This window comes from Geotrypetes seraphini, chromosome 7, assembly GCF_902459505.1.
Source record: "Geotrypetes seraphini chromosome 7, aGeoSer1.1, whole genome shotgun sequence".
Lineage (NCBI taxonomy): Eukaryota > Metazoa > Chordata > Amphibia > Gymnophiona > Dermophiidae > Geotrypetes > Geotrypetes seraphini.
The window spans coordinates 14615140-14759318 of NC_047090.1; the positions used below are offsets into that span (position 1 = coordinate 14615140).

The following is a 144179-nucleotide window of genomic DNA, read 5'->3' on the forward strand; positions in this document are numbered from 1 at the left end:
ACTGCGACACAGGTGTTATTTGATATTTGTCGAAACTGGATAGGATTCTTGGGCTTTGATAAGATTAATTGCCACTCTGTATTAAAATGACTTGGATTTTCATGTGGATGTTAACATCCTCTGTCAAGCCCTCTTTGGCGATGTCTTTGTTTATTATCACAATAATTCTTATCCACGTTCAAGTCTTGTTATTCTTGGTACTCTGCTGGGCTCTGCAGTTGGCTTGCTCATTCTTGTGCATACATGATTCTTTTGACAGATGTGAGAAGGAAAACGAACACCGCCTGGAATGAATATTCTGCAGAAAAACGCAGAAAGCTACATGGCTTTGAAGATTTTCTGCCAAACGTTTTAAGCCTTATGTAGGTCAGATTTATTAAGGGACTTTTTCCAGTTGGAGGAAGAACGCTTAGGAAATCTGAAGGGGTTTAATATGCTCAAGGCGAACTGACTGTTCCCATCTTGCTCAGTTATACCCCAAACCGATCGTTACGTACTGAAAATCTAGCTTTACTGAAGACGAACGTGAACCCAAGGCTTGTTGAGGCTGGTAAAATGACTTTCTGCTGCCAAACACGAAACTGTCGTGAAAAGGGCACGTTCAGGAAACTGCTCAAGACGCAACGATTTGCAGATGGCTTATTCTAGTTAACAATTGCCCTTCCTGGCAAAGCTGATGAATTGTTTACGACCTTTATTAACATGGTTTTAGTTTGTAGATATGATTTCTTTTTTTTTTTTTTTATCCATGAAATTTTATTAAAATTTTATCAAAATACAAAAAGAAAAATTCAATTCATAGCAACATTATAGGGGGTACAAATATCCAGGGAGAGAAATACTACGTCACATTGAAATGTAGTTAATAACAATTCTGCAGCTGTACCAAAAAAAACAAAAAAGTTTGTATTTAGCTTAGGAATTAATTTTTTTTTTTTTTTTTTTGCCAAGTCCAGGACAGTGTAGAAGGTTTGGTTGAGAGGAATGGATGTTTAAGAAGGGATTAGACAATTTCCTGAAGGAAAAGGGGATAGAAGGGTATAGATAGAGGATTACTATACAGGTCCTGGACCTGATGGGCCGCTGCGTGAGCGGACTGCTGGGCATGATGGACCTCTGGTCTGACCCAGCGGAGGCACTGCTTATGTTCTTATGTTATGTTATATTCAAAACGAACAAGTATGATATGATTTGTCAGGATTATTTGTATGTCTATGTTATGACGACTGTTTTTAAATTATGTATGGAATTCTGTAAACCGTTTAGTTTTAAACGACATAGAAATTTTTTAAAATAAATCTTGACGGACAGATTATTATATTATTATATGCTATTATTATATACAGATTCATTTTAAAACCCTTCACGTGCTCTCTCGTTCATTTACTACTGACAGTTTTCTCACTCAGAGTTCAGGGTTTGTAAAATGGCATTTCTCGATTGGGAAACTAAGTCTAAAATGGAGAGATTACAGTACGCAAAATTGAGAAAGTCTCTCCACAAACCTACAGAAACACTACTTATATCTCACCATACTCAGTTCTATAACTTGGTGGAGTGGCATACGCCGTCATGGTGTGAGCGCATGAACCCCTCCTCCTCCTCTTACTTCTTTCCCCGCCTCCTCTCACTCCTCCCCCCTCCTCCTCTCACTCCTTCCCCCCCCCCCCCCGCTGTGCGTGCTCCCTTTCCACGTACCTCTAGTTGTTCATTGCCGCAAGCAACAACTTCAATGTGTTCAGCTGACTGAGTCGGCTCCTGCCGACATCACTTCCGAGTGCCGAGCACAGGAAGTGATGTCAGAGGGAAAAACGGCACGGTCACGAGGAGCACGTTGAAGGTGTTGCTCACGACGGTGAACTAGAGGTACGGGGAAAGGGAAGCGGGGGAGCGTGCATGGCAAGAGGGTCGGGAAAGGAGCGTTGGGGGGGGGGCACCGCCCCAGCACCTTTTACCCTCGCTACACCACTGACTGGGTGCTTCCATTCACCTGCCACTTGCATGTGTAAACGTGCAAGCGTGTAAGTGGCAGTAGAGTAGCTAAGCGCTGTACGTTGCGTACGAGGGGGGGGGTGCTGAAAAGTTCTCAGCTTAACCAATCAACTTCCTAAATTCTGAGCATTATTTTGCCATTGTAGCTGAAGAGAGGGTTATCGTATTTTGTTAATTTTGGCATTTTTTTCAGATCATTGACTAAACCATATCTTCTTGGTTGGGCTGAGAACTTTTCAACACCCCCTGGGGTAGTGTGAAGACTTTCAATCTCTGGTAACCAGAGCCGATACTGTGATGTCACAATGCCTCATTCCACCAATAAGAGCCAACCTCATCAGTGATGTCACAATGGCTTGAGTGTCCTATACTTGGCTCATTTTTATTATATACCAAGGGGTGGTGAAAAGTTCTCAGCCCAACCAACCGACTTCCTAAATTCTGAGCGTTATTTCACCACTGTGGCTGAAAAGAGGGTTATCATTTGCAGAAACGAAATTCTATGTTGGGACATTGTTTTCAGATCATTGATGGAACCATTCAAGTCACAAGTACCCAGAGAGTAGATCTATTTCTTGCTGGTCATACCTAGATATAAGCAATGGGTTCAAACCCACACTGGGACTTGTGACCCTGGACAAGTCACTTAATCCCCTCATTACCCCAGGTACACCAGATAGAGTCTGAGCCCGCCAGGACAGATAGGGAAATATGATAAGTACCTGAATGTAAGCCACTTAGGATATAACTGGTATATAAATAATTCAATAACATACAAGCTACAGGAACAGTACACACGTGTTACAGAAAATTAAAAGTTTCCAAGTTTCCAAGTTTATTAGTTTTTAATATCCCGATCATAAAATAAATATCTGACCGGTTAACAATAAAAATTTTAATATATATTAGAAAGAAATAGTGGGGGTGTGTATGAATAATTAGGGTAAACATATATGACACTTACAAACAGACTAGAAAGTGAGGATAAGTTGGGAGGAGAAGAAAAGTTACATAATTATTAGAGGAAAATGAGATAGAGGAATGGGATAAAACATGAAGGATGAGGGTGCATGGAAAAAGTGATGCATGCTGAAGAAGGTTGGTTTTTAGAGTTACTAATAAATAGAAAATTTATAAATTAAGATTTATCGAAGGCATCTTGAAATAGATATGTTTTAAGATAGATCTTGAATTTAGGTAGATGAAGTTCGTCACGGAGGTATTGAGGGAGAGAATTCCATAAAGTGGGAGCTATTATAGCATAATTAGTTTTTCTGGTATAATAGGAGTCTTTTAAGGATGGAATGAAAAGAAGTTTTTGGTCAGTGGATCTTAAAGAACGGGGCGAGCTTTGGGGTATCAGTAATTTGTCAAGAAATAAAGGTAAATGAGAGAGTTTGATTTTAAAAGAGAGCAGAATAGTTTTATAAATTATGCGGTGAGTAATAGGTAGCCAATGAGCCTCTTTAAGAAGAGGGGTGACATGTTCGAATTTGCCTTTTTTATAGATAAGTTTTATTGCTGTATTTTGTATGATTTGTAAACGTCGAAGTTCTTTTTGGGGTAGTCCGTTAAAAAGAGAATTACAGTAATCTAAGTGTGAGATCACAAGGGAGTGAATAAGAATATTAATTGAGTCGGTATCAAGAATGGAATTAAGTAAACGGATGATACGTAATTTAAAGAAGCAGGTTTTTACAACTGAACTTATGTGGTCGTGAAAAGAAAGCTCTCTATCAAAATGATTTTTTTTTTATGACATGCTATGAGGGGTTGAGAACACCTCTGCTTTAGTCAAACTAACGGCTCCTTTTACTAAGCATTGAGCTGGCGTTAGCTCTAGCCGCGTAGCGTGGTTTTACCGCACGCTAAAATTCTGCATGCGCTCGAAACGCTATCGCAGCTTAGTAAAAGGAGCCCTTACAGAACAGAAGCCATTATAGAACAGAGGAGGGGGCCCTTTATACACAGAGCGCCACGGGAATTTCAATCCTATCCCTAAAGAGTTGCAACATGTAACTTTGGAATCGGAAATACACAGAGCCCCCTAGACCTTATTTGATAAATAACCCCCGCCACCCCCCCCCCCCCCTTTTATAAAGCCACAGTAGCAGCTGTCGGACGGCAAACGCTCCAATGCTCATTAAATCCCTATGGGCGTTAGAGCGATCACCGCAGCAGCGGCTATCCTGAAAATATTTGTAAAATACGCTATTTTAAATCACCAAAGCTCTGGTTAATATTGTTTTCTGTGTATACTTCCCATGGTCTTAATTCAATGACAGGCCACAGGTGGCCCACCCCTGGAACAGAATCTCACACTTATAGAATTACCTCTTTAGCGTATCTTAAGCTAACACACGTTTGGAAATAGGCCTCTCTTCAATCATGGGGAACCTGTGACATGCTGGTTGGATATTGGGACCGGGCGCGGCCCAGCTGAGCTCAGCAAGTGGCCTAGCCCAGTCTACACCAACCTCGGGCCGAGCGGCTTGCGAGGTGGTTTGGTAGCTTGGTAAGGCTCAAAAATAAAAGAGCTCAAAACTTGGGTGCAATTTATCTGGTTAATGTTTATTGTTTCACCATCATAAACACATTTCAAATAAATTCTCAGGTTTGTATCACCTTGCGCTTAAGTCCAACATTGACAAACCAAACGAAACAATTGTAGTTCAAGCCCCAAAATATGCCAGAAGACAAAAGCCTTATTCCAACAAAATGAAAGCTTTTCTTCTGCCTGGCAACACTCCCTTGGGGTTCGGCTTAATGCCCCCCAAGGGTGGGATCCTCGCCTATAAATTTCCCTCAATGGATCAGCTTGGAAAGATCCCTTCCCAAGATCCCAACAAAATGGCTGCCTGTGGCTTATACTGTAACGTTCAAACAAAAACTTCACGTTTCACAATAATCTCGTGCAAACTTTCCTTTCATTCAACCCCCTTTAGCAATGGCCTTCAGCTTATTTCCATGCCTTCTGGGCTAGGCAAATCAGTTCCTTCTGTTTCCATGTCATAGCAACTTTCACTATCAGCCATTTCAAAATCTGGCACAAAAAGAGCATTATCACAACCATTATCCTCTTCCTCACAAACTTCTACCTGAGTTTGCTGCCGTCCGCCTCTTCCAGGCTGTAGTCTGCTGCCTTCCTTCTGCTGTTGCTGGAGCTGCTTCTGTGGGAAAGTTACTCCCTTTTCTTTCACTGCAGTGGGCTGATTAGCTCTTACTGCAGGTGTGTTAAGAACATAAGAATTGCCGCTGCTGGGTCAGATCAGTGGTCCATTGTGGCCAGCGGTCCGCTCACGTGGCGGCCCCCAGGTCAAAGACCAGTGGTCTAAATGAGTAGCCTGCCCTCTGAGACCTTCTAACCTGGCCTGAACCAGTATCAGCCTGATTGGGTGTGGCTTGTAGTCCATCCCTGCTTTTCCCCTTCCCTGGCCCTGGGGCTGCTGGGACGTGTAGTCTTTCTAGCTGTTTCCTTACAGCTGGCTTGGGGAAAACTAAACTAGTTCTGGATGTTTTAGGCATGGCTTGAGGAAGACTTGGCTTTTGAGTGCTCCTAGGTGCTGCTTTGGGAGTTAAACTAGCAGGCTAAGGAATACTTTTGATGTTTTTAACTTTACCTCCCTCTTTGGGCAAGGCTATTGTGACAATATGAAGCAACAGAGCAGATTAGACATCATAGTCCAGGCTCCCAACCAATGGGATTTCCAGCGTGATTAATCTAGCCTTGTGCATCAAACCTAGCTGTCTGAAACATGACAGACCGATGCGTTGCTTTGTTGTCTGGCAGCCAAAGCAATGCTTTTTCCTTCCCCTTTTCTCTTCGTCACTAAGGGTCAGATGCACTGAACATTTTCCCAGTAGACCCAGAATAGGAAACACCCTTCTTGTGTACATCTGTGGGGTCCCGCAGGGCTCGGTGCTTGGGCTGTTGCTATTTAATATATTCATAAATGATCTAGAAACAGGGACGAAGTGTGAGATAATAAAATTTTCGGACGACACTATTTAGTGGAGCTGGGACTAAAGAGGACTGCGAAGAATTGCAAAGGGACTTGAACAAATTGGGGGAATGGGCGACGAGATGGCAGATGAAGTTCAACGTTGAGAAATGTAAAGTATTACATGTGGGAAGAAAAACCCGAGGTGCAACTATATGATGGGAGGGATATTATTGAAGGAGAGTACCCAAGAAAGGGACTTGGGAGTAATGGTGGACATGACAATGAAGCCGATGGCACAGTGCGCAGCGGCCGCTAAGAAGGCAAATAAAATGCTAGGCATAATCAAGAAGGGTATTACAACCAGAACGAAAGAAGTTATCCTGCCGTTGTATCGGGCGATGGTGCGTCCGCATCTGGAGTACTGCGTCCAATATTGGTCGCCGTACCTTAAGAAAGATATGGCGTTACTCGAGAGGGTTCAGAGGAGAGCGACACGTCTGATAAAAGGGATGGAAAACCTTTCATACGCTGAGAGATTAGAAAAACTGGGACTCTTTTCCCTGGACTTAAAGGGGATATGATAGAGACTTACAAGATCATGAAGGGCATAGAGAGAGTAAAGAGGGACAGATTCTTCAAACTTTCGAAAAATAAAAGAACAAGAGGGCATTCGGAAAAGTAGAAAGGAGACAGATTCAAAACGAATGCTAGGAAGTTCTTCTTTACCCAACGTGTGGTGGGCACCTGGAATGCACTTCCAGAGGACGTAATAGGGTAGAGTACAGTACAGGGGTTTAAGAAAGGATTGGACAATTTCCTGCTGGAAAAGGGGATAGAGGGGTATAAATAGAGGATTACTGCACAGGTCCTGGACCTGTTGGGCCACCGCATGTGCGGACTGCTGGGCACGATGGACCTCTGGTCTGACCCAGCGGAGGTACTGCTTATGTTCTTATATTCTTTGGGGCATAAGAGCGTAAGACATGCCATATCAGGTCAGTCCAAAGAGACCAATTCAAGTCACAAATTCTCAGCAGAATCCCAAAGAGTAGATCTAGTTCTTATTGGTCATAACTAGAGATAATCAGTGGGTTTCCCAAGCCAACATGGCTTCTAATGGTTAATGGCCATTAAAAAAAGATAAAAATATAGGACGTGCTGAGTGAGACCAAAGTCCGTTCTACCCAGCATCCTTTCTCCAACAGAACCAATCTGTATCATGACCAAGTATCTTACTTGTTCTACAGCAGGGATTGTCCATTGTTGGTCCTTGAGGGCTGCATTAGAACCCAGACACAGTTCTCAAGATAACATAGAACATAGAAAATGACGGCAGAAAAGGGCCACGGCCCATCTAGTCTGCCCACACTAATGGCCCACCCCCTAACTACCTCCATGAAGAGATCCCACATACCAATCCCATCTTTTCTTAACATCTGGCACGCTGCTGGCCTCAATTACCTGTTGTGGAAGATTATTCCAGCGATCAACCACCCTTTCGGTGAAGAAATATTTTCTGGCGTCGCCATGAAATTTCCCACCCCTGATTTTCAACGGATGCCCTCTTGTTGCCGTGGGTCCTTTAAGGAAAAAGATAAGTGTTTTTTAAATCTTTTATTCGCTATTGAAATCTTAAAATCAGTGACTGAAGAGTGAATTTACAGATATTTTGAACATCTGGCTTTTTTGCCTGACGTTTGGTCTGATATTCGAGTGAAACTCTGAGTACTGTTTTTGACTAAGTATTAAATACTGTTTAGGTATGTTATGGGACTTTAAATGCCACTTCATTTTTTGTGTATAGAAACATGACAGCAGATAAAAGCCAAATGGCCCATTCGCAGCATCCACTATCTTCTCCTCTCCCTATTGGCTAAGGCTCTTAATACTTGCATTGTGAGGTCATAGAGCTTTATGATTACAGAAACCTAGAAACATCGCAGATAAAAGCCAAATGGCCCATCCAGTCTGCCCATCCGCAGCATCCACTATTTTCTCCTCTCCCTATTGGCTAAGGCTCTTAATACTTGCATTGTGAGGTCATAGAGCTTTATGATTACAGAAACCTAGAAACATCACAGATAAAAGCCAAATGGCCCATCCAGTCTGCCCATCCGCAGCATCCACTATCTCCTCCTCTCCCTAGTGACTAAGGCTCTTAACATTTGCATCCCCTCTCCCTATTGGCTAATGCTCTTTACACCTGCAATGGTCATTCATGGTCGGCGATTCGCGGTCCCAATCATTTACGGTATTTTCCGACCGCGAATGACCGGGCAGGAGAGGGCAGCCGGAGAGGCAGGAGAGAGAGCCGGAGTGCCGGCGAGTGAAGGAAATCACTCGTGGTATGCTCCGACCGCCTCTTCCTGCACTAAAGTCGGGCCTCACCAATCAGGAGCTGTGTGTCAAAGCAGCTCCTGATTGGTGAGGCCCGACTTTAATGCAGGAAGAGGCGGTCGGAGCATACCGCGAGTGATTTCCTTCACTCACCGGCGTTCCGGCTGCCCTCTCCTGACTCCCCCGCTGAAAACCGTATTCACGGTTTTTCAAGATTCGCGGGGGTTCCTGGAACGTAACCCCCGCGAATGCTGTAATACAAGGAACATAAAATTCACCAGCAGTTCAGCAAAAAAAAAAAAAAAAAAAAAAGTAACGTTCACAAAACAGTGTATTTCATGTAAGTAAAAATCTTTATTCACACATATTCCACAATAAAACCTCAGGTCATGCATATCAGATTATTACTTTTCAAAACTCAGGTTCCAAAAAGGTTACAGGGCCACAGGTTAACGACCAGAATTCATGCGTGACAACTGCTACGCCTCTGTGTTACCTGCTGGGGGTGTCCCAACGTTTCACCTTTCAGTTAACACAGAGAAAAGTTCTTCACCATGAACTGAGCGGCAGGTATCGCAAGGGAAGCTACTAGCTAGCTCTCCCTATCCAGGTGGCACTAGCCGAGCCACGTCAGCTGCCGCACGGCGCAGCCCTTGTCCCTGTTTTGCATTACGGAAATTACCACTCATTAAGTGCTAAGGTGCTGGGTTAACAGTAAATAGGCCCCACGATATAGAATCACGTATTCTTCTCTGTATTGTCTGTGTATTGAATGTGCCAAGCAGGGTGAAGGAAACATCTGGATTTGGCTGGTGGCATTGTTTTTTTTTTTTCTTTCACACATCCACGTTTTCATTTGCCCTCAATCTGGCAGTATAAGGTCATGGAAAACGCCAAACCAACAATCTGGAAAACAAGAATGAGATTAGTTGGCACTACAGAACGAGACCCCGGAGAACATTTTTGTTTGGAATGACTTGGAAATGCATGAGGGATAAATTAACTTCACGAGGGGTGGAACCTCTTTTCAGACCTGCTTTTTTTTTTTTTAAGCCTAATGCTTGTAAATCTGAGGTTCAGTGGAAATGGTGCAAATGTGATGGGGGACTTACAAACCTGCAGCCTTTGTAATGAGGGACATTGGCCCTAAATCTATCCACACACAAGCAGTGGCCGCCAAGCAATCAGCAATAATGTTCTGGCGGCCCTGCAGTGCTTTCTGGTTTGACAGCACAAAAAAAAACATTCGCTTTTCTTGCTAATTCTCTTACATTTCTTAGTGAGAATTAGAGGTCTGCACGGGAACGGGGATCGCGGGAATCCCGCGGGTCCCGCAGGGGTCCCGCGGGAATCCCCCCATAATCCACGGCGACCCCCTTCTGGCCCACGGGACTCCCACGGGGACCCCACTCTAGCCAACGGGACTCCCACGGGGATGGAAGGCTTTGGAAGAAGGGTTCGTCCATATAATATAATGGACACATTAGCCTTAATAAAAGAGGGGGTTTATAAGTTAATTACCTGAACAGAAAACAAAAAAAGGGTTCCACCAAAGAGATTCCACAAGGAAAACAGCAGAGCAAACACAAAAGAAACTGTGGAATTGATGATCCTGTCAGAAGTAATTGTTGCTTTTTATGGGGATGGGCGGGAATGGAGGTAATTCCTTGCAGGGATGGGTGGGGACGGAGAGGATCCTGACGGGGTCGGGTGGGGACGGAGAGGATCCTGGCGGGGACGGGTGGGATTTCTGTCCCCGCGCAACTCTCTAGTGAGAATACTGCCAGGTTACTGGCGTTTTGCATTGTGCCATTAGGCATCGCTTAGAAATTTTATAGGCGATATTATCAAATTTTAAATAAGCCTGAAACCTGACTCCGGTGGCTGCCTGCCCCTCTGTATAAGAGTTACAGGAAAATACTTTTAAAACCAATAGGAGGAAGTGTTTTTTCACTCAGAGAATAGTTAAGCTCCGGAACGCGTTGCCAGAGGTTGTGGTGAGAGCGGAGAGCGTAGCTGGTTTTAAGAAAGGTTTGGACAAGTTCCTGGAGGAAAAATCCATAGTCTGTTATTGTGGGGGAAGCCACTGCTTGCCCTAAATCCGTAGCATGGACTGTTGCTACTTTTTGAGATTCTAGAATCTTTTCACACTCTGGGATTCCGGAATCTTGTTATTCTTTGAGATTTTGTATGGAATGTTGCTACTCTCTGGGTTTTGGCCAGGTACTGGTGACTTGGATTGGGCACTGTGAGAACGTGCTACTGGGCTTGATGGACCTTTGGTCTGACCCAGTAAGGCTATTCTTATGTTCTCATGTTATGTTCTCAGGAGAATTAATTGGTTCTATGATAAAGATATGGAAAGCCCGCTGTATGCCATAAGATGTCTTGGGGTTCTCAGCAACCAAAGCAGGCAACTTTCTGGAAGCTCCATGGGCAAATGGACAAGTAGAGAATGAGACAGGGACAAATTTTTCCCTATCCCCACAGGAACTCAATTTCCCCATCCAGTCCCTGCGAGATTTATCCCTGTCCCCCACGAACAGATCGGAGAAGGCTATCATGCCGCTGTACTGGGTCATGGTGTGCCCTCACCTGGAGTACTGCGTCCAGCATTGGTCGCCGTACACGAAGAAGGACATGGTACTACTCAAAAGGGTCCAGAGAAGAGCAACTAAGATGGTTAAGGGGCTGGAGGAGTTGCCGTACAGTGAGAGATTGGAGAAACTGGGCCTCTTCTCCCTTGAAAAGAGGAGATTGAGAGGGGACATGATCGAAACATTCAAGGTACTGAAGGGGATAGACTTAGTAGATAAGGACAGGTTGTTCACCCTCTCCAAGGTAGGGAGAACAAGAGGGCACTCTCTAAAGTTAAAAGGGGATAGATTCCGTACGAACGTAAGGAAGTTCTTCTTCACCCAGAGAGTGGTAGAAAACTGGAACGCTCTTCCGGAGGCTGTTATAGGAGAAAACACCCTCCAGAGATTCAAGACAAAGTTGGACACGTTCCTGCTCAACTGGAAAGTACACAGGTGAGGCTGGACTCATTTAGAGCACTGGTCTTTGACCTAGGTGTCACCACGTGAGCGGACTGCTGGGCACGATGGACCACTGGTCTGACCCAGCGGCGGCAATTTTTGTGCTCTTATAACTTTATTTTTCTATACCGCCAACACCCATAAAGTTCTAAGCGGTTCACAGAATAAAGAGGCCTGGACATTCCAGAGATGATACAAAGCACACAGAAAAGCAGTACAGTATTTCAATAGTGAAAAATACAATAAGAAACTAGAACAAAGTCATCAATCAAATAGCACATTTTTTGAACAAATAGGTCTTAACCAATTTTTTAAAGGTGCAATAAGATGCAGATTGTTGAATCAGGTCGTTTAACCATACTTGAACTTTACCTGCTTGATAAGCCAAAGATCAATCAAAATATTTTTTTAAACGCCAATTTTTGGGAAAGGTGAATAAACCAGTACGCCGAGTAGGCCTAGTCGAACAGTACCATTCAAAATGAGAGCGGAGATAAAGCGGAGCTAGTCCACATAACATCTTATAGCAAATACAAGCAAATCTGAAAAGTACTCTTGCTTCCATTGGCAACCAGTGCAGCTGACGGTAGTCAGGGCTGACATGTTCCTGTTTTTTTTAATCCGAAAATTAAATGGACCGCACAAGCCTTGGATACTTAGGATTTTAAAGATATCTGGAAAAAGGAAAAAAAAACTTGGAGAGAGCAAAAGCGTCTAAACCAGAAGGCAGAAATCTGGAGAGAAGAAAACAATCTGAAGCCAAAGTGTAGAAATTTGGACAGAAGAAAAAAGTCTGTCTTCACAGGGTAGAAATCTGGAGAAAAGGAAAATGTATGTAGCAAAGGAGAGAAGTATGAAGAGACGGAATAGATTTGTCTAAAAGCTTGAATTCTAGAGAGAGGGAACTAATCTGTCAATAAAGCTAGAATTATGAAAAAAAAAAAAAAAGTTGGCACAAAGGATATATATATGTGGAGTTGAAAACAAGTCTCAGAAAGGTAGGACATCATGAGAGAAGAAACTATTCCCAAAGGCTTAAAGTCTAGAGAGAGGTAAAAAGCCTATCTTTAAAGTTTAGAAGACTGAACATTAGAGAAATAGTCTATCATAAGGGCAAAATGTCTGGAGAAAACGAAAATGTCTGTCCTAAAAGAGTAGTAATCTAGTCTAGAAAGAGGAGAAAGCTTTACCTTAAGGCTAGTAGATCAGAGAAATAGAAATGGTGATTTCCCCCAAAGGAAAGAAAACATGAGAGAAAAATTATGTCTAAAAGGGATAGAAATATGGAAAAAGGAAAAAAGTCAATGCAATGAGGCTAAAATGCTAAATAGAAGAAAAACGGCGGACCCAAATGATAGAATTTTTCATTTGTCCAGATTTCTAAACTGTGGGTTCCGATTCTTTCCTTCTCTCCATATTTCTGTCTTCAAAGTGTAGAAATATAGAGAAACAACTAAAATCAACCTAAAGGTGAGAATCCTGGAGAATGCTAAAGCTAAATTAGCGAATTGAGCAAGAGAAGAATTGGAGGAAACGCACAGAGGGATTGATGCGTTCCATCCAGAAGAAAGGCCGCCATTGCTACACAATGAGGAAAAGATTGTCTAGAACTAATTGTTAATTTGTATTGAATGATATATGTCGATTAATTTCCTAGGGCCAGAGAAAATGACTGAGATAAACTAGCGCAAAAAAGAAAAAACATCGGGGCAGGGACAGGAAAAGAACTCGCTGGGATGGGATGGGAAAATGAGCTCCCGCAGGGATGGCGAAAACTTGGTCCCCGTGTCATTCTCTAGGGAAATGTCTCCTCTGTCCCAGCATTTCCTTCTATTCAGCCTGAGCACTGGGTGTCATTGGATCAATCTCTAGGTGCTAGTTCGGGGGTCCAGGTGGCTTTTCAAAACCTGGCGCTCTGTCCGGGTTTTGAAAATCTTCCCCCGAAATTATGTCGAGCAAGAGGGCATCTGCACCTGCGCGGTGGGGGCGGGGCTAGGGTGGGACTAGGAGCAGGACTGGGGCATAATGGGGCAGGGAAAGGCGGGCCTGGTGGGCAGGTCTAGGGGGGGTCCAGATTTTACGAATGTAAAATCCGGCAACCCTATGGCTCACTGACTGCTGTGGGGGGGTTTTCACTGGTGAGGGGGTGGGGACAACAGGCTCTAGATGTCTTCAACTGGCTGAGCTCAGGGATCCCTGTCAGCTACACCAATGATGGGAAACTGCAAGGCGGGCTTGAGGTGAAAGGGGAGGGGCCCAGGCCCACCTGTGGATACAACCCTGGACGGCAGACCTTGGTCTTGTTAATACTCAAAAACATAATAGGTAAGCATTGGAAACTGTTAAAAAAAGGAACCTGCCTTGCCTCAATTAATCTGTCTCTTTCTTATTTTTGGCTAGCATGCAAGCAACGGAAGAAGCTTTTTTCTCATCACCCCAAGGTCTTTTTCTGACTAGCTGCAAACCTTGACATCACTCTTAGCTGCTTTCATGAACAGCCAGTCATAAGAACCTAAGAATAGCCTTACTGGGTCAGACCAGTAGCCCATTCTCACCGTGGCCAATCCAGGTCCCTAGTACCTGGCCCAAACCCAAAGAGTAGCAACATTCCAGAGCTGAGATTGTGATGTCATAATGCCTCCGTCCACAGTGCCTCAGAGCCAACCTCATCAGTGATGTTACAATGGACTTTGGACTTTTCCTCCAGGAATTTGTCCAAACCTTTCTTAAAACCAGCTATGCTCTCCGCTAGGACAGTGCGTTTTCTGGCAAAACTTCCCACTGAACCTCTGACCAGGTTCTATACCGTACCTCGATGACTGCAAGTCCAAATGCTATTCCAATAATTATGGCCATGTGTTGTTTGACGAAGTCAATGATCACAGCCGCACAGGTCTGAAAGATAAGAATGTTTTCATACAATGACACTGACGATCAGACTGAAGTAGATTCATTTATAAATGAAGGTGCTGGAGGGTGCGGCTTGGAAAATATTAAACGTTCTGTTTTCACGGACCTGTGACGCACCTTTTATCCGCCACCTGCCTTATCCATGTGGAATAAAATAAGATAAAAAGTTAGAGAGAGAGAACAGTATAATACTATGTTATTAGTAATGAAAGGACAGATACATACTTCAGTAGGATGAGAGTAATTTTAAAATCTCTGTGCACGCACACACACCTTGTTTCATCCTCTGGAGATCCTGAGACACTCTCCCCAAAGTCCCTTCTCTGGTCTGTGCATTAATTGGTATAGAACAGGGGTGTCAAAGTCCCTCCTTGAGGGCCGCAATCCAGTCGGGTTTTCAGGATTTCCCCAATGAATATGCATGAGATCTATTTGCATGCACTGCTTTCATTGTATGCTAACAGATTTCATGCATATTCATTGAGGAAATCCTGAAAACCCGACTGGATTGCGGCCCTCGAGGAGGGACTTTTACACCCCTGGTATAGAATAACCATAGCAACAGCTGCTCCAATATTCAAAATGATTTGACCAGCTAGGACAGCGGTTCTCAACCTTCCTAATGCCGCGACCCCAGTTAACGGGGGAGTGCAGCCTAAATACTATGAGAGAATAAATTCAACAAGCGTAAAAACCAATAAGTAAGGCTTAACACTAATTCACAGATTGCTATGACTTATTCATTGCACCTGTGCACACTTCATCAAGGTACTGTATTTCTGTAACAAGAAGTTATTTTTCTTGTAAAAATTTGATGAAACTATGAATAAAGAATTTTTTTTTTTTAAATCCACTTACCTACATATTCAAAATCCCGAGCAATGTTTTGATTAAATGGTACAGTTCCCCCCTCCGACTCCGTGGTTTCAGTACCTGCGGATTCGGTTATTCGCGATTTTTTATTTTTTTATTTTTTTTAAAACAAAACTCTACATCAGACCTTCCCCAGACCTTATCTGGTGGTCTAGCGGCGATGCGGGGCCGGATATATCGTCCTACGCTCCTGCCCCGTGCAGAGCTGTCATCAAAATGGCTGCCGTGAATTCCCGTTGTAGTCTACAATGGGAACTCGCGGCAGCCATTTTGATGACGGCTCTGCATGGGGCAGGAGCGTAGGACAATCGATCCTGCTCCGAGTCGCCGCTAGACCACCAGGTAATGTCTGGGGAAGGTCCGGGACACAGGAGGGAGAGCGGGGGTGGGTCAGGGCCGGCCCTAAAAATTATCCGCGATTTTTCAATATTCGCGGGCTGGCTCTGCCCCTAACCCCCGCGAATATTGAGGTTCTGCTGTATATTTTTCTAAAATGGCTCATTCCTGTGTACGTGTTAGCAATCTCGGGTATATTTACTAGGCCTTACACGTATTTTACAAGAGGCTCTGGTTTCAGTGAGCCCTTTTTTTTCTTTAAACACCTTGAAAATTTCGAATGCTTTTCCCCTCCTTCACTAACGTGGGTTTTAGCGCCAGCAGCGGCAGTAACTACTCCGCCGCTCATAGAATTCCTATAAGCGTCAGAGCGATTACCGCCGCTGCCAGAGCTAAAACCTGCGCTACGCATTAATAAAAGAGGGGGCTGATTTGGATGTCCCTTTTCTTATCTAGAGGGCCTGTATGTTATAGATAACAAAAACACAAAAGAATACGTCATGACTTTGAATGTGTGATATTGCGTTTCGTTCTTACCTTTTTATATACAGATCGGCCAGATACAGTTGTGCATAAATTTGGAGCCTCACAGGAACAAGTTACGGCAGGTAAGTCTCCCCAGTCAGAAATTCCAGTAACCAATCCACAACACTTTTGCTGTGAAACGAGAAAAAAAAAAATGGGGAACAGTTATATTTAGTACATTTTCGCAAGGTTCGACACCCGCACCTTCGATTATTCGCGGGTTTTCATCTCGCCAACTCACCCCTCCCCCGGACCTCTCCACTTACTTCTTAATGTCTGGTGGTCTAGTGGCGAAGCGGGACAGGAGCGATTTTCCTACGCTCCTTCCCCGTGCACAGCCGCAAACAGAAATGGCTGCTGTGCGTTCCCATGGTCTCGTGAGACTACAGTAGGAACTCGCGGCAGCCATTTTTGATTGTGGCTCAGCCTGCGGCAGGAGCGTAGGAAGATCGCTTCACCGCTAGACCACCAGACTTTAAAAAGTAAGTGCAGAGGTCCAGAAGGTGGGGATGAGTCAGAGTCGACCCTAAAATTATTTGCGATTTTTCCTTATTCGCAGGGCCGGCTTTGCACCTAACTCCCACGAATATGGAGGGAGGGGTGTACTCTCTCTTATCTCTTCTTTGGTTAACTTAAGAATATAAAAATTGCCTTACTGGGACAGACCAAAGGACCATCAAGCCCAGGATCCTGTTTCAAAGGAGATGCTGTAAGCTTGAAGTCCTGAGTGAATTGGAACACGTAGATATGAATAGCTTACTCTTTCCAAAAATACAACGACCAGGGGGCATACAATAAAGTTGCTAAGTAGTAAATTTAAAGCAAATCAGCAAAAACATTTTTTCATTTAGCAAGTGATTAAACTCTGGAATTCATTGCCAGAGAGTGTAGTAACAGCAGTTAGCTTAGCAGGGTTTTAAAAAAGGTTTGGAATGTTCTTACAAGAAAAATCCATATAAGAACATAAGAATACTCTTACTGGGTCAGACCAACGGTCCATCAAGCCCAGTAGCCAATCCAGGTCACTAGTACCTGGCCGAAACCCAAAGAGTAGCAACATTCCATGCTTCCGAACCAGGGCAAGCAGAGGTTTCCCCCATGTCTTAATAACAGTCTATGGACTTTTCCTCCAGGAATTTTTCCAAACCTTTCTTAAAACCTGCTACGCTATCCGCATTTGCCACAACCTCTGGCAACGAGTTCCAAAGCTTAACTATTCTGCGTAGAAAAATATTTCCTCCTATTGGTTTTAAAAGTATTTCCCTGTAACTTTATCGAGTGTCCCCTAGTCTTTGTAATTTTTGATGGACTGAAAAATCGATCCACTTGTACCCATTCTACTCCACTCAGGATTTTGTAGACTTCAGTCATATCTCCCCTCAACCGTCTGTTTTCCAAGCTGAAGAGAGATGGTGCGGTATATAAACCCAAGGTTTAGTTTAGTTTAGTTTAGGAATTCCATCCCCTTTATCATCTTGGTTGCTCTTCTTTGAACCATTATTAAGATGGATTTGGGAAAATTCACTGCATATTCCACTCCCCTATTAGGCCTACCAGAAACCGTAACCTCTTTACCGACCCAAATATCATAGGCTGTAGATATCGCACCTTCTTTGATAGAACATTCAAATTCCAAGCAGGTAGACTGCAAACTTGGACAGGCTGCTTCACTGATGCCGCCAGAGAATCATATAGTATCTTTAGGAAAGAACTAAAAACCACCTTGTTTAAGAAATTTATAACCTAACCAGACTTCTCCCCTAAAATCGGAGCCTCCTCCCATCCCAAGGAGTCCGTCTACCCTCTTCTGCCAAAATTTCTATCTTTAATTGCTACCAGTTTTTCCCACTGGTGCCCGTCCTTCGTTCAAATGTACCAAGTTAACAACTTACTTCTCATCAACATCTTATGTTATCTTTTTCACCTTCGCAGTTTTGCACCTTTGTAACTCAAAGCGCAATCTCCTTTCTCTTCTCCTACTTATGCTCTGAATATCGTCGACTGTATAATGCTACTCATTGTGAAACCGTGTAATACACAGACCCTGTAACTCTCCTGTTACTATCACTAGATGTGCAATGCTATACTCTGTAATTCGCTGTCTGTACAGTTTCTCTTCATTGTAAACTGCCTAGAAGTCGCAAGGTTGTTGGCGGTATATATAAGAATAAAGTTATTATTATTATTATTATTATTATAAACAGTATAAAATCTGTTTTACTCTTTGGGATCTTATCAGGGACTTGTGACCTGGGTTGGAAACAGGAAATTGGGTTCAATGGACCTTCAGTCTATCCCCTTAAATTTTGGAGATCTATATGGTGTCAAATTACTATGATCCTGGAAGTCCCATTATCATTGACGTATGATGTTGCGTTGTTTGGAACATTATTAATGCCCAAAAGTCCAATCAATGCAAATCAGAATAGGCTGCTTCTCGTCACGACAGGAGTTGCTCTGCAGCGGATCATGAAAAACTGGAAAAATTGGGACAGGTTAAATTACAATTTTTGGTGGGAAACCCTGTGTCAAAGTTATAAATTGGAACGTATGAATTCAACACAATTGGGACACTATGACAAATTTAAGGAGGTTTGGGATCCATTAACAAAATTTTGTAAGAATTGATCCTCTCCGTCCCCACCCATCCCCGCCAGGATCCTCTCCGTCCCTACCCATCCCCGCCAGGATCCTCTCCGTCCCCACCCGTCCCTGTCAGGATCCTCTCCATCTCCACCCGTCCCCGCTAGGATCCTCTCCGTCCCCACCCGTCCCCGCCAGGATCCTCTCCGTCCCTACCCATCCCCGCCAGGATCCTCTCCGTCCCCACCCGTCCCTGTCAGGATCCTCTCCATCTCCACCCGTCCCCGCCAGGATCCTCTCTGTCCCCACCCGTCCCCGTCAGGATCCTCTCCGTCCCCACCCATCCCCGCCAGGATCCTCTCCATCCCCGCCAGGATCCTCTCTGTCCCCACCCGTCCCCGCCAGGATCTTTCTCCATCCCCACCTGTCCCCGCCAGGATCCTCTCCATCCCCACCCGTCCCTGTCAGGATCCTCTCCATCTCCACCCGTCCCCGCCAGGATCTTCTCCATCCCCACTCGTCCCCGCCTGGATCCTCTCTGTCCCTACCCGTCCCCGTCAGGATCCTCTCCGTCCCTACCCGTCCCCGTCAGGATCCTCTCCGTCCCCACCCGTCCCCGCCAGGATCCTCTCTGTCCCCGCCCATCCCCGCCAGGATCCTCTCTGTCCCCACCCGTCCCCGCCAGGATCTTCTCCATCCCCACCTGTCCCCGTCAGGATCCTCTCCATCTCCACCCGTCCCCGCCAGGATGCTCTCTGTCCCCACCCATCCCCACCAGGATCCTCTCCGTCCCCACCCGTCTCTGCCAGGATCCTCTCCATCCCCACCCATCCCTGCAAGGAATTACCTCCATCCCCGCCCGTCCCCATAAAAAGCAGCAATTACTTCTGACAGGATCATCAATTCCACAGTTTCTTTTGTGTTACCGCTGCTGTTTTCCTTGTGGAATCTCTTTGGTGGAACTCATTTTTTGGTTTTCTGTTCAGGTAATTAACTTATAAACTCCCTCTTTTACTAAGGCTGACGTGTCCATTATATTATATGGACGAACCCTGCTTCCAAAGCCTTCCATCCCTGTGGGAGTCCCATTGGCTAGAAGGGGGTCCCCGTGGGAGTCCCGTGGGCCAGAGGGGGATCCCCGTGGTTTAGGGGGGATTCCCGCAGGACCCCCCCGGGACTTGCGGGATTCCCACAATCCCCGTTCCCATGCAGACCTCTATATTGCACCTTAGTAAAAGAGGGCCATTATGTGTGAGCAGGCGTTACCTCTTGCTGAAATTTTTCCAGTGCTTTCTGGAAGTTGAGGTCTTGATTTTTCAAAGGCAGATGTTTACTCATTGTATCGTTGATTTCCTTTTCAATCTAAAATAGAAAGGAATATTAAAATACAGTGGGGTCATAAAACACACTTAAACCAGAGATGGCGAACAGTAAGCGATGTAACCGTTTACCTGAGCGAGAAGGCAATTTAAAGAGGGGATTTGGACATAGAAATCTGGGGTTTTCAGTGAAAAGAACATAGGGAGCCCTGTGTAGAATATGACACCATTTTCCATGAGAGGGGAGGGAAGGGGAGTCTTGATATAAAGACTAAAAAACACTCCAAGCACTATTCAGCACATTTCGGCCTGCGTTCGGGTTACCAGACCTCTGGATTTCTCTGGACATGTCTTCCTTTTCGAGGACATGTCCGGGGGTCTGGACGGCTTTTTAAACCCACGCTTTGTCCAGGTTTTGAAAAGCCTCCTCTAAATCGCCGTCGGGCAGGAAGAAATCCGTCCATGCACGGATGCCGTGCGCAGATTTCCTCCTGCCTGAATATAAACAAGTAACGTGTTAATGTGTCTTAAAGATGGAATAGCAAGAATTAAAATTGGGAAAAGTGTAAATTATTCATTAGGGGGGGTTGGATTTCTATTAATAATATATATGAATGATAAGATATTATATTCATGTGGTATATTTTTTGTTGTATATGAAAGTGGGAGGGGGTGGGGGATATATCTTTTTGTTGTATGATATGGTAGATTTTCAAGTGATATTGTATTCTAATTGTTTGATATTTACTGTACACGTTGTGAATTATAAAACGAATAAAGAATGTTTCATATTGTATATGTCAATCTCTTTTATTTATTTTATGATGGGAACAATTAGATTGATTAATTTGGTACATCGTTAGAACATATCACCTTTTCTTATCTCCTTTTCTTGAACTTATGTCTTCTCTCCTGTCTATTTTATTTCTGATGCATTTATTCATTTGTGATTCTTGTTTAATTATGGACGCACTTCACATTTGTTAATGATATTGTTATACTGTGTTCCTTGTTGGAGCACCCATATTGTTGGCTTTGTATTTCATCTTTTATAAACTCGGTGTGTGTGGAACTCGGTGTGTCACATTTACAAAATGGAGAAAATATTGGCATTACAACAAGGAAATATAAAAAATTTTAAGAAAATATGGGATCCATTGACAAAATATTCTAAAGATCAGATATCTTAACACATTGATAATAATAATATAGGGTTAGGGAGGGAAATATAGAAATTAATATGAGGAAAAATGAAAAAACAAATAACAAGGGAAAGGGATTCAATATATATGATATGATATTGTACATACAACTATAATTATTATAAACTAAATATTATGCTATTCATTTATTGTAAGAATGAAAATTTTATAAATAAAAATTAAAAAAAAAAAAAAAAATCAATAAAACTATTTGAACTAAAAAAAATATTAAAAAAAAGATGGAATAGCAAGCAAATTCTGAGAGACTGACCAAAGACTTCTTTGTGGAGAATATGGAATCAGAAGTCTATTAATGCATTTGGGTTGGTTAGTTTCAAGGGTTTTAAAGGTTAATAGCCGAAGTTTATATGTAATTCTATGCTCAATGGGAAACCAGTGGGCTGCGATCAACATAGACAGAGGGACATTCTCTCCATATAGGAAAAATATTCACGGCATATCACTGCTATCCATACATACCTCACATATATTTCAAGTCACCCATGTGTGAGAATGGCTGCCTGCTGTCCCTGGATAACACCTGTTACAGTAAGTAACTGTGCTTTTTAAAAATCTTCTGGTGCTTCACTGCTGAGAGCGGCGCAGAGGGATTGCTGGCTGCGTGGTCCCCGCCGCTTCCGTGGTGAGCGGCGGACGCTGCCTCCTATTCTGTTCTCTGGCGGCATAGCAGCGCACCGGGTTGCCTGCCTGGTCCCGAAGGAGGCAGCCGCGTCCGCCGTTCTCGGCGGGGGCGGGGACCGGGCAGCCAGCGGCCCTTCTGCGCCGCTCTTAGCGGTGAGACGCCAGAAGTTTTTTTAAAATGGTACGTGCAGGGAGAGGGGGGAGGAGGAAGAGGGCTGGCAAGAAAGGGAGGGTGGCAACATTAAAATAAGTTAATGGGAGGGGAGGCACGCTTTGCGAATTCGCTCTATTAGATGCACCCTTATTTCCACCCACTTTTGGGGGGGAAAAAGTGCGTCTAATGGAGCAAAAAATACAGTACTTGCCTCACAAAAAGATTAGAGAAACTGGGCTTCTTCTCCCTTGAAAAGAGGAGACTGAGAGGGGACATGATCGAAACAATTCAAGATAATGAAGGGAACAGACTTCTTCACCCAGAGTGGTGGAAAACTGGAACACTCTTCTGGAGGCTGTTATAGGGGAAAACACCCTTCAGGGACTCAAGACAAAGTTAGACAAGTTCCTGCTGAACCAGAACATATGCAGGTAAGGCTAGATTCAGTTAGGGCAAACGGAACGCTCTTCCAGAGGCTGTTATAGGGGGAAACACCCTCCAGGGACTCAAGACAAAGTTAGACAAGTTCCTGCTGAACCAGAACATACGCAGGTAAGGCTAGACTCAGTTAGGGCAAACGGAACGCTCTTCCAGAGGCTGTTATAGGGGGAAACACCCTCCAGGGATTCAAGACAAAGTTAGACAAGTTCCTGCTAAACCAGAACATACGCAGGTAAGGCTAGATTCAGTTAGGGCACTGGTCTTTGACCTAAGGGCCGCCGCGGGAGTGGACTGCTGGGCACAATGGACCACTGGTCTGACCCAGCAGCGGCAACTCTTATGTTCTTATGTTCATTAGTCCTACCCCAAACTCCTGTGCTCCACCCACAAACCCCACATTTGCTGAACCACTGAGACACCTCTTAGCCTGATGGTTCCCAAAGACCCTAGTGGTTTCCAAGGCATTAGACCTACCTTTGGTTTGTACACAGCTCCCAAAATGCCTGCAGTAATCTGAAGAGCGAATATCAGGAATAATCCAATAAAAAACTAGAATTAAAAGCACAAAGGGAAACAACATCAGACTTTCTGACCACCAAAGAGAAACTACAGAGATCTTTTTCTCCAAACAGACCCTTTCATGATTGTACGAGGGTGGTTTGAAAAGTTCGCTAGGTTTCCATGAGATGCCGTCCAAGTCATCGATGCCGTGAATGAGCATTTTGCAGAGCTTGACCAAAACCTATTTTCTCCGACGGGATGACAAAACCGGAAACTCGCTGGACTAAGTGTACAGCCCTCGAAGGAGACTACGTTGTTTATCTTACTTTTTTACCAAACTTTTCAAACCATCCTCCTGTACTGTGCTGGGAACAGATTTAAACCTAGAGAAAGAATGAAGAACTAGCATCAAATATAAAAGGACAGATTGGGCCAGATATTCAAAAAAGTCAAACTTCTACATGAATCCACAGATTCTATATATCATGTCCAAGTTAAAGCGTCCAAATTAGGGCACTGATCCAACTTAATTGAATAATGAGCCATTAACGATCAATGTTTGGATGCTAAGAACCAATTCTCGATGTCAATTAGGATTTGTGCATTCATCTGGCTGCGTGTTCTTCTATAAGGCTGAGTGGCTACATCCCTTAGTATTCAACCCAAAGGAGGCCCAGCAATGGGGGTAGGGGGGCATGAGTGGGTCTGGGATGTTCGTATTATACCTCTTGAATTCTGCTAATACCTATGTAGTTCTAACTGGATAACAGTAAAAGAGACTAGATCATTACTAGGTAGCAATTTGGAGCAGAGGTTTTCAACCGAGTCCTCAAGACACACCTAGCCAATTGGGTTTTCAAGACATCCACAGTGAATATGCATGAGAAAGATCGGCATAGAGTTTCCATGTTTATGAGGGACTTTTCATCCCGCTTATCGGTTAAAATGTCTAAGCGGCTTACAATACTATATGTGGGGAGGGAGGTGATGAGTCAAACAGGACCGTGAGGGAAGATGGATAGAACAAGGGTTGCCAGATTTTACATTCGTAAAATCCGGACCTCTAGACCTGCCCCCCAGGCCTGCCCATCCCCACCCCGTTATGCCCCAGTCCTGCCCCTAATCTGCCCTAGGCCCCCCACCCCCACCCACCCCTGCTGCTTGCTCGACACAATTTCGGGAGAAGCTTTTCAAGCGAATGGCGCAGACAGTGCACGCAAGTCTATCTCATGCATATTCATTGTGGGTATCTTGAAGACCAGACTGGTTCAGTGGCCCAGATTCTAGAAAGGATATCTAAAGTTAGTCGCCTAGGTCAGTGCATCTGGCCAATCTAAATGCCTAACTTTAATTATTTAAAAAGCTTAATCAGTGCTGATAAACAATTAGCACCTCATAATTGGCTTAAATTAAAAGTAATTGGATGGTAACCACCTAACTCAACAGGCATGGCTAAGGATGGATGTGTTTTGCTTGTAAGGGAACTTGTATACACTTCCCCCTCCATATTTGCGAATTCCGTATCTACGGATTCGCTTATTTGCGGTTTTAAACCACAAAATTCATTTTCATTTTTCAGGCTATTTTAAGCCCTGTAAGCCCTCCCCCCCCCCCCTTAAGCCTTACCTGGTGGTCTAGCGGGTTTTCAGGCAGGAGCGATCTTCCCACGCTCCTGCCCCGTGCAGATCGCTCACAGGAAATGGCTCTAGAGACTAAGGGAGCTCAATGCAGCCATTTCCTGTGAGCGATGTGCACGGGGCAGGAGCGTGGGAAGATTGCTCCTGCCTGAAAACCCGCTAGACCACCAGGTAAGGCTTAAGGTGGGGGGGGGGGGGGCTTTCAGGGCTTAAAATAGCCGGGGGAAGCAGGGGTTAGGGGCAGAACCGGTCCTAATATTATTCGTGGTTTTTTAAATATTCACAGGCCAGCTCTGCCCCTAACCCCCGCGAATATGGAGGGGGAACTGTACTGGCATTTCAAAGCTTATATTCAAAGTGCTGGGCATGGGAGAAATAAGTGACTTGCGCATGGTCACAAGGAGCAGCATTTGATCTCGCAACCTGTGGGTGCAGAGGCAACAACTCTCCCAGTGAGCCACACCTTCAGTCTGTCCCAATATGGCAACTCTTATGTTAGCTGAGTATAGGACAATCAAGCCATTGTGACATCACAGATGAGGTTGACTTAGGCATTGGTGGAATGAGGCATTATGACATCACAATTGCAGCTCTGGAATATTGCTACTCTTTGGGGTTGTAAACAGGTACTTGTGACCTGCGTTGGTCACTGTTGGAAACAAGCCATTGTGACATCACTGCTGAGGTTGGCTCTTAGGCATTGGTGGAATGAGGCATTATGACATCACAATCTCAGCTCTGGAATGTTGCTACTCTTTGGGGTTGTAAACAGGTAGTTGTGATCTGGGTTGGCCACTGTCGGAAACAGGATACGGGGCTTGATGAAAGGGAATGGGGACTGTTTGTGGCTTTGGCCACTGGAGGATTAAGTGACTTGCGCATGGTCACAAGGAGCAGCAGTGGGATTTGATCTCACAACCTCTGGGTGCAGAGGTAGCAGCTCTACCCGTGAGCTGCACCTTCGGTCTGTTCCAGTCTGGCAATTCTTATGTGAACTGAGTATAGGAAAATCAAGCCATTGTGACATCACTGTTGAGGTTGGCTCTTAGGCATTGGTGGAATGAGGCATTATGACATCACAATCGCAGCTCTGGAATGTTGCTACTCTTTGGGTTTCTAACAGGTACTTGTGACCTGCGTTGGTCACTGTTGGAAACAAGCCATTGTGACATCACTGCTCAGGTTGGCTCTTAGGCATTGGTGGAATGAGGCATTATGACATCACAATCTCAGCTCTGGAATGTTGCTACTCTTTGGGGTTCTAACAGGTAGTTGTGATCTGCGTTGACCACTGTTGGAAACAGGATACTGGGCTTGATGAAAGGGAATGGGGACTCATATTCTGCTTTTTTTAGTGGCTTTGACATTCAAAGCGGTGGGCACGGGAGGATTAAGTGACTTGCCCAGGGTCACAAGGAGCAGCATTGGGATTTGAACTCACAAGCTCTGGGTGCAGAGGCAGCAGCTCTACCAATGAGCCTGTAGGCACCCAAAGCTGACTTAGGTGCCAGTATTTAGGTCAAGAAAATCCTGGCATAATAGGGTGTGCCTAAGGTTCGGATGACTACTGGCACATAAGTACACTTTAACTGCTGCTAGACACAATTCTATAAAGAGCCACTAACTTAAGATTGTCATGCGCTATGTGGTCGAGAATGATGGCGTTTTACTATTAGGGACCCAGCCTTGAAACAGCGTTTGAAGACAGTCCCTAACAGAGACCACAACATTAATGCTAAGTCTTAAGAACTAATTTTGTTGTTTTCTCTGGCTGTTATATTTTCTGCGCTTTCTTCATACTGGCTGTATGTGCCCTTTGCAATTGCTAATAAAGATAATTAAAAAAAAAAAACCACAGAACTAATTTATATATTTATTAAGTATTTAAAGCATTTAAAAACTATTATAAGTATGAACATAATTTTTAAAATTGATCCAGTGAAGAAATTGCACATCAAGCTTAACGTAATGAAATAGTTTGAACGCGGAGTGGTGCATCTGAGGATCAAGTTAGCGTTCAGGTGGCTGGTTTCTAAAGAGAAACAAGTTCCGCTGGAGGTTTCATATGAATGAATGCTTACCCTGTTTCCCCGATGGTAAGACACTGTCTTATTTTTTTTGGAAGGCCAAAATATGCTCTAGGGCATATTTTCGGGGGGGATGCCTTATTTACATTTTTTTCTAAAAAGGGGGGGCTGTCTTATTTGACGGCTGAAGAATCGGTCGGCCGAAAAATCGTACCGTGTATGGCCAGCTTTATCCATCATACCATATATTGTACCATTTAATGTCCCCAATGTTCTCCATCAGGGAAACACAGTAAAGAGATTATTCTGTAGTGCAGCATCAGAGGGGACTTGACAATGTGAAACCATTGTTTATATACCGTATGCATTTTAAACAGGCTTTATATACAGTAAGTGGTATTGCTCACAGCAAAAGAAACCTGTCTGCGTGTCTCACTTTTGGATGTTCTGGCCGTGAACAAACTCCTGCAGTCTCCGTTAGGGAGGGATGAGGGAAGCTGCCTGTGTTTCCTTGCGCGGAGTCACGTGCGCGCGCTGCAGTCCTGTCACTTCCTCCTCTTCACTTCATGACGAGGCGCGGCACGCAGCCATGGAGGCAAATACGGTAGACGGAGGGACCACACGGAGTCACCCACCGTACCACCCAATTCGGGTAAGCGCAGGTATCGGTGGGTGGCTTATTTGCGGGGGGGTGCCTTATTTAACATTTTTTTCTAAAAAGGGGGGGGCTGTCTTATTTGATGGCCCTGCCTTATCATCGGGGAAACGGGGTATCTAGTTTGCTGAAGAAGAGTGCAGTAGTATTGATTTTAAAAATTTCAGGCATCTTTCCAAATGACCTACCAGAAGAAGCATGCATCTGCTCTCTCTCATCGCCCCACAGCATCCCAGGAAGCCGAGGACCATAATAATGGAGCCTACGGCAATCAAAAGGTCGATTGCTGAATACATCCCGGAAGTCTGGTCAAGTTGTAATTCCTGACAACAGATAAATTGAGCAGTGAGATCCCACATGCCAAGTCATTGATGAATAACATACTGCATTTAAGGTATGATATTTTGAATAGAGCATGCGACGGGGACAAATTTTCCCGTCCTGCCCCGGCACGAGTTCTTTTCCTGTCCCTGCCCCATTCCTGAAAGCTCCGTCCTCGTCTGCACAAGCCTCAAACACTTTAAAATCATCAGTGCTTGAGATTTGTTCAGTTAACCCTTTCAGGACCAAGGGACATATTTGTCCCATAACTTTAAAATCATATAAATTTTGATTGGGATAGTCTACAGTTCTAAATTTGATATGTACGGATTCCATAGGATACTGCCTTTATGTAAACAAACTGGTTCCGACATTCATTCATTAGCGTCGTTGCCAGATTGACGAGAAGATTCACTTGCCACACTGTCCATAAGCCAGAAGTTTGATTTTTTTTAAAAAAAATAATGATATTTCACAAAAAAAATCAATTTTTTGGCATCTGCAAGCCCTTTTTACCATAAAAATGTCGTCAAAACCACAAAAATTGGCCTACGATCCTTATGGTCCTGAAAGGGTTAAGGCAGAGATTGCAGGAATGGGGCAGGGACAAAACTCGCGGGGACAGCGAAAAATTTGTTCCCCTGTCATTCTCTAATTTTGACGTTCCGGATCCTATGTGACAGACGAAGATAAAGAAAGAGACGTATGATGATAAAGATAAAGACACAGAGTATTATGTTGACTATATGTAAAAGGAAACCAACCATAGGAATCACATTTGATATCAACTGGACCCTCCTTTGGAAATCAAGCTTCCGATCCAATTAGATCCATACAACAGTTTCAGTAAGTTCTGATCTGACATGACTTTCGTTGGCAGACAGATTTAGGGCTCCTTTTACTAAGCACGCTACAATGCCACGCATGCTAGACTCTAACGCCAGCACTGAGCTGGCGTTAGTTCTAGCTGCGTAGCGTGGGTTTAGCGTGTGCTAAAAACGCTAGCGCACCTTAGTAAAAGGAGCCCTTAGACATGATTTTTTTCAGGAGTAGCGATGGTATGGTACTTATTCCTAACTTCTCAAACACCTCTTGTTATACGAATTATTCTTTTTTTTTTATTTTTGCAACTGTGCTACTCATTCATTTTTCGGTCGACGCTCAGCAAGAAACCAGTAGTCTGTTAAGCCCAGAGTAGGCTGATTTTACAAGTCAAACAGAATACATAAGGACAGAAACACAGCACATTGCAGAACAGAACATAGTAACATAGTAGATGACGGCAGATAAAGACCCGAACGGTCCATCCAGTCTGCCCAACCTGATTCAATTTAAATTTTTTAATTTTTTCTTCTTAGCTATTTCTGGGCAAGAATCCAAAGCTTTACCCGGTACTGTGCTTGGGTTCCAACTGCCGAAATCTCTGTTAAGACTTACTCCAGCCCATCTACACCCTCCCAGCCATTGAAGCCCTCCCCTGCCCATCCTCCACCAAACGGCCATATACAGACACAGACCGTGCAAGTCTGCCCAGTACTGGCCTTAGTTCAATATTTAATATTATTTTCTGATTCTAAATCCTCTGTGTTCATCCCACGCTTCTTTGAACTCAGTCACAGTTTTCCTCTCCACCACCTCTCTCGGTAGCGCATTCCAGGCATCCACTACCCTCTCCGTAAAGTAGAATTTCCTAACATTGCCCCTGAATCTACCACCCCTCAACCTCAAATTATGTCCTCTGGTTTTACCATTTTCCTTTCTCTGGAAAAGATTTTGTTCTACGTTAATACCCTTCAAGTATTTGAACGTCTAAATCAGATCTCCCCTGTCTCTCCTTTCCTCTAGGGTAGACATATTCAGGGCTTCCAGTCTCTCCTCGTATGTCTTCTGGCACAAGCCTCCTATCATTTTCGTTTACCTTCTGTGCCTCCTTGCTTACACGCAGCCATATTGACACTCCAAGAATAATGCAACCGCACAACTAAAAAGAAAGGAATGCAAAAGGGAATTAGTGAACATTCATATGGACGCATATTTCTGTGTATGGCTTGTTTAGCTAAATTTTAGCGCTCCTTTTACTAAGCTGCGGTAGCGTTTTTAGCACGCGCTAACCCCTGTGTTAGCGTCTAGCGTATGCAGTATTGTAGCGCACGCTAAGTGCACACGCGCTAAAACCGCAGATTAATAAAAGGAGCCCTAAGTTTCCAAGTTTATTTATCATTTGATATACTGTCCATCAAGAGTTAGCTAGATAGTTTACAATAAAATTTATAAAAGTACATTGAGTAAAACATGAAAGAAAAGGTAAGTTTCCAAGTTTATTTAAAAAAATTTGTTAGGGACCTCTCTAGAGAGTCAAGACGGCGTCTCGCTGGCAGTTATGCTGAGAAGGGCTCTGAATCGGAAGTAGTTCCTTCGAGCTCAATTGTTCTGAAAAGTTTGGAAAATGGGTAAGAGAAAGGGGAAAGTAAGGACTTACCCCTTCGAGTCCTCTCCGCTTCCCCTTTCCGCCATTGAGAAGTTTGTGGGCCGATCAGCGCATCTCTCCGGAGCGGATGCTGGCGAAGGGGCGGCCTTACCCGAGCTCAACATCACTCTGAGCTCGAAGGATAGACTTACGTCCTCTGACCCAGGCATGGTGATGCGACCGGAGCAATCGATGAATCCGCAGGCTGCAATCAGCACGGAGGTTTTTTCAACGGAGGAGGGGAGCAACCGGAGCATAAGAGGAGAAACCAATGAGCTGGGAGCCGTTATGGGAGCTGATTCTGAGCTCCTCTTGGAGCTCGAAGGTGCTTTTGGAGGAACAGAAGAGAAGCACGGAGAGAGCTCCAGGACTGAGAAATTAGACCACTGGCTAAACCTCCCCATGTTACTTTAGACTCTATCTGGGATGCTGTAGTGCGCTTGGAGAAGATTTTCATGGGAAACAAGGTTTTGGTGGATAATTCTTTGCAAGACTGTAAAACATGTCTTGTCACCCAGGAGACAAAGAATTTTGAGCTCGAGAAGAGAGTAGAGGAAATCAACAAGACCTTAAAGAGATAAAATCTAATACCCTGACTTATGGTCAAGGTATGGTTGGATTGAGAAACAAAGTGAAAAAAATGGAGAATTATACCCGTAGGTTAAATCTGCGATTTGTCAACTTTCCTCAATCCAAGACCATAGCCCCCCATTGAACTGGAAGTTCTGGGGGTTCCAAGTTCTGGGGGGAAGTTCTGTGCCCCCCCCCCCCCCCGTTTTCTCGAGTCTATTTTTCGCCAGGGAAGAAACGGCAGATTCCTGTCCGGGAAGATCTATCTATGGATAGTTTGAATGTAACGCAAATGTTGGAAACATCTTTGGAAGAAGAACAACACTCTTAGTCACATTTGTTTTTGAGTCTGATAAGGACTGGGTGATGGGAATGTTTTTTCGTAACTCTGATAAATTGTTTTTGGGAGCTAAAGTATGGCTATTTCCTGATGTCTGTGTAGATACACAGGAGAAAAGGAAGCAATTCTTGACTTTACGTCCTCCGGTGATAGCGCTGGGTGCTCATTTCTTTTTACGGTTTCCTTGCAAATGCTTAATTTTGCATGAGTCAAATAGGTATCTTTTCTTTGATCCCAAACAATTGAAGGCTTTTCTTGAAAATCAGCATAAAATAGAAGTCCAAATGTCGGGTCCAAGGGAAGAAACTGAACATTAGGTTTGGAAGATTGCAATCTAATAAGCTGACGAGATATCATCATATCTTTTCATATAATTTTTTTCCTGTTGAGTTGTGCCTCTTTTTCCTTATGCTCTCTCCCATTTTTAGTTGAGGACTTATAGAGAAATCTGCTATGAAAAGTTACCTTTTGTTAGGTTCCATTAGGAAAATTCTTTGTTGAATTTCTGTTCTTACAGCTTTTTGATTTCTGTTTCTTAATGCATTTATATGCTGTATGTTCAATTAAAATTGAATAAATAAAGAATTAAAAAGAAAAACTTTGTTATACGGTCTATTCAGACTTCAAGGCGGTGTATATAATATAATAAATTTTTAAAAGGGAATACATTAAGGTCTGTAAACAGTACCGTAACTAAAGCGTGCAGGTGTTTGGTGCGCCGACAATCCCACGGTGACATTTGCACATAGGACAAATGTGCACCGCCGCTTCTGCCATTCCCATTTGCACCGTGAGGGGGGCTTGGGGGGAACCCCCCCTCGACTACACTAAGAAGTGCTCGCGCACCTCCACCCCCACCCCAGTACACTGGAAACCGTTCTCCTTCCCTTATTTGGTCTTCGGGAGTTTTCAGTGTAGTGGAGGGGAGTTCCCCACCACACCCCCAACGGGAGCGCAAGCATTTCTAAGTGTAGTGGAGGGGTTCCCCCACACACACCCTCAGAGCGCAAACGAGAACGGCAGAAGCAGCGGCGCGTATTTGTCCTGAGCGCAAATGTCGCCGTGGGATTGTCGGCGTGCCAAAGTTCTGTGTGCTTTTGACAGGTCATCCTGTAAACAATTAAAAGGTGAACTGAACATTTGAATGAACTGGAACAAAAGGGAGGAGGTTAGAAATACATTATTTATAGCAGAAGATAACGGGGAACAAAGATAAATTAAAAAAACAATAACATATATGAACAAAAATTAATTGGGTGTTTGAAACCTGATAGTCAGAGGGAAAGAACACTCGAGATGAAAATGAAACAAAAGTGAAAAGGGGAATAGGAAAGCACGAGGGGGGGATCGCTTCTTATGAAGCGTTTGTTATTCTCTGCTAACGGATGTTTCAATGTTTTCTTAAAATTTGATACGATCGCCCATTCCTGGGTTTCTAGGCGAGTTACAAAGAAATAAAAGTTAAACAATACAGTGGTACCTCGGAATCTGAACACCCCAGAACTCAAACGTTTTGGAATCCAAACCTTTTTTTGTAGTACATTTTGCCCCAGAATCCAAACTCTGCTTTGGAATCCGAACGCCCTGCACATTGTATGTGTGTGTTTCTGCCCCAGAATCTGAATGCTGCTTTGGAATATTGAATATTTTACCTTAAAATCCAGTGTATTTAATGTTAAAATTTGAGTTTGTGGGACCCAGGAACGGATTAATCCAGTTTCTATTATTTTCAATGGGAAAAATTGTCTTGGAACTCGAACGGGGTTCTAGAACGGATTAAGTTTGGATTCCAAGGCATCACTGTATTTAAAATACAAACGCTTAACTTGGGGTTTATTTGACGTACTAGACATACTAGGAAAGGCAGGGGAAGAACTACATATGCTTAAAGAAAAGAGAACAAGCACGGTTAGGTTAAGGAAAACTAAGAATGACTTTATGTCTCTCAGTCCATGTTCAAAAAAGAAGAGAGAGCACAAATGCTGTATCAGGAATTTCACACGGAAAGTACAATGCAACACAAGGAATTCAGCCTACAACTATTCCCACTTAAGAGTTTGATGATAGGACTTCATTAATTTCAAATTGAAATTGTCAGGTGGCAGACTTTAGGGTGTCAATTTCCAGGCACTAGAATTATGCATCAGTCCCAGAAAGTTTATAGAGTTGTGAATCACAGATGCCGAATCTCTAAATCACTGTTACCTCTAAGCTGGGTGGACGTAGTCCATCTACAGTCCTGCCAGTGGGGGGTGCTGTTTCACTATCATATTTTCAATAATGAGGGTCAGGCAAGTTCTGCAGGACTCCAGAAAACCTGCCTGTCCTTAGTGAAAACGCACTATTGAAACCCCCCGCTCTGTGTAGGAGAGATTTTCAAGTTTAGACGTGCTCAGTTGGAGAATTCTGGCTCAAAACAGATCTCACTGCAACTTTATAAGTACTAAAACTGGTATGAACTTGTTATTCAACTAGAGTAAAGCGATGTCAACTGGAGATCAAGCACATGACTAATAAAGGACAGCCTTAATCCTGTTATGAGAAAAATCCTTTTTTGTGGTTTATAATAGAGGGAAGAAAGCTTTTTTTAAAAAATTTAATTTTTTCCAGTTAATAAACATAAGTAGCCGAATGGTTGGTGCGTAGAATTAGCAAAACTTACAATAATACAGAATACAGCGGTCAGAATGATTTATGGCCTGAAGAAATTTGATCATGTTACATCCTTTTATCGCGAATTGCATTGGCTGCCAATGGAGGCCTGGGTATTGTTTCAACTAGGCTTTTTATGGTACAGCTCCTTCTTACTTAGTCAGTAGATTTTCTTTAGCATCATACAGACTTAGTAGAAGAACTCATCCTTTGTTTAATTTTCAGGGTTGCAGGAGTAAGAAATTTCTAAATCATACTTTGGCATCTCAGGCAGCTCTTCATGACAACGAATTCCGAATATTGTTGCTTACCACCCATTCCTATGGCCATTTTAGAAAACAATTGAAGACCTATCTTTTTTCTAAATATTTGACTGTTTAACGAATCATCTTATTTCATGTAACATATTTACTTTTATAACTTTTTGTAAACCGCTTTGAACTTCTGGTTACGCGGTCAATAAGCACAATGTTATGTTATGTAGTGGACTGTGATCCTAGAGAATTGGATTCCATTCCCGCCGCAGCTCCTTGTGACCCTGGACAAGTCACTCAAACCTCCAGGTACAAAAAACTTAGATTGCGAGACCACCTAGTGGCAGAAAAAGTACCTGCATATCCCCTCCTTTTATTAAGTTGTGGTAGAGACAGTGACATAAAAGGGGAAGGCGGACCACCCCAGGCGGTCCACCCCATGCTTGCACCCTCCCTGTACCTATTTAAATCTTTGCCAGCCCTTCTGCATGATAAATCTAAGTTACCATTATATTAACAAAACAAGAATGCTTTACAATGATAAGGATAACGTGTTTTTTGTTAAAACGATAAATAAAAAGTAAATGGTATATTTGGAAAATTGAGGATGATTGATGAAGAATGGGGCCATTATAAAATTATTCATTCTAATGGTAATCTGAGGATTCCCCCTCCCCCTCCCCAAAGTAAATCAGTTATCAGTTAGGTGTCTTAAAGCATCTATATAAGCGCAATTCACATCAAAGGTAGGCGCCGGAAGTGTAGGCCTGGGAAACCCTGGACTACATTTCCGGCGCCTACCTTTGCTGGTGGTGTGATTCTCTAACTGGCGCCATTGTGTGACTGACATGCGATCGCCAACCACTTTTAAGATGGCCGCCGACAATGGCTAGAGAATCTGGGCCTAATTTTATAATATTGATATCTCTTGATTCTCATCTGGATTTGGGTCCTATGGTATAGCGATAAACATCTGGACCCTACTGCCTCATTCCTTGAGCAACCCCACCAGCAAAGGTATGATCGAGGGGAGAGGGGGAAGGGTTTGGCAACAGTGGCAGTAGCAGGGGGATTGGCAATGGCGGTCGGTAGGAGGGGGGCAACGGCAGTAGCAGCAGCATAGTGGGGGTGGGGGGGGCCTAAGTTTGTCCCTCCAGTCCACTAATGGGCCCCGTCCCCCCAAAATAACCTTCTGGCTACACCCCTGCTGCAGGAGGCTCTTGTCTGCCTTTTTTTGTTGTTGTTCAAACATTTTATTGATTTTATCAATAAGTACAAAAGTACACAAATGTTAACAAGACAGGATATGGACAAGCCATGCATCAGCTGAATTATTGGTAGCAAACTGCTTCACACGGAAACTCCGTCACCAGTTCATTCTGGCTTTTCCATGGACATCTCTCGTGACATCTTCAAGGGGCCTTGTGGGAATCATATGAGGCCAACACTAAGGTGAATTAGTGGATAGAAGCAGAAATCAGCAGTACAGTATATTCGTTCCAGCAGGAGGTCTTTGCCCATCTTTCTCAATGAGGCAGAAGTGTTAGTAGTGAACTACTTCTGAATGAGAGTCTATTGCCAATTCCATTCTGGCAGTATCATAGACACCTACCCTCATGTCATCAAGGGGCCTTAGGGAAATATAAGAGCCTTGCACAGGCATGTGCCTGAAGGAGCATGCTAAACATATTATACATACTAGTCTTTAAGCCCGTTATATTAACGGGTGCTAGAATAGTGTTCACCCTCTGTGTTGCCCCTTCCATTCACTGCCCTCTCTTCTCTTTCCATCTCTCTCTCCCATATGGCCTCTCTCCATCTCCTCCTTCCTTTTGCCTTGGTCTGGCATACCTTCCTCCTTCCCTCCAAGCCATTCTCTCCCCCTCTGCTCCCTTTCCTCATTTAACTACTTAATTGGTCAGCAGCAGCATTCACAATTCATTGCTGTTGCTGGCTTCAGGTCTTTCTCTCTGGCGGGTCCTGTCTTCATGAAAACAGGAAGTAGGCAGGACCGGCCAGAAAGGAAGGCCTGAAGCCAGCAACAGCAGCGAATTGTAAACGCTGCTGCTGCCTGAAGCACCTGAGGCAGACGCTTCTCTCCCCTCCCAGCCCAACCCCCGCGGACTCTGCGACCCTCCCAGCAAGATGACTTTAATATCAAACCTCCCTCCAGCGTTGGCAGTCGCTGCACGCTAAACAGGCTGTTTCTGCCGTTGAGTCTCTTTGTTGCGTCATTGATGTCGTCATCAGTGACGCGGCAAAGGGACTCAACTGCAGGAGAAAGCCCGAAGCAGCCTGTTTAACGTGCAGCGAGTGCCAACGCTGGAGGGATGTTTGTACCGGTGCAGAAGCGATATGTCTCTCCCCCTCCAGTACCTGTGCAGCACTTTGCTGCGGCGCATCCTCCCAAGAGGGGGGGGGGGGGGGTTGCACAGTGGGAGCGGGTGAGAGCGCCGATCTCCAGTTGGGTTTGTTTGTTTTTTTGTTTTAAGTTGAAAGCCGGCGCTGCAGCTCCTCTCTCGATCCTGGTGCAGTTCGAGAGAGGAGCCATTACCATTCACGGTGAGGAAGGCCGCCGCAGCTGTGTAATTTTTTTTTTATTATTTGAAAGTCGCCGCGAGCAAGTGGTGACGTAAAACCCGCGCATGCGCAATCGTGTTTTTGCGACGGATCAGGGAACACGATTTTTTTAGTGCGCATGCGCGTCCTACCATTTTATTATATTAGATATACATGAACATGCATATAAAAGAAAATCAAAGAGTCCTAATAGCGTCATGAAATATTACACAAAATGGGTGGTCATGGGACTTAATACACTGCCTTTCTGTGGGTACAATCAAAGTGCTTTATATATGTTATATACTTTTTTCTGTCCCTAGTGGGCTCACAATCTTAAGTTTGGGGAGGGTCGAGTGACTTGCCCAGGTAGGGTTCCCATATTTTTCTCCAGGCAACCCTGGACACATGACCCTGCCCCATTCTGCCTCTAGCTCCGCCTCTACAAAGCCTCCTCTCTTCTTCCGGACAAGCTCCAGCCGCGTCTGGAGGGCCTGGAGTATGCGCGGTGTGTGTGATGTCAGCCGCGCAGAGGCGGCCGGAGCTCGTCGGGGCTTTCCAAAACCTGGACAAATGCCGGGTTTTGGAACGTCAAACAAAAGGACATGGCTGGGTTTTCCCGGCCGTCTGGTGACCCTAGCCCAGAGTCACAGGCAGCTGCAGTGGGGATCAAACCCAGCTCCCCAGGTTCTCAACTCACTGCCTTACTATTAGGCTACTCATCTTCCTCCTCCTCTGAAAATTCCTAAAGTCCACATCAACAGGAGAGATCCAAAATTCAGTCTCAGGAAATTTTATTTTTGATTCTCATTAAGAGTTGGCTCCATGGAGAAATAAAATGCTACAGCTGGTGAGGCAATATCAAATATTTTGTGCCTACCAGAGTTTACTGCACCTTCAAGTAGAGAATGACACGGGAACATATTTGTCCCCATCCCCGTGTGTTTTGTCGCTGTCACTGTCCCATTCCTGTAAGCTCTGCTGTAACTTATGATTTTCAAGTGTTTGAGGCTTATGCAGATGAGGATGGAGCTTAGGTATTGGTGGAATGAGGCATTATGACATCACAATCTGAGCTCTAGAATGTTGCTACTTAGGTAAAATGTTTGGGCTTCTGCAGATGAGGACAGAGTTTAGGCACTGGTGGAATGAGGCATTATGACATCACAATCTGAGCTCTAGAATGTTGCTACTTAGGATTTTAAAGTGTTTGAGGCTTGTGCACATGAGGACGGAGCTTAGGTATTGGTGGAATGAGGCATTATGACATCACAATCTGAGCTCTAGAATGTTGCTACTTAGGTAAAGTGTTTGGGCTTGTGCAGATGAGGACAGAGTTTAGGCACTGGTGGAATGAGGCATTATGACATCACAATCTGAGCTCTAGAATGTTGCCACTTATGATTTCAAAGTGTATGAGGCTTGTGCAGGTGAGGACAGAGCTTAGGCATTGGTGGAATGAGGCATTATGACATCACAATCTGTTGCCACTTATGATTTCAAAGTGTTTGAGGCTTGTGCAGATGAGGACGGAGCTTGCAGGAAGGGGGCAGGGACAGGGAAAGAATTTACAGGACAGGATAGGAATATGAGTTCCTGTGGGGATGGAGAAAAATTTGTCCCCGTGTCATTCTCTACCTTCAAGCTTCCAGGTGCTTTAAGACTTTTTAAAATGTACTCCAGCCCCTTCTCAAGCCTTCCTCACAAAGGGAGTTTCATGTAGGTACCTTATCACCAATGGAAGGGGGTAAATTAGCAAAGCTATCTTATTTAAGTTTACCTAAGGTTTTGATGGTCCCTGAGGACCTGGCTCTCTAATATTTTTCTTAGTCGTGATTGTTGCTGTTTTCCAGGTTTCGCCGTATCTGGGTAGGTAGAACTGACGTTTCAGCCCTGAAGAAACCCACATGATGGCTGAAACATCGGCTCTACCTACCCAGATGCAGTGAGACCCGGAAAACAGCAAGTCGCGGAAGCCTAAGAGAACATTTTTCACAGGCCTCTTGCAATTGACTTTAAAGGATTTGTGGTATGTAGTCTTTTCACAAGAGACTATAGAGAAATATACTCATACAAATTCTAATATATATTTGTTAGATAACCGAAAAACATGTGAACATAAGAATAGCCACACTAGGACAAACCAAAGATCCATCGAGCCCCATATCCTGTTTCCAATTGTGGCCAACCCAGGTCACAAGTACCTGGCAAGATCCCAAGGAGTAAAAGATTTTATGCTGCTTATTTTAGGAATAAACAGTGGGTTTCCCCATCTTAATAACGGCTTATGGACTTTTGTTTTAGGAAATTATCTAAACCTTTTTAAAACCCTGCTAAGCTAACTGCTTTCACCACATTCTTTGGCATCAAATTCCAGAGTTTAATTATAGAAACATAGAAAAAAGCGGCAGAAAAGGGCTATAGCCCACCAAGTCTGCCCATTCCAAGTATCCCCTCCCCTGAATTTACTCCCTTAAAGATCCCACGTGAGTATCCCATTTTTTCTTAAAATCCGTCACGCTGCTGGCCGTTATCACCTGGAGTGGGAGTCTGTTCCAATGATCCACTACTCTTTCGGTGAAGAAGTACTTCCTGGAGTCGCCATGAAACTTCCCTCCCCTGATCTTCAGCGGATGCCCTCTGGTGGTCGAGGGTCCCATGAGACAGAAGATATCATCTTCTGACTCGATGCATCCCGTGATGTACTTATACGTTTCAATCATATCTCCCCGTTCTCTTCTTTCCTCAAGTGAGTACAGCCGCAATTTCTTTAGTCTTTCTTCATACGTGAGTGAAGAAATATTTTCTATTTGTTTTAAGTCTATTACTTATTAGCTTCAACACATGCTCCCTAGTCCTAGTATTTTTGGAAAGAGTAAACAAGCAACTCATATCTACCCACTCCACTCAGTATTTTATAGACCTCTTTCGTATCGCCCCTGAGCCGTCTCATCTCCAGTCTGAAGAGCTCTAGCAGCTTTAACCTTTCCTCATCATTTTTGTCACCCAAAATAATTCCAATTGTATCCTTTACTGACTATAGTGGAATCTGGGTGTGTAGCAGGTCTGTCTCAAATGGTAAATTCCTCTACCTATTACAGATCCATATTCTTGATGTATCCCCTCTTTTACAAAGCCGCGCTAGCGTTTTTAGCGCCAGCCGCCGTGGTAACAGCTCTGCACGCTCATGAGCATCTGAGCTGTTACCGCGGCGGCCGGCACTAAAAACACTAGTCCGGCTTTGTAAAGGAGGGGGCTAATTTTTGTTACCGATTTTTTTTTTTAAGGTTAGGAGTGTTTTGCAGGCAACCATGGTCAGATCATTTTGAATCTTTTCTCATGCTGAGTGCCACATGGCCCGTAGATATAAAACAGGAATAGACTTAGTAGATAAAGACAGCTTGTTTACCCTCTCCAAGTCAGAGAGAACGAGAGGGCACTCTCTAAAGTTGAAAGGGGGTAGATTCCGTACAAACGTGAGGAAGTTCTTCTTCACCCAGAGAGTGGTGGAAAACTGGAACGCTCTTCCGGAGGCTGTTATAGGGGGAAACACCCTCCAGGGACTCAAGACAAAGTTAGACAAGTTCCTGCTGAACCAGAACGTACGCAGGTAAGGCTAGACTCAGTTAGGGCAAACGTAAGGAAGTTCTTCTTCACCCAGAGAGTGGTGGAAAACTGGAATGCTCTTCTGGAGGCTGTTATAGGGGAAAACACCCTCCAGGAACTCAAGACAAAGTTAGACAAGTTCCTGCTGAACCAGAATGTACGCAGGTATGGCTAGTCTCAAATAGGGCGCTGGTCTTTGACCTAAGGGCCGCCGCGGGAGCGGACTGCTGGGTACGATGGACCACTGGTCTGACCCAGCAGCGGTAATTCGTATGTTCTTAAAGGGCCCCCTAGATTTATAGAAGTACATTTTTATAGAGGTAAAAATCCATTTCATCTCCAGCCCCTCCTGTTTTCCCATATGTTCTAGTTGACAAGGAATTAGAAGCTACATACAAACTGGGGTGGGGGGAGGGAGAAAGAAACCTTAAAAAAAACCAAAAAAAAACTAACATCAAAGAAACTCCAAACTTGGCAGGCAAATTTCCAGTACAAAGGCAGTTAAGTCACTCACTCATCTCCGTAGATTCCTCAAATTCAGTTTCTGACACAAAAGCAGAAATGATACAACGAACTCCAAGTGATTAAAAATAACCCTAACTATGAACAAAAAGCTTCTATTTTGGATATACTGGGCTTTAACATCAGAGTCAGGCTTTGGCTACCAATCCTCGTCCATGATGCCACCCACCGGCCCATTCGGTACTTACCCAAAACAGAAAGTTGAAGAAAAACATTGAGTACTTCAGGCACTTGCTCACTCCCGCCATTTCCGAAGCAGCAGATTCAGCCTAAGAAGAAAACTGTCCAGAAATAATTTGGCAGTTAGGAAGCCGTTCGGTCAGAAGCTTGTAACAGTGTATTGTGTTCTCACGGGAAAGTGCAAGTCACGGAGGGGGGAGAAGGAAATAAAAAGTGAACTCTCTACGAACAATTCACGCAGGTAAATATTAACCAGGGTGATTCAAACACCTCCGAGCGCTATCACCTATTGTTTGCCGTCCAGTCTTTGCATTTTATCTCTGCGTTTGCAGCATGAAAAATGCAAAAGCCATGAGGTCACAGTGCTGGAGAGGGGGGATGAGGAGTTTCACACCTCCAGGTGAGCGGGAGATCAGTGTAGTACAAATGGAGCAAAGAGTGATCAAGAATTGTATGTTGGGCAAGTGTGTGTGTGTGTGTGTGGTTTATATATTTTTGGTTTTTGGTGAGGCCAAAATTCCTTAAAGCCACTCTGCGCATGGCTAACACCAAACGTTGCATTAGGCGCTGTAAAGCATCCACACAGGCACCACATCCCCACGGTACATTCAGTAACCCCGTTGAATCCCTGATACATTTTCTCTCTCACTCACACACACACATATTGTCCACCTCAGACACTCCTTACAGCTCCTACTCCAGACAGTACTAGAGGTCTGCATGGGAATGGGGATCGCGGGAATCCCCCCTAACCCACGGGACTCCCACGGGGAACCCCTCTGGCCCACAGGACTCCCACGGGGACCCCCCTCTGGCCAACGGGACTCCCACGGGGATGGAAGGCTTTGGAAGCAGGGTTCATCCATATAATATAATGGACACATCAGTCTTAGTAAAAGAGGGGGTTTATAAGTTCATTACCTGAACAGAAAACAAAAAAAGGGTTCCACCAAAGAGATTCCACAAGGAAAACAGCAGCGCAAACACAAAAGAAACTGTGGAATTGATGATCCTGTCAGAAGTAATTGCTGCTTTTTATGGGGACGGGCGGGGATGGAGGTAATTCCTTGCGGGGATGGGTGGGGACGGAGAGGATCCTGACGGGGATGGGTGGGGACGGAGAGGATCCTGGTGGGGACGGGTGGGGACAGAGAGGATCCTGGCGGGGACAGGTGGGGATGGAGAAAGATCCTGGCGGGGACGGGTGGGGACAGAGAGGATCCTGGCGGGGATGGGTGGGGACGGAGAGGATCCTGACTGGGATGGGTGGGGATGGAGAGGATCCTGACTGGGATGGTTGGGGATGGAGAGGATCCTGACTGGGATGGTTGGGGATGGAGAGGATCCTGGCGGGGCAGGGTGGGGACGGAGAGGATCCTGACGGGGATGGGTGGGGACGGAGAGGATCCTGGTGGGGACGGGTGGGGACAGAGAGGATCCTGGCGGGGACAGGTGGGAATGGAGAAAGATCTTGGCGGGGACGGGTGGGGACAGAGAGGATCCTGGCGGGGACAGGTGGAGATGGAGAAAGATCCTGGCGGGGACGGGTGGGGACAGAGAGGATCCTGGCGGGGATGGGTGGGGACGGAGAGGATCCTGACTGGGATGGGTGGGGATGGAGAGGATCCTGGCGGGGCAGGGTGGAGACGGAGAGGATCCTGGCGGGGATGGATGGGATTTCTGTCCCCGTGCAACTCTCTAGACAGTACCTTACAACCAATCCCACACACAGTGGCGTAGTGAAGGAGGGGGCGGACTGCCGCGGGCGCTATTTTGGTGGGGGCACCAGCACCTCTCTGCCCCCCTATACCATGCTTACACCCTCCCTTTCCCAACCCCCCCCCCCCGCCCCCCGGTCTGGCTCTCCTCTGAAATCGCTTCCTGGTCATGGGGCCAGGAAGTAACATCAGAGGGAATGCCAACACTGGCGCCAGCAGCAGGACGGAGAAGCTGCTTGCGCTGGTGAAGATTTAAAGAGGTATGGGGGAAGGGAGGGCGCGAGTGTGGCGTGGTGGGTCAGGGAAGGAGCTGGGGGGGGAAGGCACCTCCTCCCCTCACTTCGCCACTGCCCCCACACTTCTATAATCCCAGATATCACTTCCCTGTCTTATATATCATAACCCCCTACATCACGTACACTGCTGTCCCAGATACCCACCCAACCAACCAATCTCATCCCAGACATCTATTCATACAGCTCTGCCCCCCAATGGAGACATCCTTCAATCCCACAGATTGCCCTGCAGCCCGCTCCCCAATTGGAAATAAGAGGAGAACTTCCCCATTTCCCTGCCTAAAACTGCTACTGCTATTAATTATTTGTATAGCGTTACCAGATGCATGCAGCACGAAGGAGACAGTCCCTGCTCGGAGGAGCTTACAATCTAAACAGACAAGACATACAAACTCTCTCTGCTATCAACCATTGTGTGACATAAGACAAAATCTTGCAAATAGACCTTCACAAGCATAATATACCATGTAAGCACCAATGCTAAAACAAAGCCATGTCTCTTTCACATATGCAGAACACAGACCCTCGCCCAGTACAGAATAAGTAACTACAAACTAAAATGGAAATAAAAATTAAACTGAACCCCCAAGAAGCCCGACTCTGCATACAGTGCAACACTAGAGAAAGAGAAACAGTGATGCATGTCCCCTGCACTTTGCAAAATATAAAGATAGCAGATGTAAATTCCAAAATCTGACATATTCCAATCACCACATTACAAATACAAATAAAACAAAAATGGAAAACATGATACCATTTTATTGGGCTAAATACATTTTTTCAATTAGCTTTCAAAGGCCAAAATCCTCCTCCTCAGCTCAGGACAATTTACTGCTGTTATGGTATCCTGTTCTGACATGAGAAAGTCTCTGAAAAGTTAGTCGAAAAGATATTAACATTAGTCCAATTAAAAAAAACACCTTATTTCCATTATCTGTTTTTATGTATTAACATATATTAACACAGTTACCTTACTACTTTTAATCTTAAACAGAAAATAAAATTATTTTTTGAAGGCGGAAACCCCCATCTAGCACCTTGTTGGGAGGGGGGTAGGGTTCCCAGACGTCCGGATTTCCCCAGACATGTCCTCTTGTAGAGGGCGTCCGGACTATGTCCAGGTTTTGAAAAGCTGGTGAGATCGGGGCTGGGGCTGGGGTTGGAGTGCATCTACGCTTGTACGGATGCAATCCAGCTCCGGCCTGAAGAGATAAGCTTTGAGTGGGGCTGAGTTTGGAAGGCAGAATGGTGCAGGGCTGGGAGCAGGGCTGGCCCGGGGGCGGAACAGGGCAAAGTCACGCGTCCTTTTTTACCAGATGGAAAATCTGGTAACCCTGGAGGGGGGGGAGGGTCCACCAATTCAGGCTACTTTGAGCCACCTCTGCCTCTAGAGCAGTGGCTTGCAATCTTGCTTAGCTCACAGACCTCTTTGAGAACGATGAAAGTAATGGGCTGCTTCCCCAGACACACATGCACATGAACATCTCACGCAGGGCTTTTAGCAACAAGCAGCTGAAACAGAGCCTGCATTCGTCCTGCCCGGAAGCGTAGCCGTCAGGGGGAGCAGACTAGAGGTCTGCACGAGAACGGGGATCGCGGGAATCCCGTGGGTTCCGCGGGGGTCCTGCGGGAATTCCCCCCCTAACCCACAGGACTCCCACGGGGACACCCCTCTGGCCCACGGGACTCCCACGGGGACCCCCCTCTAGCCAACGGGACTCCCAGAGGATGGAAGGCTTTGGATTGGAAGCAGGGTTCGTCCATATAATATAATGGACACATCAGCCTTAGTAAAAGAGGGGGTTTATAAGTTAATTACCTGAACAGAAAACAAAAAAAGGGTTCCACCAAAGAGATTCCACAAGGAAAACAGCAAAAGAAACTGTGGAATTGATGATCCTGTCAGAAGGAATTGCTGCTTTTTATGGGGACGGGTGGGGATGGAGGTAATTCCTTGCGGGGATGGGTGGGGACGGAGAGGATCCTGGCGGAGACGGGCGGGGATGGGTGGGATTTTTGTCCCCACGCAACTCTCTAGAGCAGACCTTTTCCAAAATAGGCATCAGTGTAAAGCTGAAGGATCGATGCACAGAGGCTCCGTCCAAGGAGGAGCTGGCACCAAACCTAGCTATGCCTCTGCTCCTGCCCCTCCTCTAACACGGTCTTCCTGTAACCCAGGGGCGGGGATGCTGCAGGGCTTGTTGATCCAAAGGTTTTTCTGTTGTTGCCACTGCCACACTCACACAGAAGATTTTTTTTCTTTCCGCTGCACCCAAACACATGCTATTAAGCTGAAGCAAGACAAGGACTGAACGCTTTTAAAAGCTAGTGAATGCAAGCATTACGGTAAACAATGGGATCAAGCCGTGTGGCTACCATATGAATCCGTTTGAAAATCTAGAAATAAAGGCTGATTAACAAACAAAGAAAAACTAGAAAATAAGGTGATACCTGTTGATCGGTCTAACAATGCATTTTAACTACCTTGGGGGGCTAAAATTCTCCTTGACCTGAGGGTTTTAGCACCTAAAAGCTAATTTTTAAAAAAACGCATTGATAGTTTAGTATGAAAAAAATAAAGTATCACTTTATTTTCCAATTTTTAAGGGCCCGCTTCTGGGAAAGTGCACCTGAAAAATCGACATCGATTAGTGCAGCGCTTAGCGCAAATCTATAAACGTTAAAGAGTACATTATAGAATCGCGCTTAACCCCCGGCAAAGCCTGCTTAGGCGTCACTGGGCATCTTAAGTTTAGGCCTCTTTGTGAATTAGGCGCCTAACCTGAAAACACGCCCATGATCCGCCCCCTAACCACGCCCACTTTTAGAAAAGTGCTTTGGACTAGGCATAGGGTTACCAGACGTCTGGATTTCCACGGGCAAGTCCTCCTGTTGAAGACAGGTCCAGAGGTGCGGGCACTTTGTCCGGGTTTTCTACGTGTCATTGCACGACGAGAGAAGGCAGTGGGGGGGGGGGGTGACATTGGAGGCGGGGCTTGGGGACATGACAGGGTGCAACCAGGGCAGGGATGGGTGGGACTGGGCGGGCCTGGAGGGGGGGGGGGCCATGGATACGGATTTTGCAATAGTAAAATCTGGTAACCCTAACTAGGCACCTCCTTTTTACGGTGGCACATCAAAAGTACGTCGGGCATTGGCACGCCAACATCTGCACACAGGCCGAATGTGCGCCGCCAGTTCTGCCGCTTTTACGCATTACCATTGGCGTTCTGAGGGGGGATGTGGGGGGAACCCCCCTACTACACTTATAAATGCTCCCGCTCCCGCTAGGGGGAGTGTGTGGAAGGGAGTCCCCCCCCCCCACTACACCGAAAGCGAGAGAACGGAAGTTTTCAGTGTACTGCAGGAGATCCCCCTCCTAAACCCCCCCCCCCAATGGGAGCGCAATCAGTTCTAAGTGTACCCCCACCCCCTCTCAGAATGCTAACAGTAAGGCGTGAAAGTGACAGAACCGGCGGCGTGCTTTTGGCGGTGTACCACTTTTTACTGAATTCTGTTTTTCGACTAAGTCCAATTAAAGCCAATTATGAGGTAAGTGCCAATTGATCAGCGCCGTTTAAGCCTATTAATTAATTAACTGCCTACATCCGCTACGTCGATGTAATTGCCTAACTTTACTTGGAATAAACGGAATTTGCCAGTAAATTTTTTGCCTTAAAGTTCACTGTGATATGATGTCAACAACAAAAAAAGATTGCACACCGTACCATTTTGCCAAGCCACGACGTACCAGATTGACCATGCTTTGTAAAACTGTTTGCCATGCTGTTTTGCCGAACCGTCCTCGCCACGCCATGGCTCACCGTTTCATGGTTTTTGCCATGCTTTCTTAGCTATGTTTTGCCGTCTCGTCTAAGTTTACCATGCTCTCTGTCACCGTACTATATCTGAAAATGCAGCACCGTGGTTAGAGGTACAGCCTCGGCACCCTGAGGTTGTGGGTTCAAATCCCATGCTGCTCCTTGTGACCTCGGGCAAGTCACCTGCTCCCCCCACTGCCTCAGGTACATTAGACTTTGAGCCCACGGTGATAGAAAGGAATTATGCTTGAGTACCTGAGCTCCCCTGGGAGAACCGTATAGAAAATTGAATGAATAAATCAATCAATCATAATAGTAGTTTTATATTTTCTTTTCATTCTTATCGATAAGAAATCTTCTCTAGGCAGTGACAGTGATGAGTATCTTATCTGACCCAATCTACTAGCATTCACTCTGAAATCTCTTGAAGTAGGATATTCAAGTTTGGTTTAAAAATTTCTCAAAATGGGAGGAAAAGGACCTCAGAGACCCAAAGACAAGACAGTATTGACTCTACCTGTCCATATGTCAGTCTAGGATGATTTAGCAAAATGAACTGAACGTAAAGATTCCAATTCAGCAACACCCACCCCCATAAAATTAGACTGATTCAGCATTTGGGGGGGCAATGCCCCCCTGCCCCATCCCCCAAAATAGAAAGGCTGAAGGGCAAGGCCGGGAAACAGGCAGTGGTGGCTGGCGGGGAGCCTGGGCCCTGGGAGAAGCTGCCTCTAGACCTGCTGTGTCGTCTCCTTCAGTAGCTTGGGCAACAGCGGTTGGCTGGGAGCCCAGGTACCAGGGAGGGAGATGGAGCTGGGGCGTCCCTACAGCGGTGTTTAGCAAGGAGCCCAGGCCAGAGCTTTCAGTTGCTTGTCACAGCTACTGGGGGTGGGGGGAGGTGTGATCACCCCCATTCCTCCCATGCCAACACTCCTGCATCCCTCTCCTGGGCCTGAAAGGACTCTGGCATCAAGCATTGGGGGAATTCTTGGCCTAGGGTGGAAGCAGTTGCTCTCAGCTTAGAAGGGGATGATCCAGTCTGGAACCTCTCCCTGAAGCACTCCCACCGGAAGGGGACGATTCATTGCGGTCGTATCATCGCAACCACGCTGAAATGACCTGCAATGAATCGTCCTATTCCCTCCAATAGCTTGGGTCAAAATCTCTTTGTTTGGTTTGGTTTTATTTTTATAGTTTTATAAGCATGCACTTATCTTTCTTAAGGCCCAAGTGCACGTTTATCAAACTATAATTACAAGAGTAAACAAAACAAAAACACCAAAGTTAAAAGAATTATTGAATTTAAGAATTTAAGCGTTTGAAGGAGGTTGTTTAAGACTTCTGAATGAGATTTTGACCCAAGCATATGGCCAGGTAGAGTCGATACTATTTCCTGTCTTTGAAGTCTCTTTCCTGCTATTTTGAGAAATATTTAGAATATCCAACTTCAAGAGATACTGTTTTAGGTGAAATTCATCCGTTATTGGCTCGTACAAATTCCACCTTAACAGAATCTGAAATAAATACTAATTTTTTTTAAATCACAGAAACCATTTGGAAACTAAAATGAAGGAAGTCAAAGAAAAGTCTCACTTTTGTGCCCAGGTTACGAACCCCCCCCCCCTGCTTCCCCCCCCCCCCCGCTTCCCCCCCCCCCCCGAACCACATCCATGGACCTCCCTGATGGGGTTTGTGGATTCCAGGTTAAGAACTCCTGTAGCTCCTTAAGTCTCCTGGTGTAAACCCCACACCATTTTGGTTGGACCACCTCTATCTTCAGCCTCTGAGATACAACCACCATAACGGGGTTATCCAACTCCTTTCTTGTCTGCTGGTTATGTCTGTCTGCAGCCCAGCATCCTCTGGTTTTAGCCAACGCCCTATCACTGTTTTGCAACTAAAAGAACATCAGATACAAACATCCTGAAGTCTCTCTCCCCCTCCACCTCCGCTACCTAGTGCACAAAACTCCTTTGGATTTTTGTCCTCCTGCTACACCATGTTACTGTATATCTTTCCATTCATGTATCTGACCAGATGATTTTTCGTTTGGTTTATTCCCTCAAGGATGCACCATTCTGTTGCATCACCCGCAAAAAGACAAAGATCAGAATCCAATCCAGGACCAATCCCTGAGGAACTCTGCTCCTCGCCTTTCTCTTCTCTTACAGAATTTCATTGACCATTACCCATCAAAATTACTGGGGAGGGGGGAGGCCCCTAAACCCAATGGACATTACCTCTTCCTGGGCACAGTCGAGGAGTTTGTTCAGTATTGGGAGGTTCTCAACCAACCACAACATCCGCAGAGCTGCCTCTTCTAACCACTGCTCTCTGTCAGTCAGTCAACTGGTTTCTAACCCAATTCTCCATTTTGGGACTTGTCCCAGACTTCTCAGTTTATTCTTCTGCGGTGGCAGCAGGACAGTATCAAGGATTTTGCTGAATTCCATGTAAACCACGTCCAGTGCATGCCTTTCATCTAATTTTTTAGACCCACAATTTGAAAAAAAATAAAATAAACAATCTATCTGGCCCAATCTGTCTCTGATAAAAAATATGCTGCCTTTGAATTCCACACCCCACTGGATTGTATACAACTCATTTTCCCTTCTTTCAATGACTTTTCCATTCATTTTTCCATCGTAAAAATAATAAGAAAAGCTTACCGATAATAGGGATGTGGTACTGCAAAGACAGAGGCAGAGCAGTGCAGGAGAGAGATCCTTGTAAACACACGGATGAATCAGATAAGAACATAGGAGGAGGGAGAGGCAGCAGGCAGGGAAACTCCCTGCTTGACTGATACAGTGAAAAGGAGGGAGAGAGTGCAGAGACTGGACAGGAAAGGTTAATATACGAGGTGGAGCCCCTGGAGTCAGGCAGGAAGGAGAGAAAAAATATGAAAAGAGAACAGGGCCCACGCAAGATTATTAGGACAAGGGTTCTCGACAAAGTCCTCAGGATACCCACAATGAATATGCATGGGATAAATTTTCATGCAGTACCTCCAATGCAGTGTTTCTCGACTCGGTCCTGGAGTCCCTCCTTGCCAGTCGGGTTTTCAGGAAATCCACAATGACTATGTATGAAAGAAATTTGCATATAACGGAAGCAGTGTAAGCCAATTTCTTTCATGCAGAATCGCTGCGGATATCCTGAAAACCCGACTGGCAAGGGGGGACTGCCGGACCGAGTTGAGAAACGCTGCTCTAATGTATGCAGATATGTTTCGTGCATATTCATTATGGACACCTTGAGAACCTAACTAGCTCGATATGAACCGAGGAATGCGTTGAGGCCCTCTGCTCAATGTGTTGAGAGAAATGTTGTTTTGGGGGCTGTTAAGGTCTGGAGGTACACTGCCATGCGTTTCTTACAGTACCACCTGTCTTTAGGTGACAGTTTGCCATTTTCTTTCAAGGCGATGGCTTTAAGAACATAAGAATTGCTACTGCTGGGTCAGACCAGTGGTCCATTGTGTCCAGCAGTCCACTCACGTGGTGGCCCTCTGGTCAAAGACCAGCGCCCTAACTGAGACTAGCACTACCTGCGTACGTTCTGATTCAGCATAAACTTGTCTAACTTTGTCTTGAATCCCTGGAGGATGTTTTCCCTTATAACAGACTCCGGAAGAGCGTTCCAGTTTTCCATCACCCTGTGGATGAAGAACAACTTCTTTACGTTTGTATGGAATCTTACCCCATTCAACTTTAGAGAGTGCCCTCTCGTTCTCTCTGACTTGGAGAGGGTGAACAACCTGTCTTTATCTACTTTGTCTTGAATCCCTGGAGGGTGTTTTCCCCTATGACAGACTCCGGAAGAGCGTTCCAGATCTCTACCACTCTCTGGGTAAAGAAGAACTTCCTTATGTTTGTTCGGAATCTATCCCCTTTCAACTTTAGAGAGTGCCCTCTCGTTCTCCCTACCTTGGAGAGGGTGAACAGTCTGTCTTTATCTACTATGTCTATTCCCTTCATTATCTTGAATGTTTCGATCATGTCCCCTCTCAGTCTCCTCTTTTCAAGGGAGAAGAGGCCCAGTTTCTCTAATCTCTCACTGTACGACAACTCCTCCAGCCCCTTAACCATTTTAGTCGCTCTTCTCTGGACTCTTTCAAGTAGTACCGGGTCCTTCTTCATGTACGGTGACCAGTGCTGGACGCAGTATTCCAGGTGATGGCGTACCATGGCCCGCAGTTCTGGGGAGAGCCACGGGGAATGTTTGTTCCTAGAGCCTTGGACCTTCTTTAGAGGGGACGTTTTTTTCCTAATGCGTGCATTCTAGATATCAACCTGTTCTGACACCTCCATCATCTTTTCATCTACGTGGGGGTAGGCCTGAGGAGTCTGAGCAAATCAGGGCCTTCCAGATATCCACTTATGTAAAGGGTTCACATAATCATCATCTAAACCTTACCCTAACACTAGATACCAAGTGAATCTTTTAAGTGTCGTGTGGGGGGGTCCCCTGTCCCCCCTGTCCCCCATCAAAAAAAGAGGGTTACTTTGTAACCCTTAAAACAACAAAATAGTATCCACTGTGGATTGTGATCGGGACAGTATGGAGCCCAATTGTCGGGGTGCATTTGATGGTGCGTGCATATGTCGTGCGAGCAATTGTCGGGGCGCAATCATCGTGCGAGCATTTGACGGGTCACCACTTATAGATAGGAGAATTCTATAATGAAACTGCAATTATAGAAGTCATGCTCAGTGCACATCATCCTGGTGCCTAAATTTCAGCACCATTTATCAAATTTAACTTTTAGCATGCGCCTTTATGGGTGGAGCTTGGATATGTCACGGGCATGTTGGCAGGTAACACGAGCGCGTTGGTTTTACGTAGAGATCTTTTGTTTTAATCCACAAGTTCATTTTTAGGACCAGTAGGGACCCCTGAAGAAGACAATTGTGTCGAAACACGGACCGTGTAGGGTCCATATGTTTCTAGAGGTTCCTAAACTAAACTAAACCTTAAGTTTATATACCGCATCATCTCCACAGAAGTAGAGCTCAGCACGGTTTACAAGAACTTAAAAAATGAGAAAGGAAAGGAAAAGGTTTACATAAGTTTATAAAAAGAGTGGAAAAGTAAGGGAAAAAAGAAATTACATGTTAGAGAAGAGCCAGGTTTTTAGTTGCGGCCTTAGACATATTTGTGTGGATTATTTACTTGCCTTAATAAAGCCATCAACTTGGACATCGATTCTCCACAAGTCTTTTGGTTTCTTTAAGTGTTTTTTACCCTGGTTGTTTTAATTGTAAATCGCTTAGAAATTTTTATAAGCGTTCTATCAAATTTTAAATAAAACATGGAAAAACTTGGAAACAAGGAGAAGGATTCAATCTCCAGGCCTGTGCAGCCTTTTGCCTCTCTGCTGAATTTGGGGCTACAATACCATTGAACGTAAAATTGTCATGGTGCATTGTGACAGGGTGTATATTCCGTCACTGGCCTCAGAGGGAAGTCTCAACAGTAGAAGGAGCTCATTTCCATATAGATACTGCAAAGACACCTCGGAGCTCTCTATGCGCCCTGAGTGGAAAAGAGAGCTGAAAACAAGCGTTCCAGAACAACGAGCTGGGAAAAGCATGAGCACCTTCTGGAGGGGAGGAATGCTGGAAAAAGCCTAACCCTCGGTAAGCCTAACCTTGACCAGCCATGCTCAGTAGAGCTTGGAGTAACCAGAGAGTGCTCAAGTTTTGACAACCGGCTGTGACTAGTAGAGTATCTGAGTGACCAGGAGAGTCCTCACAGAGAGTGTCTGAATGACTGGAAGAGTCCTGAGGGAGTGACTGGTGACAGGAGAGTCCATGGAGGACCATTGTACCGGAGGTATCCTAGGCTGTTGGTGACTGGAGAGTGACCAGGCAGTGGGACTGGAGGAACTGGCCAGAAAACCCAGAGGGAAGCAGCCAAAAGAGTTTGAGGTCCTGGGCTGATGGTGACTGGTGAGTGACCAGTGGAGGGACTGGCAGGGCCAGTGGCAACCAGAAACAGCCAGAAGATCCAAAAGTCATTTGAGGGTTAAAGAGGACCCGTTGGCAACCAAAGGGAGCAGTGCAACCAAAGGGAGACTACAGCAATATCTGGTGGCCAAAGTGTCCAAGGAAGTGAGTTCAGAGGAGCCTGATCGTGTTTTGAAGAGCATAGAGTTTGAAGCATGAAGAAGAACCTGGTGGCGGAAGAAAAAGAAGACCAGAGGAGCCTGGCAGTGGTGAAGTGATGGGAGATGACCGCTTGGCCCCTTTAAATGCATGTTGTGTTGTAGGTACAAATTGCAAACTGGACTGAGACAACTAACGACTGCTGAACCGGTTCAACTAGTGGTCTAGAAGGTGTCAGTGCCAGTCTTGAATCCTCCACCCCAACATGACTTTTGCCACATAAATTTCTATCAGTTAAATCTTAACTAGGCAAGTTCAAAGTCCTCCGCCTTCTATGACTTATGGCATTCTGTAAATGGAATCATACGACAAAAGGCACCTTGTTAACGCTGCCAAGTTTTGGTTTACAACCTTCTCCACCCTCCTTATCTTTCCACTGTAGAGCCGTTTCTCTATTTCACGCTCCAGTGTCAGCCTCAAACCGGTGACTCTCCTTTCCAGGCGGGTTCCCTTTGTTTAATTGCTCCTGGCCTTCATTTTATGATCTTGTTTTACTTTTTGTTTACTAGGATTACACTTCTTGTACCAACCTTCTACGTTTGTAAAAATACCCAGGGAGACTTTTGATGCTTGACTTTCAATACTGCTAAGGTTACTGTCAACCATTAAATCTCCTTCGGTCTATACATGTCTTTCCACATGTCTATTGTCACCCCCCCCCCTCTGGTGGCGAATGATGGTACTACAGTTGGTGCATTAAAAGTTAATTTTGCCATGAGTTTTAGGGCATCCCAGTTAAAATTTCACCAACCAGCATGTTGCGCAAGAAGAATATAGCCACTTTAGGAGACATGATAGAAACCTTCAAAATCCTGAAGGGCATAGAAAAGGTAGACAGGGACAGATTCTTCACACTGTGGGGAACCACAAGTACTAGGGGTCACTCGGAGAAATTAAAAGGGGGCAAGTTTACAACAAACGCTAGGAAGTTCTTTTTTACCCAGAGGGTGGTGGACACATGGAACGCGCTTCCGGAGGCCGTGATAGGCCAGAGCACGTTACAGGGCTTCAAAGAAGGTTTGGATAGGTTCCTAGAGGATAAGGGGATTAAGGGGTAAAGATAGGAGTCGAGGTAGGTTATAGAAATAGTCAGGGACCACTGCACAGGTGATAGGCCTGAGGGGCCGCTGTGGGAGTGGACCGCTGGGCGGGATGGACCTCTAGTCTGACCCAGCAGAGGCAAATTCTTATGTTCTTATGTTCTTTAGCCCGCCTAACACCACTTCTGACATTGGCCATGCCTATTTGGACGTTCCGCGGCCTACAGCGGCTATCTGGTCATGATTCCAGAGCCTTTTATTTAGGCATCGGTAGGCGCTTCAACTTTGCCATTTTTTTGCTATTTCTAACAGGGTTTTTCAATTAACTTAGGTGCCGGCAGGGTGCCGGTTTTAGAATCCCCTCCCCCCCCCCCCCCCCCGAATGCCCCGCTCAATGCATCAGAGACTGAACCAACTCTGTAGGAACAAAGATCTCACACCTTCTCACGTTCAGACAACTTTGGGCCCTAACACAGGCCTCTTGGGCCTATTCATTAATCCGGCCCTGCAGAGAGGAAGACGGGTGTCAGCCCTCTCAGTAAGATGGCACCCGGGGCGGATCACTCCACCCTACCCCGCCCCCTTACTATGCCACTGACCTCACACAGTCTCCCTAAAACTTGTAGAGAAAAGGTTTCAAGGAGAGCTCTCAAGGAATTAACCAAATTTCAGCTATGAGAGCAGGACATATCTTAGCTCCCTCCCGTCCGAATCATCAGCAACTGCAGCATCTGGAATGTTTGTCCTGGTTACCAGGACAACCAGCAGGCACAGCGCAAGTGCATGGCTGCAAAAAAACACTTTTTTTTCACCCCTTTGCCCTATTTGCAATCATTCTGGGCCCCTGGGAGGAGCAATGGTGCACATGACCTCACATGGAACTCAAACTCATTGGTTTATGCAGATTGCAGTGGTTAAAGCATCCAGAAGGGTTCATAGACAACCCCGCAAAAGACAAAGGCGCGCGCCGACAACTGAGTGCAAGATGGAGGCGCGCGCCGAAGAAAATTACCGTTTTTAGGGGCTCCGACGGGGGGTTTTGTTGGGGAGCCCCCCCCCAGTTTACTTAATAGAGATCGCGCCGGCGTTGTGGGGGGTTTGGGGGGTTGTAACCCTCCACATTTTACTGTAAACTTAACTTTTTCCCTAAAAACAGGGAAAAGTAAAGTTTTCAATAAAATGTGGGGGGTTACAACCCCCCAAATCCCCCACAACATCCCCACGACGCGGCGCGATCTCTATTAAGTAAAGTGGGAGGGTTCCCCTCCCACGCTCCCCGTCGGAGCCCTAAAAACAGTAATTTTCTGCGGCGCGCGCCTCCGCGCTGCGCTCAATTGTCTGCACGCGCCTTTGTCCCAGCGCGCTTTTGACCTGACACCATCCAGAAGTTGTGGGTTCAAACCCACACTGTTCCTTGTGACCCTAGGCAAGTCACTTAATTCCCCCCCCCCCCCAATGCCCCAGGTACATTAGATAGACAGGGAAAAATGCTTGAGTACCTGAATAAATTCATGTAAACCATTCTGAGCTCCCCTGGGAGAACAGTATAGAAATTGAATAGATAGTCTTAAAAGTTTCTGGTAACCAGAACTGATACTGTGATGTCACAATGCCTCATTCTACCAATAAGAGCCAACCTCATCAGTGATGTCACAATGGCTTGACTGTCCTTTACTTGGCTCACTTCTAATACATTTTGATTCTAGAGTGGTCAGTGGTTAAAGGTACAGCCTCAGCGCCCTAAGGTTGTGGGTTCGAATCCCACACTGCTCCTTGTGACCCTGGGCAAGCCACTTAATCCCCCCATTGCCCCAGGTACATTAGATAGATTGGGAGCCCACCAGGACAGACAGGGAAAAGTGTTTGAGTACCTGAATAAAATTCATGGAAACCGTTCTGAGCTCCCCGGGGAGAACAGTAGAGAAAATTGAATGAATGAATGAATGAGTGCATCTAGGCCATTGGGGGCATTCTACTGACCCAGTAGTCCCTTAGAGGCTTGTGGGTATTAAATGGCCCCAGCTGCATGAACTACAAAAATGATTTCTAAACTGTAAAAATATGTACTTTAAAAAATATTGTACAGTAAACATTACCGGTATTTTTGGGGTTCTTAAATTTCATCTCAGAAACATCAAAGGCAGCAAAGCAGCCTGCTACTTTTGACTCTGAACTGCACACTCTTACAGCATGGACACTGGTCACAATTAGTCCACAATACACAGTCAGTTTGCCATCGTACACAAGCTGGCCTTGAACCTGTGATTTTCTGATGACAAGGCAGCCACTTTCCAAGAAGAGCTATTGTCCCTCATGAGGACCTGTTGTATCTAGCTGTGTCTTGTATTTCTGGTACTCTTGTTTTTTGACCGAGTCAGCAAGAACCAGCTCAGGGCAGGCTCGAGCATTTCTGCCCCACCTTTGGGCTTAAGAACATAAGCAGTGCCTCCGCCGGGTCAGACCATAGGTCCATCCTGCCCGGCAGTCCGCTCCCGCGGCGGCCCAAACAGGTCACGACCTGTCTGAATCACCAGAAGGGGCTCCCTTGCCACCTTGGTTTCTCATTGAAGTCCTATCTTCCCATCGAAGTCCTAACCCTCCGGTCTTGCACATGCACGACCTGGTTGGGTTTCTATACTTATTACCTGGTTAGCTTTCTATACTTGTGTTACATCCCAGCTCCTCCCTCAGTATCCCACGATCCCTTTATCCCTCAGGAATCCGTCCAATCCCTGTTTGAATCCTTGTACCGTACTCTGCCTGATCACTTCCTCCGGTAGCGTATTCCAAGTGTCCACAACCCTTTGGATGAAAAAAAACTTCCTTGCATTTGTTTTGAACCTATCTCCCTTCAGTTTCTCCGAATGCCCCCTCGTACTTGTTGTCCCCTTCAGTCTGAAGAATCTGTCCCTATCCACCCTCTCTATCCTCCCACCCTCTCTATCCTCCCTCCCTATCTTCCCTCCCTATCCACCCTCAGGCTTGTTTCCTGTCGCGTCAGTGCTGCTATTGTCTAGCTGTGCCCTAAAAATTGTATACAACCAAAATGATATGAAATTAAAGAAAAAAAGTGTTAAGAAAAGTGTAACGCCACTTCTTAAGAATGCCCATTGGCTTCCGATATCTCATAGAATAACTTATAAATTATGCTTACTTACTTTCAAATCCTTACTCTATAAAACTCCTGCATTTATTTTCAAATTATTAATTCCTTACTCCTCGAATAGAATATTATGGTCAAACGAACAACATCTATTGACAATTCCTTCTCTCAAGATCATCAATACTAGACGACAATTTATTTTTTCCGTTACGGCCCCTCAAGTCTGGAACTCTCTTCCTATCTATTTGAGAGAAACATAGAAACATAGAAAAGAACACAACCTCGATAAACTTAAGACTAATTTAAAAACATTTATTTTTAAAGATGCTTTTGATTGATAGTTTTCTGTCTCGGATTTAGTTATTGAGTCGATTCTGATTATGGTTTTTTACATCCCCTACCTTGTGTTTTTCCCTGACTATTCTATTTTTAATATTTTGTAGTTCAATTCCCTTTTTCTTGTCTGTAAAGTTTGTTAATAGTCCTGTTTGATTTTAAATTTATGTTAAGTATTGTATTACTCCTTAATACTGTAATTTTAATGTTTATTATTTATGTTCATCGCTTTGAAGTATGATTAAGCGATTAATCAAAAACACTAATAAACTTGAAACTTGGAATAACTTGGAATAAGTTTCATGGCCCCGCATCATTCTCTTCTTGGTTGGGCTGAAAACTTTTCGGCAGCCTCATGGTGGGTATCCTGAAAACTTGATTGACTTAGTGTCCCCTGAGGACTGCGTTGAGAATCACTGCGCAGTCACTGTCGTCACAGAGCCACAATTCAATGTATTTTCCTCTCCACACTTATAGTTACAACCAGTGGCGTAGCAAGGGTGAGCGCCCCACCCCCACTGCTGCGCGCGCACCCCCTCCCTTTCCCCATACCTTTTTAACTTCTCCGGCGTGAGCAGTGTGCCCACGTCGCTGTCGGCTCGCCCTTTGACTTTACTTCTTAAGTGCGGGTCTCTTAACTCGATCCTGGAGTCCCCCCTTGCCAGTTAGGTTTTAAGGATGCCCCCCAATGAATACGCATGAAAGAAATTTGCCTATAATGGAGGCAGTGTATACAAATCAAGTTTATGCATATTCACTGTGGATATCCTGAAAACCTGACTGGCATGGGGGGACTCCAGGACCGAGCTGAGAAACGCCGTCTTAGAAGCTCACTTCTAGTCTGATGGGCCCTGTTTATATTGTAACGCATTTCTAGCTTGTGAGCAGTGTCGGTATGCAAAATAAATCCACAGTTTTAAAGAAATGGGTCTCAAATCCACAGGAAACGTAGACTCCAACAGCCAGACACAAAGGGTCTCTTCTATTAAACTGCGCTAGCAGTTTCTAGCGTGGGGAGCCGCGCTGAATGGCCTACACTGCTCTCGACGCTCATAGGAACTCTATGAGCATCGGGAGCAGCGTGGGCCTTCCAGAGGGGGGAAAGTCCCTCTTTGCGGTCCATCGTTATTCTCACAGACCTCTTGAGGCACCTTTTGCAAAACGAGACCTTTTGGCCACAGTCTCTTGTCGAGAATCTAGACGAGAAGTTCAAGTTCAATTTATTTAATATAGCGCAAATATAAAACCAAAGGTAAATCTAAGCGGTTTACATTAACATTTTAAATTTTAGATAAACAAAGTAAAAATTAAATAAGGTGGGAAACAAAAAAAAAAGAAAAGAAAATGTAAAATGCAATTGAGAACTTGAGGAAAGAGCGGATCAGCGGATTAGAATAAAAATAAAAAGGTTAGGGAGAGGGACAAACAATATGGTGGGGGGGGGGGAGAACATTTCTGATGTGAAACACCACCCGCTTGGATTACAAACATCACTTGATGTGAACGCCACGAGGAGGCAGCATATTTGAGCTTAAGTGGCGACTTGAATGACTTCTACCGTGTTTCCCCGAAAACAAGACACTGTCTTATATTAATTTGGGATCTAAAAAACCCATTAGGTCTTATTATGGGGGAAACAATGCCCAGTCACAAACCCACAGCATCTTTCTATCCCCGTCACCGTGCAACCAAACCCCCGCCGACCCTTCCAGCTCTCCCTCCCTACACTGGACCACCAGACCGACATACCATTACCTTCTTCCAAACGGCAGCGTGACGGCAGCAATCTAAACGAGCCACTTCGGGCCTTCTACCGCCGGGGCGTTGCTGCTGACATCATCAGCGACGCGGCAGAGAAATGCCCCGGTGGGAGAAGGCACGAAGCGGCGCATTTAGATTGCTGCCACGACGCTACCGTTTGGAAGAAGTTAATGGTATGTCGGTCTCGCGGTCAGCATGGGGAGGGAGAGATGGCAGGGTCGGCGGGGGGAGGGGGGAGCGCTGCTGCCTGTGAATCCAGTGCTTATTTTTGGGGAAACAAGGTATTATTGTGAGGTCTTTATTTTTTCAACTTTTGCAGGACTGCCCAAGTCCGGTCCTCGAGATCTACTGGCAGGCCAGGTTTTCAGGATATCCACAATGAATATGCATGAGAGAAATTTGCATACCAAGAAGGAAGTTCAAGCAAATCTCTCTCATGCATATTCATTGTGGATATCCTGAAAACCTGGCCTGCCAGCAGATCTTGAGGACTGGACTTGGGCAGCCCTGGCTGTACTTGTATAATAATGATATAACAAGTTTTTCCCTTAACATTAAAGGTTTTTTCCTTCCCTGGTTTGTTTCCGCATTGGGGCCTGTGAGAATGATGATGACCTACTAAGAGGGTCTTTGTGTCTCACTGTTGGAGTTTAAGTTTCCTGTGGATTTGAGGCCCATTTCTTTAACACTGAGGATTTTTTTTGCTCACAAACTAGAAACGTGTTACAATATAAACAGGGCCCATAAAGACCAGAAGCAAGCTTTTAAGAGAGAACTCTGCAAAAGCACAATAATGCACTCTTATTTACAGGAAATGCATGTCTCCTTCTAAGCTACGTGAATCTTTTCTTTTTTTTTTTTGTTTTAAAGTGATGTGATGACATGTTGTTGGACGACAGATATCTACGGCTCACAGATTTGCAATCTGCGAGAATCCAAGCAGTGCCAAAACTACTTGAACCTATGTCAAGGATCCAGATTCAAACTCACCAACTCGCTCTGGGCTCACTCAGCTCACTTCAAGTTGCTAGAAATAAAATCAGCTGGAAATGCAACTGAAGATTTTTTATTTTGTATACACAGAATTAAAGAAAAGAATGTCGATTGCAACCAGCCATTTTCCAGGGTATCTAAGGGGGGGGGGGGGCATCGCATCCCTGTTTGAGGGCAATTTAAACATTATGGGCCCTGTTTACTAGGCAGACTGTTAATGCAGGAGTTAACACATGCCAAGAGATAATGTGGGTACTGAACTACCAGTTAATACAGCGTTTTAACAGTTAACATATGCCCCAGGTACATTCGACAGTGTGAGCCCACCGGGACAGATAGGGAAAAATCTTTTACTTTTATATTGGTGAGAATTTGGACTGGACTTCCAGATTCTCTAAGACTGGTAGATCAATTATTTCAATTTCAAAAAAGTTTAAAAACCTGATTGTTTTCACAATAGTTAATTTGATTCTAGCTTTCGTATAGTAATTTTAAGCAATTCAGCATACTTTTTTCTAACTTTTTCCATCCATCTAATCTAACCAATTTCTGTTTTTATCCCACAGTTTGTACTTGTTATGTTTCATTTTTTTAACAAACTGTAAACCGAATCGAGCTCCTTCGGGAGTAGATTCGGTATATAAAATAAAGATTAGATTAGATTAAACCACTTAGGTTATAAGTGGTATACAGTGTTCCCCCAGTCGTTCACGGTCGGCGGTTCACGGTCCCGGTAATTCGCGGTATTTTCCAACCGCGAAACCGCCGACAAGGAGAGGGCAGCGGGAGAGGCAGGACAGAGCAGCCGGAGCGCCGTGAGTGCAGGAAATCACTCGCGGTACGCTCCGACCGCCTCTTCCTGCACTAAGTCGGGCCTTATCCAATCAGGAGCTGCTTTGACACACAGCTCCCGATTGGATAAGGTCCGACTTAGTGCAGGAAGAGGCGGTCGGAGCGTACCGCGAGTGATTTCCTGCACTTGCGGCGCTCCTGCTGCATTCTCCCACTGCCCTCTTCAGGCTTCCCCCGTGAAAAACCGTATTCGCAGTTTTTCGAGATTCACGGGGGTTCCTGGAACGGAACCCCCGCAAATATCGAGCGAGTACTGTACAGTATAAATGCTAAAATAAGTAATTGCTGCATTAAAAATGTATGCATTTCACAAGCAATAAAGGAGGGTGTGAGTTCACAATTCAGGTACATCTGTTACTGCAAAGGATTCAGATGACTGGCCTATGAGGTTTCAGATTTAGGACTTATGAATTACCTTTTTATTTTCGGACCTGTGTACAACGCCTTATATTGGCTAGTACAATGGCTGAAAATGGAACTTCAAATGAACCAATGGCAAGTCAATAGTTCCTTTTTCAGTCTATAGTCATTGTAAAGTTATGCACCTTGGCAGCAGAAATCCATGCAGTACTTACACTCTGAATGGTGAGACCATAACAAGAGCTGCTGCAGAACGGGACCTAGGAGTAGTCATTAGTGAAGATATGAAGACTGCCAATCAAGTAGAGAAAGCTTCATCTAAGGCTAGGCAAATGCTGGGATGCATCCGAAGAAGTTTTGTCAGCCGGAAGCCCAAAGTTGTAATGCCGTTGTATAGGTCCATGGTGAGACCTCATCTGGAATATTTTGTTCAGTTTTGGAGGCCACATTATCAAAAGGATGTGCTGAGAGTGGAGTTGGTTCAGCGAATGGCCACCAGGATGGTCTCAGGACTCAATGATCTCCCATATGAGGAACGTCTAGGTAAGTTGCAGCTATACTCTCTCGAGGAACGCAGAGAGAGGGGAGATATGATAGAGATGTTCAACTATGTAACTGGCCGTATTGAGGTAGAAGAAGATATCTTTTTCCTTACAGGACCTACGGCAACAAAAAGGCATCCGTTGAAATTCAGGGGTGGGAGATATCATAGCAACACTAGGAAGTATTTCTTCACCGAAAGGGTGGTTGATCATTAGAATGATCTTCCACTCCAGGTAATTGAGGCAAGCAACGTGCTCGATTTTAAGAAAAAATGGGACAAGCATGTGGGTTCACTTCGAGGAAGTGCTTAGGGGAGAGGGTACTTAGAGTGGGCAGACTTGTTGGGCCAATGGCCCTTTTCTGCTGTAATATTCTATGTTTCTATGTTACAAAACATTCACATTATGGAAAATATGCACACATAGCCCCAAATTCTGTATAACACACCTAAGGTTGTACGTGCATCTTGGCGTACAAAGCACAACTTAATTAATAAATTGGCTTAATCAACACTGATAATTGGTCAATAACACTTCAGAATTGATGCTAATTGGCACTAATTGAAAGTTACATGCACAACTCGGAAAGCGCAATTTTATAAAAAGTATACGCCAGTTGCAGTGCGTGAATCTGAAAAGGGGACATAAGAACATAAGAAGAGCCTTACTGGGTCAGACCAATGGTCCATCAAGCCCAGTAGCCCGTTCTCACAGTGGCCAATCCAGGTCACTAGTACCTGGCCAAAACCCAAGGAGTAGCAACATTACATCATCTCAAAGGATAGCAAGATTCCGGAACCCCAATGAGAGCAACATTCCAGAGCTGAGATTGTGATGTCATAATGCCTCAGTCCACAGAACCTCAGAGACAACCTCATCGGTGACGTTACAATGGCTTAATTGTCCTATACATGACTCACGTAAGAACATAAGAATAGCCATACTGGGTCAAACCAATGGTCCATCAAGTCCAGTAGCCCGTTCTCACAGTGACCAATCCGGGTCACTAGTACCTAGCCAAAACCCAAGGAGTAGCAACATTCCATGCTACCGATCCAAGGCAAATGCTTCCTTCGAAGCGAGTCCCTTCCTAATCTATTTCCATTTCCCTTTATCTCCTTTTATTTCCTTCCACAAAAAAATCTACAATACAAGCGTGTTTTCCACTCCATTTTCACCTTCCTAGGCGTAAAAACTTGGAGTGACCTTACTGAAATGACCAGGATGGAACCTAACCACATCAAATTCCGGAAGAAACGGAAAACTCATCTATTTGACATCTAATTATTGGTATCCTCTTCTCCTCCTGTATCTTCCTGCCCTCCATTGTCCTCCCTACCCTCTTCTAACCCCTTCCTCTGTAATGTCGCCAAGAGCTTGTATAGGTATATGTGACGCACAAATGGAACAAATGTTCCTTTTTTTAAAAAATTTTATTTTATTTTATAAATTATATAAATTGTATTTCTACCCTTTACCTATTTGTTCCAGTTTGTATCAATAGAACATAATGATTAGTCTGTATAATTTTGTCTCATTTGTATTTATCATCCCTGGCTTTTATTGTATATTAGAATTATGTAATATGCATTGAAATATTTGATATTGCGTAAAATCAAAATTTATTAAACTTGAAACAAAATTAATTTTCTCTCTCGATGTATTTACTAACTTTCCTTCCCCTATTTACCCTCTCGTCTCATGTACATTAATGCATAAATATGTCCCTTTTTCTTTTTAACCATAGATACAATATTATTTTATCTAATTTAAGACTTTTTATTTTTTTAAAATTTTATCTTACTGTTAACCGTTTAGCCATTTACTTGATAAATGGGATATCAAAAATAAAGAAATTTGCATACCTTTTAGAATCGGACTAAGCGTAGTGAGGGTGAGCGGCTCCCGGGGCGCCACTGCCACACGCACGCAACCCCTTCACCGTGCCTTTTTAACTGTGGCACGAGCAACCGCCAGCTTATGGGCCGTGGCTGCTTCAGTGCTCTCTCTCTGACGTCACTTTCTAGGTGCGGATCCCGGAAGTGACATCAGAGAGAGCACCGAAGCCGACACGGGCAGCAAGTTGGTGGCTATTTGCGCCGAACTTAAAAAAGTACGGGGGAAGATTAGGGGCACGCCCACTGCAGAGGGAGGAGTGGGAAGGGGGGTGGAGAGGAAGGGGCGGTGCTCCAAGCAAGATGGCGCCCCCCCCCAATAAGCTATGAATAGTTAGGTTTTTTTTAAATGAGGGATTAATCGAAAAAGACATTTTGGGGTCTAGCATACAACCGTATGCATGTTCTGGCTATTTGGCGGAATGTTGTTTTTTTAATTAAAAATATTAACAGTACATTCCCATAACATGGAAAAGATAAAATACCAGACTGCAGATGTGTACAAGATGCAGGCAAAATTTATTGTGACAAATATATATATATAAAAACCTTTTTACCAAACAAGGGACTCAACATGGTCCGTGTTTCGCACAAACCTTCGTCAGGGGTCCATGGTAAAAAAAGGTTTGAGAAATATGCCACAAAAAATGTAGAATAAACTATCATAAACCAAAATGTCCAATGCGCCGAGAATCGCCAACTGCTGTAAAGCTTTTTTTTTTACTTTTGAGACGCTTTACAGCAGTTGGCGATTCTCGGCGCATTGGACATTTTGGTTTATGATAGTTTATTCTACATTTTTTGTGGCATATTTCTCAAACCTTTTTTTACCATGGACCCCTGACGAAGGTTTGTCCGAAACACGGACCGTGTTGGGTCCCCTGATTGGTAAAAAGGTTTATATATATATATTTGTCACGATAAATTTTGCCTGCATCTTGTACACATCTGTAGTTTGCTTTGCTTGTTTCCATTTGGTGTTTTTTCTGCAGATAAGGTTGGACCCCTCCTTCCCTTTTTGTGTTGCTTTGTGAAAGATAAAATACCACAATATAATGAAGCGTGTAAGAAACACATAATTCTATGCTATAGCATGTATTACAGGAAGAAAAAGGATCAAATGATTAAAAGGAACGAAAACCAGGTGAAAAGAACTTTCCCATCTATTCAGGTGCTGATTATATTATGGGGACTTTATATAAAACTGTGGTTACCACTAACTGAATGTCAACTGGGACCCACATAACATTTTCCTTTAAAAAGACCCCCTGATTCCCTTCCCAGCATCTGAAAAATTTCTCTCCTTCCCTCCCCCTTCCTCAGCCCACCACCATTCAGAACTCCCCTCCCGAACATTCCCCCAAACACCCCTGCACTTTAGGTAGGTCCCTGGGCCTACCTGATATCCCTGGTGGTCCAGTGGGATTAGTCAGCGCAAGAGTGACACCTTCTCACTCCTGCCCCTTGTGGCTGCCCCTGGAAAATGGTTGCCATGATCTCTCGCAGTAGCCTCATAGGCATTTTCCTATGGCAGCCACAAGGGGGCAGGAGCAAGTGGGCTTTACTCCTGCCCCCATTGTCCCCACTCTGACCAGCAGACTACAGGGGGATTGGGGAATGGGGTATGTTCAGAGGAGTTCTGAATGGTGACAGATTGGGGGGATTTTTCAGAGGCAAGTAGGGGTTCAAACAAGATAAAGACTCCCTTTTATCAAACCACGGTAGAGCTCTTTACTGCAGACTGGAAAGGTAAGAACATAAGAATTGCCAGACTGGGACATACCAAAGGTTAATCAAGCCCAGTATCCTGTTTCCAACAGTGGCCAACCCAGAAATCCAAATAGAAGCAACATTCCGGAGCTGAGATTGTGATGTCATAATGCCTCATTCCACCAATGCCTAAGAGCCAACCTCATCAGTGATGTCACAATGGCTTCATTGTTCTAAACTCACATAAGAACATAAGAATTGACGTACTGGGACAGACTGAAGGTCCCAGTATCCTGTTTCCAACAGTGGCCAACCCAGGTCCCAAGTACCTGGCAGAAACCCAAAGAGTAGCAACATTCCAGAGCTGAGATTGTGAGGTCATAATACCTCATTCCACCAATGCCTAAGAGCCAACCTCATCAGTGATGTCACAATGGCTTCATTGTTCTATACTCACATAAGAACATAAGAATTGATGTACTGGGACAGACAGAAGGTCCCAGTATCCTATTTCCAACAGTGGCCAACAGGTCCCAAGTACCTAGCTAGATCCCAAGTAGTAAAACAGATTTTATGCTGCTTATCCTAGGAATAAGCAGTGGATTTTCCCAAACCATCTCAATAAATGTACCATGTTCTTATGGTACATTATTGAGATGGTTTGGGAAAATCCACTCTAGCACCCGTTAATGTAACGGGCTTAAACACTAGTAAGAACATAAGAAATGCCTTCACCGAATCAGACCCTTGGTCCATCCAGTCCGGTGATCCGCACACGCGGAGGCCCAACTAGGTGCTTCATAATGAGACCTTGTTTACCTGTATCCCTCAATGTGATTTGCAAGGAGGTATGCATCCAACTTGCCCTTGAATCCTATAATGGAGGTCTCCGTCACAACCTCTTCCGGGAGAGCGTTCCAAGCGTCCACCACTCGCTGTGCGAAACAGAACTTCCTGACATTTGTCCTGGGCCTGTCGCCTCTCAACTTCAGTACATGACCTCTCGTCCGAGTCACATTTGACAACGTGAAAAACGATGCATCTTGCTGGATTTTATCTAGTCCTTTTAGTATTTTAAACGTCTCTATCATATCTCCACGCATTCTTCTTTTCTCCAGAGTGAACAAGCTCAGTTGATTGGACGTCGGCAGTGGTGTAGCATGATTTGATAAAAGGGGCCAAAAGAATTATGCCAGCCCTGATGAATATTCAACCAGACCCCCCTTAACATAGGTCAACAAGCTTTAAGACCTACTGAATATGTTTTAATAGAAGATCAGTGGATATCAGATATGACTGACATGAAGATGTTTATTGATCACATAGCACAGTTGACCTGCAGTCAACCTTAAACAAGTCGAGACATACATGTGTTAAATCTTTAGGTATTTCAGAAATGGTTTCTAAGTGGAACTATAAAATTTTTATGCTTATGAAAAAATGCCAGGACCAGATTTTTTTCACATAAACAGCAGACACCAAATGAAGCATAAACCTCTGGAGAGCCATACCTGGATGGTCGTGCTGCTAATTTATTATGGATAAATAATGCTCAAGGGTCTAGTTTATAATGAATTTCCCTCTCTTTGCTGCCTACAGGGGAAGCACTTGAAACCTCAGGTCCCAGGCGGTGCTTAAGAATTCCAAAAGCTATTGGAACAATTGTTTCCATATCAGCCAGCTTTGCTGTGCAACTCACTGACCCTGATTTCTAGGACCTGTAGAGACGACGTGTCTTTCCATTAGATGTTGGTTATAAGTAGTCAGAAAACAAAATAAGATGATATCTTTTTTATTGAACTAGCAACACATTTCTTGATTAGCTTTCGAAGGCGTTACCTTCTGATCAGAAGCTAATCAAAAAATGTGTTAGTCAAATAAAAAAGGTATTGTTTTATTTTTTTACTGTTTTTTTTTTCTATTAAGTACCTATAAAAGTGAACTAAAATAGGCAGATGCATAACCGAATGCCGCGCAACAAATGATCCAACGCCCAGTGGCGTAGGAAGGGGGCGGGGGGGGGGCAGTTCACCTTGGGCGCCGGACTTGTGCCCAGGAGGTGACGTCAGAGGAAGAGCTGACACTGGCATGAGCAGCAGGTTGGGGGTTGCTGCTCGCGCCCTGAATGTTCAAGAGGTGCGAGGGAAGGGAAGGGGCGCAGGCGCGCGTGGCAGGAACGGGCTGACAAAGGAGCAGATGGGGTGTGGTGGGGCAGAGAAGGGGGCGGGGAGAAGCACCTCCACCCTAGGCACCTTTCACCCTTGCTACACCACTGCCGACGTCCAATCAATTCCTAGGGGCGTCGGAGCTTTTGCTGCGCCAGCTTGCGCTGCGGGCTTTTGTAAAAGAGGGGGATAACCACCACACCGCTTTGCATTAGATGTTGAGTGGGGGTAAGTGGACAATACTCAGACTGGAAAAGCATCAGGGTTCGATGCTTGGCCCCGTGCCCTTCAACATATTTATAAACGACCTGGAAATTGGTACGACGAGTGAGGTGATTAAATTTGCAGACGATACGAAGTTATTCAGAGTAGTAAAGACGCAGGAGGATTTCAAAGACCTGCAACGTGACATAAACACGCTTGAGTAATGGGCTGCGACATGGCAAATGAGGTTTAATGTGGATAAGTGTAAGATGAAGCATGTCGGTAACAAAAATATTATACTTGAATACAGGATGTACGGTGCAGTACTCAGAGAGACCCCCCCAGGAAAGAGACTTGGGAGTACTGGTCGAGAAGTCGATGAAGCCATCCGCGCAATGCGTGGTGGTGGCGAAAAGGGCAAACAGAATGCTAGGAATGATTAAGAAGGGGATCACAAACAGATCGGAGAAGGTTATCATGCCGCTGTATCGGGCCAAGGTACGCCCTCACCTGGAATACTGTGTCCAGCACTGGTCGCTGTACATGAAGAAGGACACCATACTACCCGAAAGGGTCCAGAGATGAGCGACTAAAATGGTGAAGGAGCTGGAGGAGTTGCCGTACAGTGAGAGATTGGAGAAACTGGGCCTCTTCTCCCTTGAAAAGAGGAGACTGAGAGGGGACATGATCGAAACATTCAAGGTACTGAAGGGAATAGACTTAGTAGAGAAAGACAGGTTGTTCACCCTCTCTGAGGTTAGAAGAATGAGAGGGCACTCTCTAAAGTTGAAAGGGGATAGATTCCGTACAAACATAAGGAAGTTCTTCTTCACCCAGAGAGTGGTAGAGATCTGGAACGCTCTTCCGGAGGCTGTTATAAGGGAAAACACCCTCCAGGGACTCAAGACAAAGTAGATAAAGACAGATTGTTCACCCTCTCCAAGGTAGAGAGAATGAGAGGGCACTCTAAGGTTAAAAGGGGATAGATTCCATACAAACGTAAGGAAGTTCTTCTTCACCCAGAGAGTGGTAGAGATCTGGAACGCTCTTCCGGAGGCTGTTATAGGGGAAAACACCCTCCAGGGACTCAAGACAAAGTAGATAAAGACAGATTGTTCACCCTCTCCAAGGTAGAGAGAATGAGAGGGCACTCTAAGGTTAAAAGGGGATAGATTCCATACAAACGTAAGGAAGTTCTTCTTCACCCAGAGAGTGGTAGAGATCTGGAACGCTCTTCCGGAGGCTGTTATAGGGGAAAACACCCTCCAGGGACTCAAGACAAAGTAGATAAAGACAGATTGTTCACCCTCTCCAAGGTAGAGAGAATGAGAGGGCACTCTAAGGTTAAAAGGGGATAGATTCCATACAAACGTAAGGAAGTTCTTCTTCACCCAGAGAGTGGTAGAGATCTGGAACGCTCTTCCGGAGGCTGTTATAGGGGAAAACACCCTCCAGGGATTCAAGACAAAGTTAGACAAGTTCCTGCTGAACCAGAACTACGCAGATAAGGCTAGACTCAATCAGGGCACTGGTCTTTGACCTAAGGATCGCCGCGGGAGTGGACTGCTGTGCACGATGGACCACTGGTCTGACCCAGCAACGGCAGTTCTTATGTTCTTCACTACAAGGTGATGAGGATGTGGATGTGCTCAGAGAGGAAGGATCGGATTTCCTCTATTTAATGTTTTCTACTAAACGGTTTACCTCATTCTATGAATATAATCTTTGCTATATATATACAGTGGTACCTTGGTTTACGAGCATAATTCGTTCCAGAAGCATGCTCGTAAACCAAATTACTCGTATATCAAAGCAAGTTTCCCCATAGAAAGTAAGGGAAACTCGCTTGATTCGTTACCCCCCTGCTCCGAGGCCAGTGGAGAGAGCAGGAACTAAGGCCTTGAGCGTGCGCAGATGCTCAAGGCCCAGCAAAAAGGACGACAGATCTTCGGGCACCGGCACCGGCATGTCCTATGCGTTGGGGCCGGGTGCCAGATGGGGGGTAAGTAATGTGTTCGGGTGGGTGATGGGTACGAGGAGGATGTCGGATCGCGCAGGGGGTGCTCGTACATCGAGGCAAGCTCGGTTTCTGAGGCGCTGATTTTGCGAATGTTTTGCTCGTCTTGCAAAACACTCGCAAACCGATGCACTCTTAAGCCGAGGTGCCACTGTATATACTTTATAGAATGGACACCTACGTGCATGCAATAAACTGGGGAGGTTGTGTGTGCTTCAGTACAGGTGTAACTTTGTATCAAAGATTTCCAAGTGAAGCTACCGTATTTGCCGGCGTATAAGACAACTGGGCGTATAAGACGACCCCCCAACTTTTACAGTTAAAATATAGAGTTTGTTATATACTCGCCATATAAGACTACCCCTTCTTCCGCACACCTTCTGCACAACAAATAAAACTTAAAAGAACATCAGAATTTATTTCAACAATTTTAATTAATTCACTAAAGCTGAATAGAACAATAAACCCATGGGAGCTGCCATGCTATTTGTTTTCTAAACTGTTAACCAAACTGAAACTGTCAATGATAGAAGGAAGATAACACATAGAGGGAGAGAGCAAGTGCCGGGCAAGTCCCTAGCAAGTTTGCTGGCATGACAGTTTCCCTTTAAAAGCCTTCAAAAGCCTCCTGTTCGCCCCCGCAACTTCCTTAAGGGCTAGACTCCACACACGGCCGCATGTGCGAGAGACGTAGTAAAGAGAAAAGGGGTGGGGCCAGAGCGCCGCTGCTTCCCGCTGCGCAGGATGAAGGAGCTGGCACCCTTGTCACACTGATGTCCCGCCATGGCCCCGCTGATGTCCCGGCAGGTTTACTAGTACCGTAAGCACCGTAAGGAGGTAAGGAAGGAGATGTTAGGGCATGTAAAGTAAGGGCATGTAAACAGTACCCGGCGTATAAGACGACCCCCGACTTTGGGGAGGATTTTAAGGTACTGAAAAATCGTCTTATACGCCGGCAAATACGGTAATTTGGAATGCTGCTTATGTGCATATGTTCCCTTTGTAAAAGCAGTGATAAATGTATGCACCCTGTAGCCGTACTCAAGAAGCGTCATACTCACTGCGCAATCGTGGAAAATCCGGTTGAACATTCCACAATAGTAAAGTTCTCTCAGAGCAACAGGCTTAGAAGCTACACAGAGCCCCCCCTAGAGCAAGCAAATGTCCCCTTCTTGCAGAATCAGCATGGAGAAGCCAAAGCTCTCACTGAGCTGAATGGGCTTACCACGGAGAGTTAATGGACTTGCTTTAATGGATCGCAGACATCGGAGCGCAAGAAGCCTTATGATTTATTTATGATTCAACATTTATAGATCACTGCTTTTAAGCTCAAAACGGTTTACGGTACAGCGCTTAAAAACATCATATCATTAATAAATATGTTAATACTCCTCCTCCCCTCCCAGCTTTCTAGGTCTAGGGGTAGCAGATTTAAAACAAACCGGAGAAAATGTTTCTTCACACAACTCTAGAATTCGTTGCCGGAGAATGTGATAAAATCCATTAGATTAGCAGGGTTTAAAAAAGGCTTGGATAATTTCCTAAAAGAGAAATCCATAGGCCATTATTGAGGTGGCTTGGGGAAATCCGCTGCTTATTCCTAGGATAAGCAGCACAAAATCTGTTTTACTACTTGGGATCTAGTTAAGTACCTGGGATCTGTTGGAAACAGGATACTGGGCTTGATGGACCTTCGGTCTGTCCCAGGACGTCAATTCTTATGTTCTTTTGTGAGCCAAGTAAAGGACAATTAAGTCATTGTGACATCACTGATGAGGTTGGCTCTTAGGCATTGGTGGAATGAGACATTATGACATCATAATCTCAGCTCTGGAATGTTGCTACTCTTTGGGTTTCTGCCAGGTACTTGGGACCTGGGTTGGCCAGTGTTGGAAACGGGATACTGGGCTTGATGGACTTTTGATCTGTCCCAGAATGGCAATTCTTAGGTTCTTACATCACAATTTCAGCTTCAGTTACCAGACACTAAAACTAGATCTGACATGGGGGACATTTTTTCCCCGTTCCCGCAGGAACTCAATTTCCCCATTCCGTCCCTGTGAGTTTTGCCGCTGTCCCTGTCCCTGCCCCATCCCTGTAAGCTCAGCCTTAACCGCACAAGCCTCAAACCCTTATGATTTAAAAGTGTTGTAGGCTTGTGCAGATGAAGACAGAGCCTGCAGGAATGGGGCGGGGACAGGAAAAGAACTCGCCAGGATGGGACGGGAAAATGAGTTCCAATGGGGACGGGGGAAAAATTTGTCCCCGTGTCATTCTCTAACTAAAACTTCACAAATTTCTGTGTTTAATTTTAGGGAGGATCACATATGCCTAAATGATATCAGTCAAATGTGTAACTGACAATATTCTAAAACTTTAGCAAAGTGGTCTCAAACTCGCAGCCCGCCAGGTCCTATTTTGAGGCCCTCGGTATGTTTATCCTAATCACAAAAGTAAAATAAAAGAGTTTCTTGATTTTATGTCTCTTTAGTTATAAATGACAATATTATTATTAAGACTTAGCCAAAACTATAAAGAGTTTTACCTCATGCAAAATTGTCATTTCTTTAATAAGACATTAACTATTTTTTCTGAGGCCCTCCAAGTACCTACAGACCCTAAATGTGGCCCTGCAAAGGGTTGGAGTTGGAGACCACTGCCTTAACTGTATCCATGACATCCTGTTTCTCTTTGGGAAGCAGAGCCGAGATTGTGATGTCATAATGCCTCATTCCACCAATAAGAGCCAACCTCATCAGTGATGTCACAATGGCTTGATTATCCTGTTCTCCCCTCTGCCCTCCAACCCAGCCAGCTGATTAACTGTTTCCCTTTAACTCAGTGGTCTCACACTCACGGCCCACCAGGTCCTATTTTGAGGCCCTCGGTATGTTTATCCTAATCACAAAAGTAAAATAAAACAGTTTCTTGATCAGATGTTTCTTTAGCTATAAAATTACAATATTATTATTAAGACTTAGCCAAAAGGAAAGATTTATAAACTATAAAGAGTTTTACCTCATGCAAAATTTTCATTTCTTTAATAAGACATTAACTTTTTTTCTGAGGCCCTCCAAGTACCGACAAATCCAAAATGTGGCCCTGCAAAGGGTTTGAGTTGGAGACCACTGCTTTAGCACAAACATGTTGGCCACACCCCTGACATATCCACATGCTCTGTGCAGTTTGGGAATATATGATTTATTTTATGCACTCAGCAAACCGATCATGTACCGATCGATTTGCGACCCCTTTGCGACACGATTTCCCTCTGGCCAGATTCACTAACCTCTGCTGCGATCCGCACATGCAAATGAGGGGAACGGCATGCAAAGTAGGCAGGGACCCAATTCACAAAACAAATTTTGCGATCCAACTGGGCTGGCCGATCAACCCAAGAAGCGACTGCTGGGGACCAGTAACAAATGTTCTTTCCGACTCTCCTGCTCCATTGCCGCCCTGCTCTCTGCTGCCCCGAATCTTTCCTGCCTGCCGCCCTGCTCTCCCCTGAATCTCCGCCCGAATCTCTCCTGCCTGCCGCCCTGCTCTCCCCTGAATCTCCGCCCGAATCTCTCCTGCCTGCCGCCCTGCTCTCCCCTGAATCTCCGCCCGAATCTCTCCTGCCTGCCGCCCTGCTCTCCCCTGAATCTCCGCCCGAATATTTCCTGCCTGCCGCCCTGCTCTCCCCTGAATCTCCGCCCGAATCTCTCCTGCCTGCCGCCCTGCTCTCCCCTGAATCTCCGCCCGAATCTCTCCTGCCTGCCGCACTGCGAGCCCGTGGTTTTAACCCGTAGGTTCTCAGCGGGTTAAAACCACGGGCTCGCTGGGCTACAAAAGTAAAATAAAAGTTAAAAAAACGCCAGGCGAGTCGGGGCCCAAAAAAAAACCCACCCCCAAAACAGGACACAAAAACCGCATGCGCAGACCATCTGCAGGGAAAGCAGATCGTGCGGGCAGAGGGGGGCATTCCTCCGATCGCCCTCATTAGAATTTTTTGATGTTGTGAATTGGTCGGCCCTTCTGGAATCGGCCACGGATCGGCCACAGAAGTCAAGGTTAGTGAATCTAGCCCTAAGAACATAAGAAGCGCCATCTCCGGATCAGACCTTCGGTCCATCTAGTCCGGCGATCCGCACACCCGGAGGCCCTGCCAGGTGTGCACCTGGCGTAATTTTTAGTCATCCATATCCTTCTATGCCTCTCGTAAGGAGATGTGCATCTAGTTTGCTTTTGAATCCTAGGACGGTCGATTCCGCAATAACCTCCTCTGGGAGAGCATTCCAGGTGTCAACCACTCTCTGCGTGAAGCAGAACTTCCTGATATTTGTCCTGAACTTGTCCCCCCTTAGCTTCATTCCGTGTCCTCTTGTCCGTGTCAAATTGGACAATGTAAATAGTTTTTTCTGCTCTATTTTGTCGATTCCTTTCAGTATTTTGAAGGTCTCGATCATATCCCCTCGCAGTCTCCTCTTCTCGAGGGAGAACAATCCCAGTCTCTTAAGTCGTTCCTCGTATTCCAAGTTCTCCATACCTTTTATTAGCTTCGTTGCTCGTCTCTGCACCCTCTCCAGCAGTTTTATATCCTTCTTTAGGTTGGGAGACCCATGTTGTACGCAGTATTCCAAGTGGGGTCTGACCATTGCTCTATAAAGGTTATCGATTTACAGCTACATGCAGCCAGTAACTGCAAATTAGCGGCAATTAGCACATAATTTTACAATTCCATTAAACATAGAACTGCAAGATTATAGAATGAAGGTATTAATGTTCTATCTAAATAAATATAGGGCTCTTTTTACGAAGTCGCGTTAGCAATTTAACGCACGTAAGCTGCGCTAGCCCCTACCGCCTCCTCTAGAGCAGGCGCTAGTTTTTCGGCTAGCGCAGGGGTTAGCGCGTGACGAAGAGTCCCGTGCGTTAAAGCCGCTAACGCGGCTTACTAAAAGGAGCCCATAGTGCAGTTATGGAGGGCTGCCTGAATCCTAGCGAATTATACTCTGAAAAGCAGTTCTCCGTTAATATTTTTTAGAGCCTAGAGGTAAGGAAAGCAGAGCCAGATGAAGACGACAATCCAGGAGAGCCCCAAGTCCCTCTTTAGTGCCGCAACCGCAAGACCTCAGTCAACCGTGAACTGCAACCTGAGTTCCATCTCCGACAGAGAAATTATTAGTCACACAATGGCATGAATGTGCCAAAGACCAGTAGAAGAAAGGGAAGTCAGAATGCCATGGAAAATTCCAGAGGAAAGTGAGACTTCTCGTCTTGGAATGATTGATGGGGCTTCTTGCAAAGAATGTCTCAACTCCGTTTTTCCATTAGAAGATACGTCCCTGCGGGCAGCAACCTTCATATCCCTCACAGCTATCTCAGTACTTCTGACAGCGACCCGGTGCTTTATAGTTTTCAGCTTTACATGCGCAATAATTTCCATAAGGTTTTTGGACAGCAGGTGGCAAGCATGGCCAACTTTTAATGATCTGTATGAAAGATGAGGAGTTTCTGCAGTACCTGAAGCCACTGTGTGTGTCTGCTTTTTATTTGTTTTCTTCTCACTGGAGGTTGCGGACGATATGGAGGGGGTATTACATTTCCAGAACTGGTCGAGTCCATGACTTTGGAACACTCGGTCGGCTACTAGATGTGAACGTTTAATAGCCTCGTAAATCCCCCAGACTGAAATTTGGCAGCTTCAGATGCAATTTGAGTCTGACCTGGAGAGGCACATGCTGTTTGCTATGTTCCTGTAATCGGGAAAGGGGTAAAAGACGGACCTTATGGACCTCGCAGATCTAAACCCGCATGTCCATAAAAATCTGAGGTCCGTGTCATTTGGACTGTTTATGAAGGAGTGGCCTAATGGTTACAGCTATAGCCTCAGCACCATGAAGCTGCAGGTTCAAGCCCAGTGCTTCTCCTTGTGACCTTAGGCAAGTCACTTAACCCTTCGTTGCCCCAGGTATGTTAGGTAGATTGTGAGTTCCTGAAAGTAAAACAGCAACCTCCATTGATAGACAGTATATAAATAACTAATAACCTTGGATAGACAAAAGGATCTTAAAGCGATGTCATTGGTGGGTGAGCACACTGTCTCCCTACCAATGGCGTAGTAAGAGGGGGGCAGGGGATCCGTACCGCTCTGGGTTCCATATCAGTGGGGGTGCTGGCACCTTTCCGCCCCACCACACCACGCTCGCACCATCCCTCCCCCCACCCTCTATCTCTTCTGCTAGTTGCTCATGCCAGCCTGGTTCCCCTCTGAATCACTTCCGGGTCACAGAGCCAGGAAGTGACATCAGAGGGAAATCCAACACCGGCGCAAGGAGCATGCTACAGAAGCCACTCGCGCTGGCAAAGATTTAGAGGTATGGGGGAGGGAGAGTGTGAATGTGGAGTGGGGGCGGGAAGGAGCAGAGGGGTGAAGAAGGAGCGGGGGGTGCGGAGCATAGAGGAGGGCGCGGAGGTGGGCGCCTCCTACCCTTATTATGCCACTGCTCCCTACAGCAGGAAGCACTTACAAAGTGTTTGACTGGACTCAGATGGGATATCAGTGTACATATTGTCACCGTGCGTCACTAGGCCAGGCCGGGCCCAAGCGGATATGGCCGAGAGAGCCCAGAGCACACGGCGCTGACCAAGCGGCTAATCAGTTCCCAATTGGAATGGTGGATCAAGTAATAAAAAACACCTGGATTGATTCCAACTTAAAGTACTTTATTCCTTCAGGAACTTCAATTTTCAGAAAAACCCCAAAAAACATTCATGGCTCAAAAGGAAAACTGGGCTTTCAAAAATAGATTCCAAAATGGCCTCCCTTGGCCTGTGTTCCTCCTGGTCCACTCAAACTTCTTACACCAAGGAACGTTTACAACTCCCAGAACTATATTCAACTGGTTCCCCAAAATGCTTTCATACAGTTTCTATTCAAAATTGTTCCTGGCAGCGTCAGACTGGATCTTGCCTCTGAGCTCGTCTGACTGCAGAGCCTAGGGCAGAAGGGGCCTTCTCCCGCTGGTTGTGGTCCCTTCCCAGAGGACCCACAATCCAGCCAAAAAGAAAGAAAAAGACCAAAAGACCACTGCCAGTGCGCATTAAAGCACTATAGCAAATTTTCCCAAACTTGGGTTTACTTGGACAGCCAGCCCCATTTACTTCTTTATCTGACTTGCAAACAGTTTCAAATTCTAAGTTTTGCTATATGGCAAAATTTCAGCATTACCTTAGTTCAATCAAAGTTAGTTTCCACTTCACACAGGTCAGTTCCAGCACTTCCTTCACTAAAGTCCATGACTTCCTCAGGATCTAAATACTCATCATTCTCAATCAGAAAATCTTCCAACATTTCAGTATCAAAAGGATTAGTTCTGGCCTGTGTGTTCGGTTGAGTATGCTGCTTCGAGTCCTAGGAACTAGTCTTCCTTCAATACCCTGCTTCCACTCCAGCTTGGGTTGGTTCAGTGGCTGCCTCCTTTAAGGATCATGAGCGGCGTTGCTTGTTCCTGGCTAAAATGGAGACTAGAAAGCTCTTGGTGTCACCTTGAACTGGGTCCCCCATGAATGTTATGAGTTGTCTTGTAAACATTTCCCCTAGAAACACTATTCCCAGTACTACTAGTTCCATCTGCACTTTGTTCCCCCTTCCTTAATTCAGGTGAAAACAAATAGGTATTTTCCTGCTCATGACTGAACTTTCCCTGACTGGTTCTAGTTCTGGGTTGAGGTGTTGGTAGGGCTCTTCCACTTTGGGACAGTATTTTCCCTTGCCTAGCCCTAGGCACAGGTGTTTTCTTACCACCCTTCTTAGTCATAGGGTCTACCCCAGGGATCTCCTTGAGGGCCGCAATCCAGTCGTTTTCAGGATTTCCCCAATGAATATGCATTAAAAGCAGTGCATGCACATAGATCTCATGCATATTCATTGGGGAAATCCTGAAAACCCGACTGGATTGCGGCCCTCAAGGAGGGACTTTGAAGACCCCTGGACTAGACAGGGAGCTGACCTCTCTCCTCCCCCCCCTAGATTCCTGACTTCAGAATCACCACCCCCAAATTATCATTGATTAACTTTCTCTACTCCCATTGACAGTCTCTCTAACATACACCTTCACACACACGTTATCACTGTATCTCACAGAGTCCTCACCTGTACTCCCAATCTTGGGACTGACCAGATTCAACCCTTTCGCCTGTTCATTGGGAGTTGCAGCAGAGCGATTCAATGAATATTTTTGACCCTTTCTATTTGCCTTGTTGTCTTTGGTATGCATGGGTCAGATCCACAAGGTGTTGTGTAGCAGAGAGAGAGAGGGGGGGGCAAAATGGAAAAGGCCACAGATCCTGTAAGACCCCCAATCATACAGTAGGCAGGCACCAGTGGGAAGACTGGATGACCCAGGTGGTCCTTATCTGCTGACATCTACAGGCCTGATATTCAATGTCGGCCATTATCCGGAGAAATGGCTTTAGCCATGATAAGCTGTGGATTTTCAGCACCGCTATCCGGATAGCGTCAGGGCCGCGCATGGATGAAGAGAGAGTGGAGCTGGAATTTCTCCAAACCACAAAAACTGCTAACTTGATCCCAAGAACTAACCAGGCGGCGCTTTGAATACCCCTGTGATCTGGACAGCAGCCACACTCACAACTGTCCGTATATTCCGGATCGTCTGAATGTTGGTCCTGAATGTTCATATCAGCTTTAACTGCTATGGCCAGTGTTTAAAATAAAAAAAATTGCTTGCCATATGCTTCTAGGTTCACTGGAAAAATGTCATTGATGTTCTCCAGCTAATCTGTGAAATCTCAAAGTTTGTTCTCTGAAATTCTCTTTCTGTCTCTTTCTCCTTCTATGCAGGACCAGATTTTTTTTTGGGGGGGGGGGGGAGAGAATGACCCTGCTTGCAAAGAATGCGATGAGTATTCCGCTGTTCTCCTAAGTGGAGAACACCTTTCCAAATTTATCAATAAGCCCTAGAAGGGTGGCTCCAAACCAGTCTGATGGCCCTAACCCAAGTCTAGTATACATGTCAACCAAAATAAGTATGTGGGACTTGAGTCTGCATTGATTTGCTTTGAAAACACTGCTCGCTGTTCATTCTTTTGGCCACCCTGAAAACCAGACCTTTTCCTGAGACTATGAAGATCAACGATGATTGAAATAACTTTACTTTGTTTGTGGTGTCCCGTATCTGGGTTTTTTCAGTCCTTTGGCAAAATATTACAGTCTGTGGCAATGAAATGTCTTAGAGTGAAAGCCATAATGTCACAGGAAGCCACAAGTCTGGCAAGCCCAGTTTGGGCAGAATGAATTCCTCAAGCTTTGCAATATTTTCAGCTATAGGAGAATTGTGCACTTTTCTAGGGGATTTTTTTTTTTGGTGACTTCTGAAAAGTTTTAATCAAATCCATAAGCGGAGTTTGCATTCAGATCAATACGACAAAACATGGGGTATTTTACGTTCACATTTAGGGATTACACCCTCTTCCTAAACTCGAGATGATGTGCATGCAAAAGTTTGAGAGCAGAATTTCTAAAAAGGATGGAGTCGGTCCAGAGGAAGGCTACAAAAATGGTGCGTGGTCTTCATCATAAGGCGTACGGAGACAGACTTAGAGATCGCAATATGTATACTTTGGAGGAAAGGCGGGAGAGATGTTTAAATACCTACGTGGCATAAATGCACATGAGTCGAGTCTCTTTCATTTGAAAGGAAACTCTGCAATGAGAGGGCATAGGATGAAGTTAAGAGGTGATAGGTTCAAGGGTAATCTAAGGAAATACTTTTTTTTACAGAAAGGGTGGTAGATGCGTGGAACAATATCCCAGAAGAGGTGGTAGAAACAGAGGCTGTGTCTGAATTCAAGAGGGCCTGGGATAGGCACGTGGGATCTCTCAGAGAGAGAAAGAGATAATGGTTTCTGCGGATGGACAGACTGGATGCGCTATTTGGCCTTTATCTGCCATCATGTTTCTATGTTCCTATGAAGAGTACCCCAGAGCCAGCCCAGTACTGTACAGTATATTCTCATTTTCAGTGATATGTAAATTTGCACACTGGAGCCCTAGGTGATGAAGAATAAAGAACCTTTTTTCTAAAATGCAGTAAGTTTTTCACTTACATTGCTTTAACAGCAAAAATGAATGCACATTGTGAGAGGGTGCTGAAAAATTCTCAGCCCAACCAAGACGAGAATAAGGTTCAATCAATGATCTGAAACAATGTCAAAAAACATAGAATTTCATTTCTACAAATTGGAACTTAACGGAATAAGATAACCCTCTTATCAGCTCCAGTGGCAAAATAACGCTCAAAATTTAAGACGTTGGTTGGTTGGGCTGAGAACTTTGCAGCACCCCCTCGTATGGAATAAAAGTGAGCCAGGTCTAGGACAATCAAACCACTGTGACATCACTGATGAGGTCGGCTCTTATTGGTGGAATGAGGTATTATGACATCACAATCTCAGCTCTGGTTACCAGAAACTGAAACTCTTTATACTACCAGGGGGGGGGGGTGATGAAAAGTTCTCAGCCCAACCAAGACGAGAATGACGTGGATATGGTTCCGTCAATGATCTGAAACAATGTCAAAACAGAAAATTTTGTTTCTGCAAATTGGCACTTAACGAAATAAGATGACCCTCTTTTCAGCTCCAGGGGCAAAAGAAATTATCCAAGCCTTTTTTAAACCCTGCTAATCTAATGAATTTAAGAAGTTGGTTGGTTGGGCTGAGAACTTCTCACCACCCCCTACTATTCTGCAGCGACTTGAGTGTTCAGTGCAACGGTTTTTGCATAATGTTCATATGTTGTGTAGGATTTGTTAAAAAGTTCATTCAAAGCTCAATTAAAATAAAACTTGCAAATACAGCAGGCGTTATACGTAGCGGCTTTTCGCTCAAAACATTTCAACAATCTGCATATCTTTATTTTTCTGCTCTCGGCTAAATCAAATAGCAGGACAGTGAAAAGTAAATAGCAGTTTTATTGCAAATCTTCCATGCCAGAAATGATATTAAGTTAATCTCTGTTAATGATTTCCCAAATCTTGCTCTAGCATGCTGTAAGCCCAGCTCTGTTTCTGTGGTTAACCCAAGTCTTACATTGTAGGGTCCAAGTTAGTGAGATACATTTTCATTTCGCTGATAAAACAGGGATCTCTTAACCTATGTGGGAATCTGATATTTATTAAGATGAACTCTCTCACTACTATGAAACGAGAATATAGGTTTTAAAGTATAATATTAGCATTGTTCTATTTTTACAATTATAGGCAGCTCTGCATCACGCCTGCCAAGAATGTGTCAACCAGCAAACACAATAAAATGTAATTTAAAGAAATTATTTTCACATGTGAAATTGCCTTGTGTGTATTTCAATGCGGCTTTAGAGTAGGGGTGTTCAAGGAAGGAGTAACATTTAGGTGTAAATGTCAGTTCCCTCAATCTAGGGGCTATTTCTGAAGTATTTGTACTAGAATTTTACAAAGATACAAAGCCACAGCTTGATCACTCGAAGTAGTACCAGAAGACTACCACTAGGGGTCACAGATGCCACTTTGATCCCCACCTGCACCAACCCAAGTTAGCAATCATCCTATAGATGTTTAATGCATATGTTTTAGTCAGACTTGATGGATCATGTAATCAATGCCAGAGAGTCAGAAACTGTGATATTACAAGCCTGATATTTTTCCAAAATAGTAACATTGTAGATGATGACAGATAACAACCTGCATAGTCCATCCAAATTTCATAACAAAGAACCCACTGAACTTAGAGAAAAGCATCTACAAAGAAATGTATTTTTAGTAATTTCTTAAATGACATGCGATCTGTAAACAATCTTCCTTTAAAATCATACACTATAGCAATATGGACATAAGAACATAAGAATTGGGTCAGACCAGTGGTCCATCGTGCCCAGCAGTCTGCTCCCGCAGCAGCCCTTAGGTCAAAGACCCTGTGCCCTGTGTTTAGCCTTACCTGCATACGTTTTGGTCTAGCAGGAACTTGTCTAGCTTTGTCTTGAATCCCTGGAGGGTGTTTTCCCCTACGACAGCCTCCGGAAGAGCGTTCCAGTTTTCCACCACCGATCCTATTTTTATCAGCAGACACTCTACAATTTATCTCTTCTATAATCCAGACAGTGGATTCCTGCATGAGAGACTTTAAACTCAAACTCAACCCAGACAAAACTAAAATCTTCTTGGCCTCACCTTCCAATAAGATCGCAGCGAACACTGTAAAGGTGAACAGCATTATATACTCTAATATGCCAGTTATAGAAATATTAGGGGTTTATTTAGACCAAAATCTATCACTCGAGGCTCAAATCAATGCACTAGTTAGGAAAACGTATTTTATGCTGTGGAAATTGCGATCGATTAGGGCACCTTTTGAACCCTCCTCATCCAGACTACTGGTACGATCATTGATTTTGAGTTCCCTGGATTATTGTAACATCATTTATCCGGCCACCAGTAAAAAGATGCGGATCATTCAGAACAAGGCTGTTCGGTTGATTTTCAACTTTGAAAAAATTGGATCATGTCACTAAACTCTGTCGGAAGCTACATTGGCTCCCAGTTGAGGCAAAAACATTATTCAAGTTAGGTTGAACCTGTTTCAAGACACTGTTTGGCCTTATACTTGATTATATTGTTGACAGAAAACGTTTTTCTCCGCATTTTACATTATTTATATTTTCTACTGTAAAAGGTTGCATAAAGAAAAGATTTTTCCATAGAATTTTATCTTTTCAAGCTGATAAACTCCTACGTTTCCTTTAGAAAAATGCTAAAGACCTATTTATTTGACAAATTCTTCTGAATGTGATTATAATACACTGGGCTCGTACACTCTCTTGATTGTTGTCAACCGCGTTGAACTGAGAGGTTACAGCGGTATAGAAGTGAATTTGTTATGTTATGTTCTTGTACGCTTTGATGGTGCCCAGAATGGCCATAACGTTTCATGAAGTAAATACGAGTTAGGGAAAAAATCTATACTTCCTCCAGTGCTCTTGCCGACTTCCTCTCTGAGCTGTGTTGGCTGAGATCGAGACAAAGGGAGCCAAGATATAAAGCAGGCCACCCTCACAAGCCTCACCCCAGTGTCTTTCATTGCTCTTTCATCTGCCCCCTACCCACTCACGTCATACATATGAAAAATGGAAATCCAGTACTTTACAACTTTTGCAAGAATTAATATGTGACTTATTAACCGAGGGTAACTGAAGATATTGTTCTGGAAAGGGAAAAAAAAGGGAATGCTGGTATTGAGACGTCTACGAGTGTCTTCCCTTAAGCTCATGCCTCATGGCCTTAAGCAATTTTAATAAACCCCCCTTTTACAAAAGTGCGCAAGAGGTTTTTTAGCGCCAGACGGAGCGCTGAACGCTCTGTGCTGCTCAGACGGTCATAGGGTTCCTGTGAGCGTCGGTGCAGTGCAAAATATTCAGTGTGCTGGCCGGCACTAAAAACCTCCTGCGCGGTTTTGTAAACGGGGGAGAGAGGGGATGTGCCTTGTTGTGTGGCCTTGAGTTATAGAGTTTGTTCTATTGTATAAGCTGTTCGAAGTGTCTTAAAAGTGGCCGGGTGGTAAGAGAAGCCTTTAAGGGCATCTTTCTTTCCAGGGTCATGTTCTATGCCTCATGGAATATGAGCGTTTAGAGTTTGTAAAAGTCGTAAAAGCACAAACCTATTACAGTACTCCCCCGATATTTGCGGAGGTTCTGTTCCAGGAACCCCCGTGAATATAAAAAAACCCGCGAATATGGTTTTTCGCTTGGGGAGGCAGGAGAGGGCATTTGGAGCGCCAGCGAGTGAAGGAAATCACTCGCGGTATGCTCCGACCACCTCGTCCTGTGCTAAAGTCGGGCTTCACCAATCAGGAGCTACTTTGACACGCAGCTCCTGATTGGTGAAGCCTGACTTTAGTACAGGAAGAGGCGGTCGGAGAATACCGCGAATGACCGCGTCCATGAACCGCGTATTTGGGGGGGAGCACTGTATTCCAAGAAAGGCGGCCAATAGCAGGACCAACAGAGGCAACAACTAAAATCTGTTAGGAACAGTAAATGAAGAGGGATCTAGAGATTCCCTTCTCAACCCAGGCCCTCTGCTCTCCGGGTTGGAGGAGTTGGGGATGGGGGAGGGGAGAAAGTTCTAGTCATTGCATAATAGCGACATTTACCCCCCTCTCGTCTATTAAACTGCGCTAGAAGTTTCTAGCGCAGAGAGCCACGCTGAATGGCCCGCGCTGCTCCTGATGCTCTATAAGCGTCAGGAGCAACGCGGGCCATTCAGCGCAGCTCCCCGCGCTAGAAACTTCTAGCGCAGTTTAATAGAAGAGGCCCTTAGTGGCTGGACTGAGAGGCTTACAAAAGGAGGCTGAGGCCTGCTGTCAGAGCCAACCCCACGGATATCCAACACCCTGGGCAAACGTTTAGACATTTGCTCCCAGAGGCAGCCCGAGGCCTTATCCCCAGTTGTGTAGCGGTGGCGCCCCCTCCCCCTGCCAATTAAATTCAAAATATGCATGTGCCCAGTGGCGTAGCGAGGGTGAGCAGTGCCTGGGGAGGTGGCGCCCCTCTTCCTTGCCCTCCCCCACCCCTTCCCGTACCTTTTTCATTTCAGTGCGAGCAGCCACCAACTTGCCACATCCTAGATGCGGGTCCCGGAAGGGACATCAGAGAGAGCACCAAAGCTGCCACGGAGAGCATATTGGTGGCTCCTTGCGCCAAAGTTAAAAAGGTACGGGAGAAGGGAAGGGGTGTGCATGTGGCAGGGGGAGGAGGAGGAGGGGTACCGGCGCCCCCCCTTACCACATCACTGCTTACCCCAGCATGTCCTCTTCCCTACCCCAGTCAAATCCAATATTTTCTAATCCCATCCCCTAAAATGGCCAACATGTCTCCCGACTGTCCCGCCAAAGTGTCCAGCTTCGCCCTTCCCTTTCCTACCCTTCGCGAGGCAGGACGCGCCTAGAAAGTGGCGTCAGAGGAATAGCCGACGCTGGCATAACCGAAGCGCCAGGAACATTACAGAGGCACAGAGGAAGGGAAGCGGTGTGCACGTCCGTGGCAGGGAGGGGGGAGGTGCGTTTGTCCCCCTCCCTATGCCACTGCCCAGGTGTCATGAATCTCATCTCTTTGCCCGGTCTAACATCTTCCCTTCTCTTCTGCTGCTCCCGCCACTATCCTACCTCTGTCCTCCACTGGCCTCCCTCAGCTGCAGTGACAAAGTTGGCGCAGCGTGGGGCTTTGAACGTAGACCTGCGCCGAAGGCCTCCTGCATCCCATCCTCTCCAAAGGAAATCTTCAGTCAGAGGGGAGAGCAGCCCTGTGATGAAAGAGCCAGTGTCATTCTACTGCTACCCCCACGGTCGAGCCATCCCAGCCCCTGACTTCTGCTGCAATTACTATAATACCTTAGGAGGAAATAGAAAACAGAAGAGAAATCTCTAGGTAGATGCAAATGAAGACTCCATAGCATCAGATCCCAGAACTGGAAACTGCCAAATCGAAACAACTGATGAGCCTGGACGTCCAGACGCCTCTCCACAGAAATCAGAGCATTCCTTCCACTCTCTCAATATGCTGTTGGTTATTGGCTGCAAGGAGAAGAATAAAGAAAAGCTTTTCTGCGCAACATCTTGGCATTGAATTTGAGTTGTGCATGGAAGGGCGCCTATATAGCGCTTAGGCGCCCCCCCTCCCCCCGTATTTATGCCAGGGTTTTCTTATCCTAACTACCAGCGCCTAAGTCCAATTTACCCACCTACTTGCAAAACACACTCAAGATCCACCCATGAGTCGCCCCCCCCAACCGCACCCGCTTTCTAGTAGGCGTCTTGGACTAGATGCCTAGTTGAAAGCGGTGGACGCCTACCAAGTTGGACACCTAGAAAACAATTCCAGCTTACCTTTTCCCTCACTTGGTGTTGCATAGACCATCAAGAGAAACTAGAAACGTCTACTTATTTGCTTATGCAAAAATTAATGGGTGTAGGCTTAAGACCTTCTTAGATAGGACCCTAGCAACAATCTTGATTAGGTAAATGGATTCAGCAAGCTATTAATTAAGACCACTTTGTCCGATAAGTTTATTACTTAGTGAGTTTTATTATTGAAATTCTATTATACAAATATTTGTATTTTTTTACTGTATTATTGTATTTCGCTGACTGTCCAGCTCTTTTTAGTGTCAACCGCCTGGAACTTTTGGTTATGGCGGTATAAAAGAATAAAGTTCTTATGATGATTATTATTAAGCCAATTGGTATGGTCGTTAGGATAACGACGTGTACTGCAACTGTGGCAAATTGTAACCCATTAACTGTGTATTATATAGGCTAACCTGAAACCCGTTCTGAGCTCATTGGGGAGAACGGGATAGAAAACGGATTGCGTAAATAAATTAACTACTACTGCTACTATTTATGAATTCTATAGTGCTGAAAGGTATATGCAGCGCTGTACATTTTAACATACAATAGACAGTCCCTGCCCAGAAGAGCTTACAATCTAATTTAGATAATTAAGCCAAATAACCCTCCCCCCATAGCGGGGTTTTTAGCGCCGGCCATGGCAGTAACGGCTCCGAAGCTCATGAGCGCCAGAACTGTTACCGCCGCGGCCGGCACTAAAAGCCACCCTAAGTTGTTGTTAAAGGGTGAGGGGGGGGGAGGTAAGCATGTTATTGGTGCCAGTTAATTTAGGCATCTAGATCGCTTAGGCGGGCCGAGCTAGGGGCCTACCTTTCTTTCTTTCTTAAAAAATTTATATACCGCATAATAACTATGCCGTTTGCATGCATAACCTATTTAAGAAATGCTACACATGTTTCAACAAAACAAACACAAGAAGACATTAACTATTCTAGTTCTCCCCATTTCCCCTATGAATCATTCTGTAATAATAATAATAATTTATTTCTTATATATAGTAACATAGTAACATAGTAGATGACGGCAGATAAAGACCCGAACGGTCCATCCAGTCTGCCCAACCTGATTCAATTTAAATTTTTTAATTTTTTCTTCTTATCTATTTCTGGGCAAGAATCCAAAGCTTTACCCGGTACTGTGCTTGGGTTCCAACTGCCGAAATCTCTGTTAAGACTTACCCCAGCCCATCTATACCCTCCCAGCCATTGAAGCCCTCCCCAGCCCATCCTCCACCAAACGGCCATACACAGACACAGACCGTGCAAGTCTGCCCAGTACTGGCCTTAGTTCAATATTTAATATTATTTTCTGATTCTAAATCTTCTGTGTTCATCCCACGCTTCTTTGAACTCAGTCACAGTTTTACTCTCCACCACCTCTCTCGGGAGCGCATTCCAGGCATCCACTACCCTCTCCGTAAAGTAGAATTTCCTAACATTGCCCCTGAATCTACCACCCCTCAACCTCAAATTATGTCCTCTGGTTTTACCATTTTCCTTTCTCTGGAAAAGATTTTGTTCTACGGTAATACCCTTCAAGTATTTGAACGTCTGAATCATATCTCCCCTGTCTCTCCTTTCCTCTAGGGTATACATATTCAGGGCTTCCAATCTCTCCTCATACGTCTTCTGGCGCAAGCCTCCTATCATTTTCGTCGCCCTCCTCTGGACCGCCTCAAGTCTTCTTACGTCTTTCGCCAGATACGGTCTCCAAAACTGAACACAATACTCCAAGTGGGGCCTCACCAATGACCTGTACAGGGGCATCAACACCTTCTTCCTTCTACTGACTACGCCTCTCTTTATACAGCCCAGCATCCTTCTGGCAGCAGCCACTGCCTTGTCACACTGTTTTTTCGCCTTTAGATCTTCGGACACTATCACCCCAAGGTCCCTCTCCCCGTTTGTGCATATCGGCTTCTCTCCTCCCAGCATATACGGTTCCTTCCTATTATTAATCCCCAAATGCATTACTCTGCATTTCTTTGCATTGAATTTTAGTTGCCAGGCATTAGACCATTCCTCTAACTTTTGCAGATCCTTTTTCATATTTTCCACATACCGCTATACCGTGAAATTCAAAGCGGTTTACAGTAAAGATACATGGGATACAAGGGGAGAGAGGATAAGAGTTAGTCTCAAATCTAGAATTGGGGTGGTGGTGAGGTAGAGAGGAGTGCCATAGCGAGGAAGAGGTAGGTTGGGAATTTAGAATTTGTTAAACAATCGAGTTTTCAGGGATTTTCTAAAGTCTGCGTATGTAGTGGCCTCAAGTAGGGGTTTTCCAAGCCATGTGTTCAGCCTGGCTGCCTGGAATGCTATCTAGAAACTTTCTGTATTGGTAAGATTTCAGGGAGGGGTAATTAAATAGGTTTGTTCTGCGAGGGCTCTTGTTGGAACCGTTGTGTGTTTCTTGTAGTTAGTAACTGAGACCCTGTTTTTAATCGTAAATCACTTTGAATTTATGATATTACGATCGGGGCAGGATTAACCAATAGGTCAAGTAGGCACGTGCCTAGGTCCCGAAATGGTCAGGGGGGCCCGATGAAGGAGGGCATCAACATTGTTTTTTCCAAACGGCGATGGGCCCCTCCAGCATCGATCGGCAACGCGGGCTCCCCCCCCCCCCCGATCATCAATGCGGGCCTCCCCCAATCGGCAACACGGGCCCCACCCAGAATTCTATTGCTTCAACGGTTCTCCCTCTGCATCTATTCTTATCTCCCCTCTTTTTTCAACCTTTCAAAGTCCTTTAGATCATTGTAGTCTTATTAGAATGTTTATTTTCTTATTTTTCTCATCTATTCTCTATTTTATTTCTTCATTACTCTACTAATTGTCATTTTTCCAGGTACTTTAGTTAGATTGTGAGCCTTCGGGACAGTAAGGGAATTTCTATTTTACTTATAATTTTAATGCACCCTATTTTTCTGTAAACCGCTTAGAATCCTAACGGAGTTTAGCGGTATATAAGAAATAAATTACATTACATTACACCCCGATCGGCAATGCGCCCCCCCACCCCCCATTGACGGAAAGTAAGACAAGCAAGCAAGGCGGGTAAGAAAGGCAACGGGAACTGTAATTGTGCAAGCGGTGCTGCTTGCCCAAAGATTCCCTCTGACGCAGCTTCCTGTTTCCGCCAGGGCGCATGGTGGGGTGGGGCGGGGCAGGGGGGACCAGTGTACTGGGGTGCCTAGGGGCCCCCGACGAATTAATCCTGCCCTGATTACGATACATCAAAAATTTTAATACACTTGAAACTATTATTCTTAAAATCTTCTTTTAAATCCATCCTACAAGATGGAAACACAAGATCCCCCCCAAATCATTGACAGGACAGGAAGGCATGAGCAGCGAATAGCGTTAGCACGGGAAGGCATCGACAAATAACTGCATTTTCAATCTCCCATCGCAGAATCCCAGGCAGCGCATTCCAGAGCTTGGTGCCAGCCACAGACTGCATTGCTGCCCCGATTTTAACATGAGAGCCTATCATCTTTTATAGCATCTGGGCCCAAATATCCAGAATTTATATGGATACGGACAACATTTTGTGTCCTATCTGCATAGCTAACTGCTCTTTAAGCTATGTGGGCACTGGAAGTGAATATCGCAGGGCGGGGGGAGGGGGGTGGCGGTCCGCCCCAGGTGCCATCTTGGCGAGGGCGAGGGCACCCGTCCTCATCTCTGCCCGCTGCTCCTTCCTCACCCCCTCGCCCCCGACTGCCACTCGTGCACAACGCTCCCTTCCCTCATACCTCTGTAACCTTCCTGGCGCGAGCAACAATCCCCAAACTGCTGCCACGCCAGCATTGGATCTTCCTCTGATGCCGCAAACGACCCAGCATGAAGTATCTGGGGGCCAGTTCAGCCCACAGCTGTGAGTGACTCAGAAGCCACATGCGAGCCACAGGCTTCATGTCAGGTGGGTAGTATTAATTTATTTCATCTTTTTTTCTGTAAATGTAAATTCTTATTCTCCCTCTACCTTCTCAATGAAAAGATTAGTGACAGATTTTTCAGCAAAGAAGGAGGAAAAGGGGGGGGGAAAGGATTATTTTTTTTTTTGTATTTTGCTAATTTTGGGGGTGGAGGGTGGGGAAAAATTAAAAAAAAAACCCAAAAACAAACAACCTAGAAAAGGGGAAAAGTGTCAGTTTTTCCATTTTGCCATGAGCATAGTTTGGGATGTGAATAAGGTGCACCCCCTCCTCAAATGTCATAGGTGCAAATGCTAAATTGGTCCCCCTCTCCCCACTGTCAATATGACTTACCCTTCCGTCACTTCAAATAAGCATTCAAAGTACGTTCTTCATCTCACCCTGCCAAAAATGTCTCATTAGATTCTCTGTCAAAACATTTAAGGGTTTTGCGCCTTCTCCAGCAAATATCAGAAAGCTGCTTTCCCAGGGACTGTTTTCTTCCATATGTCTCTTTCTGTAACAAAACTTTACAATGTGTTTTACGGGAAAACAGGAGAGAGCCACATGACAGGATTTACAGTAACTATTTACTTTCAGGAGTCCAATTAATGTAAATTCCAGTGTGTAAATTGTCATTAAGCATGAGATTCACTTAAACGATTTCTTTATATATTCAGTAAAACCTTGGATTGCAAGTAACTCGGTTTACAAGACAAGCAAAACATTTTATTAAATTTTAACTTGATAAACAAGCAAAGTCTTGCGATACGAGTACATACAGTATACACGCGTCACATCATCACAACTGAGCCAATGGTTCGTCTCTCTCTGACGCTGTGGGAGTGCAGTGACTGTTCTAAACGAGCGAGGTCTTACGATACGAGTATATACGGTATACACACGTCACATCATCACAACTGAGCCGATGGTTTTTCTCTCTCTGACGCTGCAGGAGTGTAGTGACTGTTCTATACGAGCGAGGTCTTGCAATAGAAGTACCTATAGTATTTTGTATTAAAGTTTTTGGGTTGTGGAACAAATCGTCTGAGTTTCCATTATTTCTTTTGGGGAAATTCGCTTTGATATACGAGTGTTTTGGATTACAAGCATGTTTTCGGAACAAATTATGCGCTCAAACCAAGGTTTCATTGTATATATTTATACTTGTGTATATATAAGTGCTCAGCCAGTGCCCAATGTCCTGCATTGGATCCACAGCAAGATCAAATAGGGTCTTATAAGTCCCTTTTATTATTCAAGATCTTAATATTTTCCAACCTGATCTGGAGAACCACTCGGGCATACTCATTACTCTATATCAGTGGTTCCCAAACCCTGTCCTGGGGGACCCCCAGCCAGTCGGGTTTTCAAGATATCCCTAATGAATATGCATGAGAGAGATTTGCATACCTGTCGCTTCCATTATATGCAAATCCCTCTCATGTATATTCATTAGAGATATCTTGAAAACCCGACTGGCTGGGGGGTCCCCCAGGACAGGGTTTGGGAACCACTGCTCTATATAGACCAGTGGTCTCAAATTCGTGGCTGTGGAAATCCAGACATCTGGTAACCCTACTCTAAACCACATGTGTCATTTGGTGCATTAACACACCTGCCGTTGACATGGCATATGAGGTCGGGTCTACACATGGGCATGCTGGTGTTGACCTATAATAGAATCTTGACGCCAAGATTATAAAGTTGGCTCTAAGCCAACAGCATTGGGATGCCCCGACTGAGACAACAATTTATAGAATTACCATGCTCTCCTTTTCACTCCTCCTTCCTGCATCCCACCTTCCCAAGGCCTCTAAGACTCTCTGTAAGTCTACTCCAGAGATTAGGAATGAAAGGGAAATTCCAGAATATTCTTCCTTATGAAATATCTTTCTTAGAAATCCTTGCACATATCATGAGGACTCTCTGCCTTACTGAATCCAAGAAGAACAGCTGGTCCTTGTTAGGTGAAGTTAACCAGAGCTTCTGTTGCAGTCCTGACCCCTAGAGGCCAAATGAACTTATTTTTCTCACGCGGCGGCAGGATATTGATGCCAGTCTGTTATATCTCATGTATAAGGAGAGCACCAGAGATGAATTAAACGCCAATCAACTGCATTCTGGCTTCTTCATTTTTGATATCTGCACAGCGGGCAACAGCTTGAAATCTTTGTAGAAAATAAAGCAGATGACAGACCGGATTGAATTGCCATGGAAATGCTGTGATGAGAATATTTCAGAAGGTGCTAAAAAACATAAAAGCAGATGGTCGTTTTAGTGAAGACAAAACCATTCTAAAAGACCAAAAGTATTGATGTACAATTAAGAACACAGGTTGTGGTAAAGGTGGATAGCGTAGCTGGTTTTAAAGAAAGCTTTGGACAAGTTCCTGGAGGAAAAGTCCATAGTCTGTTATTAAGATATGGGGGAAGCCTCTGCTTGCCCTGGATCGGTAGTGTGGAATGTTGCTACTCTTTGGGATTCTAGAATCTTGTTACTCTTTGGGATTCTAGAATCTTGATATTCCTTGCGATTCTGTGTGGAATGTTGATACTCTTTGGGATTGTGGAATCTTGTTACTCTTTGGGATTCTGGAATCTTGCTATTCCTTGGGATTCTGTGTGGAATGTTGCTACTCTTTGGGATTGTGGAATCTTGTTACTCTTTAGGATTCCGGAATCCTGCTATCTTTGAGATTCTGCATGGAATCTTGATACTCTTTGGGGTTCCAGAATGTTGCTACTCTTTGGGGTTTGGCCAGGTACTAAGGACCTGGATTGGCCATCGTGAGAACGGGCTACTGTGCTTGATGGACCTTTGGTCTGACCCAGTAAGGCTAGTCTTATATTCTTATGCTTTCTCTCTGATCATCTGTTGATTGTTTTTGCTTTCAATATCCTCCATCACAATTTTATTCCTTCACCAGCAGCACCTTTAGGAATCTCCAGGCAACTGATAATTGCGCCCAGTGGTGTAATAAGGAGGATGTGGGGGGACCGCCCCAGGCTCCGTCCTGGTGGGGGTACCGGCACCCGTTCTCCTCTCTGCTCCCCTGCTCCTTCCCGACTCCCCCTGCCGTGAGCTTGCACCCCTTCCCTTCCCCCGTACCTCTTTAATTTTCCCGGCGTGAGCAGTATCTTGACCTTGCTGCCCGTGTCAGTGTCGGCTCTCTCTCGCGGCACTTCCAGGTCCCACGCCTAGGAAGTGACGGCAGAGGGAAAGCCGACACGACGTGGGCAGCAAGTTTGTAATGCGGCTTGCGCTGGGAAAATTAAAGAGGCAGGGGGGGAGTCGGGAAGGAGCGGGGGGTGGGGGATGGGCACCACCGCCTCGGACACCACTCTCCCTCGCTACACCACGGATTGCGCCAGGAATGACTCGGCTCTCCTCTCCTCTACAACCTTGTCTGCTGATGAAACAGTTTCTCCTCGTAACAGTCTGCTCTCTTCGGCTTACCGCACCCTCCCCCGTGGTGTAAAATGAGCCAAACCCCAGCCTTGACTGGCCTCCAGATTCTATGTTCGTTCACCCATTCAGCACAGCATCTCTGGCTGTTATCCCACTCCCTGGCTGAATTTCTGCTACACATTCATGCTCCGCTTGCTCTGTTATTACACTTACCAAGCAAGATTTTTATAACCATCTACTGCTACTATTTATCATCTCTATAGCGCTGAAAGGCGTACGTTTAACATGCAATAGATGGTCCCTTCTCAGAAGGGCTTACAATCTAATTTGAACAGACATGACATAAGAACATAAGAATAGCCTTACTGGATCAGGCCAAAGGTCCATGTAGCCCAGTAGCCCATTCTCATGGAGGCCAATCCAGGTCACTAGTACCTGGCCAAAACCCAAGGAGTAGCAACATTCCAGAATCTCAAAGATTAGCAAGATTCCGGAATCCCAAAGAGTAGCAAGATTCCATGCTACTGATCCAGGGCAAGCAGAGTCTTCGCCCATGTCTTTCTCAACAACAGACTATGGACTTTTCCTCCAGAAACTTGTCCAAACCTTTCTTAAAACCAGCTACGCTATCCGCTCTTACCACATCCTCTGGCAACGTGTTCCAGATCTTAACTATTCTCTGAGTGAAAAAAAATTTCCTCCTCTTGGTTTTAAAAGTATTTCTGTGTAACTTCATTGAGTGTCCCCTAGTCTTTGTAATTTTGGACGGAGTGAAAAATCGATCCACTTGTTCCCGTTCCACTCCACTCAGGATTTTGTAGACTTCAATCATATCTCCCCTCAGCCGTCTCTTTTCCAAGCCCTAACCATTTTAATCTTTCCTCATACGAGAGGAGTTCTATCCCATTTACCATCTTGGTCGCTCTTCTTTGAACCTTTTCTAGCGCCACTATATCTTTCTTGAGATAAGAAGACCAGAATTGAACGCAATACTCCAGATGAGGTCGCACCATGGAGCGATACAGAGGCATTATAACATTCGGTCTAAAACAACTCTTCACAACACTCACCTCCCTCTCCAAAATCCCTTTGGCTCCTATTCACTTTGGCTGATTTCTTCAATGACAAGATTCACAAGATTAAGAGCAAATTCCTTACCTTCTTCTGGTCTACTACATTGTATACCTTTTTGAAAATCATTTACTCTCCTCTCCTAACATCCCTGCTTGTTCCTTTAGCCTCTTTGCCAAGAAGCTCCTCAGTTCTAGCTCCTCCAGTCACACCCCCAATTAATTGCTTGTCACCGTGATTGTTCCCTCTCCCTTCGAAGAAGCTGCCATTACTCCACTTGTGTAAAAACCTGCTATCAGCCCGTCTCTTTTCCTCTCCTCTGCATCCCAAAGGCTTGAACACGCCATTCATTCACTGCCTTGACTTTCTTTCATCTCTGATCGTTCTAGATCCATTCCTGTCTGGGGTTCACCCTCCTCTACATTCCGCAGAACCTGCTGTTGCTAAAGCTTCCAGTGGCCAAGGCAAAAAAAACAAAATTATCGAGTGAATGTGGCTTGTCTTCAGCTACTTCGGAAAAGGCATGAGCCAATCCAAACAAGCAAACAAATACATAGACACAGCTTAATGGGAATGAGTAATCATGGATTTAGCAAAGGCAAGGGTTGCTTAACCAATGTATTGGTTTATTTCTTTGAAGGTGTAAGCAAAAGTAGAAGATGGTGTGCCGAATGATATGGTGTTGTTGGGTTTTCAGAAGGGACATTTCCCATCGGAATGGTGGCAAGTTCAATTTATTTAATATCCCGCAAATATAAAACCCGAAGACCGGTTTACAATTAAAAATTTATAAAAACAAATTAAATAGAGTAAGAACAGAAAGAAGACAAAACGTAAAGGAGAACATGGGGAAAGAGGGAATCAGGGATTACAATAAAAATTAAAAGGTTGGGGGGATGAACAATATGGTAAGGGAGAGAAAGACATGGGGGAAGCTACTGCTTGCCCTGGATTGGTAGCATGGAACGTTGCTACTCTTTGGGGTTCCGGAATCTTGCTAATCTTTGAGATTCTGGAATGTTGCTACTCCTTGGGTTTTGGCCAGGTACTAGTGATCTGGATTGGCCACCGTGAGAACGGGCTACTGGGCTTGATGGACCTGACCCAGTAAGGCTGTTCTTATGTTCTTACATGAGCCAAGTATAGGACAATGAAGCCATTGTAACATCACTGCTGAGGTTGGCTCTCAGGCACTGTGGAATGAGCATTATGACATCACAATTTCAGCTCTGGAATGTTGCTACTCTGGGGATTCCGGAATCTTGCTATTCTTTAGGATTCTGAATGGAATGTTGCTACTCTTTGGGTTTTGGCCAGGTACTAGTGACTTGGATTGGCCACCGTGAGAATGGGCTACTGGGCTTGATGGACCATTGGTCTGACCCAGTGAGGCTATTCCTATGCTCTTATGCACACAGAAGAAAACTAAAAGTTAGAGCAGTGGGCTAGTAATCAGGGTTCAAATCCCACTGCAGTCCTTTGTGATCTTGAACAAGAAACTTCATCTACCATTGCCTCAGGTACAAGCTTAGCCCGTGAGTCATCTGGGGGACAGAAAAATGCCAAGTGGACCTGAATGTGATTCACCATGAAAACCAGTTACGAGCAGAATCAATTCTTTACCCCTCTAATTCTATAAGGTGACGCCAAGATTTAGACAATAGCAATGGGTGTAAATGTTGATATTTTAGTCATTCACATGCAGAAGTAGCCACTTACGTATTTTAATGACTTCTAGAATTTGCCCCGTTCCCGTAGTTAACCACAGGAAACCAACCCCTTATCAAACTTTAAGGAGAAAGGGAAGAACATAAGAACTGCTGCTGCTGGGTCAGACCAGTGGTCCATCATTCATGCCCAGCAGTCCGCTCACGCGGCGGCCCTCTGGTCAAAGACCAGCACCCTAACAGCGCACGTTCTTGTTCAGCAGGAACTTGTCTAACTTTGTCTTGAATCCCTGGAGGGTGTTTTCCCCTATGACAGACTCCGGAAGAGTGTTCCAGTTTTCCACCACTCTCTGGTGAAGAAGAACTTCCTTACGTTTGTACGGAATCTATCCCCTTTCAACTTTAGAAAGTGCCCTCTCGTTCTCCCTACATTGGAGAGGGTGAACAACCTGTCCTTTTCTACTAAGTCTATCCCTTTCAGTACCTTAAATGTTTCGATCATGTCCCCTCTCAATCTCCTCTGTTCGAGGGACAAAAGGCCCAGTTTCTCTACTCTTTCGCTGTCCCCTTGTGTCTTCACTACTCTGAATAACGTCGTATCTTCTGCAAATTTAATTACCTCACTCGTCGTACCAATGTCCAGATCATTTATAAAGATGTTGAAGAGCACGGGTCCAAGCACCGAGCCCTGCGGCACCCCACTGGTGATGCTTTTCCAGTCCGAGTATTGTTCATTTACCCCCCACTCTCTGCTTCCTATGCTCCAGCCAGTTTTTAATTCACGTGAGTATTTCACCCTCGATTCCATGGCTCGCAATTTTCCGAAGTAGTCATTCATGCAGAACCTTGTCAAATGCCTTTTGAAAATCCAGATATACAATGTCGACCGGGTTGTCCTTGTCTATCTGTCTGTTTACTCCCTCAAAGAAGTGCAGCAAGTTCGTCAAACACGATCTGCCTTTGCTAAAACCATGCTGACTGGTCCTCATCAGCCCGTGTCCGTCAAGGTGATCAATGATGCGGTCCTTTATCAGCGACTCTACCATCTTTCCCGGTACCGAAGTCAGACTCACTGGTCTGTAGTTTTCCAGATCTCCCCTCTAACCTTTCTTGAAGATCGGTGTAACATTCGCCACCTTCCAATCTTCCAGGAATCGGAGTATGAATGGGCCCAGCCTTGCATTGAAGAATGCTGGTGTAGAAGGACCGAGGTTGAGATGGACACTAAAGAATGACACGGGATGGTGTCTCTTTGTTATCTGCAGGAATGGGGACAAATTCTGTCCCCGTGTCATTGTCTATAAATACAGGGGTTGTTCGTATGGAACCAGATTCACTCAAAATTGGGCTTTTAAAAAAAATCAGTGCTAAGCACAATTCTATAAAGGGCATGTTACTCTTTATAGTGTCCAGGTTTATTTTTTATTTGATACATCGCTGGTTGACAAAGCCATCTGAGCAATTCACAGTACTAATCCGGTACTCTAAATATTTTTCCCTATCTGTCCCAGTGGGCTTACATTCCAACTATGGTACCTGGGGCTATGGAGGATTAAGTGAGTGGCGCTTGGAGTGAGTGGTCCTAAGTGAGTGGTCCTAAGGAGTGGCGCTTGGATCAAACACGCAACCTCAGGGTTCTAACCACTAGGCTAGGGTTTGGCAACCTTTTTAAAGCAAAGGGCCAATTTAGCCTAAAAATGTGTCCCAACATTTACAAATAGCCGCAAGGGATAGAGAAGGGAGTTTGACACGTCCTCCTTTTGAGTACGGTAGTAACTAAGATCTCTCTCAGGTCATTTAAGGGAAGAAAGCTCTCTTAAGAGAATCAAAGGCAACCTAAAATGCTTCCTAGTCAGAGACGCTTTTGGATCATAACATTTTGAAATCGGTTCTGCCAATCCTCTTGCGAACTCTACTTATTCGCCCATCTTTATTGGTTACGTTCGTCTGTTCGTCTCATGTTTGTGAGTTTTGAAATCAAAATATGGTTGTAACTATTTTAACTTTGTACATCGCTTCATAGCTAGATAAGCAATTTAATCAAATTTTAAATAAAACTTGGAAAAACAGCTCATGCTTGTTTCTAGAACAGCAGCACTGGTCTGGCAAAGACTAGTAGAGCATCACACAGGTGTCTTAAGTAGCCTGGTGGATGGGCTAGTGAACCATAGAGGGGAGGAGCCAGACTCATATGCCACTCTACCTACTACATTTATGGTGGAAAGTGTGAGGCCACCAAAACCTTACTCTACTGCCATATATGTACCACCTGTAGACTTAAGGGCTATTGCAATGGTAGACCGGTGGGTATAGTAGGCTTTGGGAGCTCATCATAAATTTTAAGGGGTCTATGGTGAGATGTACATCTGGCACCTTTATGTGAAGTTCACAGCAGTGCCCTCTAAGGTGTCCCACTGCTCTGTTGGCATGTCTATGTGGCCAGTCCATTAAAATACTGGCCCCTCCTACATCCAAATGGTCTAGATTTGGACATTTTCAACTTGGTCACTTCTGTGGTCAAAAATGGGGTATAAGGTTAGGCGTCCTAAGAGTTGGACATTCTGTCGGCCAAGACGTCCAACTAGGCGATTCGATAAATGATATATTTTTGAACATCTAGTGGTTCGGCTTTTGAAAATGGACGTTTCTGTGCTTCTGACTTTGGGCATTTTGTGGGAAACGTCATACTTGGATGCCCTTTTCAAAAATGGCCCTCCACGGGTTATTATTCAAATTGTATGAGTCCAAAATTTGAACACACAAATCTGGGCACTAGATGTAGAATTCAGATGATGGCCTGTATCTTGACATGGATGGAGTTTGGGTAGAGTGGATCACTGGAACAAACTACCGGTGCAGGTGATCAAGGCCACTAGCGTGCTCGACTTTAAGAATAAATGGGACATCCACGTGGGATCTCTACGTGGGTCGAGCAACACTCTGACTTAGTGGGGTGGGTCAGTAGAGTGGGCAGACTTGATGGGCTATAGCCCTTTTCTGCCGTCATCTTTCTATGTTTCTATGAGTGTAGGGGAGATATGATAGAGACCTTCAAGATCATGAGGGGCATAGAGAGGGTGGATAGGGACAGATTCTTTAGACTGAAGGGGACAACAAGTACGAGGGGGCATTTGGAGAAACTGAAGGGAGATAGGTTCAAAACAAATGCAAAGAAGTTTTTTTTCACCCAAAGGGTCGTGGACACTTGGAATGCGCTACCGGAGGAAGTGATCAGGCAGAGTAAGGTACAGGGATTCAAACAGGGATTGGACGGATTCCTGAGGGATAAAGGGATCGTGGGATACTGAGGGAGGAGCTGGGATGTAACACAAGTATAGAAAGCTAACCAGGTAATAAGTATAGAAAGCCAACCAGGTCGTGCATGTGCAAGACCGGAGGGTTAGGACTTCGATGGGAAGATAGGACTTCAATGAGAAACCAAGGTGGCAAGGGAGCCCCTTCTGGTGATTCAGACAGGTCGTGACCTGTTTGGGCCGATGCGGGAGCGGACTGCCGGGCAGGATGGACCTATGGTCTGACCCGGCGGAGGCACTGCTTATGTTCTTATGTACCCCCCATACATTATAAAATATTATAATCAACCCATGTTCATTCTAACACCCAGGCGTTTGCAACAGCCCTAGGCCGATGCAAGTAATCCTGTCTTAACTCAAAGTCTATTTTGGGCCACTTGGTCATAAGATAGTTCCATGCATTATTTTATCCATGTCAAGTGTAGGTTTTATAAGGTTTTTATATACCGCCTATCAAGGTTATCTCAGCAGTTCTACAATCAGGTACTCAAGCATTTTCCCTATCTGTTCCGGTGGGCTCACAATCTATCTAATGCACCTGCAAGCAGTCAAGAAGAGGAGTTCCCGGGAGCAAAGTTAGGATGGGTGTGTCCCTTTACGCGAATTCAATGGATTTTCAAAAAAATATGTGCTAATTCTCTCAAACTTTTGTGCGTGCTAAATACCAGTTTCTGTGGGCTAACTTTCCCTTGGAAGATTTGTGGAACTTGTATGCATTCTGGCTTCGAAACTTAGGCAACTTGCCCTGTTATGAAATAAGCATTAAAATGCTTTAAGAACGACTGTAAACAGCTAACCAGGGTGTTTTATAACTCGGAACAGACCAGCAGTGTTCTGTACATTTTACAAACCAAAACATTGGTGTATTGTTCAAACTCCACACCACCATTGTCAAGGGTGCCATTTACAATGATGTCATAATGTATAAATTTGGGCCTCCAGCCATGGCATTATCTGATTTTAGAGTGCCCGGAGACATCACATCACCATGCAGCTGTGTTCCGTCTCCTCAGTCTCGATCAATCTGCAAGGGGGTAGCTAGGCCTTGAAATGCATGCTTCCATCTGGGCCTCCAGATAGAGGAAGAGGAATGCCATCAGTTTGCTTTTGCAAAAGCTAGGTATTCCAAGGAGTGTTGAGATACTAGATAGATACACCTGTAGATGTCCGTAGCCAAGTAGTTTTTAGGGACCACCTGGCCAGTCAGGTATTCAGGCTATCCACAATAAATAGGCCTGAGATCGATTTGCTTACAGAGTTTTTATTGTGAATAGCCTGAAAACCTGGCTGGCCAGATGGGTTGAAAGCCACCACTCTAGCCAGTCAACCTCTCATGGACAATTTGTGCAATTCCAGATTTGCATTATCTTACACCACTAAATAAGAATATATTTTTTAAATGCAGCAGAAAAATCTACAAGGATACATTTCTAATTTTAGCTCATGAGGATTTAAATGCAAAACCAGAAACATGAATGGCACAGGGATCCCCACAGGATCTCAATATTCCCGTCCTGTCTCATTCCTGAAAGCTCTGCCTTAACTGCCCAAACATGCAGGATTTTTAAAGTGTTCAAGGCTCGTACAGATGAAGACAGAGCTTACAGGAATGGGGCAGGGACCGGGACAGAGCTCGCAAGGATGGGACGGGGATAGAGAGATCCCGCGGGGATGGGGTCATTCTCTAAAAAGCAGTGTTTCTCAACTCACTCCTGCAGTACCCCTTTGCCATTAAAAGGTTTTCAGGATATCCACAGTGAATATGCATAAACTTGATTTGCATACACTGCCTCCACTATATGCAAATTTCTTTCATGCATATTCATTGTGGATATCCTGAAAACCTGACTGGCAAGGGGGTACTGCAGGACCGAGTTGAAAAACACTACTCTAAAGCTCATGGCTATAAACAGGGGTGTCAAAGTCCCTCCTCGAGGGCCGCAATCCAGTCGGGTTTTCAGGATTTCCCCAATGAATATGCATGAGATCTATTAGCAAACTGCCGTTCAAACCACAGAAATGGCAAAAATATACCACCTTGGAAAATTGACAATCCACATATATCAGGGGTGTCCAATGTCGGTCCTCGAGGGCCGCAGTCCAGTCGGGTTTTCAGGATTTCCCCAATGAATATGCATTGAAAGCAGTGCATGCAAATAGATCTCATGCATATTCATTGGGGAAATCCTGAAAACCCGACTGGACTGCGGCCCTCGAGGACCGACATTGGACACCCCTGACATATATCCAGATCTCTAAGGTGCTGTTATACTGTGCATCGACTTCACCTTCCTGCTCCTGTGTTCCATATACCAGATTTTCTTAGAACTTAAGACCTCAGAACCACCACTCCTCCGTCCCACTCAAAGTGTATTTCACGGTCTATGGAACACAGGAGCAGGAAGGTGAGGTCGATGCACAGTATAACAGCACCTTAGAGATCTGGATATATGTGAGATCTATTAGCATACATTGAAAGCAGTGCATGCAAATAGATCTCATGCATATTCATTGGGGAAATCCTGAAAACCCGACTGGATTGCGGCCCTCGAGGAGGGACTTTGACACCCCTGCCGTACAATGAGAGGCTAGAGAAACTGGGCCTCTTCTCCCTTGAAAAGAGGAGACCGAGAGGGAACATGATCAAAGCATTCAAGATACTGAAGGGAATCGACTTAGTAGAGAAAGAGAGGCTGACCTTTTCTCCTTCTCAGCCAACAGACACAAGAGAAGCTCACATTTGAACTTCGTTTTCCCCCCCAGTTAGAGGATGTAAACTAAAAAAAACACCATGAACACCTTCTCTCACATCAGGCAGAATTATGAGGTAAAGATGTAGAACAATTGCTTTCGCCCACTACTTATGAGGAATTCAGGAAGAGCCTAAAAACACATCTATTCCTGAAGTATCTAGACAGCTAACCCATACATCTCTCTCCTCATTAACGGTTCTCTTGACTTATCAACCACTTGCTTTCACCTCTTAAGTTCAATCAATTTGTACCTTCTTTTATTCTTTTGTAAACCGCATAGAACTTCACGGTACTGCGGTATATAAATTATTATTATTATTGTTCACCAAGGTGGAGAGAATGAGAGAGCACTCTCTAAAGTTAAAAAGGGGTAGATTGCGTACAAACGTAAGGAAGTTCTTCTTCACCCAGAGAGTGATGGAAAACTGGAACGCTCTTCCAGAGCCTGTTGTAGGGGAAAACACCCTCCAGGGATTCAAGACAAAGTAGATAAAGACAGGTTGTTCACCCTCTCCAAGGTGGGGAGAACGAGAGGGCACTCTCTAAAGTTAAGGGGGTAGATTCCGTACAAACGTAAGGAAGTTCTTCTTCACCCAGAGAGTGGTAGAAATATGGAACGCTCTTCCGGAGGCTGTTATAGGGGAAAACACCCTCCAGGGATTCAAGGCAAAGTTAGACAAGTTTCTGCTGAACCAGAACATACGCAGGTAAGGCTAGACTCAAATAGGGCACTGGTCTTTGACCTAAGGGCCGCCACGGGAGTGGACTGCTGGGCACGATGGACCACTGGTCTGACCCAGCCGCGGCAATTCATATGTTCCTTTGTTCAAATGTCTTCATTGATTTTCCATTTTTACAACAAAAACCAGTAAACCATCAGGCAAGCAGCTATCGATTACAGAAATGATTCCCCTGAGCTAGGACTCATCTGACGCGACTTCTGTCTTTCAAGGGATGTGTCCTGAATTATGGAACACTTTAGCTCTGCTTTTCAGCAGATTGACAGGTTTTACTGCTTTTAAAAAAAGGAATTAAAAACCAATATCATTTCTTCCATGTTATGGAACAGGGTAAAGGTTTATTGCATGTCCTTTAGAGACATTTGCTGAGTGGTAACTATGCCTCGGACTTTAGCGAAGCTTTCGCCTTGGTGGCGCTTAGGCGGTTGATAACCCTCAGGGCCAGATTCTCAGAACTTAAGGTCGCCTTTAGCGCGGTCGCTGAAGCGGTTGTGGCCGCTTTAGCACCGCGTGCATTTTGGTGGCGGATTGTCCAAAAAAGGTTTGCCGTGGTCTTTTCCAAGCTTCCTAGCAGCCTCCGCTTCTGCCGTGCAAATGGGCTCCTCGATATTTAAAGGAGCACTCCGTTGGATTTTTCCACCTGTCCGAGTCATTCTCCGAGCGCGGCATTTGCTGTTGGTGAACAAAAAAAAAAATCAGCGAGTAGATCGGGGGTGATGGTACCATGGAAAGCATAGCGCACCTTAGTAAAAGAGGGTGTTAGTCTTTGGGGGGGGAGGACAAACGCACGTTTCTTGAGTGTATGCTTCTTGAGCGCATGGATTATAGCCTTGTCTTATGCGTTTCTTGCTGTGGTTCATGATAAAATTTGACTTTTAAAACAAATTATAAAATTTACATGAATTATAGAAGGTTGTTTTTTTTTTTTGGGGGGGGGAGAATGTGGTTGCCAAGGAAGGGGGAAGGAATTATAAGGTGTCATATTCAGCCATCCAATGACTGAAGAAAGATATCCTATGGATGCGTTAGCGGTTGGCACACGGGTTGATTTAGCATGCGCTAAATCCGCGCTAAAACGCTTAGGGCGCCTTGCAGGTGACATTGAGGCCCTCTTTTACGAAGGTGCGCTAGCCCATTAGCGTGCGATCATCGATTTAGCGTGCGCTAAACGCTAACGCGTGCATGTTAGTCTATGGGCGCGTTGGCGTTTAGCGTGGGCTTTGCCTACAACACAGGCGCGTGGAGGCACCGTTTAGAGAACCTGGCCCCTTACGTTTCAGGCCTGTGGGTCTAAATTAAAGTCTCCTCTAAAATCTGCTCCCCAAACCTATATATCTTTATGTTTATCTAGCGTATCAAGGGCGGGGCGGTGGGGGCAGTCCACCCCCGGGCGTGTGAGGAGTGGCCTTAGTGGTCGGGGAACACACACACACACATGCCGTTGTCAGCTCCGCCAGACCCTTGACGTCGGTTTCCTGTTCTAGGCCAGGGGACTGGCAGAGCCGACGGTTGCACGCATGTATACCGTGGCTCCGCAACCACTTTATGCACCCCCACCCCACTGCCTGAAGAGGGGGTGATCCAGCCGGAGGAAGGGGTGCTCCACCCCAGATGGCTACCAAGCCAAGTACACCGCTATTTAGCAATGATACCCAAGTAAGTCTGACTGCTTAAATACGCAATCCTCAAGTTATCCAAGAGGGAGAGAACAAAGTTCCAGAGATTTTCCATATCAAAAACCAACATCTTCTTATTCCCTCCCTTTGACAGTTATTCTATGGCACAACACGTAAAACCACTGATTCAGCAGTTGCACCGACATTATGGGATGCCCTCCTCACAACCCTAAGACAGGAAACGAGTTTAAATACTTTCAAGTCATAAGAACATAAGAATTACAGCTGTTGGGTCAGACCGGTGGTCCATCGTGCCCAGCAGTCCGCTCACGTGGTGGCCCTTGGTCAAAGACCAGTGCCCCAACTGAGACTAGCCCTACCTGCATACATTCTGGTTCAGCAGGAACTTGTCTAACTTTGTCTTGAATCCCTGGAGGGTGTTTTCCCCCACGACAGACTGCAGAAGAGCATTCCAGTTTTCTACCACTCTCTGAGTGAAGAAGAACTTCCTTACATTCATATGGAATCTATCTCCTTTCAATTTTAGAGAGTGCCCTCTTGTACCTTGGAGAGGGTGAACAACCTGTCCTTATCTACTAAGTCTATTCCCTTCAGTACCTTGAATGTTTTGATCATGTCCCCTCTCAATCTCCTCTGTTCGAGGGAGAAAAGGCCCAGTTTCTCTAATCTTTCGCTGTATGGCAGCTCCTCCAGCCCCTTAACCATCTTAGTCGCTCTTCTCTGGACCCTTTCGAGTAGTACCGTGTCTTTCTTCATGTACGGCGACCAGTGCTGGACGCAGTACTCCAGGTGAGGGCGTACCATGGCCCGGTACAGTGGCATGATAACCTTCTCTGAACTGTTCGTGATCCCCTTCTTTATCATTCCTAGCATTCTGTTCTCCCTTTTTGCCGCTGACGCAAATTGCATGGACGGCTTCATCGACTTGTCGATCATAACTCCCAAGTATCTTTCCTGGGAGGTCTCTCCAAGTACCACCCCGGACATCCTGTATTCGTGCATGAGATTTTTGTTACCGACATGCATCACTTTACACTTATCCACATTGAACCTCATCTGCCATGTTGATGCCCATTCCTCTAGTCTGATTATGTCACGTTGCAGATCTTCGCAATCCCCCTGTGTCTTCACTACTCTAAATAACTTTGTATCGTCCGCAAATTTAATCACCACACTTGTCATACCAATGTCTAGATCATTTATAAAGATGTTGAAAAGCACGGGTCCAACATACATACATAACATACATACATACGGGTCATAACATACATACATGGTAAATGCGGCAGATAAAGACCTGAACTGTCCATTAGTTCAGCATTTTGAGCCAATCAGGGCCTTTGGCCCTTCCCACTTCATCCCAAGATGCATTATTTTTTTTTTTTTTTGCTACTTCAGCTTGTCTGCGGTGTTCTTTGCTCACATGCTTAAAGACAATAGACTGTTTTCAGTCCAATTCTATATATGTGAGTTTGCAAACCATTGACCCCTGAGGAAGGCGTGTTCGCTGAAACACGGACCGTGTAGAGTTCGGTTGGATTTTTATCACAGTATTTTTTATCATTGTACTTTTTTAATAGAATTTTCATGGTTTTATATGTCAGTGTTTAATAAATTATCTCCAGAACATCTGTATCCACAGATTTTGTTTTTGTTTTCATCAGAAGGGGAAGTCCCGTCATTTGTAGGCCCAATCTTAAAATTTTTCTCTTTAAAGACGCTTACGAGATTTAGATCAAAGGTTCATTCCTGTCAACCCCATTTCCCTGACGTTTTCCCCTTTCCGTCTCCTTTTTACTTTAAGTACAGTAACCCTACCCATTTCCCCTTTTGTTCAATGTTTTGTCAATAGCATCTTTTCGTATATATGTTCCTTCCCCTGATTTTTAATCATTTTTTAAAAATATATTCTGTATGATGTAAACTGCTTTGGCAATTAAAGTGGTATGTGAAGCCATAATAAACTTGAAACTACTTCACGTGCAGAGATGGGCTTTTACAAATTGGATGATTGCATATACGTGTGAAAAGAACACGCATGACAAAAGTGTGCCCGCTTTTACACAATCTGCACAAAAGGTACTGCTGGAGGAGAACTCTGGCCAGAGAAGAGGCAGAGTGTGATGTATGCAGAGGGCAATTCTGTGAGGCAGCATCTGGATTTCACTGCTATGAGAGGACTACTTAGAGGCTTAATTTTGGTCAGTGTCCGGTTAACTTCCAGGTTGGCAGACATGCCTGAATAACCAGTGCTGGGATCCATCCATCCCTTCCAGGCACTGTTAAAAGCCCCCTTCCTTCCCAAGCTTTCCTCCCTGCCCTGTCCGTTTGCCTGGTGGTTCAGAGGTGCGTTGGGCAGGAGCGAGCTTTCCGTGCTCCTGCCACGCCGCTAACTCATTTGGTCGGTGGCTGCCCCGAGTTCTGGACTCTTCAGCCGCTGAGTGGCGCCGAGCAGGAGCGCGCTTTGGCGCCCCTGCTCGGCGCTGAGCGGCTTCCTGAGTGGCTCCCGCGAATTCTCGCACTCCTGCTCGGCGCCGCTCAGCAGCTAAAGAAGCCAGAACTCGGGGCAGCCACGGCCGCGACCGACCGACCGGGTTATCAGCAGGGCAGGGGCGCGGAAAGCTCACTCCTGCCCGCTGCACCTCTGGGCTGCCAGGGATTCCAGTGGCAGAGGAGGTAGGATGGACAGGTTGCAGATTTCATAATTTAGATTATGGGCATATAAGACGCACCTTTTATTTTAAGTTTATTTTGAGGGGAAAAAAGTACGTCCTATACACCAGCAAATACGGTATATCGTGAAAAGGGGTGGGGCATTTAAACAAAAGCACTTCGATGGCCAGTACCCAATGCTAGCTGCGTGTAAGTGCTTTTGAAAATCAACCTAACATTTTTCAGGCAAAAGAGAGTCGCTGGCATAGCGACCTTGGAACTGAAGCTGAAATCACACAACTATGACAAGAATTATACGCTGCCAGAGTCGCTGCCAAGAGTCCTAGAAATAAAGATCAAACAAGCTGGTGCCTTTTCATCGAAACATCTTAGCACATTTGTGACTTAACTTGGGAGACCTCTGCTCCCTTCGGCGGGTCACTGCAGTGCAACAGCCAGGAACCATGCAGGCAGCTGCACAAATATCCCTCATCTCCAGCTAGGACAGGGTCGGCCCAGCGGTACCCTCAATGGCGCATTTGGAACTTGCAGGCTTCCAGTGAAGGGGATGTTGCCACAACATGGCACGTTAAAGCTTTGAAAAAGAAGCAAGTGTTTCTGGGGGGTCTCTCGCCCAGCTCCTCACCCTCCACCAGCTGAGTGCCCCAACCCTCAGGACGACTTTGATCTTCCCTGGAACCTAAATAAAAGAGAAGAGTTGTCATTCCGCTCTTGGGCCTGAAGATAAATAGCTGAAATGCCTGATGGAAGGAACAGATTGTGGGATAAGGGTTGCTAGGCATTGCTTCACCATACAACATGTGTAGAATGCAGAGAGTGAAAGGCCCGAGCAGAAGACCCCAAGATAGATTTACGGCAGAGGACAGGCCCGGTGCTTTTTCTGGGAATAAAGCTCTAGAAATGCAGCACTGGGTGTCACAGCAGTGCATGCAGGGACTATCTGCCCTAGTGCTTGTGGCCAAAGATGGACAACGACCCGGGAAGGGGGTAAAACGCGGACCTCGCGGATCTAAACCCCGCACGTCCTTAAAAATCTGAGGTCCGTGCCACTTTTTAGGTGTAATAAATTTTTATTTTCAAACAGAAAAGCAACCTACAAAGTACAGGCAACCGTGGAATAACAACAAAGTAGAGCCAGAATACAAAATAGACTCACCCAGCCCCCCCGCCACTTTTAGGCTCTGACAGACCTCCATGACACTTTAGCTCTGACGGACACTAATGCTTCTCCCTTTCTATGCTGAGAGTAAAAGTGGCAAAACTTTTGCCCGGAGGTCCGTGACACTTTTAGTCTCAGTTCTCTCTCCCTATGCTGAGACTAAAAGTGGCAAAACATTTGCCCTGAGGTCTGTGGCACTTTTAGTCTTAGGTTATGGCTCTGACAGACCTCCATGACACTTTAGCTCTGACGGACCCTAATGCTTCTCCCTCTCTATGCTGAGACTAAAAGTGGCAAAACTTTTGCCCTGAGGTCCGTGACACTTTTAGTCTCAGTTCTCTCTCCCTATGCTGAGACTAAAAGTGGCAAAACATTTGCCCTGAGGTCTGTGGCACTTTTAGTCTTAGGTTATGGCTCTGACAGACCTCCATGACACTTTAGCTCTGACGGACCCTAATGCTTCTCCCTCTCTATGCTGAGACTAAAAGTGGCAAAACTTTTGCCCTGAGGTCCGTGACACTTTTAGTCTCAGTTCTCTCTCCCTATGCTGAGACTAAAAGTGGCAAAACATTTGCCCTGAGGTCTGTGGCACTTTTAGTCTTAGGTTATGGCTCTGACAGACCTCCATGACACTTTAGCTCTGACGGACCCTAATGCTTCTCCCTCTTTATGCTGAGACTAAAAGTGGCAAAACTTTTGCCCTGAGGTCCGTGACACTTTTACTCTCAGTTCTCTCTCCCTATGCTGAGACTAAAAGTGGCAAAACATTTGCCCTGAGGTCTGTGGCACTTTTAGTCTTAGGTTATGGCTCTGACAGACCTCCATGACACTTTAGCTCTGACGGACCCTAATGCTTCTCCCTCTTTATGCTGAGACTAAAAGTGGCAAAACTTTTGCCCTGAGGTCCGTGACACTTTTACTCTCAGTTCTCTCTCCCTATGCTGAGACTAAAAGTGGCAAAACATTTGCCCTGAGGTCTGTGGCACTTTTAGTCTTAGGTTATGGCTCTGACAGACCTCCATGACACTTTAGCTCTGACGGACCCTAATGCTTCTCCCTCTCTATGCTGAGACTAAAAGTGGCAAAACTTTTGCCCTGAGGTCTGTGGCACTTTTAGTCTCAGTTCTCCCTCCCTATGCTGAGATTAAAAGTGGCAAAACTTTTGCCCTGAGGTTCATGGCACTTTTAGTCTTAGCATAGGTTATGGCTCTGACAGACCTCCATGACACTTTAGTTCTGATGGGCCCTAATGCTTTTCCAAGTTCCAAGTTTATTAGTTTTTAATATCCCGACCATAAAGCAAATGTCTGGCCGGTTAACAATGTTTTGTAAAGGCTAAAAAATTTATAAAATGAAGTGAACGTAAATGACATAGACTAGACAAACTGGAAAGTGAGGAAAGTATGGGAAGGAGGGGAGAAGTTACATAATTTAGTAAGGAAAGAGAAGATGGGGAGGGGATAGAACATGAAGGATAGGGTAGCTTTGTTGAGGCAAATACTTACTCGCGGTAAGAAACAGAAAAGAGAGAGAGAAGAGAAAAAAAAAAGAGGAAGATTTGGGAGAAGCAAGAGAGTGATTTAGGTTCATTCGAAGGCATCTTGAAATAAAAAAGTCTTTAAGCTAGTCTTGAATTTGATTAAAGTTTGTTCATCGCGTAAATATTGAGGAAGAGAGTTCCATAATGTAGGTGCAGTTACTGCAAAATTAGTTTTTCGGGTGTAGTAGAATTCTTTTAGAGAAGGGATAAAAAGGAGTTTTTGGTCAGTGGATCTTAACGTACGAGGAGAACATTGTGGAATTAATAGTTTATCGAGGAATAGTGGTTGATGGAAGAGTTTAATTTTAAAGGAAAGTAAGATGATTTTATAAGTGATGCGATGGGTGATGGGGACTAAAAGTGGCACAGACCTCAGGGCAAAAGTTTTGCCACTTTTAGTCTCAGCATAGGGAGGGAGAACTGAGACTAAAAGTGTCACGGACCTCAGGGCAAAAGTGTTGCCACTTTTAGTCTCAGCATAGGGAGGGAAACGCATTAGGATCCATCAGCGCTAAAGAGTCATAGAGGTCTGTCAGAGCCATGACCTATGCAGAGACTAAAAGTGGCACGGACCTCAGATTTTTAAAGACGTGCTGGTTTAGATCCGTGTTTTACCCCTTCCTCCGTGTTTCCCTCAGACAGATCCAAGTAATGTGTTTTCTATATGTGAGGAAGACAGTAAAAAGCAAGGGTGAAGTCTATTATTCATGTTTCAAGTTTATTCTTGTTTTTTGATTAAACGCTTATCCGAAGATACTAAGCGTTGTACAAAGATTAAAAAATAATAAGGACATTAACATTTTAAGAGATCACACGTACATAATTCATTATGGGACATACTTAGGTAACTACTTTATTAAGCCACAAGAAACAGTAGGAAAAGGGGGAGAACTACAATTTTGAAGAAATAGTACATAGAAGGTAAATACATAAGGGGGTGGGAAGAGAAGGATTGCTGGCAAAGATATATGTCAATTTTGGAGACTGCTAAAACAATGAACAAGTTAATAGGCCTTCAGGTTCTTTCTTTTGTTTCACTTTCTTCTTATTAGCATTTCAAAAAATAATTCACAAGACAATCTCTTGTTACAGGGAACCCAGAGAGAACAATATTATAAGGAAAATTGTTCTCAAAGAAACCTTTATTTTTTTATCCTTCCCTAAACATAGAAACATAGAACATGACGGCAGAAAAGGGCCACGGCCCATCTAGTCTGCCCACACTAATGGCCCACCCCCTAACTACCTCCATGAAGAGATCCCACATGCCAATCCCATCTTTTCTTAAAATCTGGCACGCTGCTGGCCTCAATTACCTGTTGTGGAAGATTATTCCAGCGGTCAACAACCCTTTCGGTGAAGAAATATTTTCTGGTGTCGCCATGAAATTTCCCACCCCTGATTTTCAACGGATGCCCTCTTGTCGCCGTGGGTCCTTTAAGGAAAAAGAGATCCTCTTCCACCTCGATACGGGCCGTGACATATTTGAACGTCTCGATCATGTCTCCCCTCTTTCTGCGTTCCTCGAGTGAGCACAGCTGCAACTTACCCAGTCGTTCCAGCTGTACTCACTCGAGGAACGCAGAGAGAGGGGAGACATGATCGAGACGTTCAAATATGTCACGGGCCGTATCGAGGTGGAAGAGGATCTCTTTTTCCTTAAAGGACCCACGCCAACAAGAGGGCATCTATTGGTGGGGAGTGGACAAAGGAAAATAACCAGGAGTTTAATAAGAGTCAAATCTTACAGAAAAGGCTTTTCTACTATTCTAATCCCCAAATTAGTCTTTTATAATTTTCTTCAAATCAAGGAAGTCCTTCGGTTGTTCTGAGGTAGTATTGCCAGATTTTCTTTTTGGAAAATCCGGACCCCCCCTTGCCCCGTCTAGTCACGCCCACCCCTGCCGCCTGCTCTTGCCAGACTTCCTCCCTGCCCGCCACAGTTTTTTCAAAGCCTGGACAAAGTGCCGGGTTTTGAAAAGCCATCCGGACGTGTGGTAATCCTATTCTGAGGGAATACAAAATGTATTTAGATCCCGCCCCAGGCATTTACATGGATAAACCCACAAATAGTTGCTCCTATTTTAATGGTCTGTGGAGTCTTTGCAGCGTCTGGATAGACCCAAATTTTTTGACCAGAATACAGCAGCGAAACTCATTGTAGGGAAGAGAAAGTACGACCACGTCTCCCCTTTGTTGAGAAAGCTTCACTGGCTTCTGGTTCGTTTTAGGATTCAGTTTAAGTGTGCATACATTGCCTTTAAGTTTCTTTATGGAATTTTTGACCCTTTTGTTCCTTTACATTGGAATACTTCTAGATCTGGCCACTCAAGAATTATACAGAAATATAAACTATCATTCCCTTCTCTCAAAGGAATTAAATCTGATGGGAAGCTTAGCCAATCTCTTGTGTTCAAACTGGTCGAAACTTGGAATAAACTCCTTGACTCTGTTAGGTCACTTACAACAATTCCGTAAAGTTCTAAAAACATGATTGTTTACACAATATCTTCTGAATCGATGAACTAATAAGGTTTTAACACTTTTTTCTCATGTTCACATTTTATTTGTTACCTAATTTAAATTATTTGTGAACCGAGTCGAGCTCTACTATGGGATGACCCGGTATATAAACTGAAGTTTAGACTAGACTAGACCACCAAAAGGAAGATGAGCACTTTAAAAGTAAAGTCTTACTACCATGTTCATATCCTGTTCACTAACCCCCTTTCCATTGCAAACACAAGCAGTGTCTCACTTCCGGCTCACCACACAATTGTTTCCCACACACTCACCTTTATAGGACCCCCCAGGGACCCCTGAAGAAGACTTTTTGTCGAAACGTGGACCGTGTTGGGCCCTGTATCCCTAGCGGACTAGGTCCTTTAAGGCTCTTATGTGGATGATTTATTTTTATGTGGATGGAATTATTTTATGTGGATGATTTCGGTGTACCTTTGGAACTTTGAAACTTTCAAATAAAGTCCATTTAGGAACATCATCACTCCACAGAGTTTTTTTGATTTTCTCTGGATTTTCTTCTTTGTGGATATTTCAGGGTCAATTCCTTTTGTTTTTTGCTACTTAGGATTTTAAAGTGTTTGAGGCTTGCTCAGATGAGGACGGAGCTTAGGCATTGGTGGAATGAGGCATTATGACATCACAGTCTGAGCTCTAGAATGTTGCAAACACAAGCAGTGTCTCACTTCCGGCTCACCACACAATTGTTTCCCACATACTCCCCTTTATAGGACCCCCAGGGATCCCTGAAGAAGACTTTTTGTCGAAACGCAGACCGTGTTGGGTCCTGTATCCCTAGCGGACTAGGTCCTTTAAGGCTCTCATGTGGATGATTTATTTTTATGTGGATGGAATTATTTTATGTGGATGATTTCGGTGTACCTTTGGAACTTTGAAACTTTCAAATAAAGTCCATTTAGGAACATCATCACTCCACAGAGTTTTTTTGATTTTCTCTGGATTTTCTTCTTTGTGGATATTTCAGGGTCAATTCCTTTTGTTTTTCACAAACACATGATATCAGCAAAGTTGCTCTCTAGTCCTTCAGGTTTTTTAAAGTTGAGCTTGTCCCTCAATGCAGTGGAGCTGAGGGTGACCCCTGGGGCTAGTATACACATTGGGCCGGATTCTATAAATGGCGCCTACGTTAGGCATCGCTAGGCGCCCTGATCACGGACACCTAGCGATGCCTAACTAAAATCAGCGCGCAACCCAGATTAAGTTCATTAGCTTCAATGGTGTGGCAGTTGACTGCGCCATTGACGCTCATTGATCCATTTTTTTCTTAAATGAAACAATGAAGAGTTCAGCACCGAGCTCAGAACAGCGCATAGTGACACCTAAGTCGGGGCACCCTTTGACACCTGATGCCTACCTGAAAAATAGGTGTGGTTAGGGGGTTGGAGAATGGGCATGATTGACTCAGTGACATAAGGGAAGGAGGCACCTGGGGCGATGGTGCCCCAGCCCCCTCCCCATCACGCCCCCCCCTCTCTCCACTCGCACCTTCCCTTCCCACCCTATACCTCTTTATATCTTCGCCATCAGGAGCAGCTTCTCCGACCTGCTGCTCGGGCCGGCTTTCCCTCTGATGTCACTTCCTGGAAGAGATTTCAGATGGAGCCAGGCTGGCGCGAGCAACGGGCTAGAATTGTTTCTCGCACATGCGAAGATATTACAGAGGTAAGGGGCAGGGAAAGGAGGGTGGAAGAGGTGCCGGCGCCTCTACCAAGACAGTGCCCAGGGCGGTCTGCCCTCTCCCTTTACCACGCCACTGTCCACATTGATCAATAGCCCCGTTGCATTTTTGATTCCTGATTTGCTGAACAAGGGAGCTCTTCAAAGCAGTAATGAGGAATCAGAGCCAGGTAGCTTGGAGAAAGCAAATAAAGACCAATGGCCCAATTTAAGAATCGGGTTAAAAGCAAACAAAAGTTTACACAGAGTGGTTGAATCTTTGGTATGTCTCCAGTTTCCCATTTTCTCCTGGATTGTTCCAAGTCCACACATAGAGTTCATTTATTTGCATATCCAACAGAGGGTGTAGATGGGCTGGAGTAAGTCTTAACAGAGATTTCGACAGTTGGAACCCAAGCACAGTACCGGGTAAAGCTTTGGATTCTTGCCCAGAAATAGCTAAGAAGAAAAAATTAAAAAATTTAAATTGAATCAGGTTGGGCAGACTGGATGGACCATTCGGGTCTTTATCTGCCGTCATCTACTATGTTACTATGTAATTAGTTTAGTTTAGTTTTTGTTTTTTGTCCAAGGAAACATCTTTTCTTTCTTTTTTTTTTTGCAGCTTCTGGAAGAAGAAAAAATTGTGTTGAAATTTTGACTTTGACTGATCTCCTGCAACTGTACAGAACAGCCCAGCGGCGTCCTTCGGAGAAGCTGATTTATTTTGTTCAGCCATAGGGGCTTTTGTTAAGCGTTACTGGATTGCTCCATCGGATATCTTGCCACATTTTCCCACAAAATATTGCAGCAATAAAATAATACTGCAGACAGCAGTTCAGACCGTTCAATTTCCGTGGCACCAGGTTTTTCCATACCTAGTAAATCTAAAGGTTATTTCACTAAAAAAAAAAAAAAAGTTAATTGCTTTAGAATCAAGCGGGGAAGGGGGGAGAATGAAACAATAAAACGCTTTCCTGAACTTGAGAAACATCTGTCTCTGGAGAGACACGACGCAGACTAGATCACACCGGATGTTTTAAGAATTTATGTTAAAAAAAAATAAAAAATGCCATGCTGGGTGAGACCAGAGCGCTTTAACACAAAAAATGGGAGCATATCAGTCCCTATTACCAAAAGTTACACTGGTTGCCGATGGAGGAAATTTGCCTGTATTAGTTTTATATCAATCTTTGATATGTCTCCAGTTTCACATTTTCTCCTGGATTGTTCCAAGTCCACACATAGAGTTCATTTCTTTGCATATCCAACAGTAAAAGCCTGTCGATTTAAGAGATTTCTTGATAGAACGCTTGCCTTTCAGGCAGGCAAGACGAACGATTGGCTTGCTAGAATTATCCCATGCGTTTCATCTTACCACTCCTTCAGAAAATTATTAAAGACGCGGTTATTGGATAGATTTGTAACCTAAGTTTTTACTGTTTTAGCTTTTAGCTTATTATGTATTTCGTATGATTTGTATATATCGCTGACTGTTCAGTTTTCTTTGGCTGCAAACCGCCTCGAACTGTTGAGATGTGGCGGTATACAAGAATAAAGTTATTAAGTTATTAAAAATGCTTCCACAAACTCCGACTGATTCGCTCAATAGCATCCATTCTCCAGCGTTCTTCCATTCAAATTCGGATCCACATTTCACAACTCGATCGCTGCCACCCTATCGTGGCATCACTCAAAAAAGAAATCCACAGATTACAACTGATACAAAACACTGCCATTAAACTCTTATGCAAGGCAAGTAAATATGACCACGTTACAACTCTACTTTGTGAAGCTCACTGGCTGCCTGTAACACACTGAACGACAGAAGATACTCTTAGTCGCTTTCATTGTCCATCCTCTTTGGACAACTATCTTATCGCCTATTCCAGTCCACGAGCATTAAGAACAACAAATCAGAACTTGCTGACTATTCCCCCAGTCAAGGATATTCTCCGCTATAGCGCCCACACTATGGAATTCTCTCCCACCCACATCCGATTAGAAGAACCCCTTGACAAATTTAAGAGCAAACTCAAAACATTCTTATTTAAAGACACATATCTGGGGTTTAAGAAAGGATTGGACAATTTCCTGCTGGAAAAGGGGATAGAAGGGTATAGATAAAGGATTACTGCACAGGGTATAGATAAAGGATTACTGCACAGAACTTACACCTTGAATGGAGAGACCTTGGCTAGGACTACGGCAGAACGGGATTTAGGAGTGAACATCAGTGATGACATGAAAACTGCCAATCAAGTGGAGAAGGCTTCATCCAAGGCTAGACAAATGCTGGGTTGTATCCATAGAAGTTTTGTTAGTCGGAAGCCCGAGGTCATTATGCCTTTGTACAGAACCATGGTGAGACCTCATCTGGAATACTGTGTACAATTCTGGAGGCCACATTACCGTAAAGATGTGCTGAGAGTTGAGTCGGTTCAGCGAATAGCCACCAGGATGGTCTCGGGGCTCAAGGATCTTTCGTACGAGGAGAGGCTGAATAAATTGCGGCTATACTCCCTTGAAAAACGTAGGGAGAGGGGAAACATGATTGAGACATTTAAATATATCACAGGTCGTATCGAGGTGGAAGATGACTTTTTCTTTCTTAAAGGACCCTCGGCCAGAAGAGAGCATCCACTGAAAATCAGGGGCGGGAAATTTCACGGCGACACCAGGAAATATTTCTTCACCGAAAGAGTGGTTGATCATTGAAATGAGCTTCCAGTACAGGTGGTCGAGGCCAGCAGCGTGCCAGATTTTAAGAATAAATGGGATGCACATGTTGGATCTCTAGGAGGGTAGAGGTAAGGGGAGGGGTCATCAGAGTGGGATCTCCAAGAGGACAGTAAGGGGGAGGGTCAATTAAGTGGGCAGACTTGATGGGCTGTGGCCCTTTTCTGCTGTCATTTTCTATGTTTCTATGTCCTGGACCTGTTGGGCCGCCGCGTGAGCGGGCTACTGTGCACGATGGACCTCAGGTCTGACCCAGCGGAGGCATTGCTTATGTTCTTATCTAACGGTGACCTGTCAAAAGCGTGCTGGACATTGGCGCGCCAACAATCCTGCAGTGACATTTGCGTGCAGGACTAATGTGCGCCACCACTTCTGCTGGTTTCAGGCCTTCAAGTTTGAGTCCCACTCCCCACCCCCACCCCCCAGGACCCAGTACCTTTTTTTTAACCCTGGTGGCTGCCTCCTGTCCTGATGTCTTCCGGCAGCGGCAGAGCAGCGCACAAGGCAGGATTGAGCTTTTCGCGTACTGACAGCAGCCATTCAATGAGCAGCGTGGGACCAGGCAGTCACGCCATTCTGCTGCTGCCGGAAGGCATTAGGACAGGAGGCAGCTGCCGGGATTTTAAAAAGGTACCGGGGGGGAGGCTGTATTCACTCCGGTACTTGTTTCTTCAGCAGGCCATATAAAAGGGACATTTTGGCATCCCAAAGCTGTGCTTGGGGACAACGGGACAGGCTACCTAAAAAAGGGATGGTCCTGTTCAAAATGGGACGTATGGTCACGTTACCCATGCCATGAGTCACGTGGTAGACATATGCGAAGTCTGTGGCATCCTTGTTCACAAGTCCAGAGATAAACGGAAATTACAAACCGCGGCTGTCAAAACCGAGGTAAGCGGTTAAGGTCCGCGGGGTCCGTGAGGTCAGCGTTCTTCCCAGCCCCCGATTAGAGAGTCTGGGATTTATAAGGCGAGAAGCGTTCTTATAGTTGACAGACCGAGGGGGCAGATGCATCTCGAATTAATCGCTCCAACTGTCCACTGGGGTGATCAAAACGTATTCAGTCAATCTGGGGACATTTCCCTGGGTTCGGTTCTGTCCTTGTTAATTCCGCCTTGTTCTGCTGACAGAACTCACCTGCAGTTGCCACGGTGAATGGGATTTATTTACGGAAGAAGGCGTTACTTGTGTGATTCCTGATCGAGGCGAACGCATGCATTCTACAAGTAAAGTACATCGTTAGAACATATCACCTCATGTGTTTTATCTCCTTTTCTTGAACTGTCTATTTTATTTCTGATGCATTTATTCATTTGTGATTCTTGTTTAATTATGGACGCGCTTCACATTTGTTAATGATATTGTTATACTGTGTTCCTTGTTGGAGCACCCATATTGTCGGCTTTGCATTTCATCTTTTATAAAATCAATAAAACTATTTGAAGTAAAAAAAAAAAAAAAAAAAAAAAGCAGTGCTTGAATGCGATTTTGGATTATCTGTATCATTCCTAACTTCAATCCGTTCCTGCAAAGGCCGACGCATTATGGATTATTAGACTATGGGGTGTCAAAGTCCCTCCTCGAGGGCCACAATCCAGTCGAGTTTTCAGGATTTCCCCGATGAATATCCATGCACTGCTTTCATTGTATGCTAATAGATCTCATGCATATTCATTGGGGAAATCCTGAAAACCCGACAGGGTTGCGGCCCTCGAGGACCGACTTTGACACCTGTGGAAGGATTTTCTGTGCTACCTCGAGTGCACGGTGTAACAGCAGATCTGAAGAATGTGCTGGAAAGCTTCGGAATTACCTTCAGTCCTAGGTTCAGTGGCTGGAACTACTGCATATTCCTTTGTTCACGACAACCCTGGCAACTTCGATCTTATTTAGAAAAAAAAAAAAAGTCTGGCCGCTTTCACATATTCATTGTATCAGAGATTACCAAGGACTAGTCTTAGAAACGCATAGCAAACTACAAAACACAGCTGCTAGATTACCGGTTGGCGTAAAAAAAAAAAAAAAAGAGAAAGATCGCGTTACCCCCCCCCATCCCGTTTGATTTCCACTGGCTTCTTATGGTTTCAAGTTCTGGCCAGGATTCGTGAATATTTGCACACGGGTAATCCCAAATACCTGGATGATCTCTCACTTGGTTACCAGCCCGCCGGGGCTTTGAAATCTTCGCAACAGATGTTGCTGGCCGTACCATCAGCTGCTAGAAATGTGGCATTCAGCTGCTTCACCCTTTCAGTCTGGAATTCTGGAGCAGTCAAGCTGTGGACCGAGAGCAATTATTTGCTCTTCAGAAAAGAGATAAAGGCTCGGCTTCTTGCTCAAGTGTTTTCGGCTTTGTAACCCTCTTAGGGCTAGATCCAGTGAATGACGCCAAAATTTCGGGCAGGGTGGACCCAGGACACCGTCTTCATGGGGGTACCGGCACCTTCCAAACCCCCCCCACACCCCGCATTCACACCCTCCCTTCCCCGCCCCCTACCTCTTTAAATCTTCACCAGTGCGAGCAACTACGCTGGCCTGCTGCTTGCGCCGGCCTGGCTCCCTCTGAAATCACTTCTGGGTCGCGGGGCCAGGAAGTGCATCTACCACCACCTAACTGAGGGCTAGATTCACTAACCCCCGATTCCGTGTCCGATCCGTGCCCAATTGCATGCAGGCTGACAAATTCACAAAAGGCCTGCATGCAAATGGGGACAATCGTTGACATGCTAGAGAGTAACATAGTAACATAGTAGATGACGGCAGATAAAGACCCGAATGGTCCATCCAGTCTGCCCAACCTGATTCAATTTAAATTTTTTTTTTTTTTTTTTTTTTCTTCTTAGCTATTTCTGGGCGAGAATCCAAAGCTTTACCCGGTACTGTGCTTGGGTTCCAACTGCCGAAATCTCTGTTAAGACTTACTCCAGCCCATCTACACCCTCCCAGCCATTGAAGCCCTCCCCTGCCCATCCTCCTCCAAACGGCCATACACAGACACAGACCGTACAAGTCTGCCCAGTAACTGGCCTAGTTCAATCTTTAATATTATTTTCTGATTCTAAATCCTCTGTGTTCATCCCACGCTTCTTTGAACTCAGTCACAGTTTTACTCTCCACCACCTCTCTCGGGAGCGCATTCCAGGCATCCACTACCCTCTCCGTAAAGTAGAATTTCCTAACATTGCCTTTGAATCTACCACCCCTCAACCTCAAATTATGTCCTCTGGTTTTACCATTTTCCTTTCTCTGGAAAAGATTTTGTTCTACGTTAATACCCTTCAAGTATTTGAACGTCTGAATCATATCTCCCCTGTCTCTCCTTTCCTCTAGGGTATACATATTCAGGGCTTCCAGTCTCTCCTCTTATGTCTTCTGGCGCAAGCCTCCTATCATTTTCGTCGCCCTCCTCTGGACCGCCTCAAGTCTTCTTACGTCTTTCGCCAGATACGGTCTCCAAAACTGAACACAATACTCCAAGTGGGGCCTCACCAATGACCTGTACAGGGGCATCAACACCTTCTTCCTTCTACTGACTACACCTCTCTTTATACAGCCCAGCATCCTTCTGGCAGCAGCCACCGCCTTGTCACACTGTTTTTTCGCCTTTAGATCTTCGGACACTATCACCCCAAGGTCCCTCTCCCCATCCGTGCATATCAGCTTCTCTCCTCCCAGCATATACGGTTCCTTCCTATTATTAATCCCCAGATGCATTACTCTGCATTTCTTTGCATTGAATTTTAGTTGCCAGGCATTAGACCATTCCTCTAACTTTTGCAGATCCTTTTTCATATTTTCCACTCCCTCTTCGGTGTCTACTCTGTGATCCCGATGCTTGCGCAGACCATCTATAGATGGTCTGCACATGCGCTAGCCCTCCGAGCCCGACAGAGAATTTTTTAAAAAAAACTGTTTTAAACTTTTTTGCGAGCCCGTGGGGTTTTTTTTGTTTTTTTTTTGTTAAACTGTTTATTCAAAAGACAAAATACACGCAAGAGGCAGAAATCACATTTTCCAATACAAAACTAGTATCAAACAACCAACAAAAGAACCATGAATACAGGAAAAGTCCAGGCCTGTGTTGTGATAGCCTGGACCCAGCCATTCCACACCCCAAAAGGAACCCCGCCCACCCTTCCCCAACTCAAGTACCCTCCTACTACCACCACCCCCCACCCCCCAAGACCCCAGGCGAGCCCGTGGTTTTAATCCACTTTAAGCCTGCAGGTTAAAACCACGGGCTTGCACTGCAGGGAAGGGCAGGAGAGTCGGGGCAGCAGGAGAGATTTGGGGCAGGCAGGAGAGAGAAGGAGATTCGTGACAGGGAGGAGAGAGAAGGAGACTCAGGGCAGGCAGGAGAGAGAAGGAGATTTGGGTCACGCAGGAGAGAGAAGTAGATTTGGGGCACGCAGGAGATTCGGGACAGGCAGGAGAGAGAAGTAAATTCGGGGCACTCAGGAGATTCAGGGCATGCAGGAGAGAGAAGTAGATTTGGGGCACTCAGGAGATTCAGGGCAGACAGGAAAGCAAAGGAGATTCGGGGCATGCAGGAGAGAGAAGGAGATTCGGGTCACACAGGAGAAAGAAGTAGATTTGGGGCACGCAGGAGATTCGGGACAGGCAGGAGAGAGAAGGAGATTCAGGGCAGGCAGGAGAGAGAAGGAGATTCGGGGCACTCAGAAGATTCGGGGCAGACAGGAAAGCAAAGGAGATTCAGGGCATGCAGGACAGAGAAGCAGATTTGGGGCACACAGGAGATTCGGGACAGGCAGGAGAGAGAAGTAAATTCGGGGCACTCAGGAGATTCAGGGCATGCAGGAGAGAGAAGTAGATTTGGGGCACTCAGGAGATTCAGGGCAGACAGGAAAGCAAAGGAGATTCGGGGCATGCAGGAGAGAGAAGGAGATTCGGGTCACACAGGAGAAAGAAGTAGATTTGGGGCACGCAGGAGATTCGGGACAGGCAGGAGAGAGAAGGAGATTCAGGGCAGGCAGGAGAGAGAAGGAGATTCGGGGCACTCAGGAGATTCGGGGCAGACAGGAAAGCAAAGGAGATTCAGGGCATGCAGGACAGAGAAGCAGATTTGGGGCACACAGGAGATTCAGGACAGGCAGGAGAGAAGGAGATTCGGGGCATGCAGGAGAGAGAAGCAGATTCGGGGCACGCAGGAGATTCGGGACAGGCAGGAAAGAGAAGGAGATTCGGGGCAGGCAGGAGAGAGAAGGAGATTAGGGTCACTCAGGAGAGAGAAGGAGATTCAGGGCAGGCAGGAGATTGGGGCTGAAAGCAGAGAAGGGCAGAGAGCAGGGCGGCAGAAAGCAGAGCAGTCAGAAAGGACCTGAGCACTGGTCCTCAGCAGTCGCTGTTCCCTGAAAAGTTTTGTGAATCGTGTCCCTGCCTACTTTGCATGACGTTTCCCCTCATTTGCATGTACGGACCGGAATCGGATCAGTGGAGAGGTTAGTGAATCGGGTCTGAGGGAAATCGGGTCGCAAAGGGGTCGGTACACGATCGGTTTGCTTAGTGAATCTAGCCCTTAGAGTCCTAGTTTTAGAATTGGGCCCATTGTATTTAAATGTATTTACATGGGTGTTAATGAAGCCATTAAGTATTCCACCCTCCTGACACTGTTGCTTAATAATAACCCTGACCCTTCCTCCTCCTGGCAGATGGCCCATGGGTCTGAGAAGTAGCATCAGAGGAGGGAGGAGGGTACTGGCCTGGAGGGGCGAAGCTTAGGGGCCCAAAGCAGAGTGAGTCTGGGTCCAGGGTGCAGGCGCCAAGATAGAAGTGGGTCCAAGGCACCGTAACGTTTTGAGCCAGCCCTGTTAAAAGCGCAGTGCAGTGCCAATGTGCGTTTGCACTTCTGGTTTTGTCTGGACATGCGCACAAGAGCTGCGCTTGTCGCCAAACCTTCATACCCATGTGTCAGGACTTATTGTTTTCAGGTGGGGGGGAGGGGTTGCGCCAATTGACCATGCATATTATTTGCATATCATTCCCTTTGAGCATCGCTTAGCTATTTTTCTGCACTGTTTCACTAGGGGGTTTTGCGCTGTGGACATTAGCGTCCAGCTTTGCGCATCAGCCCCCGAATGAAAGAAGCTGAGTGAAGGGGGGTATTTTATGCACTCTGATCTTTCGCAGGGTCTTGATAGTGTTGGAAGTCTTTGATAACTACGCCCCTTTGGGTCTTAGCAAGAGCAAGTTTGGTTTATTCATAGAATGAACTGAATAAAACAATGGAAAACCAAGTAAAGTGCCCAAACGACAAATTTTGAAATTAACGTGAATTTAAATCAAGGGAAAAAAGACCTCAAAATACCCCGAGAATGTGATCAATAAGTCACAATCTTTTTGGAGTTGGGTATCATCACTGGTCAAAAACCCTTGAATATGTTATTTTTTTATTTTTTGATTGAATTTTAAACTTTTGTGATGCTTTCGTGATTGATTCTTAAATAAACAATGTTGTGATTTTATATCAATTTTTTCTTCTTGTAAATGAGCATTAAGTGACCAGCAACCGTACAATCGAAATTCACATAATTTTTATCTGGCTTAATTATGAAATACTGTTAAGCACTTATCTTAAGATAAGTGCTTAACAGTATTTTACAATTAAGCCAGATTAAAAGCATCACAAAAGTTTAAAATTCAATCAAAAAATAAAAAATAACATATTCAAGGGTTTTTGACCAGTGATGATACCCAACCCCAAAAAGATTGTGACTTATTGGTCTATTCATAAAACCATCATTTTTTTTAAAAAATAGGATTTTACCCCCAGTATAAAATGCAAGGTCCTTGTTCGACCCTGGGATTTGCCTAAGTTGCCTCACAGAGATTTCTGTTTCTGTGGTGTTCCATCTCGTATTAATTTTGGTCCAGAGCCATTTTTAAGGATTTTGGAAACAGCCAAGTCACGCATGCAGTCAAACCAATGTCTGCCTGGCACAGCAGGAGTCTTCAAAAAGAGCAGATGGGGTTAGATCAGTGTTAATAAAATGATATGAAGCAAGACCACTAGAAAGCCCTGGCTAAAGCTGATTGCGTGCCTTTGCTTCTTTTTCTGTTTACAATATAAAAAATTTTAAAAGACAAGAAGGTTTTCAGCGCTTCCAAAACAGAATATAGAGTTATGTCTGTGCTTACAATTCGCAGCATGCAGGCTGAAATTCAAAAGCTCGCGTGTGGGCATTTTTTTTTAAATTAATTGCTGGATATTTAGAAATTTTGACTGGATTCCTCAATGTCCATCCTAAAGGCATCCTTATATATTTAGGAGGAGGCTAGGACGTTTCAGAGGCATGGCCCAAACATATCCAAAGAATGACAATAGCCATCTGATACCTGGATAAATTTATCCATACAGGGGTGGGGCGCAAATATTTTAGCTGTCGTATAGTAATTTTAAGCAATTCAACATACTTTTTTCTAACTTTTTCCATCCATCTAATCTAACCAATTTCTGTTTTTATCCCACAGTTTTTAGTTGTTATGTTTCATTGTTTAACGAACTGTAAACCGAGTCTTAGGGAGTAGATTTGGTATATAACATGAAGATTAGATTAGATTAGATAGGTTATCCATTTTTTTGGATGGCATATTCAGCAGTTCCTCTTAAAGGAACAGGATCCCTCAATATTAGATAAAGTGGAAAAATGATCTGTTTCTCTTTAAGAAGCAGCTGTGTTTTTGAATGCTGTTCAGGACGATTTCCATCAGTCATAGAGGCTGATCAACTCTTATGCTACTTTTTCACCTGCACAACAGGTGGCAGCACTGAGCTACAGATTAAGGAGGTTTTCCTCGGTGCAACTTTTGCGCTTATGCATGGAATAAAGCCTTCCCGAGCCCGAATAAAAGCAGAAATCTGTCTGCTTTAATGGACTGGAGTTGCACTCACTTGACCAGTATCAGTTTTCCTACTCAGTGCTGGGATTCAAAGTATAAATACATGCATGTTTGGTTTTTATGTGCACGTGTACATATAGCTGTGCAAGATGATAAAAGTTTTTTTTCCAACATGGGAAAATGCCCACTGGCCTCTGTCCTATTCCACATATAATTTAAATGTTTAAGCTATGATGAATATACTAAACGGAACTCAAATACATTAGGACAGTGGTCTCAAACTCAAACCCTTTGCAGGGCCACATTAAAGAAATGACAATTTTGCATGAGGTGAAAGAAACTCTTTATAGTTTATAAATCTTTCCTTTTGGCTAAGTCTTAATAATAATATTGTAATTTATACCTAAAGAGACATATGACCAAGAAACTTTTATTTTACTTTTGTGATTATGATAAACATACCAAGGGCCTCAAAATAGTACCTGGCGGCCGCGTGTTTGAGGCCACTGCATTAGGATGACTGTAACCAGAATTATCTAGGATGTGAGTACATGGGACGAATATAGTATGCATTGCTAGAGCTATTTAGGATGCATGTAAATACTTAGTTCTAATGGTTAACCTATTTAAGAGGGTGTAAATATAGCATGCTTAGAATCTTGTAATCTTGTGCAAACATAGTATACATATATAATAGTGTACTAATGCATATGCAAACCTGAAACCCTAGCCAAGCAGCTCGGAGGCCGACAACAAGCCCAGCGGAATCCATCTGAATCTGTATTTAAAATCCATGACAGATGTCTTTGAAAGCCGCTCGGAATGACTCCCCAGTCATTGGTAGCCGTGTAGAAGCTTCCAAAACAGATAAGGGTCTTGGCTGAGTCATAAAATGAAATAAATAAAATCTCTGTCACAAAGTTTGGCGAAACACAGAAGCATTAAAATAAAAGACCAAAGAAAGTGGAAAAGCAGGGGACACACGCAGCTTTTCAAGATAATTCTAATTCAGATTTGTAGTTCTTACGGGCTGTTGCGTTGTTCTGAACAGATACAACCACCTGAAAATAGATTCTGTGATAAATGAGAAACTACCGGAATTGGAGCTGCAGAGAAGGTTTTTTTCTGCAGAGGTGAGGAGTTTTTATTCCCATCATTGGCTGGTAGTAGATATAGGATTTGTTTTCCCACTTAATTTCCATTGAACAAGTAAGCCCTGTTTTACTATTTCTTTTTAAAACTCCAATTTTAGCCAATGCAAATCGTCCAGATATTTGTTTAATGGTCGGTCTATAAAACTGTAAATAAACTTGGACCATATGGCCTATCAAGTCTGCGCAGAGGGTCATGTTATAACAGGGAATAAGGAGTCATCTACGAGGACGCTTCACAAAGTTTCCGCACTTTTGTGTTTTCACAGGAAGTGGTTCCCAACAGGAAGTTTTCACAGGAAGTGGTTCCCAACCCTGTCCTGGAGGGCCACCAGGCCAGTCGGGTTTTCAGGATAGCTCGAATGAATATGCATGGAGCAGATTTGCATGCCTGGCACCTCCTTTATATGCAGATCTCTCTCATGCATATTCATTAGGGCTATTCTGAAAACCCGACTGGCCTGGTGGTCCTCCAGGAGAGGGTTGGGAACCACTGCTGTAGAATGTCATGTGGCGAGTCGGGCAAAACAGGGTGAGTATGCGGAAAAGTGATGTCAATCGCTTCTGAGATATTTAATAAACAGTGTTTAAAAAAAGAAAAGTCCGGAAAGCTTTTGAAGATCCCTCGTATTTTGACACTATTTAATAAAGACTCGTAGGCGTCTGTGTGACTTTTAACACAAATCCGGCAGTAGCCACATCTCCCGCCTTTCCTCCAAAGTATACATATTGAGATGTTTAAGTCTGTCCCCATATGCCTTATGATGAAGACCACCCGCCATTTTAGTAGCCTTCCTCTGGACCGACTCCATCTTTTTATTTTATTTTTTTTAGTTCAAACATTTTATTAAATTTTTATAACAGGCAAAATACAACTGAGAAGTATATAAAATATAAGCTACAATTATTATCAGTTTATAATTAACAGAAACACAATCATAACACCCATTGATGAGATTGTATATTAAATCCGTGAAAGATAAGTTTCGAGAGGTTTCCAAATCTTTCAAATTTTATGGTATCTTTTTTTTTCTGCAGCCTTAAAGTTCATGTTTATAAATAAGACAAGTTGTATGCCACCAAAAGATATCATTCAGATTTGTGGCAGACTTCCAACAACCAAACCCCCCCCCCCCCCAGTTTACATAGAAGTGTTGGTGCTGCCGTTGGGGGGTTTGGGGAGGAAGCCCTCCCCCCCCCCCCCCCCCATTACAGAGAAAAGTGTAATTTTTCCCTTTTTTAGGGGAAAATTATAATTTCCGCTACTGTTGCACCCATGGCTACTCCTGCTTTCTGAAGGTAAAAATGAGTTTCAAAACTAAAATAATTATATTGAATGACAAACCTTGCCATATGTATTTAAACGTCTCTATCCTATCTCTCCTCCAAAGTATACAGATTGAGATCTTTAAGTCTGTCCCCATATGCCTTATGACAAAGACCAGACATCATTTTAGTAGCTTTCCTCTGGACCGACTCCATCCTTAAGAACATAATAACATAAGAATAGCCCTTACTGGGTCAGACCAATGGTTCATCAAGCCCAGTAGCTCGTTCTCACGGTGGCCAATCCAGGTCAGCAGTACCTGGCCAAAACCCAAGGAGTAGCAATATTCCATACTACCAATCCAGAGCAAGCAGTGGCTTCCCCCCTGTCTTTGTCAATAACAGATAATGGACTTTTCCTCCAGGAACTTGTCCAAACCTTTCTTTTTATATCTTTTTGAAGATGCGGTCTCCAGAATTTTACACATTCTAGCTGGATATAATGATCCAAATTTTGCACCCATATCTTTAAGGTCAGATCTCATATTAAGGCAGTTGTTTTAGCGAGATCAGGTACAATCAATATCTTCTTACCTTGAAACAGTAATTGCTTTTTGTTTTTAGCCACTGTTAAAATCCTAAAGCATGCTGGTAACGGTCTTGGATGTTAATTTCCTGTGAGCAGCCTAGAGGGAGCTCTGTATGCCCTCTTTATTTCCAGCTCAGGATCAGAGGAAAGTTCCAGAAATGTTGGTAGCCATGTATTTAGAAATGCAATCATATCATTTCCGTCAGATAATTTTGGCAAACCCGGGATTCGGATGTTACTTCTTCTGTTCCTATTTGAAAGATTTTCCAGGTCCAGTTGCAGGTGTTTTTTGTTTTTTTTTTTATTTCAGTGTCATTTCCAAGTTGGTAGTTGTCTGTCCAGATCACCAATTTTGTGTTGAGAAATATTTAGCTTTGCATGAAGTCTTTCCAGCTCTCTTTGCATGTCTCTGGTAAGCTCTAACAAGTGTTTTAATCATGTCCTTAAGCAGGGCTGCCCAAGTCCGGTCCTCGAGATCTACTGGCAGGCCAGGTTTTCAGAATATCCACAATGAATATGCATGAGAGAGATTTGCCTGCACTGCCTTCTTGGTATGCAAATCTCTCTCATGCATATTCATTGTGGATATTCTGAAAACCTGGCCTGCCAGTAGATCTCGAGGACCAGACTTGGGCAGCCCTGTCCTTAAGGATCTGTATCTCTTTAAGGATTGGATCTTGTACTTTCGAAGGTAGATAGGGAGAGAATGCCAAAGAACAGGTGCCGTAACTGAGAATGATGAATTTCTGTGCACATCAAGAAATAATTGCGTAAAACAAGGTACACTCAAGAGATCTTGATTTGATGAGCGGAGAGATCTCCGTGCAGTATAATGAACCAAAAAACGATGTAAAAAGGAAGGGAATCTGGAAAATATAACTTTAAAAAAGTGATTGTATTACACTTCTCCTTCTGTATTTGTGGTTTCAGCAATCGCGGTTTCGATTATTCACGGTTTTTAGCTTGCTGGCTCCTCCCCCCCCAAATTACATCAGCTTGCATAGAGAAATTGCTGATTCCAAGCGTTTACAGAGAAATTTGCCGATTCCCAGCACTTTTTTCACCGTGTTTTGCCTCTCCTTCAGGAACAGGCCAAGTCTCCCACTATGTTATTCGCGGTTTCACCATATTCACGATGGTTTTTTAATAGAAAACAGCGAATAACATATGAAAAAAAATCATTCACGGTTTTTCTGTATTTGTGGTTCTGTTAATCCCCCATCACAGCGAATATGGAGGGAGAAGTGTCTATTTGTAAGGAATTCGGTAGGCTACAGGAAGAATATGTTCAGCTTTAAGAAGTGGAGTCACGCAGTCAAATGTAGAACATCCATATATCAATCTACCGATCAAAATTGAAAGGCTCGAGGGCAAGGAAAGGAGGCTACAGCCATGATTCTGACCTTCTTTGAACAATCCCAGTAGATAAAACTGGCTGTTTTCAACAGATATTTGTAAATGGGCATATGTTAACCTTGCTTGCTAAGCTGAGCAGGTTCAAGTGCATTAAAAACAAACAAACCAAAAAACCAGGAAAGAAAGAAACACTTTAGCATCAGCAAAAAGGTCAGAAGCAATGCACAAGGCCTCATATGCCAAACTCATAAGGAGAGGAGTGATGAAAACCATGTCCTTGAGAGTAAAAGCCATCCCTAGAGAATGACATAGTAGCTGTCAGCAGATAACCCAGTCTGACCAATTGTCTGTATCTGCAGTTTTCCGCCAGCGTCATGGACCCACTTCTCCCTTAACGCCATCCTCTGCATGTGATCTGTCCTCAGCCTGCTTAAATTCTGTCACCTATAAGGGGAATCCCAGCGTACGCCCTCAGAGACTAACTGGTGTGACCTCTCGCATGAAGTATTTATTTGGTTCAGGAACAAGGCCGGGACCGACAAACACTGGGAGGTCGTTCCAAATGAACATGTTTGCTTAAAAAGTCTTTTATTTTTTTTTTGGTAATTAACTGGGATAATAAAAAAACGTCCGGATTTCCCCAGACGGCTTTTCAAAACCTGGCACTTTGTCCAGGTTTTGCAAAGCCTCTTGAAATCACTACAGAGCGGGTTGCACTCAGTGACTACTAGCCAAGCGTCCCCCGAGGAAGGCGTTTGTTGCACGCCGAAACTGGGATCCTGCTTGGGACCACTTGTTTTCAATACAGACTCGATCACTGGTTGAAAAGACACCTCCCTTGCCTTTTTGTTTGTCTGCATATAATCCAAGGCGGGGTATTTGCCTGTTTGCCTGTCTTGCTAATGATGCAACCACCCAGACAAGCATCATTCTTTGAAAACTAATGGCAAGTAATTTTATTTTTAATTTTTATGCGGTAGTTATTCTAACTTGGCAACGAAGCTATCAATGCTTTGTAGCCGTTTGGATCTTCTTATCTATGCTCTTCCCGACCCCTGCGGCTCTCCTTCGGACGACACTTCCTATGCGCGGCAACCGAAAGTGGCGAAAGCAGGAGAGCTGATGCGGTCTCGAGTAACACATTGTCGATCAAATCGGGAAGGGTTCCGGAAGACTGGAAGGTGGCAAATGTTACGCCGATATTCAAGAAAGGTTCGAGGGGTGATCCGGGAAACTACAGACCAGTGAGTCTGACCTCGGTACCGGGAAAGATGGTAGAGGCGCTGATAAAGGACCGCATCATTGAGCACCTTGACGGACACGACCTGATGAGGACCAGCCAGCATGGCTTCAGCAGAGAAAGATCTTGCTTGACGAACTTGCTGCACTTCTTCGAGGGAGTAAACAGATGGATAGACAAGGGTGACCTAGTCGACATTGTATATCTGGATTTTCAGAAAGCTTTCGACAAGGTTCCGCATGAACGACTACTTCGAAAAATTGCGAGTCATGGAATCGAGGGTGAAATACTCACGTGGATTAAAAATTGGCTGGCAGATAAGAAACAGAGAGTGGGAGTAAATGGACAATACTCAGACTGGAAAAGCATCACCAGTGGAGTGCCGCAGGGTTCGGTACTTGGACCTGTGTTTTTCAACATCTTTATAAATGATCTGGGCATTGGTACGACGAGTGAGGTGATTAAATTTGCGGATGATACAAAGTTATTCAGAGTAGTGAAGACGCAGGAGGATTGTGAACATCTGCAACGTGACATAAGCACGCTCGAGAAATTGGCCGCAACATGGCAGATGAGGTTCAACGTGGATAAGTGTAAGGTGATGCATGTCGGTAACAAAAATCTTATGCACGAATACAGGATACAGGATGTCCGGGGCGGCACTTGGAGAAACCCCCCAGGAAAGAGACTTGGGAGTACTGGTCGACAAGACAATGAAGCTGTCCACTGTATGTGGCGGTGGCGAAAAGGGCAAACAGAATGCTGGGAATGATTAAGAAGGAGATCACGAACAGGTCGGAGAGGATTGTCATGCCGCTGTACCAGGCCATGGTGCGCCCTCACCTGGAGTACTGCATCCAGCACTGGTCACCTTACATGAAGAAGGACACGGTACTACTCGAAAGGGTCCAGAGAAGAGCGACTAAGATGGTTAAGGGGCTGGAGGAGTTGCCGTACAGTGAGAGATTAGAGAAACTGGGCCTCTTCTCCCTTGAAAAGAGGAGACTGAGAGGGGACATGATCAAAACATTCAAGGTACTGAAGGGGATAGGACTCAGTATATAAAGATAGGTTGTTCACCCTCTCCAAGGTAGGGAGAACGAGAGGGCACTCTCTAAAGTTGAAAGGGGATAAATTCCGTACAAACGTAAGGAAGTTCTTCTTCACCCAGAGGGTGGTGGAAAACTGGAACGCTCTTCCGGAGGCTGTTATAGGGGGAAACACCCTCCAGGGACTCAAGACAAAGTTAGACAAGTTCCTGCTGAACCAGAACGTACGCAGGTAAGGCTAGACTCAGTTAGGGCAAACGTAAGGAAGTTCTTCTTCACCCAGAGAGTGGTGGAAAACTGGAATGCTCTTCTGGAGGCTGTTATAGAGGGAAACACCCTCCAGGGACTCAAGACAAAGTTAGACAAGTTCCTGTTGAACCAGAACGTACGCAGGTAAGGCTAGACTCAGTTAGGGCAAACGTAAGGAAGTTCTTCTTCACCCAGAGAGTGGTGGAAAACTGGAAAGCTCTTCCGGAGGCTGTTATAGGGGGAAACACCCTCCAGGGACTCAAGACAAAGTTGGATGGGTTCCTGTTGAACCATTACGTAAGCAGGTAGGGCTGATCTTTGGCCTGGGGGCCACCACGGGAGCGGATTGCTGTGCACGATGGACCACTGGTCTGACCCAGCAGCGGCAAATTCTTATGTTCTTATTGAAGTTGTTGTTCGTGGCGGTGAATTAGAGGGACGGAGAAGGGAAGGGTGCGCGTGCTTGGCAAGGGGAGGAGTGGAAAGAGGTGGAGGGGGGTGCAGAGGAGGAGGGGGTGCCGGTGCCCCCACCAACATTGCACCCAGGGCAGACTGCCCCCTTCCCCCCCTTACTACGCCACTGCATGCAATCATCGTTCCCTCTAAGCTGAGCAGGAGTCCTCCAACTGCATTGCTGCCAGTAGGTGGTGCTGTTTCAATATTGTGATTTTATTGCAAATATATGTCCATTTATATAGAACCAAAGAAACGAATAATAGATTTAACACTGGTGGAGATATATTAGAAATGAATAATTTGGTGATGGGAAAGCCAGATTATGTAAAATGCTTTGTTTTGAATGCAGCTACGGAGACACTGGGAGATAAAGTGATTTGCTCAAGGTAATAAGGGGTGAAGGCCAAATGCTTCTCTTGAGCTCATGTGGTGAGATCTGGCGTCCAACCACTACGACAGTTTGAATGTAACCTGGAAACGAGCCCAGACAGTATGTTTAATGCTTCCACCACAAGTTCCTGTTTTTTCCATGCTGTATGTGTCTGGCACATTTATGAAATAATTACTTTTACATTTCACATTCAAGTGTATCAACTTACCCTTTCGTATTATCTTATGCTTTATTGTGATCTACCAAGGATAATTTTATTCAAGATTGATGAAACAGAAGTAAATTAATAGACAGAAATGGTCTTAGAACTACCCTAATCAGTCTTGCTAGCCATTTTACTGAGAACACTGACAGACCAGACTCTCATAAACCAGTAGAAAGATGGACAGACAGACAGGGGTTTTTTTTCCCCTGCTGTTGGTGATTTCTCATCTGAAATGGTAGAATAAATTGTTTAGTTTCATCTATTAAACCACTTTCTAGATTGCCTTACTGTCCAATAACCAATGCCTAAGGCAATTTACACATAAGAACATAAGAAGTTGCCTCCACTGGGTCAGACCAGAGGTCCATCGCGCCCAGCGGTCCGCTCCCGCGGCGGCCCATCAGGTCTGTGACCTGTGAAGTGATTTCTGACTATTCCATAACCTACCTCTAGTTCTATCTATAACCTACCACTAATTCTATCTGTACCCCTCAATCCTCTTATCCTCTAGGAACCTATCCAAACCTTCCTTGAACCCCTGCAATGTGTTCTGGCCTATCACATCCTCCGGAAGCGCGTGCCATGTGTCCACCACCCTCTGGGTAAAAAATAACTTCCTAGCATTTGTTCCAAACCTGTCCCCTTTCAGTTTCTCCGAGTGACCCCTAGTACTTGTGGTTCTCCACAGTCTGAAGAATCTATCCCTGTCTACCCTCTCTATGCCCTTTAGGCATAGGTTTCCATCATGTCTCCTCTAAGTCTCCGCTTTTCCAGGGAAAACAACCCCAGCAGTACATGTGAATTTCTACTACATACAAGGGGGTGCTGAAAAGTTCTCAACCCAGCTAAGAAGAGAATGAGGTGGATGTGATTCAATCAATGACCTGAAACAATGTGAAAACATATAATTTCATTTCTGCAAATTGGCCCTTAACAAAATAAGGTAATTCAGCTGGTGTCAAAATAACGCTCAGAATTTAAGAAGTTGGTTGGTTGGGCTGAGAACTTTCCAGCACCCCCTTGTAGTGTGAAGACTTTCAATCTCAGGTAACCAAAGCTGAGATTGTGATGTCATAATGCCTCATTCCACCAATAAGAGTCAACCTCATCAGTGATGTCAATGATGTCAATGACTGGCTGAGTGGTAGACTTCAGAGGGTGGTAGTTAACGGTACCCTCTATAAATCATCGGAGGTGACCAGTGGAGTACCACAGGGCTCAGTCTTGGGCCCGCACCTTTTCAATATATTCATAGGGGACCTAACTCAGGGGCTTCAAGATAAGATAATGTTATTCGCTGACGACGCCAAACTATGCAATATAGTGAGAGATGGCAATTTACCCGATAGTATGGCACAGGACCTACATTTGTTGGAGCTTTGGTCCTCGACCTGGCAGCTGGGCTTCAACGCTAAGAAATGCAAGATCATGCACCTCGGCAGCAGAAATCCGTGCAGAACTTACACCTTGAATGGTGAGACCTTAGCTAGAACTTCAACAGAACGAGACTTGGGAGTGATCATCAGCGCAGACATGAAAACTGCTGATCATGTGGAGAAGGCTTCATCTAAGGCAAGACAGTTGTTAGGTTGCATCCGCAGGAGTTTCGTCAGCCGGAAGCCTGAAGTCATAATGCCATTATACAGAACCATGGTGAGGCCTCATTTGGAATACTGTGTGCAATTCTGGAGGCCACACTACCGAAAAGATGTGCTGAGAGTAGAGTCGGTGCAACGGATGGCCACCAGGATGGTCTCGGGGCTCAAGGATCTATCGTACGAGGAAAGGCTGAAAAATTTGCGGCTGTACTCACTCGAGGAACGTAGGGAGAGAGGAGACATGATCGAGACATTTAAGTATATTATCGGCCACAAGAGGGCATCCGCTCAAACTCAGGGGCAGGAAATTTCATGGCGACACCAGGAAATATTTCTTCACCGAGAGAGTGGTTGATCCTTGGAACGAGCTCCCGGTGCAGGTGATCGAGGCAAACAGCGTGCAAGAATTTAAGAGCAAATGGGATGCCCATGTGGGATCCCTTAGAGGGTTAAGCCAAGGGAACCTGTCACCAGGAGTGGGATCCCTAGGATAGTAGACTTGGGGGTGGGTCAGTAGAGTGGGCAGACCTGATGGGCTATGGCCCTTATCTGCCGTCATCTTCTATGTTTCTATGTCCTATACATGGCTGACTTTTATTACATGCAAGGGGGTGCTGAAAAGTTCTCAGTCCAACCAACCGCCTTCCTAAATTCTGAGCGTTATTTCACCACTGTGGCTGAAAAGAGGGTTATCATTTGCAGAAATGAAATTCTCTGTTTTGACATTGTTTCAGATCATTAATTGAACTGTATCAGATCATTAACTGCTCTTACAACATCCTCTGTCAACAAGTTCCAGAGCTTAACTATTCTCTGTGAAAAATATTTCCCTGTAACTTCATCGAGTGTCCCCTAGTCCTTGTCATTTATGACGGAGTGAAAAATCAATCCACTTGTCCCCGTTCTACTCCAATCAGGATTTTGTAGACGTCAATCCTATCTGCCCTCAGCCGTCTCTTTTCCAAGCTGAAGAGCCCTAACCGTTCTAGTCTTTCGTCATACGAGAGGAGTTCCATCCTCTTTACCATCTTGGTCGCTCTTCTTTGACCCTTTTCTGCAATCTGTGGCCTATTCTACTTTGACATCTCATTTTCAGATCATTTATGTCTATTATTTATCCTTCTGTTGAAGAAAAGCACAGACCTTACATCCGTTTAATCCAACAAGATCTGGGAGAATCAAAAGTCTTACAACAAAAAAGGAGGGTTTGTTTTTCTACCCCTATCCTACACATCATCATCTGACCCAAATAACAGGTCAGGAATGTTTTAATTAAATATAAAGCAGAGGAGGACGCTACAGTAAAAAAATAATAATAAGAATACTGTCTTCTCCCTTAATGAGTTTGCTGAAAGAACATTAATAAACTGGGATATGGTGACTGGGGTCCCCAAGGTCAGGTCGGGCTGCTGGAAATCAGGGAATAGAAAATGGAAATGTAATTTATCGACCATCCCATCCTGTTCTACTAATATCATCCCATTCAATTATTAATGTATATATGGTATAGCCAGTTTCACAAGTGGCTCCCACAAAATAGTCCACCAATGAAAACAAAAACAAAAACTGTGGATACTGATGTTCTGGAGATAATTTATTAAACACTGACATATAAAACCATGAAAATTAAATTTAAAAAAGTACAATGATAGAAAATACTGTGATAAAAATTCATCCGGACCCTACACGGTCCATGTTTCGGCAAACATGCCTTCCTCAGGGATCCAATGGTTTGCAACCTCACATATAAAGAATTGGACTGAAAACAGTCTATTGTCTTTAAACGTGTGAGCAAAGAACACCGCAGACAAGCTGAAGTAGCAAAAAAATGCCCATCTGCAGTAACCATTATCTCTCTCCTCATTGGCTAATGCTCTTAACATTTGCATCTCCTCTTCCTATAGGCTAAGGCTCTTTACACCTGCATTGTGAGGTCATAGAACTTTATGGTTATAGAAACACAGAAACATGATGGCAGATAAAGGCCAAATGGCCCATCCGCAGCATCTACTATCTCCTCCTCTCCCTATTGGCTAAGGCTCTTAACATTTGCATCTCCTCTTCCATAGGCTAAGGCTCTTTACACCTGTATTGTGAGGTCATAGAGCTTTATGGTTATAGAAACATTATAACATGATGGCAGATAAAGTCTGCATCTAGTCTGCCCAACAAAGAAAAATGGGGAGACCCAATGATCCACAGTGAAAACAATCCACCGATGAAAACAAAAACAAAAAACTTTTCTTCCATTTGTGAAAATAAAAACAAAAACTGTGGATACAGATGTTCTGGAGATAATTTATTAAACACTTACATATAAAACCATGAAAATTCAATTTAAAAAGTACAATGATAGAAAATACTGTGATAAAAATCCAACCGGACCCTACACGGTCCGTGTTTCGGCAAACACGCCTTCCTCAGGGATCCAATGGTTTGCAACCTCACATATAAAGAATTGGACTGAAAACAGTCTATTGTCTTTAAACGTGTGAGCAAAGAACACCGCAAACAAGCTGAAGTAGCAAAAAAAATGCCCATCTGCAGTAACCATTATCTCTCTCCTTATTGGCTAAGGCTCTTAACATTTGCATCCCCTCTTCCTATAGGCCAAGGCTCTTTACACCTGCACTATGAGGTCATAGGGCTTTATGGTTATAGAAACATTGTAACATGATGGCAGATAAAGGCCAAATGGCTCATCTATTCTGTTCAACAAAGCAAAATGGGGAGACCCGATGATCCACAGTGAAAACAATCCACCGATGAAAACAAAAAAACTGTGGATACAGATGTTCTGGAGATAATTTATTAAACACTGACACATAAAACCATGAAAATTCAATTTAAAAAAGTACAATGATAGAAAATACTGTGATAAAAATCCAACCAGACCCTACACGGTCCGTGTTTCAGCGAACACGCCTTCCTCAGGGGTCCAATGGTAGCATTTTTTGCTACTTCAGCTTGTCTGCGGTGTTCTTTTCTCACATGTTTAAAGACAATAGACTGTTTTCAGTCCAATTCTTATATGTGAGTTTGCAAACCACTGGATCCCTGAGGAAGGCGTGTTTGCCGAAACACGGACCGTGTAGGGTCCGGTTGGATTTTTATCACAGTATTTTCTATCATTGTACTTTTTAAATTGAATTTTCATGGTTTTATATGTCAGTGTTTAATAAATTATCTCCAGAACATCTGTATCCACAGTTTTTGTTTTTGTTTTCATCGGTGGATTGTTTTCACTGTGGATCATCGGGTCTCCCCATTTTTCTTTGTTGTGTCCCACGAAATAGTGACTTTAAGAACATAAAGAATTGCCATACTGGGGCAGGCCAAAGGTCCATCAAGCCCAGTATCCTGTTTCCAACAGTGGCCAACCCAGGTCCCAAGTACCTGGAAGAAACCCAAAGAGTAGCAACATTCCAGAACTCAGATTGTGATGTCAGAATGTCTCATTCTACCAATGCCTAAGAGCCAACCTCAACAGTGATGTCACAATGGCCTGACTGGCTCACTTTTGCTACATTTTGATTTCTAGAGTGGCGCAGTGGTTATGTTTCTTTATTTTTGATATACCGTCTGTCAAAATAAGTGTCTACAGCTGAGGTTGTGGGTTCAAACCTATGCTGCTCCTTGTGACCCTGAGCAAGTCACTTAATCTCCCCCCCCCCCATTGCCCCAGGTACATTAGATAGATTGTGAGCCTGTCAGGACAGATAGGGAAAAATGCTTGTGTACCGGAACACATTTATGTAAACTGTTCTGAGCTCCCCTGGGAGAATGCTATAGAAATTTGAATCTAATATAATAAAATGCTAGGCCGCGCATGCGCACTTCCTAAGCGTGCGTCCGTTTTCTGTGAGCTGTAGGGCACCGCAGATAGGAGTGTGCATGCGCGCGAAGCTCTCTCTCTCTCTCTCTCCCTCCCTCCCCTCGAGGTGGATGTCGGCCGCGGCGGCTGTTGGCGGCCCGAGGCGGATGTCGGCTGCGGCGGCTGCTGGCCGCCCGAAGCTCGCTCTCTCTCTTCCTCCCCCCCCAAGGCGGATGTCGACCGCGGCGGCCCGAGTCGGATGTCGGCCGCCGCAGCTGTCGGCGGTTGCAGGCCACGGCGGCCTAACGCAGACGGCATTTTAAGGATGGCTTTTCAAACCACCACCACCGCCGCCGCTACTGTACCTTTAAAAACCCTCCCCCCACCAGTTTTGTGGTTAAGGCCTGGCTTCTTCGGGCAGCAGCAGCGTTTAAAATTCGCTGCTGTTGCCGGCTTCAGGCCTTCTTCTCTGGCGGGTCCTGCCTACTTCATGTTTTCATGAAGACAGGACCCGCCAGAGAGGAAGACCTGAAACCGGCAACAGCAATTAATTATAAATGCTGCTGCTGCTGCTGCCCGATGAAGTTGAAGGAGAAAAGGGAGCAGAAGGGGAGAGAATGGTAGGGCATGGAATTAAGGAGGAAGGTATGGGGGGGGAGAAAAATACTGCACAGGGAAGTGGGGTGGGAGGGAAATGCTGCAGCACATGGAAATGGAGGGGCAGAAAAAGAAAGGGAGGTGTACTGCTGGGCAGGGGGAGCAGGAAAAAGGGGTTGATGGACAGGGGGGACAGAAAAATAAAGGCAGGCCTACTGCTGGACAGTGGGAGCAGGAAGGAGGTGATGATGGACAGGGGGAGGTAAAACAAAGGGAGAAGGCCTGCTGCTGGATAAGGTGAGCAGTGATGGGGTGGTGGAGGACACAGGGGAGGTAAAAGGAAGGGAGAATGGACAGGGGGAGCAGGCAAGGGGTAGTAGTGGACAGCCAAGGGAAAAAAAAACAAACCAGAAATCCGGAAAGCATTTTAACGTAAGTAGGGCATGGAGTTCAAGAGGAAGGTATGGGGGGAGGAAAATACTGCACAGGGAAGTGGGGTGGGAGGGAAATGCTGCAACACACGGAAATGGAGGGGCAGAAAAGGGGTTGATGGACAGGGGAAGAGGTGCTGATGAACAGGGAGGGGGGGCAGAAAAATGAAGACAGGCCTACTGCTGGACAAGGGGAGCAGGAAGGAGGTGATGATGGACAGGGGGAGGTAAAACAAAGGGAAAAGGGCTTCTGCTGGATAAGGTGAGCAGTGATGGGGTGGTGGAGGACACAGGGGAGGTAAAAGGAAGGGAGAATGGACAGGGGGAGCAGGCAAGGGGTGGTAGTGGACAGCCAAGGAAAAAAAAAAAAAAAAAGACAGACAGAAATACAGAAAGCGGCTAAGGAGAGAGAGAGAGAAAAAAAAAACCCCAAACACACACATATATTCTAGCACCCGTTAATGTAACGGGCTATAAGACTAGTGAATAAATAAAACAAAGAAGATACATTACAATACAGATTGAGAGATGGTACAGAACAGGAGGAGATAAACAAGTATTGTAAGAGTGCTGGTGCAAGGAGGAGGTCATTTATAGCTTCAAGTTTGATTAGGTTTTTACATATCAAGGTTATCTAAACGGTTTTGCAATCGGGCACTCAAGCATTTTCCCTGTCTGTCCCGGTGGGATCATAATCTATCTAACGTACCTGGGGCTACGGAGGACTGAGTGATTTGCCCAGGGTCGCAAGGAGCAGCGTGGGATTTGAACCCACAACCCCAGGCTGCGGAGGCTAAAGCTCCAACCACCGCGCCACACATTCCTCTGTTTATACGCTGGTATATTTTATTTATCTGTTGGTGTCTTTTGGGTTTAGCTCACAACTTCTCAGTAATATCTCAAAGTGAGTTATATTCAGGCATACATTGATATTTAAGACATTTATGGTTCTATATAAATTGTATATTTCTGCCATATGTAATCAGTGGGGAAAAAAAAAAAAAAAAAAAGTCCATTTCTCTATATATCTTAGGTCAGCAGATCAAGTCCTGCTCTAAAATACTAGCAGAACCTGACATGTCCCCAACTTGGACATCTCAATCCCAGTTTGTATGTGCTTTCTAGAAGGGGACTCCATATATCTGGACCAGGGCAGGATTAACCCTTTGTTGGGCCCTGGGCAAACAGGTATGATGAGCCCCTCATTGCAAATTAAATATATTTTAAAGCTCCCACAAATGGAGCCTTGCATGATTCTGACTAGAGAGGAAAACTGGCAGAGGAGGGAACAGCAGGTAAGAAATCCTGCTGGCTGTCTCCCCCTACTGGCTAAAAGGCAGTACACAGGGAGTGAAGAAGAATAGACAGACCTCTCCCCTCTGCTCCCCCCCCCCCCTGATTCTCTGGCAGCAGCTAAGGTACCAGGGCAAAATTCTGCCTCGACTTACACATTTGAGAGGGTCCTTCCTAAATATATGGGCCCTAGGCTCATGCCTAGTTTGCCTATGCTTTAGTCCTGTCCTCATCTGAACCTCCTTTATGAGAAAAATGAAAACACACTTTCAGGGCCAGCCTATTAGGCAAGGTCACCTATGGCAGAAGCTTTGATGGAAGCAGCAGACAGTGGTCTGCAGTCAAAGCAAAGCAATACTGCGCTGTTTCCTCAAAGCTGAGCTGGAGTCCTCCATTTATAGTCCTGCCACAGGGTGGCGCTGTTTCACTATCACGTTTTCAATAGGAAGGGACAGACAATCTCTGCAGGACTCCAGGGAACCTTCCAATCTCTAGTAATTAAAAACACCATATCGAAGCACCAACCCCTAATGGCAACAATGCAGCTGGAGGACTCTCAACTTAGAGGGACCAGTCACACCGGCTTAAAGAACCATCAGCCTGTACCTTAGAACAGGGAAAATGGGAATTTCCCAGACAAGTGGCTTTTGGAAAATGAATCTACTGAATAAACAGGGTGCCCACAAAAACACTCCTTGATTTTAAATGGTTACAAAACCAAAATGTATTGGAATATTCTTTCACCTTTGAGGCTACAGTTTCATCAACTCATAAAGTTTCATATGGCATCTGCTGATTACATACACTCGATGGGTGCCCCACCTGTTACACTCCGGAGCGATCACACTTATAGCTTCAGTGATGTGTTCCTGCAGATCACCCGTAGTTGTGGGTAGTGGAGGTACGAACCCCCAAAGGAAAAAGTCACAAACTGTAATGTCTGGTGATCTCGGGGGCCACACCTGGTCATTTTGTGGTGTTGCATTATCTGAAAGTTGTAACTTCTGCACCAATTTGCAGCTTATGAGGGTGAAAGCGCAAGCGTTCGTGTAAGACAGGGGTATCCAGCCTTTTGGCTGCCCTGGGCCGCATTGGCCGAAAAAAATGTTTCAGGGGCCGCACAAACGCTGCAGCAAGACAGAGGAGGGAGCCGGCAAGACGGTAAACACCCAGGGGCGGCAGAGGAAAACACTGCTTCGCCCTCGACCGGGGCCGTACAAAATACTTCACGGGGGCCGCATGCGGCCCTCGGGCCACAGGTTGGACACCCCTGGTGTAAGATCTTACTAACCGTGCTTTTTGTGTATTTGCTGACATCTTATTTCTAAACATATTCCAATAAGTTTTGGTTTTGTAACTATTTAAAATCAAGGAGTGTCTAGGGGGTCTTGAAGTTAATTGGAAGGGGGCACAAGACCTAAGGCTGGCCTCCCGACCTCCCCCTCTTTCTGGACATAGTCAAGGAATTTGCTCAAGCATCCATAGCACCCACAGAGCTGGCTCCAACATTTAGTAATGTATATAAAATGAATTAGTGCCTAGAGACACTAAAACTCTGTTGTCCTGAATCTGGATGTGACCTTATGTAACCTCGCAAAAAAGAAATACAGTACAGTACATGGCAAACAGTGAAGTGAAGGGCAGTTGATTAATGATGATAACGAACGTTCTCCAATAAATACAATGTTGCAAGCCCATAAAGGAAATGCACACAGGTATTATCCCACAAGTCACAGTGCTCAGAATCTGGAGATATCTCACCACTATTTATTTCTCTAGCACTACCCAGAGCAGTACATGAAACACGGCAAGAGACAGTCCCTGCTCGAAAGAGCTTACAATCTAATATAGGACAGACACACAGGACACAGGGTACATCAATATATGTTCGTGCAAAGGGGGAAGGGGTAAAGCATGGGCCTCACGGACCTTGCAGATCAAGGGGTATAACATGGACCCTGCGGATCTAAAACCGCACATTCTTAAAAATCTGAGGTCCGCGCATTGACAAGTCCGCCTTTTAGCTTATTCCACCGCTTTCTCTGCTCGCTCAGCTCAGGCCCCTGGATCTGCCTTCCCTAATGGCTAAGGAGGGAGGAGGTGCACCGTGGCTTTTGCTAATTAGCCCGATCGTCCCTTCCATCAGATTTCTCCCTCTGCGCTGATTCCGAGAGCCCCCACGATATGACACCGGATGACAAATAGCTGGGGGCAGGGGTTTTGCAGGGGTTAAAAAAATGTGTCAAAGGTCTGCAGAGCATCTGACCTCGCGGACCTCACGGATCTGAACTTCACATCCTTAAAAATCTGAGGTCCGCGCCACTTTTAGTCTCAGCATAGGTTACGATCCGTCGGAGCTAAATTGTCATCGAGGTCTGTCAGAGCCAGAGACGACAAGTGGCACGGACCTCAGATTTTTAAGGACGTGCGGTTTTAGATCCGCAAGGTCCGTGTTTTACCCCTTCCCATGCAAAGGGACTTTAAACGGATAATACCAACCGGAATAGGTCGCATGGGTTTCAGCAACCTGCTTGGATCTGGGTTAGAAAATGGTCAGTTCGTACATTAATGGTCAGTCGCCTAGCTCTTAAAATTCTAAGCCGTTCCTAAATCCACTCGGCTCTCATAAACCCTGAGATCAAAGCTAATAAAACAAATCCGCTTACATGATAGCGGAGTAAACATAGAACATAGAAACATAGAAGATGACGGCAGATAAGGGCCATAGCCCAACAGGTCTGCCCACTCTACTGACCCACCCCCAAGTCTACTATCCTAGGGATCCCACTCCTGGTGACAGGTTCCCTTGGCTTAACCCTCTAAGGCACAGGTGTCAAAGTCGGTCCTCGAGGGCCGGAATCCAGTCGGGTTTTCAGGATTTCCCCAATGAATATGCATGAGATCTATGTGCATGCACTGCTTTCAATGCATATTCATTGGGGAAATCCTGAAAACCCGACTGGATTACGGCCCTCGAGGAGGGACTTTGACACCCCTGCTCTAAGGGATCCCACATGGGCATCCCGTTTGCTCTTAAATTCTTGCACGCTGTTTGCCTCGATCACCTGCACCGGGAGCTCGTTGCAAGGATCAACCACTCTCTCGGTGTCGCCATGAAATTTCCCGCCCCTGAGTTTGAGCGGATGCCCTCTTGTGGCTGAGGGTCCTTTGAGAAAGAGAATCTCTTCTTCCATCTCGATACGGCCGGTGATATACTTAAACGTCTCGATCATGTCTCCTCTCTCCCTACGTCCCTCGAGTGAGTACAGCCGCAAATTTTTCAGCCTTTCCTCGTACGATAGATCCTTGAGCCCCGAGACCATCCTGGTGGCCATCCGTTGCACCGACTCTACTCTCAGCACATCTTTTCGGTAGTGTGGCCTCCAGAATTGCACACAGTATTCCAAATGAGGCCTCACCATGGTTCTGTATAATGGCATTATGACTTCAGGCTTCCGGCTGACGAAACTCCTGCGGATGCAACCTAACAACTGTCTTGCCTTAGATGAAGCCTTCTCCACGTGATCAGCAGTTTTCATGTCTGCGCTGATGATCACTCCCAAGTCTCGTTCCGTTGAAGTTCTAGCTAAGGTCAGTAATTACGAGTCAGACACTGTCCGGAGAAAAAGTTTAACTTTTATGAATGTGTGAAAAGATCAAGAACAAGTCCAGGAATTGTGCAGGGCTCGTTTCTGCACGTCTAAAGCTCGTGTATCTCTGCTCACCCGTCCATTCGCTGCCTTTTCCAGTAAAATGCCCACGTCTTTACTTGTGCATTTGATATCAGTTTAAAAATCATTCCTTCTCGTGACTCAACAAGTGATGGCTGTATCAAAGTGAATCTGAAGGTGTCTCATCCCGGTAGCAGTGGAGTTTGCCATGAAATTTCCTCCTGAATACAGCTAACGAAAGGCAAAACGTTGCTTTCACGTCCGAGACGATTCATCTTGAATTTCCTTTGAAAATGTTGAGGGCTCGTCCTTTTTCCTCTATTGCCTCCCAAGAAAATGTCATCCAACGAAAGTGCAATAACAGAAAGCATTGATCTTTCTGACCCCCCCCCCCCCTCCTCAAGCTTCAATGCTTAGTGAATTACAATCCCCTGTGCAAAGACTGGCCCAGAGCAAGTAGCTAACTCTAGTTTTGGCCTAAAGCAAGAGTGGGACAGAAATATTAATTCTCCTAGGACAAGCAGGATGAGTCGGCCACATATGGGTGTTGTCCTAACAGCTCCCAATTTGCAGATAAGCTCTCCAATAGCTCAGAGAGATTTTTTTTTTTTTTTTCTCTCTGAGC

General features: G+C 45.0%; 1 protein-coding gene across 2 annotated transcripts; it reads right to left on the reverse strand.

Moving 5' to 3' along the window:
- Positions 1 to 8607: 8607 nt before the first annotated feature.
- On the reverse strand, positions 8608 to 77000 carry TSPAN8 (tetraspanin 8). Of its 2 annotated transcripts, none has more exons than XM_033952848.1 (9): positions 76787 to 77000; positions 40596 to 40688; positions 29356 to 29418; positions 27305 to 27439; positions 22771 to 22845; positions 19805 to 19900; positions 15968 to 16087; positions 14123 to 14206; positions 8608 to 9179 (listed from the first exon to the last, which is right to left on the reverse strand). In XM_033952848.1, the coding sequence occupies exons 2-9, from the start codon at positions 40653 to 40655 to the stop codon at positions 9126 to 9128; spliced, it is 687 nt and encodes a 228-aa protein (XP_033808739.1). In that variant the 5' UTR covers positions 40656 to 40688; positions 76787 to 77000; the 3' UTR covers positions 8608 to 9125. The 2 variants fall into 2 exon arrangements, with proteins under 2 accessions (XP_033808739.1, XP_033808737.1); XM_033952846.1 differs by lacking the exon at positions 76787 to 77000 and adding an exon at positions 49092 to 49233.
- Between the last annotated feature and the right edge of the window lie 67179 nt (positions 77001 to 144179).

Bases quoted from the DNA above. Each gene is read 5' to 3' on its own strand.
- TSPAN8 (XM_033952848.1), bottom strand. From the start codon at position 40,655: ATGGCGGGAGTGAGCAAGTGCCTGAAGTACTCAATGTTTTTCTTCAAC. The intron at 29,419-40,595 runs GTAAGTACCGAA...CTTTCTTTTTAG, and splicing joins TCTTCAACTTTCTGTTTTGG to TTGTGCGGTTGCATTATTCT. The intron at 14,207-15,967 runs GTAAGAACGAAA...CTTATCTTTCAG, and splicing joins GCCGATCTGTATATAAAAAG to ACCTGTGCGGCTGTGATCAT.